This window comes from Ammospiza nelsoni, chromosome 3, assembly GCF_027579445.1.
Source record: "Ammospiza nelsoni isolate bAmmNel1 chromosome 3, bAmmNel1.pri, whole genome shotgun sequence".
In the NCBI taxonomy this organism is placed as follows: domain Eukaryota; kingdom Metazoa; phylum Chordata; class Aves; order Passeriformes; family Passerellidae; genus Ammospiza; species Ammospiza nelsoni.
In genome coordinates, this window is record NC_080635.1 from 71,130,168 (window position 1) to 71,274,346 (window position 144,179).

The 144,179-nt window shown below is 40.7% G+C and overlaps 1 protein-coding gene across 2 annotated transcripts; it reads right to left on the reverse strand.

Moving 5' to 3' along the window:
• Positions 1-17,232: 17,232 nt before the first annotated feature.
• PTCHD4 (patched domain containing 4) lies at positions 17,233-97,272 on the reverse strand. Of its 2 annotated transcripts, none has more exons than XM_059469234.1 (3): positions 96,847-97,272; positions 72,102-72,582; positions 17,233-18,866 (listed from the first exon to the last, which is right to left on the reverse strand). In XM_059469234.1, the coding sequence occupies exons 1-3, from the start codon at positions 97,270-97,272 to the stop codon at positions 17,233-17,235; spliced, it is 2,541 nt and encodes an 846-aa protein (XP_059325217.1). The 2 variants fall into 2 exon arrangements, with proteins under 2 accessions (XP_059325217.1, XP_059325216.1); XM_059469233.1 differs by having other exon boundaries at positions 96,673-97,272.
• Between the last annotated feature and the right edge of the window lie 46,907 nt (positions 97,273-144,179).

Here is a 144,179-nt window from a genome sequence, read left to right on the forward strand (position 1 = left end):
GAAAGGTGTCTGTCATCTCTGTGGCTGAATATGGATAGAGAATTTGTTCCAGTGTAGCTGCATTTTTATGATCACAATTATAATCTTAATTTACAGCAAAGGCCAAAACATTGCTGATAGCAGGAAAAATTATTTCAGTGAAAGACTAATTATTTTGCTCAGTGGATGTAGCACAATAGTTGAACTGCCTACAAATATAAAAACGTGAAATTAGCTTCATTTGGAGCTCTTAGAGGTCAAACCCTGCTGTCCATTGGCTTAGATGTCCAGGGCAGTGTGGCTGAGCATGAGCACCATTGGTGACAGCATTAGAGGTGCTGTCTACCATGAGACATTAGTGACCCCCAGTCATGTTTCAGAACTGTCATTAGGAAGAAATTCTTGGCAGTGAGGGTGGTGAGGCCCTGGCACAGGGTGCTTAGAGAGGCTGTGGCTGCCCCATCCCTGGAATGTCCAAGGCTGGGTTGAATGGGGCTTGGAGCAACCTGGGATAGTGGAAGGTGTCCCTGCCCAGGGCAGGAGACTGGAGCTGGATGATCTTTAAGGTGCCTTTGAACCCAAACCATTCTGTGACTCCAGGAGATGCCTTGGAGAAAGAGAAAAAGAAGGCTGAGAGTGGTAAATGGAATATGCAGCTCACCCCTGGAGGCAGGAGCTTCACCTCTCCATCCACCACAGGCCTGTGGTGTTATCCAGAAGGTGTGGGGTCTCTGTGGGAAAGAGTGACTCGACAAGTTTGGGGTGCTTGAATCTCTGAGTCAGAAGGACCCATATGAAGGATGTAGAAGACACCAGGAAAGTGGAGATATAAAAATCCACACTACAGCCAGAGTGGGAATATAGTTCTGAAAATTCCTGTGGGAGACTTTTGGTTTGAATCTGGGGAGAAGAGGGGACTTTGAGCCAGAGAAGCTGCTCCCTCCTGCCTGGAGGCTGTGCCTTTCACATCCTTTGTAGGTGAAAGAGGAGGATGCTGAAGAAATAGCCGAATCCTTTATTGATTTCTCCTGCCAATAAAAGTGACAGCAACCTCCAAAATATGGATATTTTCCAGGAAGGGAAAGAAAAAAAAAAAAGCTCTAAAAATAGATCTATTCCTATCTCAATTTCTATTAACTTTTTTTTTTTCCTTTTGACTGGTGTTAGACATTATAAATGTAGTAGGGGAGTGAATTTTCCCTTGCCTTCTGCTGCTGCAGATTTACTTATACTCCAAGGGCTGTAGACTCCTTCAGAGATGTTATCTTTTAAAATGTACTCTGAGAAAATTATTAGGACTGTGAACTTCCAACCATTTGTTAAGAAGTATGTGCAAGCGTCTTTGAATGAAAATTCTGTATAACTCTGAAATTATTCTGATAACACAGGAGCCTGGAGAGGTTTTCTAGAATAGAATTATGTATTGCCACAGGTGCACAGTTTATTGGGCAGTCCTAAAAAACCGGATGTTTAGCAGTATTTTTCAGGGCTGTGTTTCAAAGCTGTTTCTGCTTACCTCTGCTGGCACCATTACCTTTCCAAAATCTCATGGTGCTTTGACCAAGAACTGAAGAAATCAGGTAAAATTTGAGGTGGTCAAACACATTCAAGGGACTATATTTTGTCAGCTACTTAGAAGAGACTGTGATCTGCACAGCACAACAGAACAGAGAGATATGAGGCATATTTACCTTATCTGAAGTCTATATAATCAGTCACAAATCATAAGCTTCAAATTTGCAGTCATCATGACTCATTAATTATATCTTACATTATTTCTTCAGCAAAAAACCCACCATAAATACAAGTATTCAAGTCTATTTTAAATTCTGGTAAAGCAGGCTACAGCATCACGTGGGCTGAAAAGATGGAACTTTAACAAACAGAAACATTTAGTCTTCTAACAAGAAGCCAACAAGAAGTAACAGCATGGTTATGCTATGGCAGCTTCTCTGCATCACCAAATTTAATTTTTAGTTTTGTAGCTTCTTTTTCTCAACCAAGAACAAAGAAAATCCCATTTGAACTTGTCTTTATTCCTGCCTTAGAAGGAATTAAACACCCAGCTACTTACAGTTCAATAAAGTCTTCAAATCCTGTGTGAGCAAAATGAACAAGGCTCATAAGCACGTTCTCTCCACAGACACCAGTGGGATGGGAGCATGTGCTTGGAAGTTTTGGGTCAAAGTGGGAATATCCATTCTTGTAAAGCTATTCCAAGCTATGGATAGCAGGGTTAGTTGTAGAGGATCTGAGCAAAGGTACTGGTGTGATTTTGACAATGGTGTGGTTGTGCTGGTGTGTGTTACTCACAGGACAGCCCTGTTTCAGCACAGGAGTGACGAGCTCCAGCCTGGGCTGTGCTGACACACAGAGCTCTGCCTCTGCTTGCAAACTGCTCTGTCTCCTCACCAGCACCACTCAGTGTAGAAAATCCCTCTGCAAGGCTGTAGGTTGGCACAGATTTGCAATTCAGTAAGTAAATTCCCTTGCACACTATAGGATGAATCCAAGTAAACTATGCTTATGTCAATCAGGAATTTTCTTCTACTTTATGCCCTGATTTTTCTATTTACAGCATTTTCAAACTTGAACCAAAAGCCAAGGGACTGCAGCTAGAGTGATAAGGAGCAAAGCCATGGCCATGAAGCAAAGAGGATGTTTCAGGACTTTGCTGTCAAGCCTTGAACTGTTCAGACTTACTCCAGGGAAGTGTGTGTTCTGGAAAGCCCCTGAGAACATCTGCAGGAGCCTTCCCCTTCACAGAGGGGTGGGGAAAAGCTGCTGTGGGCTGTGATACAGCACTGCCTGCAAGCAGCAATGACTGCTTGATGAGACTGAGCTCTTCTCCTTGCTCCTCCAGCTCAAGGGAAGCTTGCAAATCTCGAGGGAAGACTTTCCACTCTGCATCAGTGATTATGCTCTTAAAATGCCATGGATTTGCACACAGAGGAGCAATGATGTGTTGCCTCGGCTTCTTCCTTCCTGTGCCTCGGTTCTTGCATATCCAGTTCTCCCAAATCACACAGAGCAAGGACATCTGTCTGATGAAAGCAAAAGGATTGTGCCTTGGATCCTGAACTCAGTATTTTTGTATTCCCTTGGAATCAGCTGGATGCTGAATGTCTTCAGCTGAAGAGTAGAAGAGATTGCAGTGGTTCTGAATGAAAATGGCCAATGTCAGCCTAGTATCACACAGTGGATAACTTCCAGAATAGAGATGACCTCCTTGTCTATCATAGAGCAAGAAGGATTATGGGATTCCAATTTAATGTGATAAAATGTCATCACAAAATGAAATTTTAAAGCCGTCACTCAATAATTATAATTAGCCTATGGCAAACTGCTCTGAATACTAAAGCAACTATAAAAGGTGAAAATTGTCTTAATTAGCAAAGATGCAGAAAATGTGTGAGACTGACTCACGTCAGGGAAGGCTCCAATTAACATGGCCCAGATTGAGATAATTAAGAGGGCAGCTCCATTTGTGTAAAGAATGAAAAACTTCTGGTGTGGTATGAGGTCTTGTATTTTTCCATCCCTGGGCCTGTTCTTCACTGATACCTTCAGGCACATCATCTGTTTACATAAAATTGTTTCTTGAGCTGGCTGCTGAAAACCAGACCTACATCCAGCAAGCCCTGAGGATACTCTGCAAACCCTTTTGGTTATTAACTCTTTCAGTGAGTATTATCAGTTCAGCAAGCTTTCTGCCTGGATGCTACACACACCCGTTCAAGCTCTTGGTCAATACTATTTTGGAGAAGTCTAGACTGGAAGGATTGGTAAAATTACTACTCCAGGCCAATAAAAAGCAAGAAACCATTTCTTTCTATATAGGGGAATCTTGTGGACACACCACCTCACAGTGGGGCTCTGCTCATTGTAGCTGAAAAACTGCTCAGCCTGGACTGACGCTACACCTCAAAAACACTTCGTGGCTGCTTCTCATTGGAGAAGTTAATGGTCTTTAAACTGTCAGTGCTGGTTAAACTCTCAATTGTCAAGGGGAGATCATGCAAAATCCTTCAGGTCCAGAACAGAATTCTGTTCTGCCCTGTCCTGCTGATCACTATGCAAACCCAGGGCGCTGCAATGGGGGTGGGAGCCAAAGGCTTATTTAGTTTTAAGAGCAATAGAAAAGTTACCACTGATAATTAGAGCAACAGGGGTTTCTGCACAAGCCATTCACTCAGGCACTTACTCAGCTTCTCATAAATATTTTGTTTGCATCCCATATTCTAAAACTGAGAAATGTCTGTGTGAGCTGCAGCCATATATCTGAGAAAAAGCACTAAGTAAAGGAGGAACAGAAAAAGCAACCAGCACCACTGCATCATTCCCAAGTGAAATGTAAATTGCAGCTAGAAATCCAAAAGTGATCATGAATGAAACAGCAGAGTAAAATATGCCCAAACTTTTCCACTCTCTCATATTTCTACAGGTACTGCAATCAGCCAAAATACAGGTCAGTTCTTGGCAGGTGATGGGTTTTTACAGCACCAATAATACCTCTGGAACACTCAATTTGCTGTGAGAAGCTGTGCCAATCCTTTGAGCTGAGGAACATATAAATCTCATTTGTTGCACCATGAGCTCACAGAAACTTCAATGCTTTGTCTGTCTGTGTGCTGCCAGGAAGGTGCCACCTGACTTTCCCACTATTCATGGATTTCAGAGGTGCATGGGAGAGAACCAGGAACTCAGAACAGATCTAAGATCCATCCATCAAAACACCACCAAAGTTCAGTACTGAAAGTACTGTTTGCATAATAACAGCAACGAACATGGATTTTTTTTTACAGAACTAAAACTGAAATGTCAATCTGTATAAAAAAATTCTTTAATTGAAACTCTTATTAACTGTGATACTTTAGTTGGTCCAAAGTTATGTATTTGTGTGGGTTTTTTAATATTTAAATCCATGCTATTTTTTTTATTTCTCACATTAAATTGATCTAAATTTTCTTTTGGTTTAAAAAAAAAAGCTACAAATAAAATTAACTGGAACTATACTATTATTAGTTTTAGACAAGAACTTGCTAAAATTCTGGAATGAGAACTGCAGTTTTCTCTGCAAATTGAGCAGACCAGAAATAAAATGCAACAGAAGTACAGAATACAGGTTGGAATAACAGTCTTTATCACTGGAGGGCAGCATAAGTACCAATATAAGCTAAAATAGCACAACCCCAGTATTTTCAGCTGTTACTTTATATGCCAGAACAGCAATTGCTGCTTCTTTATAGTGGCCAGCTGCAAACAAGAGATGCTGCAGCCAGCAGGTCTGACTTGCCTCTGAAAGACAGATTTGTTGTCATTAATTTTACTTTATTGTTTTAATTTCCCAGACCAAACCCAGGTTGGGAGGGGGGAAGAGAAATTTATTTTCAAAATTAATATTAAAGTTTCCCCCCCACCCCTAATTTTAATAGCAAATATATTTGCCAAAGCTCTCATCATATTATGGCTGCTACCAAACCTGCATGCTGTCTCAACCCTTTGGGATCCCTCTCTTACAGCCAGACATAAATTACCCTGTTTGTAGAAGCTTAGCAGGTTTAGGGCCTTGCTGGTTGAAATGAGTTTCTAATTGTTCTATTTGCAACATGCACAGAAAACTTGGTCAATGTTTTCTATGTCCTTGGCAATGAAGAAGAGAAATTCATGCCACAGTTCTAAGCTACTTTTTCTTATTCATAAGAGTTTAGGGAGTTTTTTAACTATTCCTTGGAAAACAGTGAAAAAACTCTTTTTGGTCTCTAGGGTACTTCTGTAACTTTGGGTCAAATCTGCATCCTCCCTCATGAATATGAAACTAGCACAGAATCAACACAAGCAGAAACAGCAGGACCTAGCACAGGTGAGGAGAAATAGAATTATCGAATCATGGAATGGGTTGGGTGGGAGAGATCTTAAAAACCACCTGGTTCCACCCTCCCTGCCATGGCACGGACACCTTTCACTAGACCAGGTTGCTTCAAGCCCCATCCAACCTGGCCTTGAGGCATCACTGGCTCTCTGCTTCATTCACCTCGGCAGGTGTCAACACCTTCTCCCACATAAAGCTGTGTTAGTAGCTATGATGTAATAGAAGAAAATTCTTTTTCCCCTTGAAATCAGTCTATTAGAAGAAAAATAGAGATTTTCTACTTTTTACCTCCCTAGGTAAATGAAACAAAAGTGGTTCAGGTTGGAAAGGACAGCTGGAGGGTATTTAGTCCAACCCCCCTCAATCAGGGTCCCTGAAAGTGTATAACTCAGGATAGTGTTCAGATGATTTTGGAGTATCTCCAGACAAAGTGATCCCAAAACCTCTCTTGGCAATCTGTTCCAGTGCCTAATCACCCTTACAGCTAATAAGTTTTTCCTCACATTCAGGTGAAAATTGCTGTGCTGTGTTTTCTGCCTGTTTTCATTTGAAAGGAAACCAGGCACATCATCTTAGTCCAGTACGTTCCCTCTAGACAGGAACAGACCAGGACTTCAGGATGCAGACAGAGACTTGAAGGAAAAGCACAAATATTCCCATTTGCACTGGATGGAGGAATGTGAACGAACATGTGAATGATTTAATGTGTCCTTAGGAGCTCACTGTAAACTGCAGGGCCTGAGGGATGCTCATGCTGGTACCTGCACTACTGAGAGCAAGAGAAGAGGTGGCAAAGAGGCAGGGGCAGATCTCTGAGCCATGGGGCAGCACTGGGTCCAATGTGGGCAGATCTCCTTGGTCTTCCCAGAGATGGTCAAGAAGTCCTGGGAAAGATTACCCCATGCCTTTGGCTTGGAAGGGCTTGAAATTCCAACTCTACCAGTGTGGGAAGAGGAGCTGAGAGCTGCTGGGGCTGCGAGGAGAAGGGAGAAACCAGGAGGAAACCTGGGGAGAAAGGATCCACTGGCGGGTATGTTTGGTGAGCAATGGAACTGGCGTGTGTTCTGTGGAGGCCATTGTGTAGCCAGCTCTGTCGGGGAAATTGAAACATTTGGTTGCATTTCACACAGCTTCAGGGCACCTGTAAATTGCCTATCTGCAGATAATCAGTGAGGGACCATATGCCAGCTCAGGGCTGCCAATTCCCTGGCTCTGACCCACTCTTCCTAAGTCCTGAAATGCCCTGTACCTCTTGTGAGACGGAGGAGCCAGTTCCTGCTGCTGCCCAACATCTTAGCTCCACATTTGCTCTTAAAAAAAGCCCTGTTCATTTCCTCTAAATCTAAATGTAAGGCAACAGGCAGCTGACAAAATGGTACTGTAATATGGATTAATACTGAAATCTTTCTATTGAAGAAAGGGGAAATTCTAATATTTACGAGTAACATATTTTATTGAAGATTTCAGTCTTTAAAAGACATAAGTATTTGGCATAGAGTTTCAAGCTCATTAAAAGGCTTTTATACAAATATGGTCATGGTTGAATCTTGAGAAATGTTTACAGTTTTCAGCAGCAAGGGAGCTTTACAAGGGAGGAAAATCAATATTGACTTATGCTATTTATCCATAGCATAGTAAAGTTGCCTACACCTGAGAAATCTCAGTAATTAAACATCTAATCTACATTAATACAAAAAAAAAAAAAAAAAAGCGTTAAGCAAATTCTGTAACTTAAAGGGGGGTAGAATATCTGACCATTGTGGGCCAAAAAAAAAAAAAAAGAACAACCATTGTGTTGAAAGAAGGGGCAAATGGAAATAAAGAATGGAAAGAACTACCTGTATCTTCCTTACAGAATATGGTTAATTCAGCCCCTGTTTTAGTAACTCTTGGCTGCTCACAGCTGCCTTGTTTGTGCTGCTCCTGTCACTGAGCTGCCCTCATGGAGCCCTAATGGGGCTGCCCTAACCCCCACCAGCCAAAGAGAACTGGCAAACTGGCCACTGCCCATCACCCCAGAGCCACCTCTCAGCGTTTTCATTGCAGTTACAACAAACAGAGATGCCCCAGAGGCATCAGCCTGACCCCATTTTATGCTGGTGCCCTCAGGTTTATGAACTGCTTATCCCAGACTATTCCCCAGCCCTGGCAGCTGCTGCCAGATTCATGAAAGGACCCTCACTCTATAGGATTCATCTGAGCTCGAGGAATTGCAGTGCATATTTCTCTCCTTTGACTGTAGCCTGGGAGGGGACACCTCTAATATCTGGTTTTTGCGCATTCCTTTCCATCCATGCTTCCACAAAGAATTGTCTCCAGGCATCCCAGAGGAGGAGTTACTCCGTGGTTTTCATTACACTCCTAAATGCTTATGTACCTACTGAGTTTGTGGTTTCAGGAAAAGTTTTTCAAAAGGCTTTGCTCTCGGAAGAAACAGAGATTATTTACACTGAATCTTTCTAAGGGTTTTGAGGAAATGTCAGGCTTGAGAAGTTCTGTTTCTTTTTCAGATTAGAATATCAGATTACCCCAATCCTCAGACTGACAAAGATTTATGTGCATATCTTCATATGCATCCTGATGGCTCCACTGAAGCCAATTGGATTATTCACCATGTTTATGGCTTGGCAGTTGCATTTGCTCTTACACAATTGGGGACTTGATTTCTCTTCTCAGTCTATATGTGTTCCTTCCTAGATGCAGCCTCATGATACGTGACCACCATTCATATTTAATTTAATTAAAAAGCAATAGATGATGCCATGAAAAATTTTACACTAGGCACAAAGCCTTTTAAATTTAATTTAATTTAATTTAATTTAATTTAATTTTATTTTATTTTATTTTATTTTATTTTATTTTATTTTATTTTATTTTATTTTATTTTATTTTATTTTATTTTATTTTATTTTATTTTATTTTATTATTTTTTTAATGTGGGGTGTTATTATAGTTTTATTTGCAAAGCTGGCTTTAACTTCATTGAGCAATTCCTGTCTTATTCATAATAAAGACATATCCAGCACTTCTCTAGTGAGTCACTTGAAAGAAATAATGAATTAAATTAAATGAAAAGTTTCATTTTTTCTTTTAGAAATGAGCTTTAACATCACAAGATACTGTATTCTCATTCTGAGTCAAATATCTTGCTATTTTTTTTCCAGAAAAAGTGCTCAGCAAGGCTTTGTTCTTGCTTTAGTGTTGTATGACTGTAACAAATCACTAAAATGTCCCTGAGATGTCTTATATCAGGGAAATTGAAACCCTGAAAAATATATTTGCTTGGCACAGTTTTTCTGCATATTGTGAAATTGCTACTATAATTGTAGAATTTAGTATGTTATGGGAAAAAAGGCCTTTTTTCTTAAGGCTTCTATTTCTGCAAAACTTCTATTTAACTTGAAGCACAGAGATAAGTGCATCTTTATTTAGCTCAGTATTTAAACAAATGCTTAAATTTAAAGATGTTGCAGTCCATGAGACTTTAGAATTTGATTAAACTAAATCATTTACTTGAGTATTTTGCCAGATGAAGATCTTCAGATGTAAAATATCACTATGAACATAGGCTGCATTGCTGTCTAAAGTTATAACTTTGAGAATTAATCAAGCAATGTCAGGATTTCTCTGCAGCCCTGAAGGAGGCTGATGTGGTCTGTTGGTGTCCATACTGTAAAACAGTCCTGTAGTCTAAAAATGGGGTGACTGTAACTAAATTGTCTGGTGGGAATTGTCCCTGGGCCATGCCAGCACCCAAACTGTGCCAGAGTTGCTGGGGAGAGAGCTGATTTTCTGGAGCAAAGCTGTGCTAGGGACTTCTCTAGATATTTAATGGCATTGAAGATTAAATTCCAATATCTATGTCATTACAAAACCTGGTGTTAAGAAGTTGCACCCTAAGATCTGCACTTAACTTTATCATACCCAGGACTTAGGACAGGCTCCATGATGCTGTTCAGGAGCAGTGTGGCTCTCTGAGGTAGTGAGTAAAGAACAAATTCTTGTTCAGGGCATGATGCTGTCCCTGTTTAAGCTTTCACAGCTGGATGAGCTCTCTGAAATTCTCACATGGGTACAGTGATAGCAAGGCTGACTCCTTGACCACTCTTTGCTTTTCCACCTATGGTGAATTCAGAACTGGATTTTTCAATGACCCCTTCTTTCTCTGTAGAGGCAAAATCACACATCCTACTAATCCTACATATTTAGTATTTGGGTCTGCATGTTGGGAATGAGGGCTTATGCCTGGGGAGGTACAAACTAACCACTGCTGTCCAAATCCTGCAAAATCTCCCTTGACATGGAGCTGAAACCGATGGGATTTCCTCCAAGAGAATGTCTGCTTCTGGCAAACAGGATGTTTTTGTAGGTCAGGGATTATCTTCAATGTGGCAAGTGGGAAAAAAGTTCAGTCCTTATTGATGAAAGAAAATAAGATCAGAGAAATATCAAGTCAGAATAGCAAGAATTTGTGGACTCAGATTTCTCTATTCATGGGGACTTTTACTCTATTTGATTGACATCCCTTTTCAAATTCCCATGTAAAAAATGTCTATCCATGACTAAATCTTAAATATTTCACATCCTATTCTCAAATGGCTTATGGAAAGAAAAGTGATGCTTCTTGTCCTTTACAGAGCAGCTCAGTGCAAAATCCAACACACAGATGGGAAAGTGAGAAGCACTCTCAGAGCAGAGGGCTGCCACTCTGCCTCACCCTGGGATATTTCCCTTCTCCAGCAAAAGCTGGGCTTATCTGTTTGTGATTTTGCTGTGTAAGCAGGGTAGACTCTGATGAGCTGATGTTGCCCACATGGTGAAGGAGATGATTATCAATCCATGTAAGGAATACTGCCTGGAGTATCCAGCAGGCTGATGCTGAGGGGTTGGAATTAAGCAGGATGTTATTGAAGTACCAGTCATTTTTCTGTAGTTAAGGCTGTATCAGCTTTTCCACTAGAATACTTGTTTCCAGTGATTTGTGCAATTAATGTGCTGGAAAATATGCTCTGGACAGAAATTTGATGAAATAATTGTTCCATGCAGGGGCAATAATTTCTTTTAGAGGTCATGAAGAAATGTCCACTTATTTTTCTTGCTGAGACAGAAAAGCAGAGAAAAACTAGGCATTTCTATGATAAAAGTGTGCTGAAAAATAAATGCCTACAGTAATCAAAAGTAGACATTTATGAGATAAAAACCTCATAAAAATGGAAATTTAGGCTTAATTTTTTCCCAAGTTTTCTTACAGACACTTTTCTGTCTGAAGAAAGTATTTTGGTATTTGGGCTTTGTTATAAATTAGTTAGGTCTGTACCACAGGCTGCACTTTGAAGCATAGAAACATCTTTTTATTTCAACAGAGTTATGCTCTCAGAATTTTCAAAAATAAATAGGGAAATTTTGAAGAGGTTGAGAGCACCCAGAGAAGAATAAAGTGTGAAATAAGTTGGGCTGCAAAAAGAAGATGGCCTCAGGGAGCAGGAAAAAGAAACTCTGTTTTAATGAGGAAGCAGGAGAAAAGTGAGAATAGTTTTGTGTACACACTGTATGTCAGAGAGGAAACAAAGAGAGCTAGGAAAGATGAACTGCTTCACATTTACTTGTTTTCAGCAGGGTTTCGACTGCCAGTGTGGGCAAGAAATCCTGATCCCTGTGTTTGACCTGAACATCTGTAACCCACCTCAAATTTGTGGATAATGATGTTTTGTGATGGGTAGGATGAGCATCCGAATTTCACATTGGGACCTTTGCTTTTAAACAATGAAGGAAATAGAAAGAGATGAAGAAATGGTTGAGGGAAAAAAAATTAAAAGATTGCATTTAGGAAAAGCCTCTATGATCAAAAATAAAAGCTTCTAGAAAATTCTTTTACTTGACTGCCATATCAGAAGAAGGATTTACTCCACTCAAGTGTTGGGCAGGTGAGGTGTTGTGGAGGCTCTGTAGTGACAAGGGGAATCTCTCAAAGAACATCTCTAAAAAAAGCCATTAAACTCTTCTTAGTCAGAGGTGTACCAGCTCGTGTCAGCCTGTGAGCTGCTGTGGTCACAAACTCCAAGTTACTTCTGGGGAAGTTATGAATTCCTGCACTCAGCTTGGGGTTGGTACCAGGGGTTGAGGGTATTGCTGCTCTTGAGGAGGCAGAGAGAGAGCAAGTGGGGCATGAAATAACCTGTACTTGCATCTCTCAGCTCTCACCCACACAGTTCTGTCAGACAAGGAAGCAGTTCTCAATCTCCTCCCCAAGGGTTTGCGAAAGCAAACATGGAATCCCTTCCTTTGTTTCCATGGAAAACAGGCCATGGGGAGGCCCGTGCTGAGGTGGAACAACCAGTACTAAACTGGTCTGTGACGTTTTTTATGCAAGATTACAGTGAAATGAATCATTTTAGGTGATATATGATGTGCTTTCCATGTCCAGTTTCCTTTCCTGTTCAAATGCCTTTTGCCTGTGTAAGAAATTATGAAAGAAGAATCAAAGCTTTATCTGTTTATAATAATTTGGTTACATTCCAAGCAATGTTTCACTTGGTTTCCACTTCACCTTAATTTTCTCAGATATCCTGAGTATCACTGTTTGTTTGAAGCCTGCCTCTTTGTGAAGAATCCAATTTCCCCAACACTACAACACATCTCTTGCTCACTGACTGCCTAACTTTGCTTCCTTACACTGTTTCCTAGGAGATCAAATGGGAGCTTGAAGTACTCAAAAACCTAGTGTTGCAATGAAAAATAACTTATTAAAGTTTATAATTACTGAAAAATTAATCAGACTTAGCATGGTACTTGCATAAAGACAATAAGCCAAGCTCTTGTCATAGTGAAATATGGAATAACTACGTTGAAATAAATCTTAATTATGCTAGAGTTGCTACTCAGTGTGACTTAATTAGGAGTAGGGCAGTGAAAGCCTTTGGGGAAAAAAAGAACTCTGATTACACAACCACTTAACTGCGTATTCTTCCTTCCCCCCTGGTTCTTTTCCTTCCCATCAGAGAAAATTTCAAAACTAGAGTTGTTCAAGGAACTTGAATAGACATTAACATGTAGCAGGTTACATTCTAAACAGGAATTGTTTGAAGTAAAAAGTTGAGGGTGATAACCCTGAAGATAATCTTTTTAAATTATGCATGCAAGGTGTCGTGCATCCGTATCTACCTTGACCTTAAAGAGTGCTTTGCTTTGTTAGGCAATAAATCTATGAAACATAGAATGGTTTAAGTTGGAAGGGACCTTAAAGACCATCTAGTTCCAACCACCTGCAATGGGCAGCACACTTTGCACTGCTCCAAGCCCTGTCCAGCTTGACCTGGGACACAACCAGGAGTGGGGCAGCCACAGCTTCTCTGGGCAAACTGTGCCAGGGCCTCCCTACCCTCACAGTAATGAATTTCTTCCTAAAATCTAATTTAAAACTACATCAAGTACTGGACTACAAAGATGAAGACTTAACGCTAATTAAAAAGAGAAAAAAATTATTAGATTTAGATTAAAATAGCCCACAGAACAAAGTGTAAAAAAATAAATCTTCACTGCAGCCCCCCAAGTGCAGCATGCAACTATGGCTATAGAGTGGAGACAGATATTTTGTTCAACAAGCACACCAACAATGTAAGAGGCTCATTTGTCATGGTATCACTTCTTAGCAGATAGAAGACATGCAAAGTCAAATATATCATGGCAATAAATCTGTTGACTTCAACAGAGTTATCTCGACAATAAATTCAAAGCAATATATTTTGAGGGAAAGAAATCAAACCAAGCAGGAGATGCACACAAGGTTCTTGGAAGATTATCTAGACCATATATAAAATCAGACATTAAAGGAATATGCACAGTATTGCATGGGATATATGGTGACTGGGAAAAAAGATGTGTAATGAAGATCCAGTATGCAGCATGTTATCAGAGTGTCAAATTGCTTGGCATGAGCTATGTGCTTTCTTCACAGGTGCTATGCAGCTCCAGTTAGGCTGAAAAGATGATGTAGAAAAAGATATAGTGTACTGGAAAAAAAATGCAAGAAAAGTAAACAAAAACAAGTAGAAAGAATTAAAAAATACAGACTCTGTGTCCCAAAATTATTCCAGTTTTCCTTGTTCCACAGAACCTGATCTCTTTGCAGAAGTAAAGGCTGCACTGGTTCTTTTTTGGTGGATGTGGAAATTGGTTGAAAAAAATAACAAAATTACATCCATGAAAGGTGTGGTTTGTTTTCTACTTCACTCCTGCATCGACAGAGAAATAAAAACCTTCTAGTCCCAGTGTGTGATCTATATACTTGGTACCTGTTATACAAGTGCTACTGCACATGCATGACACTGAGAGGACTTGGTTTGACACTTCATCAAATTCTTGCTCATTTATGTGAGCCCACCTTTAATATTGACATTTTCTGGTGTCTTTGCTCTGCTATGGAAATTCCACTTTTTAAAACAATTTTATTGTGCATAATACTTCATAAACAAAACATAAAAATTGGGCTGAGATATTCCTGGAAATTATGGCTAAAATTGAAGCTTGGGAGGCATGTTTATAATCTTTTCTCTTTCTCTTGATATTTTGTTATTTTAAGTGGGGTTAATCTTCCCAAGACTGGATGAGATAGCATTGCTGATGTCTGTGTTTGAATCAGTTGTTGAGCTTCCTTGATCACCGGTGGACAGAAATCTGAATTTTAAAAAATGTGTTTCATTTACTGCTAATATACAGCTGTAAAATGGATCAGAAGTGTCTGTCACTCTCTTATGGCCATAAAGGAAGTTCAGATATAAATATCTACATTGCTAATATCTGAAGTTAGATGAGATGAATCCTGGCGTTGATGGCTTTGGAAAGTGCTATTTCCCTCAACATAATGCATGACAGACATCCCTGGGATACATCTGGGCAGTGCAAGAGAAGACCAGGAACTTCCCAGGTGACACCTCCAGAAGTGATAACCAAGGGTCACAGTGCTGCAACAATCCAGGTTTTGTGTGGGCAGTGGAGGAAATCTAAAAAGATTGGGAAGCTTGACATTCACAATGGATTGTTCAAAATGGGATGGATATTGCACAATGTCATCAAGATGCAAATCAAAGTCAGTAAAAACTTCCCAACTAGAAACACATCTGACCCATAACCCAACACTAAAACATCCCCTGCTTCTAAGCCTTACTGAACTATTTAGATCTCAGTTCTGTGTCTGGCCCTTTAATATTTTGGGTCAAACCAGTAACCTTGATCTAGCTACCCCTGAATTTTCAGTCTAGAGTCAAACTTTGGAAGCTTTGCCTGTCTAGAAAGTTTCCCTCTCCAAGACATGTTGCACTCAAAAATTTTCTCTAACAATCAAGAGCTTTGACCACTCCTACAACACAGAGGTCATTTTTGGCAAATGATAATGGCAAAGTACAGAAAATATAGAGAAGAGGTGAAATTGCATTCCTTGGAAGCAGAAGCCGCTCATGAACATTAGAACTGGCATTCAAATGGCTTTTTTTTTTTTTTTTTTGTACTGCAGGTGATTTTTTTCTGTCTCTTCCTAACCATAAAACAGTAGGAAGAGGTGAGACATGTCACAGAGCAAAGAATTAACATCTTGCAGAGAGCTTTTTAGTAAGACATATGTACACTTCCTTGTCAGCAAACTCTGCAGGTTTGAGACTGAGTTATCAGCCACAAATAGACATGTATACACATTTTGGAAGGCAAATAGCTTCCAGATTATCTTTTAAAGGTAGCCACAAGTAATACAAAGTAGACATAGACACTTCATATAGTGATAGCTTTACATAGTGTCCTCATGGATACTATAGGTTCAGGAAGACATTGCTCATGGAGGAGATGCTGGACCATATTCCAGAAAGTAGAAAGCAAGCCCTTTTAAAATACTGAAAGGAGAGATTGACATGGCAAGCTCCAGTGCAGAACTGGGCCAAGAGCAAACTGAAATGGCTAGATCTGTTTTCATCCCTTCCCTTGGGCTACTAAGCTGAATAGTTTACAAAGCAGAGAAAGTCATTCACAGTTCTTTACAGTACAATTTCTAGTGCCACATAGTAACTGAGGATTTACTGCACTCTCCTGTGAAATTTTAACTGCCATAACAAAGCTTTATGTTGCAGATGATCAACACTCAAATATTTAGGAATAATAATAACAGTAAAAAAGACATTTTACCCTCCCCTCCCCTTCCCACAGGGGACCAGTCTGTCTTCTTACAACTAGGGGTTGATCTGACCCCATGCAAACATTTACAAGGTGGTTTTTTTTTTAGTGTGTGGCATATACTTTTTGTATAATGTTTTGCTTAAAGAAGGGGAAAATCCCACTTCCTGCAGCATATTGCAGGGACCAGCAAACATATCCCTTCATCCCTTGGACCAAATATATGATGCTAAGACTGTGCAGGCGCTCCAGAGCTGACTCAGCTGCTACACGGTCACATTGTGCCTGTGAAATGCAATCCATCATTGCGTTTGTAGCTCCTGCTTGATTAATATTCAGTATTTAATGTCAACACCAATAAATTAGGACTCAGAAGTGTTGCACTGCAGGAACTGCAAACAGTGCTGCAGTGATGATGGCCTGGGTTAGTTTTGTGAGATCTGTTAATTCAAGGGGAAATTCATAATTACCAGAATAGGTGTATGGTATTAACTACCAGCTGTGACCTCTTGGGATAGTAGTGATATGTCACATTTAAAGGAACCACGTGTTAGATTTACAAATGGCTATGATTGTTTCTTCTCCTGTATAAACAGTACTTTTATCCTTCTGCCATCCATATTTGCAATAATGCTCTAATTGTGGTGTTACAGATATACAAGGTGTACTGGATTTGGGAAGTACTTTGGCTTAGATAGTTTTAAACATTTACTTCCCAAGTGCATAGGTTTCATCTTAACTAACTTGCTCAAGAAAATAAAAAATTACCATGGCATTTTCAATCTCTCTTGGTCTTGTAACCTTTTCTTATTTGAAATATTGTTTCATTCTCTTCCATGGACAATTTTTTCAAACAAATCTGCCTTTCCCCCTAGTGTTTACCTAATGGCAACCCTGTTTTTCACCTTAGTTTTAGTCCTACATATGACATATTAAGCAATTCCCATTACAGCTACAGTTTGAGACTCAGGAACACTTAATGGCCAACAGACTCTTCCCTGGTGGAGAATGAGGATTCAAAGGAAACATTTGAAATTATTTCACTTTCATTATTTTTGTTAAAAAAAGTTTGCACCTTGAGGTGTCACGAATACCCCTTCTTGATCTTCCTTTGCCTTGTCAGACCTGGCCAGCACAAGCAGCTGAGATCTTTGCTCTATTTTCCCTGCATCTCTGTGCAACGCTTTTTTAAAAAGAGAATATACTACTATATTTTTCTAAGCCTTTCAGACTGCTGTAACATGATCAGGATTCTCCTGAATCTCTATGCATTCGATCTCTTCTCGTTCCTTCCTTTTGGCCCGTTTCTTTTTCTTGTGGTGCTTTTTGGAAGGTGGGAAAAAGGTTAGAAAGACGGGCAAAATAACAAAACAGTGCAGAAGTGTGCAACTGCCGGCAAGCAGCAAGCATTTGAACAGTGTGAAGGTCAAGTTTGAAGGCACAAAGAGGAGGGGGACCAACCCGATAAGAAAGGAAGAAACGTTCTGCAAAATGGCTGTCCCATGCTCTTGGAGGGAGTTCTTTATACACTGAGTTCGGGTGTGCTCAGTAGCTAATACAAATGTATAAAGCAGGGGTGCACAGTGATCTATGGCAAAATTCAAAGTGTAGATAAGGCACAGTATAGAGATGCAATCCATGTCTACATTCCATAAGGTCATCAAGCCAAGGACACCCAGCTCTATTGAGGTGACACTGAGGATTAACCAGAAATTTCCCAGAGGGTGGATAACCAGGAAAAAGGTCAGTATTAACACCAGCAGGATGCCAAAACCAGAAATCAGGACGGGCATAGTTACTGATAAACCATAGTGGTCCATGAAAACAAAAGTAGGGTTGAACACAATGAACTTGATGCTCTGTATAAGAGAAAGGGGCCTCAGCTTCTCCAGCAGTTCCACCGCTTCCCTCTGAGTATTTTCACTAGTCCTGGCCACAAGGTACAGACGAGAAGCAATTATATTGTTCTCATCTCCAGCTTTGGAGAAAATGATGTCATTTTTGAAGTGCTGGAATTCTGGCTTTTTTAAAAAGGAGCTCTGGAGGATGCTGATAAAGTCACTTTTGTTGGTTGCACTGATGTTACCCACTCGAAGGTATTGGTAATACTGCTCAATCCAGGACACGGTGTTGAACCCCTGGCTGAGTGTTTTTAGGTCTTCTTGCACAGTACCATTCCAGTACTCCAGAGGTTCATAGATGTAGAAGCCGATCACGGGGCTGTAGTTGCTGAAGTACTTTTGCTGTATGAGGGCATAGGAGACGCTTGGGGACTCACTGGCAAGAAGGTTGATGATGTTGGCTCCGTCATTAATCTGTAAGCACCCCATAAAGGAGAAAGAGGCATAGATGAGATACAGTATCACCACAAATGGCTTGACATAGATGTTGGTAATCCACTCGTTGTAGTGCTCTCGGAGGAAATGCTGGATAAAGTGGTGCTGGTACGGGTTGGTCTCGTGGTGGGAAGTGTGCTGATGGCCATCGTTCATCATGGTCTGGAACCACACAGGTTTCCGGTCCAGGTATTCTGCCGAGGGGATTTTACAGCAGAAGATGCTGTGGTACCGGTTCTGCTCCAGCTGGCCAGCAAAGACCAGGCAGGAGCCAAAGAAAGAGAAGATGTAGAAGTAGTTCAACAGGATGGAGACACACATGTTCTGGCAGAAGACTTTTACAGCTTCGATGTTGGTGAAGGGGCTTGCCCCCATGCCGAAGGCTATGAAGTACAAGGAGCTGGTCATGGTGTAGGAGACCATGACATCTGAGTAGGCATCTGCTACTCGGTCCTTGAAGGGTAGATTCTCCCTGGTCCGACGCCATCCTGAAAGAAGTTCAAACACTCCTTTGGTTCCGTGACCTGAAATGAGAAAACAAAGTTTGTATTTGAGCATAAATATAGGGGGTCCAGTCATCCCCCAGGTGTTTCATCCTCCAGCAGTAAAAAAAATGTTGTCAGCTAAATTTTGTTGCGTTTTTGTCACCAGTTAAACAAATGGAAAACTCTTAAATGTCTGTCTAAAGCTAAAGAACACGTTCACCTGCAGGTGCTGAAATTTACAGTCGTGACATTCTAAGACTCTACATGCTCAGAAAAAAAATGAAGATACTAATTGATTTTAGTGGACATTGAATTACTTTCCAAATGGACTGCAAATACAGGAGAATGTGAAGTTTGGTTCGAGTCTGGGGTTCATTTTAAAAATTCCTTTTTTCATCCTATTACAGCTTTCAAGGTTTAAGTGGTTCAACTTCAAAAACTTAAAATACAAGTAACATTTTCTTCCAAAGAGTATAAATTAAAGGAATTAGTTGAGAAATGAGTGGTTGTGACCAAGAATAGGACACCTTGTTTCTTTGTAAATAATGAAGGAAAAATTATGCTGTAAATACAAATAACCAGAGTAATTTGTATCATGATTCTCTGCCTACTGAGTGAAATTGGAGCTCTTAATGATAGCATGCAAATTTGCACACTATGAAAATTGATATGCTGGTGGTGATGATGGAGAGTAGTGTACTGGATAAGTCATTGGTCCACATTCGTTATCTAGAAAATATATGGGTTTATTTTCTGTGATTATATCTGTGTCTCTTTCTGCTATCCAGAGCTCCTCCTGGTGACAAGGAGTTCTCTTAGCTCATGTGAGAGGACATTCAGAAAAGTCAGATCTGGTCAGTATTTCATGACAGGTTCTGACTTTGTATTCCATTCATAAGTGTTTTTGGGGTATGATATTTTAATAAACTAAAATTTCATACAGACTTACTTTAATTTTACTCATCATAGTCACAGTCTAGGAAGTCTACAGCTATTAAGTTTTGTGACAGAATGATAAAGCTGAAGCTGATCTTATGGAAAACTTTAACAAACAAGTTATATATCATATATACATACTCATATAACGTGTATGTTGAAAAGAATATATACACACGTGCATCTTCTTTTTTCATTTACCATTAGAGAATTTCAACTTGAGGGAAAATAGAAAAGCCAACATTCAAAAAACCCATCCAAAATGGTTTGGCTTTTCAAATAACAATTAAATTTGGCTTTCAAATAATAATTAAAACAATTAAAAAAAATTAAAACCACAAATTTGAATTTGGATTAGAAAGTGAAAAGGTCTCTTCACTTTGGATCTAGCCCTGAGAAAATTCTGGCCAGTGTAAGGAGACACACTATGAGCAGAAAAAGAAGTAGGAGTAGATTGCAGATGTTTCTGCCTCTGTTTGTGAGCCTTCACTCACTGTAGTAGAAGAATTGCATGAACCAAAGCAGACACAAAGCAAATTTTCTCAGATCAAACCCAGAAATATGACAACAGGAGATTTGCAAATAACCAAGTGTGTGCAATGAAAGGTCTGTTGAGTTTGTCTTTAGATTTAAATTGTTTGGATTCATACAGCTGCTTATGTTGCCCAGAGCAGACTCCTGACAGCCCTTCTAGGCAGGGAAAATTACAGCATAAACTGTCAGGTTCTGTGAATGTTACCTGCTCTACTGCAGATCAGTGTCCCCAGTGAAAGATAAACATACATTGGTACAGAAGTCTTGCAGCTAGCAAAAAGCCTGTGTGGAAATGCTGCTCTCTTATGAGCCAGCATCTCAGCTCAGGAGGGACCTTGAATTCCCTGGTAAGTTTGGGGTGAGTTGTTCAAATTCTCAAGGCACAGCTGCCTTGCACACTGTCATTTTTGGGCCATCAAGCAGAAAGGATTGTCTCCTTCAGCTGAATAATTCTGCAGAATCAAGTGACTTGAATGCAATGTTTATGTGACTGTATCAAGTGTTTGTCTCCTGCAGGTTGTGGACCAGGCTGGTCACCATTTCAAGGGCCCATGTCCTAGCATGGCTTCATTTAATGATACACAAACCACAGAACCATTTAGGTTGGAAGTGACCTTTAAGATCATCGAGTCCAACCATTAACCCAGCACTGCCAAGCCCTGCACTAAATCATGGCCCTCAGTGACACATCTGCACATCTTCTAAATGCCTTCAGGGACAGTGGTTCCACCACTTCCCTGGGCAGTCTGTTCCAATGCTTGACAACCCTTTCAGTGAAGAAAATTTTTCCAATATTCAACCTAAACCTCCCTTGGAGCAACTCCAGGCCATTTCCCCTGGTTCTATTGGTAATCACCTGAGAGAAGAGACAAAACCCCACCTGGCTGTCCTCTCCTGTCAGGAGCTGTGCAGAGCCAGAAGGTGCCCCCTGAGCCTCCTTTTCTCCAGGCTGAGCCCCTTTCCCAGCTCCCTCAGCTGCTCCTCCTCAGACCTGTGCTCCAGAGCCTTCCCCAGCTCTGTTCTCTTCCCTGGATGCACTCCACCACTGGAATGGGTGAAGCAATGCTCTACCAGCTCTATCAACAATTAACAATAATATGGACTTTTCTCTGCTTATTCCAAAATCTCACTTATCTGCCCTGCTGCAAGTTTTTGTTCACAGTTGCATTTTTGTCATGTTTTTATTGTTATCAATTTATAAGCGTTAACATATCACATTCTCAGTGATGAGTACCTGGGTGCATTTGACCTTGGGGAGTTACACAGTAAATAATAGAGTTTATTGTCAAACATATGTGTGTGAAGAGCTATGCAAGAGTATGCACTAATGTGTGTACTCAAACTTGTGATAATGTTTAAAATTAAAACACTCTAATTAAACTCTAGGGCTTTTTGCAATTAGAAAAAAATATTATCTCAAGGAAAAAAAGTATTGGTATTTGTAGCTTTTCTGAGTATCAAAATTGGCACTGATTTTCTTATGATTCTTATTGTACAGAAGTTAATTTCATTTATTCCTCTTTTACAAGAATCTTCATTTCTATCACACAAACACAGGTATTGGGGAATACAGAACAGTAATTCCCTTGCTGACACAAAAGGAAATCTTTGCCTGACTGGTTTGCCCATGTCATTAGTCTGATACCAAGTTTTCCAGTCAGCCTCTGTTGCTCTCCCCAGATAAGCAGGTCTATTCCCTTCTCCCAACAAGGATACAAATCCATTTTTCCTGAATGTCTTCTGACAGTTCTCAAGATTCAGACAACATAGTCACTCTATAAAATTCTGTTTCTCCAGCCTCATTCCTAATGCCACAACAACACTGACAGTGGAGTTAAGTTCACTGAGCAGTTCTAGGAAGGTTCAGAGGGTCTTTGGCTCTGGGTCAAAACTGCCAAGTTTCTCTGGTAGTAACATGACATGAATGAAGTACAGCAATTTTTTATTTGCTGGACAGGCAATGGCCTATGACTACTTTAAAGGAAAGGAGACAAGAAATTTTTAGTCCATTATTTGTGAGGGTAGGAGAACAAGAAAGGGAGGCCACAGAGAAGATGAAAATAAATAATGCATTTTTCTGCCTCAAATTTAAGAGCAAAATATTAATTATGAGCAGATAAGTTGGAGGAGAATAGGGACAGAAACAAAAAGAGTGAAATGAGAGATTAAAGACAACTTGGTTAAATTCAATCAACCTGGAGAAATGAATCAATTAAAAGTTAAGTCAAAGAAATCTCTGAACAATTAGAAATCATTTCAGGGGATAAATGTAGATGGGATGGTCCAAGAAGAATGGAAAGAAGAAGTAAAGTATCCATCTTCCAAAAGGAGGACTGGAGCACTGTTTTGAAATGGGGCATGATTTTTTTTTTTACTGTATCATAGAAAGATTTGTTTTGGAAATGACCTTTAAAATCACCTAGCTCTAAATTTCAGTTGTGGATGACATTTAAAAAAAATGGTACAAAATAGGCTGAATGTTCTGGAGAATAAAACCAGCAAACAATACCCTGTTATTTCTACATGAAAATCAAAGAGAAACTGATTGAGTCTAATTTTTTCCCCCTCATAGACTGGAATGCCAGCGAGGATTCAACAACATTCAACATAAAAAAAGGTATAATACAGACAACAATCAAATCTTTCTCATTTCTACTTGAGAAGGAGAAGTCATTGGTTTCATTTGGAAAAAAATCCCCCAAAACCATTAAATTAGATATCAGAAAAAACAAAGCTTTCTTGTTTTCTTTAAGCTTCATTAAACTCTGAAACACACAATTTAGGAGGTGATTAAGTCTTCTTCATTGCGAGTCTAAAGGTCAGATTAATAAATGTTAATGTAGGTGCTGGGTACATCCTGTCTGTGCTGGGAGGCAGATTCGGTTCACATTCCTGAGGTCTCTTTCTTTAGTACCATCATACCTATCTCTGCTTAGAATGCTTAGGATTTTTTAAGCATGAAAAACAATCTGTCTTCAGAGTTTTCTTAACCAAATCATGCCTATTCAGCATTTAGCTGTTCCTTCTGTCACAATCAGTCAGCTTCTTTGGACAGGAGTTTGACGTGCATTTATCACTCCTCATGACAGCCACTGGTACCCCAGTCTGAGGCCACGGGGCTCTGCTGGAAGGAGAGCTGCTGGCTGCTGCCAGCTTTGGTAAACTTTCTAGGAAAGGAGATCAGGATGACTCTGCACTTTTTTTTTGAATCAAGGCATAAAGATTATTTGCTGCAATTGGTGACAGCAGTCAATGTGGTGATAACCTTGGCCTGTACATTATATTTCAAACAAACAAAAAAAGTCGTAGAAGTGCCATAGCACAGATTACTCAGCATTTCTGCACTGAGAAATTCAAGTATTGTACCCAGTTTTCATTAACAGCCACACATGTAACTTGTAATGTATACAAAGGATGAGGAGGCAGCTTTCTTTTAAATCATAGTAGTGGGCAGGAAATATATTTTTACATTATAATTCTTTGCTGTGATCCAATGGAAATAAACTTTACATTATTTTACCTAGGTGGAAAACACCTTTTTTTTTTTTCCTTTCTTTTCCACAGGGGATAGGCAATTAATGTCCTAGAAAAACTTGTCTAGTTTTGTCTAATCAATGCCCCCTAATAGCAGGGGCCATGATCATTAGGAGCGTATTGAAGTGCAGAATCATTGAATTTTTAAATGACTTGGATTGAAAAGGACATTAAAGACCATTTAATTCCAACCCTATGCCATGGACAGACATGCCTCCTACTAGACCAGGCTGCTGGCTCTTTGGACTCTCTTATCCAGATTTATTGATTAGAAAATACACCCCATTTTAGAGAGTTTAGGTTCATATCATCACTTTTTCTTATGGAGGAAAATCTTTCCATCTCAACACACTGCAGTGGAGGACGCATTTGTTGTTCTGCCAAATCACTAATAGTAGTATCATTAATATTGGTATCCCCACTTACATTTAAAAACTGAAGCACAGAGATTAAAAAAATTAATCACAGTCACCAAGGACTCTCTGGATCTCAGGGAGGGAAGAAGCAATAGAAAAAAATTATTAAACCACTTCTTTATGAAGAGTCAGTAAATCCTTAGGGATTTTGATGAAGAAGGCAGAGAAAATTTGAAGCTTGGTCATACTTTAGGGAGCAGTAGGAAATGTGTACCTTAAACTAGATCCCATTCCATAAAGGTAAATCTCAGAACATTGCATCCAGCTAAGAAGTGGACCCTAACCACAACACTGAGTATTGTCCCAGCCTGATTAAGGAGAAGGAAAAGATAGAGAATATGTTTTCAAACTAATCTAAAATGCAGGTAGGAAAAAATTGGTTTTAATTTTACATCTCTCTAGGTACTTGTAAAGTGATGGCAATTGAGTTGTTCACACAGTTGGGTTGTTGACAATTTCGTCTTTACTTAGTTTTGCCTTGGCTGTTGTGCTGCTTTAGCGGTAACTGGGAGGGTCTGATGAGGCAGCTGAGGAACTAAACCACTCTCATAGTTTAGGGGGTAAACTCAGGTTTACCCTTTCTCCAGAATCTCCCACTAGAGGCAAAGTCAGACCTCATCCTGCCAGTAAAATCCCTGGGATGGTTCAGACTTTGGGGATAGAGGGTCTAACTGTGGCAGTGATGCACGGATGAGTAGCATTGTCCAAAGGGAGGAGTCTCCTTGAGCAATAGGAATTTTCAGTATTTACATCTTCTGAATGTCACAGAGCTTACAGCAACTGCAGCAAAAAATGAAGTTCAGTCAAGATCTCCTGCTGAAGCTCCTGCAGAAATTTTGTTTTCACTAAACCTATACTTCTTTATTTCATTTGGTATGTGGCATTTCATGATATTTAAAAGCATTTAAACAGAGAAATTCAATCCTTTCTAGGTCCATTCTCCTGTGAGGTCACTACATGCACAATTTCTTCTCTAACCAGATTGTGTAGAAATGCTGACAGAGGGGTTTTACACCCTGCTGTGCCTTTCTGTCTTGAAAAGTATTCTGGGTAGAATTCTTCTTTTAAGTAACAGATCTCTATCATAATAAATTGTCTCATTTTAAAACTAGGTTTTATAGAAAGAATATTTAACCAAGTGCAATAAAACCTCAGCCAGCTGAGACCTTATCCTTAGTGACAGGGACCTCAGGGAAATCTCCAGTGCTGCACAAGACATTTCATTATTGCTAGATTTTAGCACTTCTGATAAACACAGAAAATGCACTTAAATCCACCACAAATATCAGCAGCAAAGTCAGTTTTATATAATAGATACTTTAATTTCCTTAAAAAAATTTCTGCCAGACTATGGTCATTTTGCCATACGCTGGAACTTGTCAATTCTTCCAGCTTCCAAGTTTTGATGTATCCCCATTACAATATGAACCTCATTTAAAAAGTAGCAGTGCATCATGGGACACTCCTGTTAAATATACAGACTATTCCTTCATGTGTACTCTGAGTAATTGCATTTATTTCTGCTTGCATGAGCACTTCTGAAAGCTTTTTAAATAATTCTGAGACTTTCCAATGAGACCAAAACATAAAAGCTTTGGTCTCCTGACAGGCATTTTGGGGAAGCCTAGCAGACAGCAACCCCATGATTGTTTGAGGCTGAGGAGCAGTGAGCAGAGAGGCAAACATTTGATTCTGTCTGCAGTTGGCTGTATAACTGCATTTCAGAAAAGATCAGTATCAGCCTAACACTGCTCCCATGAAATTCTGCCAGCTTCCCAACCACAGCCCAGCTGTAGACACCTGTACAGGAAGGAAATGGTGTGAGGATGTAGCAGTCACAGCTGTAGTTTGTCCCTTGCCTTCCAACCTCCTAAGAAACATCAAGATATAAATTACATTAACACCATTCTGTTGGAAACACAGATTACAGGCGGTGGTTAATGCTCTTTTAGTCTCCTTTCTGATGTGTTCCCTCTTCAGGTAATTCATTTTACAGACCTTGACAGCCCCCTCATTCTACCCTTTCCAATCCAACTCAAAATAAATGCCCTGGACTACACACAGAAGCCCAAACATAAGTAAGCAACTATGGGAACTGAGCTAAATCACATGGAGATCATTTACTTACACATCACATCCCTCTGGCACATCCTTGGTCTTTCATCAGTTTCTGTCTCTCATTTTGGAGGCAAACACTGTTATCCCTGTTTACACGGAGACCACCATAGAGGGACCTTGATCTTGATTTAAATTAAGAATAATTAATGCTAACAAGAATTTGGCATCTCTGATTTTGAATCTTATCCAGTTTTGGATCTTTCTTATTCAAAAGACATTTCCAGAGCTCCTCCATAAGCATCCCTGGGTAGAAGCCCAGGATGAGCCCTGGAGATAAGCCAAAGAGCTGCTAGTCCAGACACAAACATGTTTCTAACTAAACTGTAATGACACTTTGTATTCAAGGTTGTTGCAGTTCATTTTAAGGTAGAATTTTACAATTTTTCATTCCCAGACTCTTCTTATTTTTTGAAGGAACAGAAATATTAAATAGCACCCCCCCTGCACTGAAATAGAGCTGAACATGGAGAATGTTTCAATGGATGTGATTAATAGTTGGGAGATTTAACCTCATTAAGGGAGATTTATGTTTGAGCTAATGTATATGCCTTGCAAATTGTACATAAAGTTGGAATCCTGCTTAGTTTTCTGCTGTGCTTAGCAATGAATTAAAATGCTTTTGCTGTTTCTCATTTAAGCCTTTTAATGAACATTGTAAGCAAGAACTGCACATATGGAAACTGCTATTTATTGATGAGAGTTTAAGTGACATGTAGAAAACAAGGTAATGAATCTAGATCAAGTCTTAAATGAATATATTGTACACTTATTTAGGCTAAAAGCATAGGATGAATTTGTGGCACTGATTGGAACATTTTATTACCTGGATTTGATAATCCAGTAACATCCAAAAGAATAAAGTATCAGTGAGACTCAAGAACGGAAGATGTTTCAATCAAGTGTAGATTCTGGAATCCAAAAAAAATAATCTGCACTTATTATAGAAACAATGTTTGGTCATTTTCTGCTTTCTGGCAAAGATGGAGCAATAATAGCTTCTTCAAAGAAAAATGCTAAAATAACTGGACAAGTAAATAGATGTGAAAAAAGATATGTCCAAAAAATAACCTGTGCTTTTGTAAGTTTGAGCAAATGAAGAGAGTGAAGCACTGCTTGAACAGAGTGGGACAAATTCCTGGAGTTTTATCCATGAGGCAAGTGTATAATGTTGTCAGTGGTGGGACCCAGTTGTGAAGGGAGGAAACTTTTACCTTTCAGTGGCAAGATCCATTTGTCTGCACAATCTGAAGTCTCTGAATTGCAAGATCCTGACATAACAAGCAATGAGCAGAAAAAGTTCATTCTTCAACTTTCCCCAGTGAAATTATTCATTGTAACAACCAACATTCCCTTCCTGAAACAGATGGAAAATCATCTGGGAAAAGCTTTGTGGGGATTTATCTCCCTTTGAAAGGTATATAGTCACTCTGATCATGAATATTTTCCATACATCCCCAAAATCTAGTTGGGCACCATCTTTTCACTAAGTGTGGAGCTGGTGCTGGGGTTAACTTGGTTTGAAACTCACTAAAGAGAGTGAGTGCTGCATCTTGGCTGAAATAGCTAATTTTCAATTGCTACCCCAGGGACAAGTTCCAGCTGAGTAAAGCAGGGCTAGCCTCTACCTTGATAGTTACCAGGTCAAATCCTGTCAAATTCCTACACTAATGATTCCTACTTGGAAATTACTCTAGCTGCTGACACTGTGGTGCAGAGCACAATGTCTCTGTTCCTCCCCTGGACACTGAGATTTCCACCTAGACTGCTTATCTTGATGTAACAGCACACCTTCACTGCAATGAAGAGAGCTTCAGACAAAGGGAATGAACCTGTCTGCTGACAGGGTGATATTTTTAACAGTGTTGTTAGTGCAGGATTTGCTGACATTTGTTTACTTCAGAAAAGGGGGAGGTGACATGGGCCTTTTGCTTGTTTGCTGGTAGTGAAGGAAATACAGGGACTGACTCAGCAACTTGAAAAATAGGTATTAAATCTCCCTTTCCCTTCCCAAAAAGCCCTATTCCTGCACTGCACAGGAGCATGGGAGAAGGCTGCTGCACTGCCCTTGCCAAGCCTGGGACAGCATTGGGATCACTGCAGCACCAGGGCTCTGGATCAGGCTGTCCCACCAGTGGGACTGCTCAGGCTGGGAAGCATCCTTACATCCCCATATCTCCAGATCCTCACATGCTCACATCTGGCTGCCCCAGATCACAGGCAGCTGCCAAGCAGCTGATGCAGCACCGTGGCTGCTGCCCTGCTCTGTGAAACACAAACTGAGCTGCTCACACAGCAACGCTCTCCCTCTCCCACATTCCCTGTGTGTCCCTATAAATTAAGCCAGGTTGCCAATACAGGATGTGTAGGTTACATATATATTATTTATCAGACAGCAGTGACAGGCAATGCTGTAGATGCAGGAATTCATTCAGACAAGCTACCAAATTGTTATAAAGGTGCTCAGCATTCCTCTTCACAGCCAAAAGACTTTTCTTGGACCTAAGGGTTTCCTCTCATTAGACAAGGGGTTAAAAGGAAAATGAATCAAAGAGAGAAGAAATGACTTATCTGATGACTGGAATAAAATAATTCTCCTTAAATTTTTTATGCAGTTTTATTGAAAAATGAAAACTGCAACACACATTGATGCTCTGCCTGCTGCTCCACAGCTTGCAGCTACTTTTGTATCAAATTGGTTCAAACCCCTGTAACACTAATATGGACCATTCAGCAAGTTAAAAGAACTTGCACACATTCATGGAGGAAAATTGCCCAGAAAGGGTCATTAAAGTCAGAGATAACTTATTTGGACACACAAGTCAATGAGCCAAGAAGCAGCGGGAGCCTTGGGGAGTGTTTTGGGAGAGTATGACTTGATGCTTGATCTGTTGAAATCCCCATTTTTAAAGCACTTGCCATTGGTTGCTATCAGAAATAGGATGCTGAGCTAGATAAACCCTTTGGCCTGAGTCAGTCTGAATGATTTTATGTTCTTTTGTATTCATGGGGCTGACTGCATTAAAATCTAAATGCATGAGAAGCATGACTTAAAGTTGTGCAGCTCATCAGGCCCTTAAATCTGGTGTTTAAGTTGTTTACTTTACTAGTTTTAGTATTGTAGCAATACCATTTAGAAACCTAGCTTTGAATTGATACAAATACCTGCCTCACACAATACGAATGTCTGGTCTCAGGTCCCATTTACCCTTGGCACCTGTGCACAGCAATGATTAAAAATTGATTATTTTGCTGTAGGATGGTATAGCAGTGCATGCATTGATTCCCTCATGCACTATATATATGAATGAACACCATGACCTCTGTGAGATTGTTGTGGGTATTACACCAATTTTATGGCAGGGAACTTGAGGCAAAAAGAAATCTGGTTTTAATCTATCTAGCTTTAAACTGCCTAGTTTTGAACCATCAGACAGATCCAACAGCAAGCCCATGGCATTGCTCAGCCTTGCTGTCCTCATGCAGCACAGGATTTTTATTGCTATTTATAGGCTTAAAACCTGATATCAATCAATGAATCAATCAATGTATATGTCTTTGGAAATTCATACCTTTGGTGTAGGACCAGGACACAGATGAAGTAAACCACACAAATTCATAGACATTTATTAAAATATGTTGCTTTCCCAATTTTTAAGATAATAAAACTTCTGCTTTTCCTGTGAGGCCTTGACTCCTTCCCATATTGTTTTTCAGCCTTTCCACGAGTCAGGGCTGTCACCAGTGAAGGACTCCTACTCTACATGGCTCTGATTCATTTCCCAAATCACTGACCAGAGGACTCCATGACAAGATGGAATTAGACCAAAAAGCTCTTTCTCAGTTTGGTAGGGCATGGCCTTACCTTCAAGCTGCTTCTCATAAACTCTGCTGCAATGGTTGTAAATAAAGCACAAGAGGAGCTTTCATTTCATGGCAAAACTCCCATAGCCATCTGATATGCTCAGTGTTGCCATCAAAAACATGACTGGGTTGGCTTGTGCAGGACAAAAAAAGCCGCTTCCAGTTAGCAGCATTTAGCAGCTCATTAACGTATCTGAAACCTGACCTTTAGCAGTCCATCCCAGCGGGATGATCATTAAGCTTTTCACTTAATTATTATTCTGGCTAAACTCTGAGAATTTAAGACAATGCTTTAGTCCTGGAACAATATATGAGACACCTTTCTGTTTTGGGGAGAGTTGTTTTTGCTCGGAATACTAGGAGCAGTCAGTCAGCTGGCTGGCCTCCCCTTTCCCATTATTATTTTGAATATCCCTATTTTCAGATGGGAAAAATTTGAACATGAGAATAGTTTGAACATGTGTTCCCTGAGAACATCAAGGAGTCTGGAGAAGTAGTGTTTACATTGATGAATCTTTTGTTGCACATACATCCCTATGGAAGTCATTGGAGATTTCTAATCTGCATCCATTCTAATGAATTAATTATTTCTAGGGTTAATTTTCTGTCACAGAGGCCAGCTGGTGCAATCTAAGCTTGTAAACTATGGTATGTTATTCCTTTAGCCTTTAGAACAGAATGGCCATGCACAAACCTTAACTTGCACCTGGGAATTATTTGGGAAAGTGCCATGGACAGAGTAAGAGCATGCCAGGGAGCATGCAAAAAATTTAATATTATATAGAAAGTCCCAGCCTTTGCTCTATTCTGTTTTCTAGTAAAGGCTGTGGCCAAATGGTGATGCTGTTCTGCCACTGCAAGTGCAAAAAATCACATTGATGTTGAATTTCTGAGTTCTGTTGAGGTACCATGTTTATATCTATAAACTTGGGTGGGGGCATCTATAAACTTAAATTTTAGATTTAACATTGTTATTTCATATGAAATGGTAATGATAAGTATATTTTCATTTGAAATGGGAAGACGAAAGTTTCACATAGCCATGGACATTGCAGAAACACAGTGTGCTCATTCAGTTTATCAGATTTTTATAGCAATGGCTTCAGTGGTTGAAAGCACCCTCAGCTGGTGGTAGGGCCAGGGGCTGCTTTACTTTATAGGGTGACTGACACAAGGGTGTCCCTACTGCTTTAGGACCAAACCCTCTGCTGTTTTGAGCCCATCATTCCCACTTGCCTTTACTGTGTGCATTCATTAATTTCTCTGACCGTTAAAAGTATCATGGCAACAGGAACTGGGGAGATGATCTCTGCCTCTTTCCATCTGATACTCTGCTCCAGTTGTCTTTCCTCTCTAAAAAGTCTGATTACCCCTTAAAGGAAGCTCAACACTCTGAAAGACAAAGGGGGAATGAGGAAACTGCTGGATCAAACTACTTCAAACCCTTACTTTTTAGTGCTTTTGATACATTTTAAAACATTGCATTGTCAGTCATTGCAATGGGAGTAAGGCAGAGATACCCCAAACCCAGACCACAAATCCCATTTAATAGCTTGGTACATGTAACTGAGAGATGTAAAAAATCTGGAAAGAAGCAGCCTCATAAGTCTGCTAACAAAAGAATGTTTTGCTTGCAAAGCTCAGAAGAAAGAAAATTATAATCTATGCCAGGAGCAAGGTGCTGGCTGTTCCCAAGGAATCACTGATCTTATGGAATGCTTAGTTTTATTAATTTTATGTCAGCAAAGCATTGCGAGAAGCACTTCACTATGTGCTCTCACTACCCTGAATTTACTCAGAAAGCCAAATAACAATAAATATAAAATGAAATATATGTGTAAATCGCTGCAATTTAAGTGTGGGACAGAATGGAAAATTATGCTTTGTTTTAGAAAGACATTTTAAGATTGCTTGCCTCCTACAGGAACCTATATATCAGTTTATTTTAGTTGATTGCTTCTGAGAATGTTGCCCATTTATCCCAGTGATGACATAGCAAATTGCTCTTTCCCTTCAGTTTTAAAGAACTAAAAATGATTTTAGATATTGTCATGAGTTATCATTATAAGACTGAGCCAGAAATTTGTACCGTTTCAGTCTATATCTCTCAAGCTGATAAATGGTTCTTATAATGATATTTTCATTCATAAGGCTCCAAATGCACAGTACAGGCTTAAAAGATTGCTAAATACAAACCAGAATACTGTGGCAAAATACAAAAACATTTCAGCCAGAAATAATAAAATTATTTTTCCTAAAACAGTTTTAGCTGTAGTCTGTAAAATATCCCATGTGGAAAGTGGAAGGTGCCCCTGGCCATGGCAGGGGGTTGGAGCTAGCTGATCTTTAAGGTCTCTTCCAACCCAAACCATCCTCTGTTTCTATGATTTTGAAATGTATTTTTTCAAGAAAAGCAGTAATGAAAACAGAAAATGTTCCCATAAAATGTTCCCACTGAAAAAATTGCTGCACAATCTGCATGTTTGTAACATCATTTTAGATTTAAAGTTGTTATTTCCTATGAAATGTTAATGATAAGTATCTTTTCATTTTAAATAGGAAGATGAAAGCTTCACATAGCCATGGACATGGAGTTCTGCTGTTCTAGCACCAGATCACTGCAGTCCTGTGCTGTTTTCTCAGGCAGAAATGCTGCTGGGTACCTCAGCCTTCTCCTGGCCTGGTGTTACCAGTTTGCCAGCATTTTTTGTCAAGGGGTTATGCCTTATTTGACCTTTTTCTGGCCAACATGTCTGTGGAAGCCCTTCCTGTTAGTCTTTGTGTCACTAGCCAAGTTCAGCTCCAGGTGTCCCTTGGTCTTCCTCATCCCATCCTTACACAACTGAGTGTGTCCTGTAATCTTTCCAGGACACCTGGCTCTGCTCCCACTGTCCCACTGCCCGTACATTTTCTTCTTGCCTTTTAGTTTGACCCCACTCAGCTATGCTGATCTCTTGCCTTCCTTTCCTAATGTCTTTCTCCTGGGGATTGCCAGGTCTTGTGCTCGGTGGAAGAAATCCTTAGAGATCCTCTAGCTCTGCTCTGCTCCCTAGGGACAGTTTCCTGTGGGGTTGTATGGATGAGATTCTTGAAGAGCTGGAAGCCTATTTGCTAAACTTCAGGGGCTTATCTTGTCTCTTTACCTGACCCACATCTCCTCCATCTCTCCTTCCTCCCCTGTGTCTTCTGAACAGCCTTTAGCCACTGATAGCCCTGCTCTGGTCATGGGATTCATCCCACCAAGTTTCAGGAATGGCTTCTAGGTTGCAGCTTTCTGACAGCATGGTGGCTTCCAATTTCTCCATTTTGTTACTTTTGCTGAATTTAAGGGCATTCATGTAGAGGCACTTCAGCTGGGCTTCCTAACACTTCCTAACACTTCTGAACACTACTTAATTCCTTAGAGATATTTCCCTGATATTTTCCTTTTGGCTTCTGTTACCTCAGGAGACTCTGGCTTCTTTCTGTAAGATTTCTGATTTTCTCTAAGTGTTCTCCAGTGTTCTCAGTTTAGAGCAACAACCTGAGGGTCCTGGATAGCACTGAATCCCTCTAATCCTGGTGTACCATCCCCCAGCTTGTCATGTGCAGGGCGCATATTATCCCTCTTGTCCTTCAAATCTAGGACAACCTTGGATAGCTTGTCTATCTGGAAATCTACATGTGTCTGTCTCCTTCCATTGACCCAGAGGAAGCTCAAGGAGACAGAGCTTCAGATGTTGACAACTCATTTATGCCAGGTGGGATCAATCCAGGTGCATGTAAATAAAGTCCACAATTATCTCTGAGGAACTGGCTCCTTTGGTGAGGTAGAGATTTGTACTGGATCCAAGGGAATGGTTGGCAAAGCTGAATTTCCACATCATGAAGTGATTAAGCAGATGGTCACATTTTGGCTGTGGTGTGTTGGGGTCGTCTCCATGGAGTGTTCTGAGACAATATGTGCCCATATAGACAGAAGGATGTTGTGGAATTATTGCTGTTACGAGGTCTGCCTTCTGCATGCCAACAACAGCTACAAGAGACGCCCTTGCACAGTAAAGAGAGCAATATCTGATTAGCAGGGAATAAAACTGTGGCATCAGCAGATCATACAAATGTTATGGTTGCAAACTGCCAAGAAGCCTGCTGTCAATTAATTTTCTCACAAACAGTTCTGCAGAAAATCCTCCTTTGCCTTTATCACTAACAGAACAACGATGATGGCAGATTTTATTACTTCTGGAACAGCAGACTGGGAGGCGGTGTGTCCAGGCAGATTTGTCAGCAGCCCAGATGTAGGCAGGATGGGTTCATATATCTCCTCTGTCTGTTTCTGAGCTCTCAGGTATGAACTAAGTAGAACAAGACCCAAAATGCTCATTCTCCTATATTGACTTTTTTTCTCTTTTTTTTTTTTTTTTTTTTTTTTTTTCTTTTAACATAGTTGGTTGACAGACCTGTCTCAATTTCTTTTTGCAGATTTGTTTGTTCAGGTGTAATTTTCTTCTTCTCCAGGGTCCAATCCCTAGTTGAAGGGTATGCCCTGGCACTTGGTGACTTCCCCTGGTTCTTGCAGCTTGTTAGGAAACTTAATCCAGCCTTGCTGTGAATGATCTCACTTCTGTCACCCCTATTTGTCTCCAAGAGGAAAATAATGAATGCTGATTAAGTTAGCCCAGAGCTTGCCTTAAACGGAAGGCAAACTTCTGATGGAAATCACAAGTTTTCATTTAAAGAAAGTAACACTTTTAAGTTATTGGACCACAAGAATGAAGAATCTAAACTAAAAAATGAGGGTATAGAAGATACTTAAGTCAAGGTAGCCTATTCTCTCAGGTTCCTTAGCCAGGGTCCTTGTTTACACTTTCACACCACAAACACTATCTCTTGAAAATGGACTTTGGAGAGACTCTAACCTGCACAGGTACAATTTGACTTGAATATTGACTAGAAAAAACAGATAATCAAAATTATATAACTGCAAGCCTTTTTATTGTAGCTGTATGCATCAATTTCTATTGCTGGTCTTCATGTCTCCTTCCCACCTACCTCTCTTTTGTATTAAAATTAAAGAATTTCTGTAGCCTTGTTGGTAATTATTCAGCATTAAAGAGTGTCTTAGTCTTATTTGAGAGTAGATATAGAACAATGAAAAATCTTGGTGGGATTTTCTTTTATCTTTGTCATTTCAGGACTGAATTTTGCCTTTATATCTGACTCTGGAATAACAGAATTGTTGGGGTAGGGAAAGACTTTTCAGATTGTCCAACCATTAAATCAGCACTGCAATGTCTACCATTAAACCATGTCTCTAACACTGCATCCACACATTTCTGTACACTTCTGGGGAACGTGACCCCATCATTTCCCTTGGCAGCCTGTTCCAATACCTGACCATCCTTTCAGTGAAGAAATTTTTCTTAATATCCAATCTAAAATTCCCCTGGTGAAACTTGTAGCTGCTTTCTCTTGCCTTATTGCCAACCCCCACCTGGCTCCACCCTCCTGTCTGGGAGTTGTAGAGGGTGAGAAGGTGCCCCCTGAGCCTCCTTTTCTCCAGGCTGAGACCCTTTCCCAGCTCCCTCAGCTGCTCCTCCTCAGACCTGTGCTCCAGAGCCTTCCCCAGCTCCTTTCCCTTCCCTGGACACGCTCCAGCCCCTCAGTGTCTTTCTTGCCATGAGGAGCCCAGAACTGAACACAGGATTTGAGGTGTGGCCTCACCAGTGCTCGGCACAGGGGACAGTCACTGCTGGCCATGCCATTGCTAGTACAAGCTACTGTACTGCTCCATAAAGTTTGGTTTGCAGTAAATTTACAGAGTCCAAATATTTTTTTGTAGAAACACATAACTCTTCCCTTTCATGTTCTTAGGAGTTGGCTTTAAAAGTACCTTTAAATGTTTAAATCAAGGCAGATGAGAAAAAGTAAGAGAGAAGAGAATGTCTCATTTGAGGACTATGTCACTCATCTGGGACTAAATCCAGTGACATCTCAAATCAATCCCTGATTTAAGGAATATTGCCAGGACAGAATAAAAGTGCCTGGACAGGCACAGCCTCTCCCAGAATGCTTCTGCTGCTTGGTGATGAAGAGACTGTGCTGGACTGTGAACCAAGGGGGCACTAATTCTCTCAGATAGACGGAGAATTAATGCTGGAACTGGATCTAAGCAAGTGTAGGTGCTCTTTCCATTGATCTACTGACAGGAAGGAGATACTTTTCATCATTTTTTATTGTAGAGCTTTCTTTCATTTCCTTTGCTGTTTTTTCCCCAAGACTCTAAGAAAGGGATTCAGGCCAAATTGAACATTTTATGTCAAAGCAATTATCTTTTTTATCTTGTCTTTTTCTGGCAAGAAAGGGATGGAGAGTTGGATGCAAGTTTTTCAAATTTGAGATGCTCCAACTGAGATGCTCCAACTTGAGCCTGAATTTTACAAATGCATGAAGAACTTCTATAGAAAATCCCTGGGTGATTAAATATAAGTTGGTAGACTTTTCAAAGAAATATTGAGAGTTGTGAGAAGAACCTAGACATTTCTTTGTAAGAGAACAGCCTCAGTAAACCCTTCCAAATGAATTCTAGGTACTTTAGTACACACACTCCTACTCCAACATCTGCCATGCTCAGCTTGTTCACTATCATTTTTCAGTCCATAATTAAGTAAAACAGGAAGGACCCAGCCAATGGTCCCTCAGTTTCTACCCCCAGCTGATTTGTCTGCAAGGATGAACATGGTATGTCCTGATATTTGTTGTTTAGTCTTCAAAGTCACTAAGACAAGGATAGGCACCTGAGTTTCTTCTTTAGACAAAGAAATGATTAATTGGATCTTAAAATAGGTGGGATGGATTCTCTGGGGACACCCACTTCACATCACCAACTGTTGAGGGAGTCTAGAAGTTTAATTTTCAGGCTGATTACTCTAGGTGAGATGACATTTTAGTCGCTCTTAACATTAAAGAGGTAATTAAAAATGTATGTAGACATCTGAACCAACGGATAGACATCTAAGTAATTTCTCCTTCTACCTCAAAGACAATTTTGAAAATTCCACTATGTATGCATGTGTAGACATATTGACATTTGACTATTTTCCCTCAGAAACTTTTGAAAATTTATTACACTCAACTTCATAAATGTCACAGTAACAATTTTCTTGAGAATTTCTTTAAACTAAAACTGCTGAAGAAGCACTGACAGGCTACATGCAGAGAAAGATGAGTGCACCAAGCTAATTTAATATTTAAGCATCTTTTTATCTGCTTTACAATTTACTGCAAGCCAACCTATAATTTGCTGCAGGTTTCATGTAACAGAATAAGATTAGAAGCCCATACTGAAAAGTCCACCATGATAATTCTGAGGTGGGAAAAAACACTGAACATTGTAGACATTTATCTTATAGTACATTTAACAGAAAAGCACTAAGAGTGAGGCTTTTGGCTTTTACAAATTCTAGTCAATAACTTTCATATTAAATCCTCAGGATTTTGGTTCTTCATCAGTCATTTTACTGAATAGTTCTTTTTGCTCTAAATGGGGCTTTTGAATGTTGTGGGGGTTTTTTCTGTAAATCAAGAATTTTTGTTTTTTCCTCTGTACCTCTTTGATATCAGTGTAGTTTAACGATCACAACATTCTGAATACCCGTCTAGGTATTGGGGAAATCTGGCTGATAACATCAATGATTGACTGCAGCAGTTTTTTATTACTTGGGAGATATTACCCATGACAGACACAGGTGTAGAACTGTCATTCAAAAATGGGGAATACCTCAAGGATGTGAGCAATTTCTTATGGTGGCAATACTTCCATCATAAGTTCTGATCTGATTGTCTTGTTTTGTTCTTGTCAAGGTATGGCAATTACTGCAGGTTGTCAATTAAAAATATGATATTTTCCTGAGAAATGTGCCACACATTAAACAGAGGCACTTGACACATGCAAGGCATAAATAACCACATGAAGATGGACTAATGATCTGGCATTCTTTTTTATGGGAAAATGAAAATATATGATATGATATCACATTCTTCATCAGAGAGAGATGTCAAATTTATTGTATGCAACCTGTTCTTGACAAATTCATGTTAACGCTTTCTTATGACTTTATTATCTAGCCAGGGGTTGCAAACTAATTGTTCAACAACCTTCCTCTCTGTCTTTGTGGCTTTCACAGTTAGGCTGGCCAGTCTACAAGTTTCTGGATCCTTCTGATTATGCTGCTATTTAAAGGTAAGTATTATGTTTTCTTAGTCCCATCCTCTGGGGCCTGCCTCCACAAGTTCTGAGGGAATAATTGATAATGTTTACAAGATTATTTGGGGTAGTCTCTCAAACCTTTGGAAAACAATTTTCAGCAGGCTTGCTGTTGGAGACATTTTCTTGCTTGGCAACATATAGTTACACAAAATCAGAAGGAACTCCATTCACATGCCCAAAAATAGGTGTTCAGGACTGGAGTATTTGAGGTACCCAAACATGACTTTTAGATTCATACGCTTAGAAAATTCATACTCATGGAAAATTGCCCTGAGTCCTGAAAGTGGAATGCATTTGTGGAAAAGTGAAATACATTTGATCAGCTGAAAAGCTGCATTTGACTGTGTTTGTTTGTTTAGTGATGAAATCCAGTGGTGGAAATGCAGATGGTCACTAATACTTTAGATACTTTGATGCATGTTTCTTCATGTCCTTTTCTTTTGGCATCTGAAGGCCAGACAGAATATATCCCAGGGCTTCTTAAACTGCACAAGATAGATGCAATAAACAACTGAATCCCAGCTTTGACCTCTGTTGATACAATGGGAACCAAGAAAGCTTTACCTTGAATCAAGTTGTTTAAGAAGCTGAATCAAATTCTGTCACATAAGATATATACACATCTAGAGTTCCAGAGTAAAACTAATTTTTACTTTTTTTTTTCATTTTCAAATGTAATTTCTACTCTAATGCTATTCCTCTATAAAGAAAGCTTATATTGTGCAATAATCCTACTGTATGATTAAAAATCTTGATGATGTTAGGGAAAGATGGGTGATAACAATCCAGGTCTTGTCCATTCTTCCTCAGTCTGGATTTTAATCTCCTTGCGAATCTTCTTGAAGTCTATTTTTCCAGATGGATCAAGATATTTAGTTCATGTTATGGTTGGTGACATTCTTATTCCGCCTATTCCTAGCGAGGCTGGCCCTGAGTTGTCAAGACACACCCATTGCTAGACCGGACCCCTCACTGCTCATCTGCCAATGTGCAATACTGTAGAACTCCAGATTTATCCTCTTCTTGACATAAAAAAGAAACTATGAGTGTAGCTCTGTGTTGTTGTGATTGATTCATGTCTTATATAAAGAGATCAGAAATAAATCATATAGTCATTTTCTGTTCTTCCAGCCTGCTTTGATTTCAGTTTTTTGACAGTGATCACTTTAATGCCCATTTCCCATTGATTGTATCTCCTATATTCATATATACTTGGGTTATCCAGCACATATTCCCCTTTATCAGCACTAGCTGTCAGTCATTCTCACTATATTATCAGCTTCCTTGTAGCTCCGAACTATCTTCTTATATTTTATTGAAAATGGAGACGAGATAACACAGAGCTGAATCCAACATGCACTGAGGTATTTTTTTGCCACTGTCTCTATTGAAATGTGCTGCAGGTCATTGTAGCCTGGGTTTCCAAAGCTGTGCTATGCAGTCATTTTCAGAGAGTACCTTTATATCATTGCATTAAAAAACGCCCTGGAATGGACACCCCAAAACTATTTGCCATATTTCTGATTGGCAGAGAGGTTTCAGCTGTGCCAAGTAACATTCTCATAAATTGTTCCCAGGCACAGTTGAGGATGTATTATAGGCCAGGAACTGTTCCCAATAGGAAATTTGGATATCGCCCCTCTCTTTTGAAGGCTAGGAGAATTGAAACATATGGATGTTGTCAGATAATGCCAGCTGGCCTCCAGGATAAAGAATAAACAGTAGCACAGTCTTGCTAACTGCTATGGATGCAGCCATTGCTTCCAGAGATAGAAGATAAATAAAACTAAGAGAATGGGAATACAAGCTACAAATTATTGTTAATTTTTTTTGCTTCCTTGCTACATATGGGTTCTACTTAAGATTGAATTGACTCAATTTTCTTCTCTGGAATTTCATTCATTTACAAAACATGTGGAGTGAGGTCATCTAAACACAGATGAACTGTGAACTGCTTAGACACTTTTTATCCACAAAAGAGGAATGCTTTCATTTCAGTGCAGGAAGGCTTCTAAATCAGGACAGATGAATTATGACTCAACAGTGCATATTTCATCCCATTGACTACAGAGAGAACCTACAATGACCTGCTGAGGGAACCACCTCAGACTGCTGTACTGTGTACAGCTCATCCTTTATTTCTTCAGGCTTCTGTGAATTTCAGAATTTCAGTTTTGCCTTCTAGTTTTTTTATAGAAAGCTTTTGCTGCTCAGCAAGAATTAGTTGGCATCATTAGTACTGAAACTAAGAGACAAAACCAGAATAAAACAAGCTCAGTATAAATCTGTCGTCTTTCAGGTTTTCTGCCGTGTAATTATTTTTTAGTCTTCATGAAAAAATAGTTCCTTTATCCAGTTACCTTATTTCTTTTCTGTTTTTTCTAGTTTATACTTTTTATAGGAATTGTGATCAATGTATATCGTATCTATTCTCCCTCAGGAGCTTCCCACTAACTTTTTACTATCGTAACGTTTTCATGTTTCAGAGCCTGTGTAACAATTCTAAGGTCTTCCCAAATTATTCTTTTCTGTGGATGAGAACCAAATAGCTGTAACATAAACTTCTCCTTGGAGTAGTAAATTCAACATGTATCAATAAACAGTCACTCTCAATTCACTCTTTGCCTTTAAACTCTGGAATATTTCTCCCCTATTAGTCAACAGAGACACCCAAGCTATCTCAATTCAATTGCCTGTTCAGACTGTCAGAATAAATAATTAATGCAGTTCAGTGGTCCTGTGCTTTTTCCTCCCTGTAACTGATTGGTAGAGATGTCTTATGAATAAAAAAGGCTCCAATTTTTTCCTGAATCTTCTAGGGTACAGAGAAACTTAACCCTCACCTATCAGTGGGTTAAGATATCCAAATACATTTGAGGTTTTGTGTTTTTGTTATGTCCAATGACCTTTCCTGGGCTGAGAATCATTTTCTCTCTGGCTTGAAGGTCTAGAGAAGATGTTTGTTTTATTCATGGGTTTTGCTTACATGTTGCTGGATGGGCAAACCATAAACATCTTTGCTAATACACTACCCCTTTGCAGAATTTAAAAAAAGACAAAATGAACTCTTCTTCATTGAGGCTGCAATATCCTGCAATGAATGGAGTTGCCTGTTATCCTTTAAAACAGAGGGGAGAGATGCAAATCTCATTTAATACCACACTTTCTCTCTTCTGGTTCATTAATCTGATTTTCTCATCTTTTTCTCCTCCCTTGTCAGTCATGATTCCCTTTTCTTGATTGTAAATTGACTCTGTCAATTGTTTCATACAGATATCATGGTCTGGCAATGATGTCCTGTGCAACTCTTGCATGGGGCACCAGACAACCCCACAGGCCCTCTCCAGTTCCCCATCATCAGGTACTCTTCTGGAGCAGAAGCCCAATGTGAAGTTCTCTCCCTGCCAGGTGAAATTTCCAACTTACACTCATGCATTCCAACAATCAGCTTGGCGTTAAGAATCCCAGAATGTTTTCATTCCCAGGCCTGGCACCAGGCTGAATTGTTTCAAATTGATGAACTGTTTGAATTGTTCAACCATTGGAAACCATTCACAGAAATAAAAGCTTTCTTCTTGGAAGAGCCAACTTGGAGTTTGAGCTTCCTTGTCAGGGCTACCATGACAGACTTGCCATAGGAGAGGGACTTAGGTGCTCTCCATGTATAGATTTACTACTCAGGAAGAGGAAAAGATGCAAAATGAATATTTGACAATGACTAGGGAAAGCAGGAGCAGAAGCAGATAAAGTAGATAAAAAGTTAATATTAGCAGCAGCAGTTGTCAAGTAGGAAATACAAGTGTGGTTGGGTTTTTCATCGTGTCATGATTTTTTTTTATACAACATTTAAAATTTGTGGAGGCAAGAACTGGATCTTCTGTTCCAGGTGTCTGGAATATCCAAAGGCCCACTGGTTTGTGGGACTATGTGAACATGTTTGGAAATCACTCTTAGCAGTATTAGAAGTCACCAGGTGCCAGAAGTGATGTTTCTTTAGCCTATTCACTTACGGGTGATGTTCCCCTCTGCTGCCTGCCTCTCTCCACTATTGCAGTTCAGGGAAAATGAACACATTCAGCCTGTTTCCTCAAAAGGCAAGAAGATTCTCCACCTCTTTCCTCCTACATCTTGCATGTCACATTGCCTAATTAATGTTCTTACTGCAACACATTCTAAGGAAGAACAAGCTGTCATCACAATAGAAAGTTCTTGGTTCAAGATGACACTGTCCTAAGGTGAATTTTTTTTCTAAAGTAGTGTATGCCTTATAACAAAAGAAGACTCCATCTTAACTAAAGCGTCTGGAAGTCAAGTTTTCAATCAGTATTCAGCAAAGCATTTCTGTCAGGTCAGCAAACATTGGTAGAATCTCGTATATATCAGGAAGAACAAAAAAAGTAAATATAAAAATATAAATTGAAAAATTTAATTCAGAAAACTCAGACTTTGCTTGATTTGTAGCTGTGGAAAAGAAGAGATCAAAGAATGTTTTTTTTTATCTCCTTTCAATCTTTCCAAAGATGAGGTGGAGATGTGAAGGAACATTATTTTTGATATTTTCTGCATGTCTTTACTTTGGTCTAAACCTGAATTTCATCTTGGAGATGAATTTACAGCATCTTAGAGTGGTTGTGTGCTTAAGATGAGATCAAATCACAAAAGGTTGTACATTTACCTGAGGAGTTGGCATCTGAGAGAAGCAGAGGTGACAAAGGACATCCTGCCAATACCAAGGTACAAATCCTATATGCCTGTGTCACATGAGGCAAGCAAACCTTTGGGGCCTCTCTTGTGCTTTCCCCTTTTCCCACTCTCTTGGATCAGATAGCCAATATTTGTTTTTAAAAGAGGAGACAGAGAAACCCCAAAGCTTTTCTCTTTCAGATATAATGTCAGTAAAACACATTGCAAGTTTTAATAAAAATGAGTTTGGGAAACACTCAGATTTAATCAACATTTGTTTCACTGTATGATTCTCCTGCAAACCAGATCAAGCTGTATTGGGCAAGAAGATGGAAAATGGAAACTAAAGCAGGATACCACTCACAGCAATTCATTTTTCTTTCTGATGAGGTTATATTCTTGCATGGTGAAGTGTCCTAAATTCAAAAAGAACTCAAATTACCATGAAATACCATTTTTAACAACGGACCATTACCTTTGAAAAGCCATTTGGCAGTAAATATATTTTACTGAAATATTGTCCCAAGACATCTGTCAGGATTAGAGATACATTAGCATAGGTTCTTAATAGCTCAAAGACTATAATATGTGTTTTCTGAAGAGAATCAAATGCGGGGGAAGGAGGAAATTCTCTTCTCTGATGTTAAGCTAAACAAAAATCTTATTTGCAAAAATAGCCAGGAGTATTCAGCTGCAGTGTTGTGGTAGTGGCACCAGCAGTGCCATCAGTTTAGAAATGTGAGGGTGTAGAAGAGCCTGAAGCATGAAGAAATATCATCCCACTTTCTTTTCTTACGCAACTTATCTCTGAACTCGTGTAGGTGAACGCAGTAGATGTGTTTCCACAAAACCAGCTGCACACCCACAGCAAATCTCATTCAGAATAAAACTGCACAGCATTTGGAGAAGCTGTGCTTAAAAATAACAGCTCCGATTATCAGGGTCAGTGGGAAAAAAAAGGTTATTTTCCATCAGAAAATTCATATTTTGGTTTAAGCTTTTCAAAGGAAACCTTAATTCTTTTACGGCTTCCAGTTTCAGGTAGTTGGAACTTTTAACTAATTTCAGATTGGTTAAGATTTCAGATGTCTAGCAATCAAAATGGGGGTTTTGTTTGTTTTTTTGTTTGTCTAAAATCAAGTGTTTGCTGAAAAGCAGAGGAAATTGTTCTCTTCAGTTTTTGCTGAAAAAGCATTACCCTTGGGGGGCAAAAGCCTGTGCTGTCATGTAGAAATTCTTTAGCTGGGAATGTCTTGAACAAATTATTTTCTGACCAGTGAGGCTTTTGAAAGAAAAAAAGTGAGGGAACATAAATGTAAATTCCCCAAACTGCCTTGCATAAGTGCTATAATGAAGCCTGACTTCATGTCACACTTTCTCAGCTGGAAATGGAGATGCCTCTACTGCAGTAATGGATCAGTCCATAGCAAAGGTAACATCAGAGGTTTTGGGTCATCTTCCCTATCTTCAGTCAAGAAAAGAGGAAATCTATTTCCAAATTATCACCTCTGCTCTCCCTTTGGGCACTGGAGAAAAAAGGAGACCCTCCAGATTGTGGATATAAGGACACCTTTTTATTGAGAAATATTTGGAAGTTATTTTATAATTATTGTGGCTTTTTTACTTCAAAATAATATTCAAAACCTTAATCATGCTAGACAGTACACAGGGTATAGATTATTTTTCGACATTGTCTTCCCTGTAATGGGTGATCTTAAAGAGCTTAATCTCTTAAAAGAGTTTTTGTGGAGACTGATGTGTAGGCAAGATCTGAAATCTAAAAGTATCACAAATCTTGTGGTTCAGTCTGAGAAAAAAAATTGACATGGTGTGCATTTTAAGAGAGACCTTTGTAAATGCTTGGATGCGGAACAAAAGTTGAGGCTAACCTCAAGAGGTAACACTTTGGACTAGAAAAGGTATTCCAACAGAGCTTTGAAATTCCATGTACATTGTTTGCCATGCAGCATCATTTGGGTTGTATGGGATCTTTAAGAGTCGTCTAATCTACCTGCCTGCCATGAGCAGGGACATCTTCAACTGCATCAAGCTGTTCAGAGCCCTGCCCAACCTGACCTTGAATGTTTGCAGGAATGGAGCACCCACCATCTCCCTGTGCAACCAATTCTACTGTTTTACCAGCCTCACTGTGAAAACATCTTCATTATATCTAATCTAAATCTGCCCTCTTTCTGTTCAGAACCATTACTCCTTGTCCAATCATAAAATATCTGCCCCCATCTTTTTTATAGTCCCTGATTTTCCTCACCATCTTTCGTGGTGCTGTTCAGATCTAAGAGTTCAAAACCCAATGCTGAAGTAATTGAAGCTGTCTGAGAGAAAATAAGGAATTTGAATTATATTTTTAGTAGAAAAGTTAAAATGGTCTCAATCACAGGGACACAAGTCAAGTCTGCATAATAAACAGAAAGGTTGTTCTAAAATGTCACTAACCAGTTTAAGTTTCCCATTCTGAATGCCTCTGAAGTGTGACATTACTTAAATATACTGCACATCATAAACTGTGAACATTGCTTCAGAGTCTAGGATGGGATTCAAGAAAGAATCCTGTAGGGAAATATTTAAGCATGTGTTTAAGTGATTGGATTTTAATGCATGTTTAAAGCTAAGCATGAACAGAGATGGAGTTATGCCTGTGCTTAAATACTTTTCTGAATTGTCATTTCAATTATACTGTCTTAAACCCAAGTACATCTGCTACAATTTCTTAAATTACTTTGGATTCGCTCCTGTGCAAAAGACCTCCATTGGTTCAGCTTCATTTTATTCAAAGTTGGTCTCCAGTCATAGAAGAAGCTCTATGAAGGATAAGTCTGTCCTGATGGGAATTAGGGAAGGGGTGATTTTCTTCTGTCACATCCCTTAGGCAATATAAATACTCTGCCATTTTTAGTAACCTGTACAGAACTCTTTGACTATGTCTGTGGTGGAAACCAGAGGTAAAAACATTGATGAAAAACAACATAGAAGGAGAATAAAAAAGATTTTCAAGCACATTTAAAATGGTTGGGATTTGTTTTGTTTTAAAAACCTCAGAGAATAAAAGCATTTAATATATAGGTTGGCTACTGGAAAAAGTTTTCCTCTGTTTTTAAGTATATTGAATTTATCTTCCTTATGAAATGTTTGCTATGTTCTCAGTTCTTCTTTTGAGCCCATGGGGATTTTTCAACCTTGTTAAAATGTGCCACCTGCCAGAGACATCCGTTATAAAATTACAACAGCATAAATTTATGTGCCTGCTTCATTCTTAGGAGAAACATCAACACCTTGAAGTTAAAAGAAAGTAGCAGGATTTTACAGACCAGCTTTCTTAAATTAGGTTTCCTCAATTAGCACAATAAAATCAAATGAGGCAAGTTCTCACTAGCACTAAATAGAGAGAAGATAATTTCCCTTGTGAGGCCAGCTAAGGTTATGTGATTACTCCCATCGCAATTTTCAGCTCAACAAAAGTAAAATTTTTGCTTGGCTCCTCAAAGTATGGCATAAATAAATAAAAATTAAAAAGGAAAAAAAAGAAAAAAGAGAAAAAAAGTTGGATATAAATATTACCAGCTAAATAAAGGATTGTACTAATATTGTGCTAGTGTTGTTACTTGACTATATGGCAGGCAAATAGCAGTTGTTTTGCAAGACCACAGGTGTTTTGAGATATTTTTTAGTCCATTGTATTTACACATTATTCCATGAGAGATAAAGAGCACCAGATCCCTCAAATGGTGTTTGAGAACTGAACCCTACAGAGTTAACTAGAAGTATTCCTATTCAAGCCAGTCAAATAAATAACCCACAGATATTTTTCCTTTTGGCAAAAACTGTCAACAAAGAAATAGATTAAAATGATAAATTATGGAATATTCCCAGGTAGTGGTGAATGATGCTGAGTGTAATTATCACAGAATTCTACAGAAAAGCTCAGATGAGACTTTTCTCTCATATTTTAGTCTTGTGGGTTCCAGCTTCCTTGCTCAGAGTTGTACACAATTCATTAATTCAAAAGTAGAGGAAAAAACATTTTAGAGAGACTCAAGAATAAGAAACCACCTACAGTTTGCCAGGAGTGGTAGGGACTCTGTCTCACTGTGAAAGATATCATCTCTTTTCTGCCTATTTTCTCCTAGCCTGAGCTGACTGTCTCTGAAAAATGCCACCAGCAAAACTTAACAGAATTATTTTCATTGAAAAAAGAAGTCACAGTGGAAATTGTTATGAAAATAGCAATCCAGTAGCAAAAAGGAAGACAGGATCCAGACACTTGTGTGACTAGTGATGTAGTAAAAAGGGATGGTTAATGCTGAAAGAGACCAGATCTAGCAGGTGATTGTTGTGCTCCATGGTTTCAAAGCAAGGCTCATCCAGTTTAGCGCCAGCCCAGAGATGGGGAGGGGACAGTATCTCTACAACCTCTGCATGCAGTTTACAGGCTGCTTCCTGGATTTACTCCACACCATTTTAGGCAATTAAGAGGCACCTATATTAGCACTTTTTTGCACTGGTTCTTCCTTGTAATCACTGGGGAGAGTGGTTACTGAGATCAGGAACACCTGCTGGGTATCCCTCTTTGCTTTTGGCTGTAGGGAGCCTTGGGCAAGCAGAAATCTCAGATGAGAGTCTGAAGGTAGGAGAGAGCAGGTGGAGCCTCAGGGTGCACCAGAGGAAGGTGTTGAATACATATGATCCATTTCCATCTCATGGAAACCAGCCATGAGCTGAAAAAAGAGGCCTGACTTGGAGGCTGTTCCTGCTGAATTTCTGTCTTCACAGCCCAGGGAAGGTGGAAGTTTCTGTATCATGCTCTGAGGAAAATAAAAAATGAGGCAAAGGTAATGCAATATCAAATATTAGAAGACTACATGCATCAAGGAAGGAACAGTACTTGGTCACACCAACTTTATCTTCTTTTTTTTTTCCTGTGCAGGGATGGAGTACCTAAGAGTTGCCTTTCTGTTTGAGTAAGGACTGTGCAATCATTAGAGGAATGGGGTGTAATGCTGTGCAAGTAGGAGTGAATGAGAAATGATCTCAGAGCAGAAAGAAGAAATGCATTTCCCAGCAATGACAAGGATGTCCTGCAGCCTCAGCCAAGCCCTGCAGCCCAAGGTCTGCAGGGGAGTTGGTTGTACCAACAGGTGCTGGAAGTGGAGAAGCATCCAAGCAGTGATGACAACAGTGGGATTCAGGTTTTCAGCATGTGTCTGCTGATTGTCAGTGTTACAGGCTCCGAGGTGGTGAGAAGCCTGGAGGGTGTTTTCCTCATTGTCATCCCCTCCACCTCTATGGCTTCAAGTATCATAGCCTGCTCTTAAATAAACTCTTCCTTTCCCTTTGGCTTAGTTCTTCTCCTCTCTATGCAAGTTCCTTCTCTATTTTGTTTTGCTTTGGGTTTTTTTCCCCTCTTTGCAAGAGCCAAGTTTCCTTTGGAGTGTCATTTCTGACAAACTCACAGGAACTCTACCTGCTGCCAGGCTTCTCTTTGCTCCCATCCCCTCCTCATGAGTGTGTTTATTCCTCATGGTCACATTCCTTCCCCCAATATCTGCCTGTTTACTGTTTTCCTTCTCTTGGACCCAATTCAGTGTCCTTGGGGAATAATAAGATTGCAGTCTACATTTTCAAATGTTTTCACTTATTGTTGGGTGCCATCTTGAAAAAAATCTTTGTCTGTGCTTTTGGAAAGGGCTGTGAATTGAGGGTTCACACCAAATTCAGTGGAGTTAAGGCAAGAAATGGCACAAGGAAGATGAGAAATTTTTGTCTTTCATTATTTCCTGCTTTATTCGCTTGGGTCCAGAAATGCAAGAATTTGTCTGTCCTTGTAGGGAGGTCACATCAGAAAAACGCAGTGGTGCTTTTGGTATTCTGCCCTACAAAGAGTTTTGCCTGAAAATTGCCACTGTCAGCTGCTTTTCCTCATAGAGGAAGGATCTCTCAGCACACAACAATTCAATGTGGCATTAAAAACTTTCACAAAAATACCCAGCCTCCAGCAAACCTGAAATAATACTCTTCCACCTCTTGGGAGTGGAGTAAGCACCATTACTGCATCAGGAGACCTTCAGCCCCACTCTGCCAATGCTGTGAAATTAGCTGGATTTAATCAGCACAGAGAACAGGTTCCTACTTTGTCAGAGCTCAGATTCAGCTGCAGAAAAAAAAAAAGCAAAGCTCTCACAAATGAAACAAAACTCCTTAATTCTGTCCTCAGAAACATAAACATGTATTTGGATAGTTAGTTCTATTTTAAGATTGTTTTTTCCTTCTCATTGGATTAAGTAACTAAATTCCAGTCTGAGTAGGGAATGTAAAATTTTGACATCTAGTTCCACTAACAGTGCTGCCCATGGCAATTAAAGATGAATCCCATTGTTTGGCTCTCGATCAGAGCTTAAGCTCTGGAATGCCTGGGCTGTTATTCCTAGAGGTGATTTTCACAGTGATTTCTAAGATAACAGAGAAAGATGTTTGGGAAAAAAAATTGAGGAGAGGAGAGGAGAGGAGAGGAGAGGAGAGGAGAGGAGAGGAGAGGAGAGGAGAGGAGAGGAGAGGAGAGGAGAGGAGAGGAGAGGAGAGGAGAGGAGAGGAGAGGAGAGGAGAGGAGAGGAGAGGAGAGGAGAGGAGAGGAGAGGAGAGGAGAGGAGAGGAGAGGAGAGGAGAGGAGAGGAGAGGAGAGGAGAGGAGAGGAGAGGAGAGGAGAGGAGAGGAGAGGAGAGGAGAGAGGGGTTTAAGTGATTAATTTCCATTTTTATATATCTGTTTCCTGAAAGTAAGTTTCTTAAATCACTGGCTGATTCCTTATTAAATTCTAGAACAGTTTCTCTATGACCTGTTTTTTTCAGTGTAATTTTCCAGGATTGTGGTTAGGAAATTGAACCCACCATATTTTGAAGTGCTGCTATCCTGGTGCATATATGGACACAGAGCTGATATAAGTGATCAGATCCATGAGCTTGTGCTTTGTGAGGCCATGGGCTCCATCAGAACATCACCAGGGCTGAAAATAATGCTCAGGGAAAAATACTTGGGTAAAACAGCAGAGATGAGTTCATGGTAATTTCATCAAACCAAGAGTGATTGATGTTAACTCCCCCCCACATTTCTGTGCTGCTTTGAGCTGGAAATTCCAGCCCAATAGAACTGGAAATTCTTGTGTTGCTCCTAAAGAGCATTGGAATTTAAAATAAGAAGGACAGTAGGAAAGCATTACTGCAGAATTTTATCTCTATATGTTGTGTTATTCATTCTATGTTATTATAATTGTAGTTAAGCTGATAGTGAAATCCTTTGGATTACATTTTCCTTTTTGTTGTGATCTAGCTCTGCTTCATTGTCTGTCTGGCAACTAGGAAATTTGGATCAAAATATCAAAAGTGCCCACAAGCAATAATTGGACTAAGCTCAGGAAGGCATTTAGAAAATAGAGAAAGTTTGCAATTACTCTTAGAATTGAGTTGAGACTTTTATCATCTTGTATTCTTTCTTTGTTGTCAGCTGGCATTGTCCTTTCTTGTAAAGTGCAAGGGAGACCAAGGCTGGCAGAACATTTTTCAATGCAGCCAAGATCTATTTAAAGCCTGTATTTGGAAGTATCTTTATCTCTTAAAATGTTTACATGGCATGGTATGAGAGGAGGGTATCATGAGCATGAAAGCTACACAGATCTCACATTATTCTCAGAGAAGTTCCAGAACAACAATCTGGTACAAACCAGGTTATTCAGGTCACACACTGCTGGAGGTAAAACCTAGAAAAATGCTAAGGTAAAATAATTGAGGGAGGATGTCTCCATCCAAACAGAAAAGTGAGGCCAGATGTTTATGATAGGGATGTTGGCACAGACATTTGCTGGTGAGGGTGGCACTCTGTCCTCTCAGGAACCCCTGGGTGGGATGTCCAAGCTGAGGACAGCCTTGTCCTCTGCAGCAAAGGAGCAGCAGATGCTCTGTGTCCTCTGGAGGCCATAAAGGGATGACTGACCTTTGTAGCTGTGTCCTTCTCCCCACTGACTGTAAAAGCAAGTCTCCGTGGAGGCATTTCAGGCATATGCTTGGTCTGTTAAATGAGCTCTTGATGAAAATGGTTACTTCATTGTTCTCCTGTCCTCTAGTGTTGTCCAAAACACCTTAATTCAGCACTACCATTAATTGTGTGCTGAGCCCATTCTTCTTCAGGAGACTTTTGTCATATTTAACATGAGTATTAAAACTTTCATTAAGGGAGGCATTTCACTGAACTATGGGTGTCCTGATGTAAATACTAATTGAAGTTAATAGGTTTTATGCTTGCTTCCACTGGTATTAAACAACACCATTTGCAAGATTTTTCAAGCAGGTGTTATCTCTAAATGACATTTGTGTTTAATATCAACAAGCTAGAAATGTCAATGTCTTGCCAACCTGTGATTTCATAATTCTTCCTCTACAATATTTCAAACAAATCACCCTTCCCTTTCCCCCCTCAGCTTTGAATGGAGTTCTTTAGAATATTGGAGTGAAAATATATTCATTTAGTTCTAAACACAATGCAGTTTTAAATTAAGGAGCATGTGGAAATGTATCTACTCCATCAGTCTAGGTAGGAATAATTTCACTGATTTTAGCGATCTGAAAGTTGTGTATCTGGTCTAGATCAGTCTTCAGAGTTTTAACTACAGTCGGTTGAGAGACAGGCACCTCACCATAACACTAGGTAGGTAAAATACATAGGATTTATCACTTTCTAGGGCAACTGATTATCACTAACAATTATAAAAAGAGTTAAGACAATTAATTTGTCTGTAAAACTAAGTTTTGAATAGCTAACATGAACTTTTATGAAGGCATTTACCAGTCTCCACTGGATCTACAATCTTTCTGTCCTGAATAATAAGGAGCTCAAATTGCTCTTTGAGCTTCAATCCTCATGTTAGTTGTTAAAATTCATCTTAGACACAAAGGTAAAAAAAATCTGAATAAAACTCCAAAAGTATTTTTTAAATTATGGATTAAAATCAAGCAAAATTGCATTGATTCAATCAAAAGCCAATGTAGTTTTATCTTATTCCCAATGATGGCTTTAAAACCAGAAAACGCAGACTTCACCAGTTTTTTTTAATAGTAAAAACTTCGTTTTCCTCAGCAGTCTTAGTGACTCATCACTCAAATTACCATATTTTGATATATGACCCAGTGTAATTAGGACAAAATTTTTTTTAGCTGGTTGTAACTTTTATGCTGTAGCTGAGTCTCCAGAATGAGCACTTTATGTCATAGAGCATGGGAGAGTATTTCAGAGGCCCCGAGGACGAAATTAATCTCTCTCAACTTTAGCCACGCAGAGCTTGGTTTGTACACAAAACTTGTTGTCCTTAACTCCCTCTCTTGTCCAAAACACAGAGAAGAGAACACCAACGGGGACTCAAAACTATTTCCAAATCTCACCTGGGTGTGGGAAGAAGCCCTCACTCCCTGGGGTTACTGCTCTGCCTGGCCATGGCAGGCTCAGCCTGGACAACCAGCTGGTTTAGAACCAAATGCTCTGCTTTTAAATAGTTAATGTCAGAGAGGATGCATTCTTGTACAAATCTGCTTTACGTGGCAAATCAGACCCTCTACTGCACAGGGCTTGGGAAGGCCTCAGGGAAAACTGTGTAAGTCTCTTTTTCCTGGAGGCAGCAGCTCCTGACAGACACATGGATGCAGCAACAGCAAGCACATGATCGTGATGGGACAGAGAGGTTGAAAAAGAGTAGGGACAGACAAAGAGTGGGGAGAAACACCCCAGAGCGTGAAGGTGGGATGTAAAAAGGGTGCAAAAGCAACAGCAGACCTGCCACTTTCTACCTTGATTTGAGTGACTCTGGCTGGCAGTTTCAGGGTCCTGCCCTGCCCCAGAGCAATGGGGCAGAGGAGCAGGCAGGGACAGGAATCTATAAGCTGCAATATTCTACTCACTCAAGGCCATGGGACAAGAGTGTGGGACATCAAACAGGCTCCTGAGATTTACAGATCCAGTGCAGTAACAGGATCTGTGACCTGGAGGAGGAAAGGTCTTCCTTTCTCAGCTCACAAGCTCATTTGATGTGTACCTTGATCACAAATTCTCAGTCCAGCAAAAGGAAACCAGCCAGCGATTGGATCTGCAGTGTCAGCCCAGCCAACTTCATTAGCTTATTAAAAATGGATTGATGCAAAACCTCTCCCCAGTGCTCATCCCAGCATATATGTAGATACAAAATATCATGCAAATTAGGTAATTAACTGAGTTTTGCTTCATTAATAGATAAATCAGAGCAATAAGAGTCTTCCTAAATACTAGCTATGCATTTTTCCTAAAATAGGACATCTAATGCAATTATTTATATTAGATCTTTTGTATGAGATCACAGAGCATAAAAAGAAATTAGAATTCCATGTTTATTGTTATTAAAGGATCCCTCTATCCTCTTTATTTAATTTGGCTTAAAATAGACAGCAATGTTTCTATTGTAATTCATTAATTATCAGACTCACATTTTAAATCATAAGTCAAAGATTCCTTCTTTCGGCATGTTCCTTTTTATACTGGAGTTAAGGGCATGTTGGAAGGACAGAAAGCTAAAGCTGAAATTATAATAAACCCTCAGATAAGCAAAGCAGAAAGATGCCATAAAATAATCTATATTTTTTGAATATTTTATTTAGAATAAATAGGAATGAATAAATTGCAGCTTTTGAGCACAGGCCATGGAGCTGAAATTCCTTCAGAAGAAAGACCCACTAATACTTAAGATATCTAGCTTTGGTTTCCCATCAGATCTGCCAGTATATGTGACCGCTTCATAACCATGATTACTTCAAAAGCTTCTAAATATGCATTCATGGTTGTACACTTCATTATATAAAACTGCTTGTAGAGGGTAATAGCATTTCAGTTATGTTGTAATTTTTAAGCTGTTTCCATATACTTCTATTTTAGACTAAAATGCTTTTGTTACTTCTTCTATGCCACAAACTGGGCTTATTAAGCAAGAAATATATAATAAAAAATGTGATAATTCCATCATGTAGGTGAACTGCCAGTTATGTGAAAAATGGACATGAAAATTGTCTTAAAGTTAACTGCAATGTTGTTGTCTCATCATAACTACAGTGTCATCACAGAAGCTACTTCTGAGAATATATCTTCACCCATTCAAGGACACAATTTCAACTAAAATATTTTTCAGCTCAATTTCTCCCAATTAGGTAGATGCTTCATTTTCGTACAAGGAGGTTTTACTGGCAGAGGAGCATAAAGAACCTTATAGTTTCTTGTCCTGTGTCTCAGGCTCAGTTCTCAGATCAAAAAACCCAGAAGTTTTAACCTCCTTATCTACTCAAAAAAACATGCTTAAAGGATCAAATCTGGATTTAATCCATATTAAAGTGGTAACTTTGAAGGTTTTTCTTACTTAAACACATTGCAATGCAGGAGGATGAAACAGGATAAAGCCTTATCAATAGTTTTGCAATGACGGTTGCTGTTTGTCTGTCCCAGATGTGCTGGCAGCCACTAAGCCAAAAAATGAGAGTCTCTTCATAAAATCACTCCATGAGGCAGGAACAGCTGTACAAATCCGCCTGCTGGTGTTTCCTGGGGGAGCAGTGCCTTGCCTGGTGTGAAGGCACATGGCAGTGGAACTGTGTATTTTAAGGTAAAATACAATAAATCTCTGGTACCTGGATAGACAGAGTTCCATAGTATGCTACTCCCTTGGGGACCTCATCCCACTGGTGACTCTGGATGCACTTTGCACCTATCCCTGAGATTAAAAAGAGAGTTCTCTTACAAAGGCTCAGCCCTTTTATCTCACCTTGAGTATATTCCATTCCTATAAATGCTCGTTTATTGGTGAAATGCCATATGTCAACTTTCTAGTAAGAAATCGATGTGATTTTCCTGTCCACATATGTGACAGTAAATATTCCTTCAGTGCAAGTCTCTTCAGAACATTGCTGATCTTATAAGCCAGCCAAGGTCAATTATTCTGTGACTTCAGTTAGAGACTTGAGCAGAAGGATGCTGATATCAGCTAGGGATTTTTAAACTATCTGCATTTGCTGTTGATGCTTTTCTGGTGAAGCTGGTCCCTGTAGCAGTTCTGCTGGCACCAGGGCTATCTCCTGCTCATTTATATCTTTTCATTGAGTAATTTTCCTCTACTCCCCTTTATCAGCCAATGTTTAGTGTGTCTGAGGTATTTCCAGCAGGACTGACCTTCCCAATATCATTTTGGCTCTCCAAAGTGAATATGGTTATTCTTTCTTGCTTGTAGCTCTTTGGGTGAGTGTGCCTGGGTGTAGATGAGCAGATGAGCCAGCTGCTACCCTTCGTTATCCTCTTTAAATGTTAATCTGCCCTTGAATGGAGGTCCCAGAGTGCATAGTATAGACATATATAGCATTAGAGCAGCTGTCTCAGTCCTCCTGACAGAGTTTTGGTGGTGGCTCACAGCCAGGCATGAAGGAAACAGCTCTACCTCAGTGGCGCAATGCACCTCCACCTCTGCAGCAGCACCCTCCTCAGCCAAGTAACCCATGGCCTCATTACAGCCTAATTCAGCTGCATCTGTTGCAAATAAACACTGTGTAGTGAGAGAAAATATTTCAACCCACAAGTAAATCAAATTAGGAAGTAGTTTTAGTGGCTTCTTCTCTCATTTTATGCAGTGGTGGCAGGCCCTGGGCACCCTCCCAAGCAGGCATCTGGCCTCCTCCATGGCTGCTCCCACCTGGGCTCTGCAACGCTTGGGTGGAGTGGTCCCAATCCAGACCATGCAAGGGAGCCACAAGGGACACATTATATTTCTAAAGCCTGGTTCCTCGGTGGCATTGATAAAATCTTTCTGTTTTCCTTTCTCTCAGTCTCTGGAATGATTTTATGTTGCGGGGTTCTCTGAGCCTGGAAAGGATCTCACACAATAGGGCTGTGCTACAAGCACAACATTTATAAAAGCAGAAGCTAACAGCACATCTGTTGCAAGATATCCCAGACAAATTAATTTCTGAGGCAATTCCACTGACTTTGATGGACTTATCCTGTGAACTCAATCATAACAATGAGAAGCCAGAGCAAAAATGGCATGATTTCTGCCATTTCCACGCTGATTTATTGAGAAGAGTTTTGGGAAGGTGGAAGATTGAAGAAAGGTGAAGTAGAGGAGCCCCTTCTCAGTTACACCATATACATATTTTGCCTGACTATGAAGCCAGCAATATTTATTTTTTTCTAACACAAAAAATACAGATACATTTTAATCAAGTATTTTGAAGTCTCTTGTACAAGGAGCTCTCCTATTTCATGATGTTCCCATTTTACTGCTCTTACAGGATCAAACTAGCAAGTCTTTTTTGACACAGCCATTGTGGAGTTCTTCAGAGCCAGCAGAGTACCTTCTTTTAGACATTTATTTACCTGTGATCAGAGGAGATGGGGGTCTGAAAGACAGTTAAAACCTTCTAGCTGGACTTTGCCTGCAGGAGCAGGAACAGACTCCACTTGGACAAACAGGAACACAACTACTGCAGCCCATGGCAGGTTTTCACCCCTCAAGGCCCAAAAATGAAAGTGCAGATGAAAGGAACAGCCAGGCTCATTTTACCAACTAGATCATCTCAAGAGCAAAGAGGAAATTTCAAAAGATGTAAGAAGGAGAGTCAGGAAGCTGAGAGCCAAGTACCTTCTGGCCAGTCAGACCCTTCAGTGCTCCCCAATGGTCCTACTCCCACTTCTCACATGAAACTGAGTTTTCCCAGACCCTGGGACCTGGCATGGGCAGACACGACAAACCAGACCCAAACCAGCCCCTGGATGAGCAAGCAGCACATATCCCAGGATTGCTGGGATGGGGCTAGAAGCAAATTCCCCTTCCAGCCTTACTGACTGCTAGGATCCTCTGCTGCTCCACACAGATAAGCTGAGGCCTTAGTTGTCACTTGGAAGATTATTGTGTTTGACTATTAAAAGAACAATGTTTGCAAATAGGAAGAGGCAACAAGGAGACTGTGGATTATGGTTTGACAATGTCACCTCGTGGGGGGATTACCAATGTAGGCAGCAGGCATCTGGCACAGAGGGATTTACAGGGATGCTGCCTGTAAGAACAAGTGGGGGAACACTGTTATCCTGAATTCCTTAGGCACCAAAGAAGAGATTTGCAGAATAGTTTGAGGAGACTCGTGGTCACATGCCACACACTTGATGCAAATAAGAATCAAATGCTGTAACTGAAAACAGAGAAAAAAGAAAGACCATAGTTTCATTCTGAAGAGCTAAGGGCATTTAAGGTTGTGGAAAGAAAGGATCAAAGAAGAATATTTTATGAACTACATTGATCAAGGGAACCCTGGAGGACAGAAGGCAAAAATAAAGAGTGGAAAAAAGGTCTGACTAGAGGAATCTGTGGAAGGAGGAAAATAATGTGACTATATCTAGGAGGTGATCAGCAGCAAGTAAAATTGCCATAACAGGGATAAAAAGTAAAAAAAAAAAAAAAAAAAAAAAAGCAATGTCACTGCTTTATTTCTACTTCCCTTTAAAATTGCTCCCTGCTGCTAGTAGTTCTAAAGATAGACTGCACTATGAAGCAGTTTCTGATTTCCAGAAAAGTACTAGGTTCCCAAATGGTTTGGATATTGACTTAATCTGTTATCCTGTAAATCCAGTACCCAGCACTGATCTGAGGAATGCAAGCTACCAAAAGAAAGCCATAAAGGTAGAGCTGTGATGAGAGAAAACTTTCCGCAGCCTATTCCTGCCCTGTGTTAGAATCTGAGCCTCTGTATACAGGCTCTAATCTGTTGTGAAATCCAGGTTGTGATGATCATAAAACCAGAAGTGTGTTAAGAAGCAAGTGCCACAATTCCCATGAAGAAGAGTTTGAGTTTGAACTCTTACTGAGACTTATTCCTTTGCTGTGTTTCATAAATCCAAAATACTCAGCCTTCTCAGGTACCATACCAGTGTGAAGGGAATGTTGTGACCAGCTTCACTGAATCACTGCCAATTTGTACTGGAAAGACATTAAAAGGATGTCAAAGAACTGGAGATGTGAAGAGCTAATCCTGCTGCTGACCCTAAGAGATAAAGTGCAGCAATTACTAACCACAAAAACCAGCTTTCCTGTCTAGGAAAAAGCAAATATTGTGGTATTAAAGAGCAATATCATTAGCAAGGTACCAGTTAAGGGAAGAAGCTGAAATTAATCTCTGTGTTGAGAGGCAACACATGGTTTATTAGACTCATGAGCATTCACCAGCTCTTTGTTGGGACAGCCAAATGGTAGAAACACTGGAAGGGTTTATGGAAGAGCAAAGGTTTAATATCAGTGTGTAGCATGAAAACAGAAACCAATAGAAGAGATGCAGTATGCCTTCATTAGAGAAAATCCTTGTGATACAGCCTCTCATGAAGTCCTACTGTTGCATGAGTTCAATGTGATCAAAAAGCCAGAGAGCATATGAACAATAACAGCTTTCCAGTATTTTGTACACATGTTGAGAAAACATGTGACTGGAAAACATGTAGGCCTGGAAGAGTTTGTTGTGTGAGTCACAGCTCCTCTGAAGAGCCTAAAAGCTAGAAATTTTTGAGAACAAATGAAGCAAAACACCAAACATTTTTGTATATCGAGTGGCCAGATGACCTTGTGCACATATCAAAACTTTCTAAGACGAAAGGTTTTGGAAGTTATTTTGGATTTTGGTTGTAATGTAACAGTCTTACAAAATACCATTAAATAGCAGAGTGGTTTTTATTATCTGTTTTGCAGAATAATGCATATGCAACAGAGATATGAGCATAAGATTATTCTGAAAGAATATTTGTAGGAGCCTGGTGACTAAAGACAATTATCCAAAGTTCCCTAAAGGTGGGCATAAAATGGGAATAGTGTGATAAAGTTGAGAAGCTGAAAATTTAGGTTTAGCATTAGCAAATCTGATTTGTTACAAAGACAGAAGACAAAATTTATGTTCTTCTATAACAGAAAATTCATGCATTTTGAGCCTAGGGGAAACTGTTTCCATCACATGCCAAATCACTGCAACATTTCATTTCTGCATCAAAATCACAGTCCTGAGGTCTAACCTGTACACTACAAAATGAAGTCTTAGTCTTAATTCTTTTTAATCATCCAGGGTCCATCAAACCCTGGAAAACTGTCCCCATGATGAAATGCTTTCTGTGTGAAAGAATTGTGTCTTTAATCTCATATCAAGTGGTTTTCCTGCAGATTCCAGATATGTGGGGTCCTGTTATGCCATCTCCACCTGCCCTGCACCGTTGTTGAGTGCTACATGAACATCCCATTCCTCCCAGAGCGCTCCAGTTTTCCAGTCTGGTTTGAAATGTGCACTAGGAACAGCTCAGCAGTGCCAAAGAGATGCTGCATACCTGATAGACATCTGCATCTTATTGGGTGAGTCCCCCAGTAGGCCAACCAACATCTTCCTGAAGTCGTTCTGCTCACTGATGTCACCTTCCCATTTTTTCCTAACAGACTTTTCCCATTTCTTCCTTCCGTGTTAACAGCAGCAGCAGTACACTGGGAATTCATATTCATTGCATTATCTACTGTGATCTCATTGTTTTTTGTTCTGGGGATGCAATTGCTCATCTTGCAAATGTGAATACAGTCTTTGTTTCTAGATGCATAATCCAGCACTTAACTGTGATGGAGCACATGTTGACAAAATGAGCTGCTTAACGATGTGCTTGGGCTGCGTTTTCATTATTTTTTATCTGCCAAACCTTGCATTATCCAAGAAGTTTACTACTATTGATTTCTTTTTCATTCCAGAACATGAGGAAAGATGTTGAATACCATAGAATATTTTTTTCAGTTATTTATGTCTTTCCAGCAGGAAGAGTGTGCATTTACGATTGAATATTTCATTATTATATTTAATATAAGTTACGATGATTTAATGTAGTACAAATATGTGCATGTATCAAAATGTTGTGCAAGAGTGAGTCAAATTGCCATTATTTAAATAGACTATACCAGCATGGTTTCTTTTCTCCTGTAAGCATGGAGATTAATTTTTAAAAACCAGATTTTTCTAATAGGATGTATTTTCCATAATATCATGCACATTTAAAAATCATTTTATGGCATAAAATGCACTGATTTTTTTGAGATAGATGCTTGATTAATGGTGTTAAAATATCTGTTACCAACACATTTTACACTAGGTTTTTTGAAAATAAAGTTGTTGGAATTTTTGTACTTAAATCTTTTATCTAACAAAATGTGAGGGTTTTTTCCTTTTTTACAATTTAAAAAGTGAAGGGAATTATTGAATGTTTCCCTTTATTTATTTCCTGGCACTCTGATTTTTTGCCATTTTTCTGGGTTTTTTTTTTTTTTTTTTTTCCTCAGGGGAAAAGTAAAATGAGGTTTTAGATTGGAAAGCAAAAATAATTTGAAAGTCATGAAAACTAGAAAGTTATCACTTTTTTTCCTCAGGAAATAAAAGGTTTCCTGCTCATGAACTACTGACATAATCCTTGACCATTTCTTTTCAATTGAATTTGTGTGAAATAACTGTCTAATTTTGCTAGAACTTGGTGATATTTGAATTGAAAACTTTAAGGTACTTGAATTAATTCAGAGGGGATGGTGGAAAAAGCTCACAGAAGAGCTGGAAGGCACCTTTTTTGAGGAGTACCTGGGGCTGAGGACTTGCCAATAAGAGCAGTGTATTCCATTTGCCTGTTTAAGCTAATAGGGGAACAGTTCACTGTGGAGGGAAAAGTGAAAGAACCTGATCTGCAGGTTAAAATCAGTCTCTATTTTTGAACAATTTCCATAATGCTTTCACTTTTCCTTACTCATGTCAGGTAAAACAATCCCCTCTGGGAATTAAAAACCTTGCAATGTGCTCCAGGAAAAGACAATGAAATTGACATTTGTGTCACTGATTGAAGAAATTAAAAGTACGTTTGTCTTTTCAAATAAACTTTGAGTGAAGTCCATAGAGACTTTCTCAATAGCTAAAATATAAGATTTCCTAAGGAATGCATTATTTGCTGTGCATTTGGCAATACAGTGGCAGGTCCTAGGAAGTGGAATGCAAAGTAGACAGGGTCAGGTAGAGGAGGTCTCAAAAGACAAGAAAAGGTCTCCTGGATCACTGAAAATGTTCTAGAAATTTAAGAGCTGACAAGTGTCTTTTTCAGCTTGTGAACGAAACTCCCAAGGGGTTATCAATTTCATTGCTATAAAACTGAATCACATATACAGTTTTTTACTTTAAAAAAATATTAAATAAATTGATTAGTATTTTTGCCTTGTTTTGCTCAGTTTATGCATTTATTCTTGTTTGTCTATCCTTGACCACCAATTACTTTAACACCTTCTGACCAATTTTTAAATCATCATAAATTTCTACAACCTGGTTTTTTTTTTTTTTTAATAGTCCATAAAGGGATTCTATTACTTTCCCTTCAGGGAAAGAATCAGTACATTAGAGGTCAAAATCCACGTAAGAGAGATCTTTTGAAACTTGCTTCATTAACTGTGTTGTCTGACTCCAAATAACCTAAGAAAGCTTTAGAACATCTCCATCTATGATTATTAAAACCTGCCCTGCTTCAGTATCCTACCAAGGTTATTCATTTAAACTGTATGATAATGTTCTTGCTGTTTCTCAGCTCTGATGGGAGAGGCATTGAAAGTCCAAATAATGGAAAACAAAAGGCACTGAGCTGCTCAGAGAGGGACTTGGACAAGGGCATGCAGTGACAGGACAAGGGGCAATGGCTTTAAACTGGAACGGGGTGGGGTTAGTTTAGCTGGTAGAAAGAAATTCTTCCTTGTGAGGGTGGTGAGGGCCTGGAACAGGGCCTGGGTTGCCCAGAGAAGCTGGGAGTGCCCCATCCCTGCAAGTGTTGGGTTGAACAGGGCCTGAAGCACCTTGTGGATGGTGCCCCTTCAGAGGAATTTGAACTGGATAATGCTTAAGATTCCGTCCTATCCAAGCCATTCTGTGATTCTATGATTGTACTTTTGCAGTAGAAGATGAGGTGAGCCCAGCAGTTACCACTCCAAAAAATGCCATTTTGAAATAGACTGGGAGTGTGATGGGAGGGATATTTGCACTGGTGGATTGTTTTCCAAAATACTCAGCTTTTATACAGCTCCAACTGTACTTTCTGGTAATGCTTTTAACAGAGCAGCCAGCATCTCTCCTTTGGAGCCTCCTCTTTCAGCTGCTCCCATAAGAAGATCAGACTTTAGATGGGTTTGGGTTTTGCTCTTTGCAGTTTCCTTTTCCAGGGGTATCTACTCTAAGCACAGACAGGCTTTTTGTTCCCAAGTCTCCCGGCCTAGTTTTAGAAGGTTTAAATTGCATTAGCAGAGAGCTTTATGTTAAACAGTTTCCACTTATGGTAGAAGGACAGAAAAGTTTCATTGCCCTCAGTATGCAGAGCACCTCCCCACACAGCTTCTTGCAATGCTATGTCTTCCCTGCAGGATAATTTCTCAAAAGTAACAGCAAATATATTAGCTAGAAACTTTAGGAAATACAGAATTTTTCACCCTCTAGGTCATCACCAGGTGCATTAATCTGCCATTAGGTTCCCCACTAAAAAACAATGCAAGTGCTCCCTCTAGTAGATTGTGCCTGTGATTTCTGAGTTTCTGGAAAGTTTGGAAAATGCTGTAATACTGAATGGTTTTGTGGCAATGCTAGCACAATAGTTTTCTTTAAAAGCAGGATATCAACAACCATGGAGTTCATAACACCAGGAAAAGCTATGACATTTAACATTTCCAGGGGAAAATTTCATTTGAATATAGATTGGGATATGTGAGTAGGGCAGTCAAAGTGTTGTATCAGGCTGTAGAGGAATGCTTTTCTTCCTTGGACTTTAGAAATATAGAGTATGAACAAAAAATTTCCTAGTGCTGAAATGCCAGGGATGACTGCAGGAAAATGCAAGGACAACATGCTGAGGCACAGTTACGTGTTCTCAGGGAACTCAGAATGATTTTAGAGACTGCTGAGCCACGTAATGTGGCCATTGCATTCACCAGAGAAATTCAGCCATGTCTGGGTAAAAACCAGCATCTGCTTCCCAGAGCAGCACCTGCACAGTGCTTGGAGCCAGGCAGGGCTCTCCAGCTCTACATCTGACCTGCACAGCAGCAGGAATCAGAGGAAGAGACAAATGCAATTATCCTCACTGAAAACCAGCCAAGACAGTGAGGACAGTGTGCTCACTCTTGCAGAACAAAAACTGAAGAGCATTTTTAGTGATCCACAGCTGCAAAGGCCTGAGGTTTTCACCCTGTTCAGCCCTGTGCCTGCATCTTCAGCTGCTGCAGCTCTCCCTGCCACTTTGGGCATCCAAAATAACATCTCCTTCCTCATCTCACCATCAGATGAGTGTGGATGGAACATGACCTGTTTGTACACATCCAGCAGGACTAACGCATGGAAAGTCAGCTGTTACACCTGGGAATACCTTTCTCTGACGGCCAGGAGCACAGGTACATGATGGTGGCATGAGTAACATGGGCTGCTGCCTCATTTGTTGCAGCTCATGGAGCAGTGAGCCCTGAGCCAGTGAGGGTCCTGCATGCTGGATGTGACTGCAGGCAGTTATCCCACCAGAGAGGAGAAGTCACTTCATGGGAAGGAAATGGAGTGAAGAAGAATCAGGAATGGAAAGATAAAACTGAATTATTAAAAGCTCAACTAGCTAGCGGCTGCACAAAGGACATATAAATGATACAATACTGAATAAAGTCTTTTTAGTTCGTTTGGTATTTGCAATAGACTCCTTAAGCCTTTGATTCTATGCAAAGTTTTTAATATTGCAGATGAATATAGCAGATAAATATTGATTTAGAACATTTGGCAAGTGGTCTATTGAATATCCTTTTTCGAACTCTTCAGGGGAAAATCATCAGGCTAAAAGAAGGCAGCTATGGGAAAATTTCTTCACAAGTGAAATTTCTTTGTACCAATTTTTGAACCAGGTTTTTAGCATGGTCATTAATTTTTATGCGTCTTCCTTATGGTTATGGTTTAATGTTGCAATATTATTCAAAATAATGAAGATGTTTTAGCTAGCTGTGTAAAAAATCCAACCTTCATTCCAACCTTCAATTCATACTAAATTTTGAGCTACAACCATATCTCACAACAGTGAATTCCAGGGATGATTTGCACACTAAATGTGTTACAGGAGAAAAACAAATACATTTTCTGGCTTTAGTTTTTGCTCAAAACCCAGAGGCACAAATTTGGATTTCCCTGTAGAGGATCACAGTATCTAAGGCAAGTAGACAGCCTGTTTGATTGAGCCTAGAACATTCACTCTGTGCTGCCTTGAGTAACAGAGCCCACCTTTCCTTCCTAGATCAAAAGAAGCAGCAGGGCAAAGCTGAATATTTCCACAACACACCAAAGAATACAGAACACATCCTCAGCCTACCCCACATCTGCTCTTTCCTGCAAATTCACCGTTCTCCTGCAGAGACCAGAAGCCATCATCAATCTTCCTGTGTGTATGGAGCTCACAGGAAGGTATGAACTAACAGGATCTGGCAGGAAATTATATCCAAATTGAAATAAGCACAGCCCTACATATAAAATATCATAAAGGTATTTGCATATACATAGTTACTGTGAAAATTACACTTCACAGTTGAGCCAGACAAACCATGGAGTTTATAGGTGCAAACTGCAGCAGTGGAAATCTTAAGAAATACCTTTATAAATATATGGCTTTTGAGCCCTGGAACAAGCTGTTGAGGCAGGCTGTAGAATTGCTATTGGTGCTATTTGAAGCTGGATTTGTCAGTGCTCTAATAAGGATGATATACATGGAGCTAAATAGTTTTTGCCATGAGGCACCTCCTTTCCAGCCCAAATTAGCCAAAGGTAAATGTGATGTGCATTGATACATACTAAGCACAAGGAATGAAACTCCTGCGTTAATGAGATCAACACATAGAAAATGTGCATCCAATAAAGAACCTTAAATAAACCAGTCACAAGAATGAGCATTGCCATGAAAAGGTAGAAAAATGAAAGAAAGAACTGTTCAGACAAATGTGTGAAGAATCTGAAGAGGAAATATATTTTTCTATCAGAACTGGTGTATTGATTGAGCAGTAATCATATATTTGAAGTGCAAAAGCAAATAACTTTTTCAGCCTTTGACTTTTTTAGCTGAAATCATGGTCTCTTCTTTTATCAATTGACTTTTTACAAAGGATTTTAGAAATGCTTGCAGCAAGATAGAAGCAGTTCAAATGACAGCTACCTGCCTGTCAACTGCAGATGGAGAGCTGAGGAAGATGTTTTAATAATATTAACAACAATAACAGACAACATTTTTTGGAGACTTCTCTTAAGTTCCAGCTAGAGACAGAAGAAGCCAGACTTTACCTGCCTTTTCTCAAGCAACAAACACAGAAAATGTATTTTGCATTTGCTCTGTCACAGATCTGGCAGTGATGGTCTGTGCTTGGGCTGTGGTCCACAGGTGAATGCTTCAACCTGTGCTGAGCCTCAGAACTACTGACCTGCAGCCCTGCAGCCCCAACATCCCTGGAGGATGACATTTGGGTTGATAAGAGACCTTTTGAAGAGTCTCTACAGGACAAGAAGGACTAGAATTCCATCTCTAAGGGATTCAAGGCAGTCTGTGCATATCTGCTGTATCCATGTGTCTATGTCTTAAAACTTATGTATATCACAGAATCACAGAACCACAGAATCACAGAATCACAGAATAACAGAATCATGGAATCATGGAGTCAATTAGGTTGGAAAAGACCTCTGAGGTTATTTGGTCCAGCCTGTGACTCAACACCACCATGTTGATTAGACCTGAGTGGCTCATCCAGTTATTCCTTAAACACCTCTAGGATGGTGACCCTACCAACTCCTTGTCCAGCCTGTTCCAATGCTTCATCACCCTTTCTATGAAGAAATTTGTTCTCGTGTCCAAACCAAATGTCCAACCTAAATGAGATCAACACACAGAAAAAGTGGATTCAATGAAGAACTTTAAATGACCCAGTCTAGGAATGAGCCTATTTCACCATCCCAAAACCAAAAAACCTGAGGTGCTGAAGCCTAAGAAGTCACCCGTTTTTAGAGATGGATAAAACCTTCCAGAGATTAACACAGCTCCTCCCAAACATCTACTAGGCAATTTTCCAAATAGCTCTGGGCTTTCCTATTTCTCTTTATTGCCTGCAAAAGAAATTGAGATTAAGAGGGGAACATTTGGGACACTTGGATTGGGTGCTACAAACCCTAATGCTGGGACTGAGCTGGCTGGGCTGCTTTGTGCATCCTTTGTGCTGGCTGTGAGAAGGCCCAAAGGACTGGCTCAGAGATAATCTCCCCTCATGTGTTTGGGGAAAAGATAGTCCCAGTCCAGTTGCCTCTCCCTAACAATCACCACTGCAGGACACAGTTGCAGGAAAAGGCATGGTGAAAGTGCAGCAGATTATCCCAGAAAGGCTTTAGTCTTCTACTCAAATTGCAGGAAAGATTGTTCTTGGATGAAATTTCTTTCCCATAGAAATGAAACAATCCCACCTACTGCAACATTGCAACAGGAAATATACCATTAAGGGGGAAATCAACTTTACAAATATACAAATATGGCAAATTTCTAAATTTTTTTTTTTTTTGTTATTCCCATTTTTCTCTGTAAAAGTCAGAACCCGAAATTCTATAATTAAGGACAAAGTACTTCCAAGCCCTTAAAGATCTGGTGAATGAGTGGAGACATGAACTGCTGTTACATTTAAACAGCAGATTTACTGAATTTCTAAGGAATGGAGGGGTGGGGATTTATGTCAGGAGGTCTCTTTTCTCTAAAGGGTTGTTCTTTTGCTCCTCATCCAGAAAGGAGGTGATGGTGCAACATGAGATTCATATGGGATTTACTTTACTTTAGTGCTGCATCAAAATGACAAACCCATAGTCTGAGTCACTCTTGAAATGTTTCTGTCACATTTGTAATCAGAAAGTCCATTGCTTGAAGCAAAGGTTAGAATACTGTGATACCTCATGTTCAGGTAAACTAGTGACAGCCTGTACTCTGGCTCTCACATTTGTCTTCTGAGGTTTGAAAAAAAATAATTTGTCATCTGAACTAGGACTTTTTTTTGCAATTTTCCATGACTCTGCTGCTAATATAATACTGTGACATCTCAAATTTACTGAAAGATGATCACCAGTCATTATTTCAACAACTGCCATCTGAAAGAGGTTAGATGGCTTTTATCTGAAATGCTAATAACCGCCTGGAGTCTTGTCTGCTATTGCCTTCATTCCTTCTTCCATTTTAACAACTCTGGGGAAGGAATAATGGGAAATTTCAACAGAATTCTGCACTGAAAGTACAATCACTGCCATCCATCTTGAGCTCATGAAACAGGCATGGGGCTACTGCTGGACACAGGCAGCGTATTGGTTCCCAAAGCTTTTGTATCTCTTTGCTACATCTCTACCAGCAGTGGGGTTACTGGCAGGAGTGGCAGCAATACTGCAATGTGTGGTAGGGCACTCAGTGAGATTAATGTTCTCTAAAGTGTCAGCCACAATCAGCTGTTCCCACAAATATCTTATGGACTCCATTGTCTGGCCTTACAAATGACAGGGAATATTTCTCACATCCGCTGTTAACCCAGACTTCTAGAAACACTCACACTTTACAGTACAAAAAGCATAATTACACTATAATTATATTGTAGGTGGTTTTTTATCATAAGATTTCCACTAATCTATATAATGAAGTACTTCATGGACTGGCCAAAAATAATTGCAATGTAAAATGATGTAATTGGTACACCTGCACTTAAAAATACACAGTCAGGACCTCAGCTGAGTTAAATCATTATCTCCCTGATGATATCAGTCTGGTTCCTGTGCATTAAAAAGCAGATCATGGGAGCAATAATATCTCAATTATGTAGTTAACCTTCTGGTTATATTAATTAGTGATGATTAGGCATGGGAAACCATAATTATGTCACGTACATAACACCCCTTTGAAATTGCATATGAATCTAAACACAAAAGGCAGATGTGAACATCTAACCAGGGCTAGAACAAATCTGAAACTTAATTTTATGACCCTCTATTTGTGCCTGAAACACAGCCAGTCATGACAGCTCTGCTGATGTTAAATTTGTAGAAGAAACTGCAAGTTTTATCTGTCCCAGAAGAGAAATACAAAGCAGAACAGTCTCATATTCTGATTTCACATGCAGGTTATTAAATTCTGACTAAAAAAAGAGAAAAAAAACATTTAGGCCCAATTCAGTTAACAAACAAGGAAGCTCTGAATCTAAAGAAGCACCTTTGCATTAACTCATGACATTTATCCATTTACCTGGGGTATGAACAGCTGAAAATCAGTCTCCCTTGCTCCTGTTTGCAGGAGATCCTGGCAGCCAGAGAATTATTTGCAGGAGAACTTCCCAAAGATTTTCTCCTTGATGACTGCACAAATACAATGAGAGACTGAGAAAACTTCCAAGGCTGCCTGAGGAAACTGTGGTTGGGAAGAGGGAGTCAGAGAAAACAGGATTTTCCACAACTGTCCTCATGTCTAACTTAAGACTGAAATTTTTCACCTTCAAGGATAAAGCAAAACAAATCTGAGCTAACACTCTTCCCCCAATAGAGCAGAGATGTGCTTTATCCCAGCAGACCGTTCCCTCACAGCAGGACTACAGTAAATAATTATGGTGGAGGTCACTCAGTCTAAATTTAGAAAATATTAAACATTCCAGTTTTCTATAGGCTTCTGTCACCTACTGAAACCTACAGAAACTCTGCACTGCAAGAGGAATTGTGGATCTAAACATCCAGGCTTATTCAGACGGCAGCATCCTGCCACCCTTGCAGGGAAAAGGACAAGCCCAGAATATCACAAAATTTCCATTAAAATTAATCCTTTGAAAAGTGAATGCTAGAAGAAACTGCATATTTTTGACCAAACAAATGTGCTTCAAATGGATGGTTTGCAAATGTCAGGTTGAAGTGTTCCAAAGTTGGGAGCTGCCAGAATTAATGCTGCCTGTGTACTCTGTGTTGTACTTGCAGGGTCTTTGCCACTGTTATTCCCTGGCTTTTAATTTTTTTAATCTAAGTAACTTGACTTTGAAAGTTTGACTTGCAAATCTGGCATTTGCAGTTCAGGGAAACCCCACCTTGCGCACCTTTTGTTCTATGTTCACTCAATTACTATTGGATGTGCTGTTTGCTTTCTGCAGTGCCAGCAGCAAGGGACGCGGTACAGCGTGGGCCAGGGTGAGTTATGGACCCACAGAACCAACGCTCTTGGGGTCTTCACTGTTTCTGCTCTGGGCTGTCAGATCAGCCCATGACAGCCAGTACAGCAGAAAACCCTGCCCAGTAAGGGCCCAGGTGAGTGAGGTCCTGGCTGTATTCTGAGCAGAGCAAGGTCTCATTAGGTGGCAGTGTCCCTTAAGGGACTAAAGGCACATGGTACTTTGCAGATTGTAACCCAGTCAGACTTTGGTAAGACATTCTGCCTGTCTTTTCCTCCACTAAACTGTAAAAGTGTTGTCTAATATTTATAACCAGCAGTTCTCAGGCATTGCAAGCTGTTCTGTAATGATATTTTCAATTCAGTCTGAGACTCCTGAATGAAATTTCTGAAGAAGTTACATAAATGCTTTCTTTTTCAACCTGAATTGCATTCAATATAATATTATAGAAAAAATCCTTGCAAACATCTCACTTCAAGAGAGGTTGTTTTTTCTTTTCCTTTTGCTCTTGGCAGTGGCTGTGACAAGAATGACAGAGCAAAACACAACAGAAACTTATAAATGTTACTTTTCCTAAGACAGCAAACAAAGTCATGGACTACCGAGGTGGGAAACTGAGGCACTCTGCTTTCAGACACTCTGACCTGTGTCTCACCCTGCGGCTGCAGAGAAGGTTTAAATTGAGGAGCTCCCTTGGGAGTGACAAGTCTGGGACCTGCCAAGCAAAGAGAATGTGCTACCTATCTTTCCAGCCATCTAAAAAGAGACACTGACAGAGGAATGTACAAGTTGGGAAGATGCTTTTCATCACTTCAGCGTTTTTTCACCTTTACTTCAAATTGCTGCACAAGCAAGGCAGTGCCTTTTGGTTCCTCCTTCGATATGCACCTCCTGACACACAAGGAAAAAGTTGCCAAAATCTGATAACAAGCATGAGCCCCCTTCACTTCATCCCTTTCTCCATTCTTTGTTTCCTAAACCCACCCCCCTGGCACAGGTCAGGATCCATCTGTCACAACCTGGCATGTTCTCTGCTGGCTTTCTTCCCTTTCCCCATCTCAGAACTTTCTTTCCATCAACTCCTCTGGCACCACAAAGCCATGCACAACATCTGAAGAGCTGGCACAGGGCAGTCCATGTCAGGGGCCCTTGCCACAGTGCAGATGACTGAGTTAAAGGCTTTGGCACAGGCTTGTTTATCAATATTAACGAGGCTGAACCAAAGGTGCAATTCCTTGGTGTCTTTTGCCTCACTCCTCTCTTTCCCTTCTGGAATCTTGACCAATCTCTCCATTCCACTCTTTCCCACTCAAGTAGCTGCTCCAGAGAATCTGAGAGCAGGATCGATGAGGCCACAGCTCTGCCCTTTTGTTTAGTGACACAGATGCCTTATTAGGGGCTACATTAAATAGGAGGTTGGGGTTGGGGATGCATACACCCATGCAAGTTTTCTTAGGGGAAGAGAAGAAAATATGGTCTTTTGGGAGATTGAGGTTTTAAGGAAAGTATAAGACCCTTTTTCAGACCTTGACTCTGGCTTGTGACTTTGCATATTTAGCTGACTCTTACCATAACACAGTACTTGATTGGCGGACTAGAAGCATGAGCAGCACTTAAGAAATTAGCTGTAAGAATGCAGAGCTCTGGTCACAGGGAAGATTCTCTGCCATCTGAAATTGAGCATGTAAATGTCTAGTTCTGGGCTGCCACCACTGAGATTTTGCACAGAGTCATCACTGGGGTTAAGACTCATGGTATGGCAAAACTCTGACAAACTTGGATGTGAGGGCACCAAACAACGCTGTCTCCAGCCCAAATGAGCTGGGCACATTTCCCTCTGCCTTTCCAATGCAACTTCCCAGCAAGCTCATCAACCACATGGATGCACTGGAAGTGCTTGGAACCAAACAGTACCAGAAAGCAATTTACTGAAAGCGATTCTTCTGCCTAAAGAGCTGGGTATTACATTTGTTCTTCTTGCACACCTTCCCCTGTCGGGGTGCCACGCAGAGGAAATCTGTGCAGCTGATCTGGAATTTCACAAACCAAGGGATTATGTGCCACAGATCCTGACAGGCCCCTGTGCTCACAGCCTGGCAAACACCACAACTGTAATCTCCTCTCTGAGATAAATCCATCAATCTTATTCTTACACCAACCTCTCCCACTCTGCCCTTCAGGCAGAGCTCGAAGAAAAGCCCTTCTTGGGAAGGATGTAAAAATCTGCCCTTCCTTGGTACTCTCCTGTTTAACTTACTCTTTTGGCTGGCCTCCCATCAAAGTTGGGTCAACATATATCCATTTTGTCTGCTGAGCTGACTAGTTTTCAATAACAATTTCTCCTTCATTCTGTAACAGAGATCAATAGAACTGCCCCTCTCTCATGTTGGCTGAGATTCCAGGAATGTAATTTGCTTTTTATTGTTGCTACTGCTTTGTTTTGTTTCCATTTTTCTTTCTTTCTTTTTTTTCCTTTTTCTTTTTTTTTTTTTTTTTCTTTTTGGCAAGGCACAGATCAATTTAGAAAGATGAAAATGACTTAGACTTTCACTCAAAGTAAAATCTGCACTTTATAACCCAGGATGTAATTTACAATTCTGTCATTAAACTCTGTTAATCCTATTATTATGAAGATAAATAATTACCCATAGCGAAGAAAGGGATTCCCAACAGAGTAGAATTATATTTTCCATCAGTAATGAAAAATATCCCTGCCGCAGTGACACTGGAAATACAGATAGTGAGCACTCCCAGGAGTCCCAGGAAAGGTTTGCTACGCAGGCAGTCCTTCATGGAGCTCGAGAGGGTTGCAGTCAGGAGAATCAGCATCAGGCTCACCAAAATCTTGCCCCTGGCCAAGAGACTGGTCTGGTGGAAGTCCTTCCAGAGGCTAAAGGATGCTAGTGAGTAGAGCTGCAGATCCTGGTGATCCAGCTGCATCTTGTGCATCAGTTTACAGAATTCGCTCTCCCACTTCTCCCCAATGAGGTCCTGGGTGACAGAGCCATACGTTTGGAGGTAGTAAGTGATTTGGATGGCTCTGGCTGATTTGACTCTCTGGTCCTTGCTGTTTGGCACTTCCATTACCCCTCCAAGCTGGTGGCCAATGAAACTGCTCCTTCCATCCTGGGAGAGAAAGCAGAAAAGATGAGTGTGTGGTTATCGTGCTTGTGACGTGGTGCAGAGATAAACTCTGTCTCCTCTCACAGACATGCCAAGAGCTCTGCTCAGACACCACTACACTCAAGAGAAGCCTTGCCATTCACCTCACTGGGCTTTGGGATCTGTCCCTGCTCCCTGCCACAACTCTGTCTTACTCATTACAGGCTCATTTGTATTTCTGTGCTGCAGTTCAGTGGCTGCTAAGATATTCATTGCAGTCTCAGGGATTCCCAGATACCCAGGACCAAAATGTGGCATGCAAGCTCCTAACCCCGTGGGAGACGATGAGCTTCCACATTTAACTGCTGGACAATGACAAATCTCCAATTAATACAAAAAGTTTGAGATAAAGAATAATTTCTCGAGGATTTGTGATTTCTTGACACTTTGGAAATGATTTTTAGAAGTTGGAAATGTACAGAAAATGAATCCTGATTCCTCAGGATACAGACATCCAAAAAGTTTAATAGCTATTTTGTCTCCAGAAAAATATAATTAAAATTAGACTTTTTGAATTGTTAATTTGAGATTTCATGGATTCATATCAGTAGTACAGAGAAAATAATCTACCTTAAACCTAAATTTAACCAGAATTTGGGGTTTTTTATACATTTCAAGAGTATGAACATTACTCTGGTCTTGCTTATTTTAGTAAATGCTAGGACATATAAAACTCCATGACAATCAGTAAAGGACACATCAAGTCCAGTCAGCCTCTGCCTCTTAACCAGACCAGGCCTTTTTTTCTGTAAAGTTATCTGTTTCCATTTAATATTTGGCTTGGGTTTTTTCTTTTATTGTTGGAAGGATTTAATAAGAAAGGTCCTGTAAGAAAGGTCCTCTCTCTGTAGCCACTGGTTGTTGGATAATTGTATGTGGCCCTTCCAAGACAGGGGAAGCCTGTGTTGGTCTAGAAGATCAAATCCAGTTGTAAACTGAGGAATATGACTCAATGATAAAATTATCCCAGCACAAGTAATCTCTTTTATCAAAAAATTTAAATCCAGAGATTGTCTTTTGTACACCAAATACTATTTTGCTTTCTCCCCAACATAAATTATAAGTTTTCAGATTTATTCCTCTTGTATTTAATAAAAACATAAAATAATCAAGGCATTGATGTCTAAACTACCTTGAAGCAGTGTTATCTCATATGAGATAACATCCTTTGCCTAGGCACACTAATGGAATGAGTTAAAAGCTTGAATTTGGGAGAGGCTCTGCCCTCCACATACACACATGGAAGCAGTCATCTGCAAAAGGCCTGAACCATTTGGGGGAGACACTTTAACATGTATTGCACCCAGCATTACCCATTTCTAGAAGCACCTGTGCTGCATGCAGGTCATTATCTGAACTTGCCAGACCTGCTCATAGCAATGATCCCCATCCTAAGGAAAAATCAGCGAAATGAGGTTTTATAAAATTTAGATGTCTTCCAGCATGTTGACTCATAGAGCAAATAAATATCAGAAATTGGGAGACTGTTTAAAATGTTTTATGTACTCACCTTGCCTTCAATCAAGTATGTAAAGGAGGTAATCCTCCCACTGAGAAATTTCTCCCTATGCCTACTTTCAAGGCAGGAGCTCGCACTGTTCCCAGCTTTGCCTGCCAGAGCCCAGGGAACGTGACAAAGTGCTTTTCAGAAGTTCATTTTTTTCCCTATTCCCAGTTGTTATTCCCACCACAATAGTGGCTTCTGGCAAGGGTATCCTGGCACGAGCTGACACAAAAGGTGAACTGCAGTCTAGTGCCAGCTTCCCAAATCACCTGGAGCCTCATTGCAAATGTCACATAAGCAGAGACATCTATCACAGAGGGGCAGCTGCTGCTGTTCAGACTCCAAAAAATCCTCATCCCCAGCATTTAATGCTTGAATCCTGTTTGGATTTTTTATTTCTACTCTCTCTAAGGAGAGGTCACACCTAACACTGAAACACCCACAAAAAGTGCATTTCCAAGCTGGTAATTAAGGCTTGAGCAATGCAGTCCTGGCTCAAATTGGATGCAACTTTTCAGCTAAAAATCCCCACTTGGCACCGTGTTGAAATTTTGGAGAGAAATTTCCTCAGTGTCTGGGCAGAGCTGACATTCAGAGGCTTGCAGGAGCTGCAGGATTCTGTAGCAGCGCAGCTCCCAGCCCAGGCAGAGCACTGTAATTCAGGTTTCATTGATTCACTATGCAGCAGGCACGGCAAGGTTATGGGAAACTTTGTGATGACCATCTGCCTTCCCCTGCAAAGGGTGCAGCGAGCGACGGCCACATTTCAAAGGAGACAGCAGAGCAGGCACAAATAAGTCATGTTCTGCTGAATCTCCTGTGAAACAGCAGATAACAGCTATTTTTCACACTGATGTACAATAGGGCACCCAGCTCGTATGTCAGCAAAACAGAGAGTAAGCTTTCAGATGGAATCGGGGAAATCACAGGCGCCGGATTGCTGTGAGGACATTTTGTCTGTTCGCTTCTTTCTGGAGGCAAATTGTTTCCTATCTAAGCAAGGGGTTTTGCCTTTGCTGCAGTTAAACGTGAGTGGCACCACAGCACTTGGGAAAATGGGGCTTTTCTCAGATACAGTAGCAGAATCAAAGAACAGCTTGGATTGGAAGGGACCTTAAAAATCATCTCTTTCCAAGCCCCCTGCCATGGGCAGAGACACCTTCCACTAGTCCAGATTGCTACAGACCCTGTCCAACTTGTACTTGAACAGCTCCAGGGGTGGGGCAGCCACAGCTTCTCTGCAGTGGTTACAATCTTAGCGAGGAAAGCAGAAGAAATATGGGGATCCACAGTCTTTTGTTCACCCCATTTTATGGATGACAACTGATGTGTAGGAAAATGGAGATCCAGTGCTGCTAACATGAATTTCAGCACCTCCCAGAGTCCAAGACAGGGACCTAGCTGTTCTTGGAATCTCATGGGAGCTTCAGAGAAGTTATTCACTGCCTCAGGTTCTCTGTTGTCCTCCAGAATCAACTGAGTGAAAGAACAAGGCATGAAGGGCTAAGTTCCTGAACTAAGCCTAAGCTCTGGGAAACAAAATGTGCCCACAATGACTTGTGTAAGGGATGTCTGAAGAGCCAGGCAGGTTTTGAATAAGACTTCATATAGTTCTGCATTAAAAAAGGTGTTTTCTGCTAATTAGTACGTCCTTCCTGGCATATGCCTGCATGCTGCTATTTTTAATTTCATAACATATTTTGATGTTTCAGACTACAGACCACTCACACTTTTACCTACATCTGCTGCTACTCTTTGATACTACATACAGAAAAACAAACCCCCAAAATAAGTAATAATAATAACTATTGGTTATACATGATTTTATACCCATGTATCTACAACAGAAGATGCTAATTGACTTTAGCAAGGTCACTTGCATGGTTGGAGTCTTGTTTCAAATTCCCAGGCTGTGTCTATGTGTCTTTCTCTTTTTCAATTTTTAAAAAAATATCCAATTAAGTCTTTACAGTGTCTGTTCTTCCAGATTCTGATGGCAGATAATCCTCTCCAGACCTGAGACCTTTTAAAGATGCAATGAAATATAGATCACCTGCTGGGGCATGTGATATTTCATCTAAAACAGGGGGCAAGCAAAATTCTTTGCTTCAATGGACATTATTAAATTGTTTTTTGTGTTCTCCCTCCTCTTTTTCTAGTTGCCTCAAAGACATTTGATATATTAAGGCTCTGAAAGGGAGGAGAATGAGAACTAAGATGACAGGCATGAACAGCTTTACCTTCCTTTCCCCCAGCATGATGGACTTTGCCACCTGTGTCCATGCAGACCTGACCTTGCTTGTGCTTGAAAATCCAAACTCCTTGATTTTTCAGCAGCAAGATTCACTAATTGTGAATGAATGTGTAGAGAATAAACCCCTGCTATGTTTCAGGATGGAAACTTATCTGTAAATGATGCGTGGACCCTTAATTTCCTAAGAAGATAAGTGGCATGGGAAGTTTGACTTGCTCCAGAGCTGACGGCCTCTCAGGTTAAAGGAAACCAGCTGCTCCTACTGAGCTAAATATCTTCTGCTGGTGATAATAGTAGTAGGCACAGATCCTCTCAGCACGCAGCCCAGAGGGACACTAGAAATACTCCCTCACTACTAAAATTAGCTGTGGCCTTTTTTGTTTTGTTTCCTTAATATTTTCAGTGCAGGTGCTGCAGGCCCAGCTCTCGCTGGGGGTTCTGTGTGGTCACTGCAGCACCAGCCCTCGGCAGGGCCTTGCCCTCTGCTGGGGGGTTTTCTTTCTCCAAAATCTCTCTAAGTCAGGAAGAAAGGGGCTGTAGTCAGTGCAGAGAATGGCAGGGAGGGCCAGCTGTGGGTGTTGGCGCTGAGGGATGGGGCTTAGTGGTGGGCCTGGCAGTGGCAACTCAAGGGCTGGACTTGGTGATCCTAGAGGTCTTTTTGAATATAAATTATTGCATCATTCATCTCTGCTCTGAATGGCATCAGCCTCCTCTGGCTTTCCTCTCACAGGAAAAAGGGAGGGTTTGAGCTATTTTTGAGAGGACATGGCTTCTACCTCCTTAGCACCTTGCTCAGCAGAGGTTGGGCTGGTGAGGGTTTTAAAACTCTTTTCAGATCCCTGGCAACAAAGAAAGGAGCCGTTGTTCCCTACTGCTTGATCACTCTCATTCAAGTACACCTACAGAACCTTAGCCAGCAAACTTATCTCTATTTTTATTTTTCTTTAACTGCTTCCTTTCATCAGCTGGAGTGATAGATCATTATCAAGCTACATTATAGAAACGTTAGGATAAAGCATGCCATCCTGCTTGCATGCTATTTTATCTTAAAAGCTTAAAGTGTTCGACAGAGGACAACCAGGAATGTCTGCTGAAATACATTGTGTGATAAACATCCTAATGAAATCAATGCAGTTGCTTCTCCCTCTGATAAGGACATTCCTACTCTACTGTAGGTCACAGAAAATATTATGCTAAAAAACACAGAAGTTAGGATGAAGCAAGTTGCTTTTCAGCCAGCTGCCAGTTTTCAAGTTAAAAAAAGTATTAAAAAATTTTAATCCCCTTTCATTTAGGGTTTAACATATTGGGCTGCTCATGTTCCTTTCAACCTCACTGTAAAACTTTGGAGGAAGATTTTTTTTTCTCTTCAATCAGACTGATTTTTCTGTCCCTGTCCCTAGTAAAGTTATGCATGGAGACCTTGTACCAGTCGATCCCTGTTGCACTGCCACCAATTACCAAAAATTCTTGCAGCATTCCTTTCCAGAGCAGAGCACATAATGCTGATTCATGTCAGCATTTTCCCACATGTTTTTATATAGCAGTTTTCCTGCCCTTGCAGCTGTGTAGGTGCTCCTGCACTGTTTGCTGTGCAGCTGCTCTGTAGGGATGAAGGATGGAGGAAGCATCCAGAACAGGTGAACACTGAGGGCAGCACATTTGAGGTAGAGCTGCACCTTGTCTGGCTGGGAACAGGGAGAGAGCATGGCCTAGGGATCTGTTCACACACCAAAAATGAATTGTATGAAAGTGGCCATGAGAAGTTATCCAGGAAATAGTTGTCTAACTCTCTGCTGCAGTAAAGAAGAATTCATTTATTTCTGGCTACCCAGCAGTGATGAGGCTCAGCTCACCAGCTGGCCAAGAAAATTTGGTTTATAGTCATTATGAAGAGTCAGGCACATCTAAAGGATGATCTGCTCCATCCTGAGGTACAGGTCAGAAGCAGATTTGTTCTCTGCAGTTGCCTGTCTCTCTCCCCTTAAAGAAGAGGCATGAGATTACTTAAGACTTGACCCCAGATTTTATTATGCTAAAAAATCCCTGACCTGCCTTGTCATTCCTGGCTCATGCCGGCCCCTTCACAGATGTGTCTTGCTGGTTAACAAACCCACAGCCCTTCAGCCCCTTCCCAGAGAAATCATGGGCTTCTAGGGTGATTTTTAAGTGAAAGAGAGAAGTACACAGAGCACCCAAAAGGGAGCCAGCAACATCTGACACCTCTTCCTAATGACTCTGGGCCTGTACCCCTACCCTTAACAGCTTTTGATTTCTAGTTTTTGATAAAAGAAGCAAGAACAGATGAAATGTGTTTCAAGAGACATATATTGTAGTGTTAATAACAGAGAATAAGAGAATGGCCCTATAAGTAAATCAAATTATGGAAGAATTCATAAGGGTGCAATAGCAAAGTGTGACTGCTGTTAGAGAGCTTTTCTCTTTGGAGGAGCTTCTGGCAGTGCACAGGCTGTTTCTGAGTGGTGCTCCTCACTTTGCTCCTTCAGTGTCACCCTGTCAGGTTTTCTGATAATCATAGTGTGGTCAGGTGGAAGGGACTTTTGAAGGTCACATGGTCCAACCCACTGCAATGAGCAGGAACATCTTCATCTAGATCAGGTTGCTCAGCCACGTCCAACCTGGACATGAATGTTCCCAGGGATGGGGCATCCACCATCTCTTTGGACAAGCTGTCCCTGTGCCCCGTCAACCTCAATAGGCATCTCTGTCAAGGCAAGGAAAGGACAGAAGGGAAGGAAAAAAGGCTCTAACTTCACCTTCTGCTTCCCTTGCACATCCCTCTGGGAAGAAAATACAAGATAAGCTCTCTCCCTCCTACACCAGCTTCACTTCAGTTCCCTCCTAGACTATATTTCATCTTTACATCCTTTGCAATCCCCCTTCATTCTTTGTCCTGTCTTCAAGCTCTTTGTTACTCAACTAATCCCTTCACTCACAAGGTCAGATTCCCATTCAGTCCATCTCAGATCCCATCCCAGTTCCTTCTGGAAAAGAGGAATAGATTAAGTGCCCAGCAGAGCTTTGTCCCCAGCTATCCTGAACAGCACCCGTGCAGCCAAGGACACGATGGTGTCCTTGAAGCTGATGAGCAATACCCACGTGGGCTGTGATCTTTCATCTCCCTAGGTGGGAAGGGTGCTGGAAGATGGGGGAGTCACAGACAGCACAAAGAGAACTGCAAGCACTGGGGGATAATTTTGGGCTACAGCTGGTGTCTCTGCCTTTTTATTCTCTGCCCTCCATCAGGAGCAGGACACAGGCACAGCAGTGAAACAGCTTTGGCACAGACTGTTCAGGCAGGTGAGCTGGTGTCACACCCCAGCCCCATGAGATGGGTGCAGGGGTGAAGGGCACAGCTTTCTTTGGATGCCCAGCAGCCTGGGGATGCTGGGACGGCTCGCTCAGGAGGAAGGTGAGCGACTCAGAAAGGTTTGTAGGTGACACAAGTTCACCTTTCACAGGAGATCCATGGCAGCAGGACCTCTGAAGTCGTAGGTTACCCTGGGTGTGTAAATCCACCAGGTCAGGTATTAAAACTTGACTGTCCTCTTGTTTCCAGCAGGCACAGAGCTCCTGCTCCCCCCTCACCATTCACTGACCTTGGAGTTTCTGCTCTGCCCTGCCCAGGATCACAAGCCCTCAAGGCAGAACCTGGGGACCAGCCTCTGCTTTTCACAGCCTGCTCCTTACCAGAGCAAAGGTATGGCTGCATCTGGCCCCTAAATCCTTCAGGATGAAATATGATGATGAAAGTAGCCAGTGCAGATCAGAACTTTTGCAAGGAGATGCCAGATGGGGGAAATCCAAGCTCCTGCATTGCTTGCTAGAGCTGTGACTCTCCACCTATGCAAACTGAGAAAACATTCGAGCCACTGCCAGTTGCTAAGCCATGAAAACTGCTCAGATACAATTAAAAAAAGAAAAAGGTGCTGGTCTCTGTGGTCTTGCCCACAGCTACTCTTCATCCCAAAAGATTTTGTTTGTGCCAAGGAGAAACACAGGAATGAATCACTGACAGCAATGCCTCGAGGGAATTGCATAAAGCACCAATATTTGGATATACACAGTTAGCACTGTATATAAACAGTCTCACTGACATACGCAGGAATGAGTCTGGAGAAAGCATTTACTGTCTCTCATGCTTGGCAGTCTCTATGAATCTATATCATGAGTACTTTTAATCAATGAATACTCTATATTAATTCCAATTTCCTCCACAGCTTAAGTGCAATATTAAAAATGTTCAAAGGAAAGGAAGAAAATTGCAACGAGTGTTAAAAAAAAATAAGAAGTGTTTTTTCAGTGCAGACCAGTGGTCCATCTAGCCCAATTTTCACTCTCTGTCCATTTCTAAACTATGGTGCACCAAGACAGTGTCTTCCATGACACAGACAGAAGATGCCTTTGGGAGTCTCAGAGTATTGTTGATTTTCCAGCTTTTCAACAAAAAAGGAAATGAAATGACCAGCTTGGAAGGAGGAGGAAGAATAGAACTGTTCAATTTTTAAATAGATAAATTCTTCTCATAAATGCAGTGATTTGAATTATATTAGCAACAAAAAGTAAGCAAATGAACTAATGAATTAAAGCTATCTTTGTACCCCAGTGAAATTTAACAGCTTTGTTATCTCAAGAGGGTCTTGTATTTCTCCAAGTGGACTAAACAGGACAACCCAAATTCTTTCTATCTCTTGGGAATATTTAATCTTTAGATTTCTGGAGGTCCATGGAGATATAAGTTAAACAAGACCCTAATTACTAAATAAAAAAGGACAGCAGAATACACCGGAAATATAGAAAGCCTTCTTTCTTGTCTTCTTTCCATATCAACAAAAACAAAAGACAAAAACTGCTTGAAAAACTTCATCCCATACTCCATAAACCCAAGCTAAAGAGATTTGGAGGGATGAGAATGGGATCCAGTGACTGTCCCTAACAGGAGATTCTAAAGAGAGGATACAGATTTTCACTGACATATTTGTGGGCCCTCTTGCTTTGTGAGCAACCCACTGTGTGCCTCTTCTAATTGCTTTCCTTACACCACTTGAAGTCCAATACACAGAAGAAATAGGAAGGAAATCTGCCAGAAAGTGAAAGGGATTGGATTTGCCTGGTTTTATTACTTCATTTAAAGGAAATGTTAAAAAACAAAGAGCAGAGAATAAAAAAGTGAGCAGTAAAGCAGATCCACAGGAATCATTTAAGCTTTTACAATCTGAAGTTTCAATAATGACACAGAAAAAGGTGCTTTTTTCTTTTTAAATTATGTTTTATGTTGGCAAACATCTCTTTAATTTTATCTGTCTCTGCTCATCCTCTTTTCTCCTGGGACCAGCAGCCAAAGTACTGAAACACTGCAAAAATGTTCTATCAAAGGCAGGAAGAAAAGAAGTAACTGAGAATCAGACAGAGAGAGCCAAGTGTGATGTGGCAAGATTTTGAGGCTAGAATGGTTTTGAGGTTAATTTACAGGTAGCTGGATTAGCTAAGCCCAGCCTTTGAGTACAAGATGCTGCTGTGCTCTTATCCAAGTCCTAGCAGGGACTTCTACTCTCACTATCCTCAGTAAGATATAACAAGGCACTGCACAAAGCAGATACAGTTGAGGACACTTAACACTTCTAGCTGAAAATTCCTCTTTTCTAAGAGATAATTAATCAGTTTCCCCTCTTTTTTTATTATTCTCGAATTTGGCATTGTGCAGCAATTTCTCTACCGTGAAGCATCCCTCCCTTCTCTCCAGCACACACTGGGTTTTAATGAGTTTGGCCATTTGTTAGCTGGAGAGAGCCAAAAAAATGTCTACTTTCAAATGCTTTCCTTTTTTATTCTTTTTTTTCCTTTTTTTCATGGTGCTGGACAAAGATCTGGGAAGGGGAAGTGGGAATGAGGCATTTAAGTAGGTCTGTGTTTATGCATTAAAATCTAACTAAAGCTGGGGTTCTGCTAACTCCCACCCAGGGTACTTTTGAATTCAGTACATTCATAGAGATTTTTGACACCCACATTTGAACATCAGCAGGTAGCTTTTATATTTTTAAATTCTATCTCAAGATCACCTTGGAATATATTCCCTTCCTGGTAAAATCTTGTGTTCTTCGTAGCCCATAGAGATGAAGGTGTTGTCATGTGCAATCCTCTAACAGGTCTTCTTTAATTTTATCCAATTTAAAAAAGGAAAGCCCATGGCATCATCGCATGTAATACCACATCATGCCATGGCATCATGTGGAATTGTTCAAAAACATGCAGATGTAGAGTCTGGGGACATGTAGTGGTGGACTTGGCAGTGTTGGGTTAATTGTTGGACTTGATGTTCTTTCCAACCTAAATAATTCTATGATTCTCCACTTTGGGCTTCCCATCGGCTCTCATTACTGCAAGGCTCTTACACTGGAAGCTCACTGACACTAGGAGGGTTGGATTTCTGTATTTTCTCAGTCATACTCTGTGGGAGAGGGTGTCTTGCACTCAGCACAGGGCGCATAGCAGTGATATACCAATGTTACACAACAGCGTGAGACAATCAGGAAATTTTACATCATCCCAAACCCTTCCCCTAGAGATTGCACTGAACAAGGTCTGCATGCCTAGAAAATTATCTCAATGAAGCTTCTGTGCTGTGGAGGACTGGGATGACACAGAGAAAGTCCAGCAGATGCTGAGGTCTCAGTTCAGACCATAATCATTGGTCACCAGTGAGGTTCTGGCAGAGCCCAGGACCCTGCTGTGCAAACACACAGCTGAAGAAGCTGCCCATGCTCCCCAAATCCTCCCATTCTGGTGCTGGACTTTCTTTAGTAGCTGTATTTCTCAGCGTGAGATGGTGATGCTGCCAAAGGAGAGGTCCCTTTCCTCTCTGTCCTAAGCTTGCATCTCCTCCCTGCCAAGCTTGGGAGCAGCTGCTCATGTGGTGTGTGGTGAAATGGATTGGAGAAATAATCCAGGTTTATGCAAACCAAACAGGAAGGGAAAAAGAAAAAAAAACCCAAACAAGTAAAAAATGGAAAAATGAAGATTTAATCCCGTCATCCCCTCCTTGCTGCCATCTGGCAGAAGTTTTCTTTAATTTTCTCTGCTGAGACCCCCCAGTCTGGTGGTGATATCAGCTGTGCCATACCTGGAGGTGGCTGTATTTCACAGCTGAGTATTTGTCCTTACTCTGAATACACAATCCTTATTAAGGTCAAGGAGAGTTTCTGATTTGGATGTGCCTCTTCAGCCAGAACAAAGCATGAGAAGCCCCAACTGAGGCTCTGAGATCCTGAGCCAGGCTGTCTAACCAAGGCACCAGGTTGGGAATGTCAGGACTACTGTGAAAATGTCAGGACTACTTTACTGGCTGCTACCATAAAACAGGGCAGCTCTGGAGGGCAATTTTTATCTTAAATGGACTGATTCTCCTTCTTAGGGATTTTAGTCCTCCTAAAGCCTACAATGCCCCAAAGCCAAGTTTAAGTACCTTCATAAAATGCTTGAAGTTAGGTTATGTGTGTTCCTACATGTATAAATTAATGTAGTGCTGCTGTTAAGAATGAGCTCAAGATACAGAGCGAGATTAATATTTAATTACTGTGTAAAGCACTTCTGGAGAAATGCAGAAATTCTCTGTAAATAATATTAGTATTAACAACCATCTTTTCAACTTATTTCACATGTTTCCTTACAATACATCAAAGCTTTTCTCCGCAAATATATATTTTACAATTACTGTAATGCCATAGGTGTTAAAAAACAAAAAAGGTTTTTCATAATCACCTGCTGTGCAAGGTGATTTTTCAATTTATATATTAGTATAGTCTATTTGGAAAGGTTTTGGTTCTGGCAGAACAGAAAGGATTGGACTTTTAATTCTAAACCAAAAATGTTGCAGATGGTGGGACCTTGTGGTATCTAGCCAGCTTTGGATTTCAAGCAAATATTTAGGGAAAAATTCTGATCGTGTAAGCCAAAGAGTAATCAGATGGTAAAGCACTTCCAGATGATGGAATTTCAGCATTTGTCTTCTGAGCACTCTGCAAAATCTCTGTCTCCCTGCTGCAATAAACTGCCAATATCTGGCAATCTATTTTGGATGAGGATGGCATTTAATTCCAATTCCTTCAGTGGGAGCTAATTCCTTATTCAGATTAATGTATTTTAGTTCTTTTGCAACTGTCTAATAATAATATCCAAAAAGAGTTTTTCAAAGCCCTGCCAGAGATTTGGAGTGAGAAAAAGTTGCAATGGACTTGAGAAGGAGCCTGGATTTTCCCTGTGGAATTATTCTGGTAGGTTTTTTCTCATGTCAGCGCAAACACAGATTATTCCCTAGGATTTTTGGGAAATCTTCATCTGACATGAGCCTCTTCTGTTAAGATCTCTAGATTTAGCATATCCTCATACTTACAGAAATTTCATGGAACTTTTTGTTTTGGGTGATTTGAAATAAAAGTATAGTGGCATTCATTCATCTCACCTAATTTTCACCATCTGAAAGGTTAATGCATAATATGAATATTATTTCTCTGGTCCATAATGTCTTTGAATGGTGAGTTTCTCCTGTCCTAATGTAGATGTTTAGAAAAACTGAAATTAATTACTCCTGCAGATTCACCCTTCTATCCTCTGGTTGCACACTGGGCTCACTTTAGATTAGATGCTGAATAGGAAAGGGCTCATATTAGAGGAAAGAGATGTGTTGCTATCGTGACTCTCTGCATGAGCACCCACAAATTGCTCCACCACAGACCCTCATTGGAAGGGTCCCAGCTTGACTCGGAAGACCAGACCAGGTCCCACCCACTGCAGCAAAGGCCCTGATGTTGTGGTCAAAAAGAGAAGAAGAAATGGCCTGACCCCACAATTTTTTTTCACAAATGTCACCAGCCATTTCCTAGACAATCGTTCTGCAATCATGCTCAAGTTGGACAGGAAATAGGATATGATCCAGATGAATATTTCATAACTATCCTGTTCAACTAAGTTTTAGGACTGTCTGCTACCACAATTTTCCCCTGGCACAACCAAAATACAATTAAGAAATGACAAAATTCAACAGGGACAAAATGGAGCCAATTTGTGACATTAGGGGTATGAGGATTTTCAAATTTGAAGTGCTAGGGAACAATCAAACAATGCACAACATGGCAAAAGGACTTTTACCAATCATCCAAGTCCAAATCAAATCACCCATCAAAAATCCACAGTCAGCACAAAACTCCAGAAGAGGACTTGTTTCCTTCTAGAAAGGAACAAAACAAAAGGAACAAAGAGAAGCAAAATTCCATCAAGGCTTCCCTGACAATTTCACACATCCTCTGCAGCCTCCAAAGCACTGTTCAAGCTGCACACAGGGAGCTGTGTGTGTCCTGCTGAGCTTGATCTGCAAGAAGGTGAAGGAGGAAGGAGAACATCAAGTACTGAATGAATATGTCCCTACTTGCAAAGCAGTGTCAGAGTCAGAGGTAAAAGTGCGTGTCTTTTCTCTGGGGGCTGCAAAACTCCAGCTTCAACATCAACTTTGTCTTTGACCTTGGTCGTGTCATTTAAGTGGTGCACCTTCACTTTGAGATTGGCAGAACTCAGCTAACATGAATCAGTTCCAAGGGAGAACCCTATGCTGCCCTTTAGGCACCAGAATGCAATCAGAGCTCTTCAGAAAATTGTATTATTTTCTGCTCAGTTTTCTAACTGCTCTGGATCTGTCTGTGTAAATTCTGTGACTCAGCTGCTGCTGACATGTCCTTCTTGCTTAATATTATCTGTGAACTTCACTCCTGTGCAATTCAATTCCATTTCCTGATAATTAATAGAGATGTTAGATGAGACCAGACCTAACACAAATTCTCCAGATACCCTGCAAGATATCTTCCATAAACTTGTTACATTATCATTTATCATGATTCCTCGTTTACAATCTTTCAGCCAGTTTCCAACCCACATGACTGATTTCCCATCCAAGCCAATCTGAATTAATTTCTCTATTAGGGTTTCGTCATAATCCTGCACAGGCCATGGAATGAGTTAGACTGACCTTATAAACCTTTTATGTGTTTGACCTCTTGATGTTACATGGAAGAGTCTCATAAAACTTCAACAGCTCTGAATTTCTCAAGCAGCACCACAGCCCTCCTTTATGATGGGAAAAATCAATGTAAAGGAGAAGTCACAGCAGAATATGAATTCTTGAATGCATAGCCCTGCACCAAAACCACCATCCAACACCCCAAACTGCTCCTTTACCAAACATCTGGAATGTTGTCCTTTGTGTTTACTGTCACCTCATGGAAGAGGCTGTGGGAAAAGCCAATTCAAATTGTTTAGGCATGAACCTGAGCTTTTTCAGCTTCATCCTGGGCTATTCCCTATCCTGGTTATCTTTTCTTTAGCTGCTCTAAAGGAAATGAAAACACATTCCATTCTGCCTTATTTTTCTCTGATATTTTTACTATTTTAAAACGTAATCGGGTTTTCCACAATGGAAATATCAGAATAACTCCTAAAGGAGCTTTGTTCAGATCTGTTAAGTAGTGACAAATGATCTGTTTTAACTTGCCTTTTGAGGTGAATGTTGTGATGAAAAAACCATGGATCATATGCAATTACAGCATTTGACATTTATATGAGACAAATTTCCCTTCAAGGATGTCCTCCTTCTCCCACTTCCAAAATCTGATAATTAAGGCAAGAAGATGGTAAAAGTTGTAAGGATACAGGCTTTATTATTTTAGGAGTATATATTAAAAAAAAGTCACCCTTTCCTTTAAAATTGAATTCTCAAAACCAAAAATGAAATGCTTTATGAGACCAGGGGAGATCTTAAGCTTGTCAAGCTTGTGAAATTTATTTTAGGGTATATACCTAAAGCCTAATGCTTGTGCTAATCTTGAAGCCTGGGGATAGAAAAGAGTGGAGAGACATTTGTAAATCTTCAGAAATGTTCACATTTCTCTGTGGGTGTCCCAAATTTCTATGCCATTTACAATGACAAATCTGTTGTGCACCAACTGGGTGACCAGTGTTTTCTACATGCAGTTGGGATATTAGTTATGGACAGGAAAATTTAAGGTTAGTTAACAAAGAAACACCACTGCAAGAATATTTATTACCACATATTCCAGTCATTCCTGAAGAGAAGAGGGTTTGTCATCTGGATGCAAAAGTCTACATGGTGAAATCTCTTTTGAGGGATGTTTTGTGCTTATCTGTGAATAAAACCTCACTCAAAGAGTCAAGAACATGAACAAACCGAACTGTGAATTTTAGGGGAAAAATGCACATGAATATTTCCATGTTGCATCTACTTGGCACTGAATTTATTAATGTATTTGTTTAATGTATTAAAATCTTCACTAAGAAATCATCCTGGAAAATGATTAGGAAAAAGGTGATTTATATTGAAGTCACAGATTCTGCCAAAGAGATGGAATTGCATAATGAAACACTGCTAACAACATCTTTCTTCTTAATGAACCACACAATTTTTTACAAACTACACAGGCTTGGAAAACTGGAAGCCAGAATCACTTGTCCCATCAATACAGTGCCTTGGTCTTCAGTGAAAAACTTCATTAACAAGAGCCAGAGCACCCTCCTGGTGGGTAAATTCATGTGCAGGGGCACTGGGCTGTGTCGTCACCCAGCTGGGTGACTTTATTTTGCTGTGATTTTCCTTCCCTAAAGTTTGAATATAAGAAAAAAATTTCCTCTTAAAGTGAAAAATTTTTTTCCTCCTTTATTTTCTAATCTAAAGTATAATGTGAGTTTTGCAATAATTTTGAAAGACTACCTAGAATGACCCCTTTTAATACAAAAAACCAGGAACATTTTGTTAGGGGCATGTCAAAATGAAACTGTGGGAACCTGTCCTTATCCTTCCATCCTTCAAAATGAAATTAGGTACAGGATGGACATTGTTTCAAAAATGCTTTTGTTTTCAAGAGTACTGTAACTTCAGATGGAAAAAGATGCAGCTGAAGATTTTTGGGCCATCCCAAAAAATGGGGTTATGCAAAATTTAGTCCAGGTAATTCAACATTTAGAACAGAAGCACCAAAACCCTCCATGGCCACTGCTGAATCATAGCACCCTTTAGGTGATGTTGACACGTGTAAAAATGCACCATGCATGTGGCAAGAATAACAGCTGCCCATCAGGCTGACAACACTCGTGTGACACTGGTAGAAACAATTACACAAAAGGTAAGAGACGCTTTTCTTTCTTGTTTCAGTGTCAAACTTGGGCACGACAGCTCAGGGCCCCAGAACCAGCTCTGTAGGTGGTGTTTATCCTTACATGTTGTGAGAGATACATGTCAGGTGTTTGGGCCACCCTGTGGAAGTATTAACTGGGCTCTCCGAGGCGTCCCATCATTAACACAAGGGAATAACTGTGGCAGGCTGGAGATGGATCTTTAATCCTCTTTGCTTACACTGCACTGCACTAGGAGTCTCAGTGGTGTCTGTTGCCTTCAAAGGTGTGGGGCAGGAAGGCAGGACTGCCCTTTACCTTCTCAGATGCCCTCAGCACAGACAAGCAGGCTTTAGGGTTTGAATAATTTTTAAAAAAGAATTGGTCTGCAAGACACCAAAATATTTGCCATCATGCGTACTCAGGAAATGTTACACAGATGAAGTGCCCAATAATTTTTTAGCTATAGATCATTATCAGACCAAAACTTTCTGCAAATTAGCCAGCTAGTGACATGCCAGTCTCACAACTCATGCTCACCCAGCAGCTCCCTGTCTGTCATGCCAGTTTGCTGGCAAGAGTGGACTGGAGGAGGGAGTGTTTGATGGCAAAACATAAAACCAGGGAGAAAAGCTGATCTGGCCGGCTCACAGCTGTGAAGGCTGTCTGGTGTCTTGCAGAGCTGCTGCTGGTATGCAGGAATGTTGTTGTGTAGGAATTGCCCACCAATGTATGAATGGTGTTAAGGAGAAGAAAAAGAACTTCAGCAAAATTTCATACCAGGGCTGCCACCAAAAAAAAAAAATGATTGCCAGTTTGCCCTTGAGCTGATCCCACAGTAAATCTTTTTAGATGGAAATCTTCCTGCTGCCACCAGCTCACCCTTGCCAGTGTCATCAGAGATCCCCAGCACTTCACCTTAAGCTCCTGCTCTCAAATGGCCTGACCAGTGTAAAAGTGAGGCCAATTCACACCCAGTGAGTCCAGGGCTAGGGCAGTGACATGCGCCACTGCATGTGATCATCTCTGCAATGCTCAGGACCTCGGTCACTGCTCTCTCCCTTTGTAGGATGCTTCACAGCCTCACTTCCAAGAACTTCCTTTGCTGCCTATTCCCCACATGAGCACCTCACCCCTTGGCAGGTAGGAAAACAGAGAACAGGACAAATACAGTGAGAAAAAGAGGTATAAAAAACTTCATAGCTTGCTCCTTCGGCCTCTCGTTGTCTTCCCCTCTCCTTTCCATCATTCAGTGTGTCTGCTTTCCTACATTGTTGAAGATTCTCATTTGTGTTTAAAGCTGTTTCACAGCTCAAGTCCCAGCCACATCTCACTGTTTGCACTGTGAAGGAGCAGTGGATGTGGGGCCTGCATAAATTAAAAGCTTTCAATACAAATGCGAGATCACGGTTTCCTCAATTCACTTCTCTTGGAAAACCAGTAGCTGGTTTCTTTTGTAATAACCACTGCATAGAGGTTTTTTATCTCAATGTCTGAAGACATTTAATATGGGTTTTGCTCTTAGATTACTGTTTTACAAACACCTATCCCAGCCTTACCTACATCATTTTTTGCGCACTAAGATACGCCTGTAAATGCATACCCACGTGGTTGCTAATACTGTAAGAACTTCTTTTTGGCTGTATTTATCAGTTTAATTTCATCCTCTCACTTCTACCTTATATAAGGGTCTCCTCTCCTCTCCTCTCCTCTCCTCTCCTCTCCTCTCCTCTCCTCTCCTCTCCTCTCCTCTCCTCTCCTCTCCTCTCCTCTCCTCTCCTTTCTCTGGGAATATGCCATGCCTTCTGTACTAATGCGAATAAATTTTATTCTTCTGCCTTGCTGGGTGGTACCTGAATTTGTTTCAATTCTTGTTACAGATACCAAGAATACCCATCTGTTTTAAGACTGAAGACAGAAGTTCAGAGCCCTCCAAGAGCTCACATAGCCAGTACAGTAGGGGGCTACAAAGATGTTTGGGAAAACATAGATGTGACTGTTATAGGAAGACACCACGTCAGTGCAGAAACATTGGCAAGCCTTAACAAAATAGTTAAGGAAATAAATGTTTTTTTATGTCCACAGAGGACTGTCTTTTTAGAAAAATGGCAAAGTTCTGCAGGGCTTTCTCCCTTTGGCAAGCAGATGACATCCATTCTAGATCTCCAGGGATGAGCCATTATCACTAGCAGAAGGGGTTTATAATTGCATCTTGCTCTTCTCTCCTCCTAAACAACCTTCCAATTGCTTCTTTATTATTATTCACATCAAGGCCTGGCACTGCACAAAAGGCCATGTCCCCCTGCAAGTGCTGACAAAAGTAAAAGTGGAATAGCTGGGAGGGAAAGGCAGGAAGCAGACAACCAAGGTCATCCAAAAGGTCAATGGTGAACACTTTCTTTGCAGTCTTCTACATGGCCAGAGCTCTCAGCTATTGGATGGGAAGGAATGAGCCCCACACCCAAGGAACTTGGTCTCTACACCCCTGGTCAGCTGAAGGTGGAATGTCCCTCGGAGATTGACAAGGAACTAAGTTCTGAACTGAAGAACGATTGAAAAAGAACATCCAAACACTCGTTCTTGCTTTGCTTGGTCTCTGCTGCCTTTCTGCTGTTTGTTTACATTGGAGTGGCTTATCCTGGTACATGTTAACCCAGTTTCATGCTCCCAGTGTAGTCAGGGCTCATAGTCTGGCTTTGCTTTATGGGAGAAGAGTGTTATCTTAATGCTCGGTCTATCAGAGCCGAGGCAGAGACCTTTCCTAATGTAGTAAGCAAAGGGAGGAGTGGAGAATTCTCCTAAAATGCAAGGAAACATTTTCTTGCCCAAACTGAGCAGACAGGATGCCTGATCACATCCTCAAAAGCTGATATCTGCAGAGCCATCTCCCACCAAAGGCACAGCTCCACCAGCCCATCCAGGTGAGGAGGGTCAGGAACCCTCCCCAGTGCTGCTGGACAGTATGGAAACACAGTTGGAAGGGTAAAAGTGTCTTTTTTCCCCCAAATTAGTTTCCCAATCTGTGAGCCAGAAGATGCTCCTCGGCTTCAAACATTTTCCACTTGCTTTCATGCTACTGAGCAGCTATTCTGAGCTCAGCCAGCCCCATCCTGTCTTCATCTGCGAGGCTGAGATGAAAACTATCTGCAGCCTCCAGCCTCCCTCTTCTGATCTTCTCCCTGCACATGTCTTATTATTTTGCTGTGACTTAGTAGCTTTTTCCAGCCACAGAACACTTCACAAAATCCTGAACCACATGCTTGGACTGGGACAGGTGGTATCACAAACGGGTGCAGAGCCACACTGCTTCTGAGGAAGCACTTGCTCATTGGAGTTTGGGCAATCTTACACTCTAAGTGGTTTTACTGGAGGGTTAATCAGTTTGTGGATATTATTGGTGCATAGATGCCTACTCTGACGGAGGTGGGCTCTGGTTTCATATCTTCTCTGTCCCCTCAGGGACATATAAGGAGGGATTAATCTTAGAGCAGTCAGAAAGACTCCACAAATGCAAATGGAGCGAGACTCATTTAAAAGTACAGCTGTTAATGTGAGAAAAATTGAGAATCTGGCCAGTAGCAAAACTGCAATTAGAGATTTCAAGATGTTAAATGAATGCAAGTAATGCTTCGGCTTAAGCAAGAGCAGACTCAATATCCAGCTGATGTGTTCATCACAAATGTGGTAATAGAGATTTCTGGTTTATTGGCTGCTATTTTGCCTAGTGTTCATAAATGACTGATACTTAATTAATTGAAGGCAATATTACAGGAACCAATCTGCTGACAAAGGTTTCTTTAAACCAGCAGTTTTCATATTTATTTTGATCTCAGACAGGCAAGTTCTCAGTTATTATCTTTTCTCAGAAAAAGTAGCAAATAAACATGAAAAGAAACAAAGAAACAATAAAGATGCAATACCTGAAAAATGTTTTTATGCCTTTCTCTTTTTCCCTTCCATATAAAAACTGTGTTCAGAAATAACTTCCATTATTTTTGTTTGGAGGGGTTTTTTTGGCTTTTTCTGGAATCGGATAGTAAAATTTTCTGTGGTTATAGGCGAATCAGGGTCAAAAAGCAATCTCTTCCCTCATATTTCATGGTACACAAGAAGTAATCCTCAGGTAATCAATAATTCTGTTTATACCAACAAATAAACTGTGCCTCAGACCACATTCTGGCCCTGGAGGCAGGGGCACAATGTGCTCACTTCTAGGAACACCACACACTGTTATCAGCAGGATGAAGTGGATTTACCAAGCCAGAGTGGACTCTTTTCCATGCTGTCTCCCAAGTCATGCCCAGTCACTGTTCTGGAAGTCTCAACTGACAAAAACAAAGCTGATATTTGACAAAACTTGAGATTTAACAGTTTGATGACTGATGCTGAGTGCTCAGTCTGTGCAAGTTAGGGCATAGTCCAGACTCCAAGCACAGTAACATCTTTTTTATGTCCTGAACTGAGGAAAGCATGAGCAATGTTCTTCAGGAAGTGTCTAAAAAATCTTCATTGAGACTTCATATATCCAGCTTTGTTTTCCTGCTCTGCCACAGTCTATCTGCATGACCTTGGGCAAGTCACTCTCTGGCTGGGCTGCAGACTGCAGTGAACAGGCTACTGTGTCCCCAAAGGAAGTAGAGCTGGTATTTTCCTTCAGCCTGGTTCACCTGCACTTGCCTACAATGACCCCTAAGTAGCCAGAGTGGATTTTAAACCCACCTCAGGCATTTGAAACCACCCTGCACTCTGTGCTCTGAATGTGAATGCGTGTCTCTGCTCCTTGTGACTGGAGAGACCAAGTTCCTGCCTTACAGAGGGATAGGTAAAGTACAAGTATTTAGGGCTGTAAGTTCTTCCAACACTACAGCAAGTAATGGTTAAACAATTGTCCTTCACATCCAAATTTCCTCAGGAAAAGCCGAGCAGTTTCATCAGGTTTTGCAGCCCTATAACAGCTGCTTCAAAACTGGAGCAGTTTGCCGAAACCTGCTTGAGTGGTTCCCAGAAAGTCCTGTGGGAAACCTGCCAAGAACTCACCCCCTGTCAGCCTTCAGCCAGCCTCACCTGAGAGGTTTGAACTGATTTGGCCTCCATCAGGAGATGAGAAGAGAGACAAAGTAAAAGCTTCTCACAAGGCTTGAGGGAAATAAAAAACTACAAGATGTTTTTTACAGCTCCCAGATGGAGGAGTGGAACAGCTCAACACTGTCATTGTGTCCCAGAGCAGCACAGTTTGACACTTGACCCATGTCAAGTAAAATAAACTGTGCTGTAAACTAAACACATATGGGGCACCTTCATGGTTTGTAAATCCCCATATTGTTTTTAGAAGAATTTTGTTTAATTTGAGGCTGTTATTAAAAGAGCAAAACCTATCAGAATTAACCAAGCAACATGACCATTGAGAAAGTGAGGCAACCTAGAAGATCTTACAGGGTCCTAATGTTGCAGGAAAGTTTAGCTGAGAAGAATCCCAAGGACATGGACCAGTGAATGCGATGAACACTGGCCCACACTGAATAAGAGCAGGCAGATTTGGGTCTCTTGTTTGCAGTCCCATGAGGTTTAACCACAACTTTTCCTTAATGTCAGAGTTCAAATGTGAAGAAATACAAAACCTCACAGATACAGCGACAGGGGTTCTGTGCCTTTGCTGAACATCCAGAAACTCATCTACCCAAATGGATGCAGCATCTGAGATGTTTCTCTTTAAACACAGTGAGACGCCTCAAAAGAAGAAATACAGGCCTGAGTTTCCACAGCCTTTGCTCAGAGGTGCAAATAGAGGGAGGTCAGCAAACAGACTGAGAGCTGGGATTAAACCAAGATCTTGCCCATGGTTTGAAGGAGTTCACAAGATGTTGCCCACAACTTCCTAACTCTTGCTAGATGGGACAGCAAAGATGACAGACATAAACTAGTGAATTATTTTATACAAAACAGTAATTTAATCCCAGCAGCTGGAGCCAAAGAGACCAGAGAAGGTGAGTCTCTGCAGACACACCGTTGTTGAAGACCAGCCCAGGTTCAGGGCTGACCACAGATCCATAATAGAGTCCTTAATATATAAGAAGAAGCAAAATAGTGGCAAAGTGTGTTTCTCTTTCTCAGTAAAAGCAGGACCCACAGAAATGAGTTATAATTGCTGGCTTTTATCTGAAGTGCAGTCACAGCCTTTGGTGGCTTTACCTTCTTTCACTGGCAAGAGGACAAAAAGCTCCCCACCCTGCTCTGTCCAGCTTTAAACTGAGTTACTTAAGGGTGTTTATTCCCTCACCCAGAAGATGAAACACAACAAGTCTTTGGGGGATTGAAGATGCTGGGATGGTGTTTGGCAGTGCTCTGAGTTAAACCTCTGTGTTTTAGGAAAACCTTTCTCTGTATGTGAATTATCTGACAATCCAATATGTAGCTAATCCAGACCACATAATCTCTTCCTCTGCTTTTATCTTTAAAAAAAGGAGGAGCTGTAGGCAATCTTCTAACGAAAAAAACCACAGTGCAAGTGACTGCATCCTAGTTTTGATAAGATCAGTTAGGGTTTGTCTAGAGAAGAAAATTAACCTGGATTTAGAGGATAGGATGACTATTTCTGTATAAAGTTGCTTTATAACACTTAGATTATCAGTGTTCTCCACTGAACTACCTTAATTTTAATTCTAAAAATAAGCAAAATGTAAAGGATTCGCTTTAATTCTGCAGTAATAGCATGAAGATAAAATTTGTTCAGGGATATTTAATCCAGAATAACTTGTTTTTCTGAGCACTCTTTGCACTCAAGGCTTTCCAGCAGTAGCAAGGACACCTTTTCATTTCCACACACTCCACTCAGGCAGCCACAACTCTGTACAAAGCAATTACTGTAACATCTACAGCCACGGGACCAAATCCAAGCTGTTCCACCTGGCACTTTTATTGAAGGAAAAAGACAATCAAATAAAATCAATCTATGTCTCTGCTTCAGATTTCGGAACAGGCACTGACTTTATGGGATCTTTTTCTGGTAAATGTACAGTAAGAAACAAATTATAACTTCAGTATCTTAGTGCTGGTACTTGCAAGAGCATGTCCCTTACCCCCAAGGAACTCTTTGAAAAAGAGGGAGAGGTAACCCCAGAGATCTCTGGTTTACAAGGAGGAGCATGTCTTCTCCCCCATGACCCGAGCCATGAGTAAATAGTGTCCTAGGGAGTTTGTTACACTCTGTTAAATAAATCCTGCCTCTGGTGCAATGCCCAGGGGAGCATGCAGATGTACTGTAATCCACAAAACTTCTTTGATGAGCTACCTGCAAACTTTGTACCTTATTTACTTACAGCAGGTTAGTCATGGTGAGCGGAATTGCTCCAGATGGGAGGGAAAGCAGATGGGTGCTTGTGTGCCAGGGAAATAGTCCTGAGATAATTTGTGTCAAATTGCTTATTCTTTTAATTAGGAGGACTGAAACTTCTTTCACCTTTCACCTTGTTTCAACTTTGCTGGAAGCCTCTAGCTGGTGGGATCCATCCCAAAACTCCAGCCCATCCATCAGTGACAGAGTTAACAATTTTTACACTGAGAGAGGAAAAAAAAAAAAATCCCACTTCCCTTCACCTTCTTTGCATGCAGGTAAAGAAGGCAGGACACCTGAAATTGCTTCTGGCCCAGACCTCCTGCTGCTCTTACAGCACTGGCAGGGGCAGGGAGACACAGGACCTCACTGCACCTTTGAGGAAAGCTTTTCCTGGCCACATTAAAGACAAATTATCCCACCATAGCAGTGAGGCTGGAAAAGGTGATAGTGCAAACCAGCTCTCCACCCCCCACCGACCTCCTGTCCCTTTCCCCCCATGAATGGAACCTTCAAGGCATTGCAAGGTCTGCCGGTGCTCAGGCTCTTCTCCACTCCCTTCTTCTCCTGCTCCAGCAGCAGCGTCCGGTTCCCCACCCTCCCTCCTCGCCCAGAGCAAAGCAAGGCACCAGATTCAGCTGCTTCACGAGGAAAGCCCAGATCACACACATTTCCACAGAGAGAGAGAGATATGATTATATTTCTCTTTGCTGCTTAGGACAAGAAATGAAGTGCTGCCTCTTTAATTGGCGAAAGCATGCAGTAAGAGCATACCTTTAATTTAGTGTTGGGATAGCTCACTTGCACCCTGGCTGTTGTCTTATTGGAGAGGGCAGCCTGCCTCAGATCCTCTAGCACTGAAATAATATCATCCAGCACGCATTTCTTATCCTGATTTCTCAACACACACAGATGGGAAAAAGTATAATTATAGCCTTTGTAGTTCACCTTCATTTCCAGCACGGCTCGGTGGATCTGCAGGATCACATCAGCCTGATGCAAAATATTGCCTCCGGGTTTGGAGAGGAGAATCACCCTGCCATACCTCCCCGGGGTGTGCAAGTCCGAATACAGCTGGCTTTTGGATTGATCGAGGGAGAAAAGGCTGCTGGCTAAGCTCCTCTCGATCTTGGCCAGGCTGTGGCTGGGGGCTACCAGGCTCTCCAGGTCAGTGTCAGGCTGGAAGCGGTTGAGCAGGCTGAAGCCGAAGATGATGGTCAGGACTGCGGGCACAGTGAGGAAAAACACCGGATGCCTGCTCACGAATAAGCCCAGCTTGTAGAAAAACGACTGGAGCCCTCTGTGTATCACCTGCCGCAGCATCCTCCACCAGATCCAGCCTGCAGATGCTCCTGGCCGTCTTAGAAAGCACATGTGACATGTGTAGCTCCTTACCCCTTCCTGCCAGTTTCCCTTTCTCTCTCCCTCTCTCTCTACTACTCCTTTAAAAGACTGCAGCAAGTTGCAGCAAGACAGCCAAATATTGATCAATGGGGTGTGTGTGTGCGTGCGGGTGTGTGTGTGTGTGCCGGAGATGGAAGGGACCGGGCAGGGGAGGGAGGGAAGGGGGGGTGGGGGTTCCTTGCCTTTTTTTCCCTCTTTCTCTCCTTTTTTTCCCCCCCGCTCTCCTCCCTCCCCCAAGCCAGGCAGCATCGCCGCCCCCCTTCCCCTTCCTCCCTCCCTCCCGCCCGGTGCCCCCCTTTCTCCGGCGAGGCTCGGGCGCTGCACCGGGAGCGCTGCCGGCTCCGCAGTGCCCGCTCCGCTCCGCGCCCCGCGCAGCCCCGCTCCGCGCCCGGCCCCGCTGCTCCGGGAGCTGCGGGCAGCGCTGCCGCTCCCCTCCGCCCCTTACACACACACACACACACACACACACACACACACACACACACACGGAATTCGCCGGGGCCGGAGGATGATGCTGCATTTTAACGTCCCCCGACCCCTCCGTGCCCCTCCCTCTCTCCCCTTCCCCATCCCCGCCGGTTGCCGGAGGAGGGAGAGCTCGGCCCGGAGACTTGGCGATCCGCTTCCACAGCAGCAGCAGCAGCAGCAGCAGCAGCCGCCGCCGCGCTCCACTCTCGTCCCGCGGTCCCGCGGCTGCAGCATCCCCGCGCCGCGCTCCTCTCCATCCCCGGTCCCGCGGCTGCTGCATCTCCCGGCTGCGCTCCGCTCTCGTCCCGCTATCCCACCGCATCCCCCCACCGCTCCCTGCTCTTATCCCGCTATCCCACCGCATCCCCCCAGCCGTGCTCCGCTCTCGTCCCGCTATCCCACCGCATCCCCCCGCTGCACTCGGCTCTGCCCCATCCGTGCTGTGGCTCTCGGGGGCGGGGGTACACACGGTACACACTGTTCCAGGCAAAGCTCCCAGCCCAAATTTGCCCTTTCCCCCATTTGCTGCCCGGGATCGCCCAGATAGAGATGCCCCATGCTCCTGAGAGTAACAGGGAGACCCCAGGAAATGCTGGACACAAGGGGAGGAAGGGGAGAGGAGCTGCTCCTTTCTGCTGCCCCACACCCTGGCACATCTCCCTTGGCCAGCTGCTCTCTCAGCAATGACCCAAGAGAGGTAGGAACGCAGCTCCTGACACCCTCCAGCTGAAAAAGAGGTTTTCCAAGCAAAGACACCAGCAGACCATTACATAAGAGGAGGAGAATTCTGCAGCTCCCTCGGACCAAAGGAGAGCAGCAAAGAAATGCATTTGCAGCAGGCGAGCTGCCCGCCAACTCTCCAGACAGAAAGCTCTGCTCCTCTGGGAGCCTAAGCTAGGACTGACTGGGACAGCAGGTCCAGCCCCAGCAGAGCTGACAGCCCCTTGCAGGAAAGGCAGGAGGAAAGGCAGGCTGGCTTTGCAGGAGCTTTGTGCTTAACTTGTAATTCTAAATCACAGACGCGTAATTAAAAAGCAAAACCCAAAACCCGCAGCTCTCTGCTTGGTGTCTCCCCTTCCCCCAAATTTCTGTTACCTTTTAGTGAGTTTTGTCAAGCAGAAATTATTTATTTTGGGGTGGGACCAAGGACACCTCAAAGTCTGAGAGAACAAGGCTTTTCCATAATAAACCCCTACAGAAACAAGAGGGTGAGTGGAAACTGGGGAGCTCAAAAAATATCAGTTAGCAGCCTCTGCCTCATTCAGTACTAGACAAAAAGCAGGCTGCACTCAGTTTGAAGTACTTATCAGTGTTTTGGAGAAGAAACAGCATATTCAGCAATCCCTTTCGTGCTTCTACACCCCTTCTACACATGCTTCTACTGCTACTAGCATTGGATTTGATGATCTTTGAGGTCTTTTCCAACTTCATCATCCTATGGCTCTATGGCTCTGTGTGGATGAACAGGACTGGTGGAGAAGGAGCCAAACTGAGATGGCTTTGGAGGGCCTGTGTTAGGTTGCAGAGGCAGTGATTCAGTTTGGGACCCAGAAGCCTTTCAGAAGTGTGGAAACAACTGCACTGGTAAATCTGGCTTAATGTTTAGGTATTTGATTGGGTGCTGCAAGCACATCATGGCTTTCAAATTCAGGCTGTTTTTATTTAGTGGCCTAGATATAGTTGATCTGCAAATGTGGATTGGAGTTCTTACAGGCAACAAGGAGAGGTCTAAGGTGGGAAGTTCTGCAGAAAAGACCTGTCAGCCATCTATCTGCACATCTTAAGGTGCTGCCTTCCTCCATAACCCCAGGAAATGCTAAGCTCCATTGGTACATATTACAGCTCTTTGTCTATTTTATGATGTACTTATGCCAGTGGTTGAGTGCTCCCAGAGAATAAAGTCTAAATGCAAAGGCTTTACTGAGCCTTTGTACTTAAACACAGAAGGGAGACCTTGAGTAGGAATCCAGAGCCTGATGCCTAATTTTTGCACGTGCAGGCTTGTAACAGCCCTTGACAAAGCATGGTGACCCTGTCTAAGCTGTGGGTAGCAGAGATACCTGGGTGCTGTGGGCCTGGAGCCTTTGGATCCTCGGCACTTATTGCTCCTGTGACTGAGATGGTGTTGGGAGCTGGTCTGGCAGGGAGAAACCTGGAATCACTTCTCTTGGTTGCTGTGGCCTTGTCCAGTGGTCCTTCACAGAGCTGAGGAGCTCAGGAGCTTGGCCAGATCTAAAATGACAGAGTAGTCTGGGTTCTAAAGGGCCTTAAAGAACATCCAGTTGCAGCCCCTTGCCATGGGTAGGGACACCTTCCCCTAGATCAGGTTGCTCAAAGTCCCATCCAACCTGGCCTTGAACTTTCAGGGACGGGGATCCACAATGTCTCTGAACAACTCGATCCAGTGACTCATCACCCCACAGTAAAGAATTCCTTCCTAATATCTAATCTAAAGCTGCACCTTTTTAAGGTTAAAGCCATTCCCATTGACCTGTTAGGTTGCAGAGTGTAGTTGAGATGATTCATTACAGGCAGTGACCACAGGAACAGTTCAGGAACACAGCACAACTTGACTGGAGCACCCCGGGACAGGCATGTCCCTCTAGTGCCTGAATAAGATATGGCAAAGGATGATTTTTACTGCAGCTTCTCGAGGTCTTGGACCACATCAGGACAATAATGGCCAGGATGCTGCAGTGGAGCATTCCAGCACGGCATGGCGAAGAAAGCTGTGCAGTGACAGGTGGGACTGTGCTGCTTCCTTCCTGAGCAGCAAGGTAAAGAATAAAGGGCACTGCCAGCTGGTCCTGCCTGTCCCTGGGAGTACACAGTAACAATGTGTAATCCAACATTACTGCCTGTAAAACTGGCTTAATTTTTAGATACTTGAATGGATGTTGCAAGCACATTGTGCCTTTCAAATTCAGACTGATTTTAAGCCCAGATGCTGCTGATCTGAAGGTATACCTGCAAGTGTTAACCCACAGGGAACATGGATGATAAAGTGAGCAGTGCATTATATTGGTCATCCCAAATGGCAAAATCCATGGAGGATCCAAAAAGTCAGCTTGAAGTACATCTCAGAAACAAGCAGGGCATCAGCACCTTTTCTGAGAACAGTGCTGGGATATGCTGATATTTATATCCTCCCTGGTGTCATCCAATGAATCCTCTTTAAAGTGGAATAACAGACATGTCAGGGATGTTAGCTGGGGGAGCTGAGGGATGGTTCACAGGGACTGGAGCTCAGAGAAATAGCAAACCACAGAGAGAAACTAAAAACACTCCAAAATATTTGAGACTATTCAGCTTGGAAAAAATGCAGGTCTGTTGGAGGAAAATTATTGAAGTTGCCTATTCCCAGAAAGGAGACAACTTTGGAAACAAATGATTCAGCACAAAGAAAATAAAGGGATTATAGCACAAGGCAAAGTAGACATGGCTTTGGAAAAAGCTTTGGAAAAGAGCAGAAAGTCAAAGCAAACCAAATTTACTTGCAGGGTAACCTAAAGCAAGGAGGACTGGAACAGTCCCTCTGATTCTCTGATGGGGCTGCTATGGTGGACTGTGCTCAGATCAAAGAGCTACTGAAACATAATAGTTTAAATAAGAATTATGAACAGGCTTGAGGGGTTGGAATAAGTGCACTGATTAGGTACTGAAAAAAGGTATATTGGGTGCCCAGGAGCCAGATTGCCATATGGAGATTCAAAAACGAGTAAAGGCACAAAGGTCCTATTGACATAGTGATTTTAAGTTGTTGTGGTTTAATAGCTGGGTGGATATAGTAAAAATTAATGGTATAAAAAGACATTAAATAGTGAAAAAAGAATGCAGAGGGATAATTCAGAATAGCAACAGAGGCTGTGAACATTAAGGCAAGTAAAACAAACTTCAGACCAAATAGTTCATGTTCATACACTTTTATGATTTTCTACCTCAAACTGGGAAAGAAAAATTCTTATGTGCTATAGAGTTTAGTTTTAGAAATATGGATTATAAGAAAAAATCCCTTAGGAATCCTTGTTTCAGTTCTGAACTTCATTGAACAGCAGGGCCATCACTGCTCAGGGAGAGCAGGGATGGGAAGGGAGAGACAGAGGAAGTTTGTTTATCCTACTGGGGTTGAGATCAGGGGAGAAAGGAGAAAGAACAGGGGTGACCCTTCAGGGAAAATAACCCAAAGCAAAACCTGTGGTTACTGTGGTTGAATTGGCTGTTTTGTTTCTGTGCTATGTAGTTGTCTTGAAAATAGCTGAGAAGACCCTTCCAGCTAAGAAAGGGAGAGAATGAAACACTGAGGTGCCTTTTAGGGAGAATGTCAGGCCCTGCAGGAGCAGAAACCTGCACCCCTTGGCCCTGGAGATGTTATACAGAAACACAGACACTGGTGAAAAGTCTGGACAGCCAGGCTGTCAGAAGAGGCGCAGGAGGCTGCAGTGGTAATAGGTAAGAGCAAAAGCTAAAGAGCCTTTGAATCTCTGGTATGGGTATTGCATTATGTATTGTAATATTTTCAAGTATTTAGATTTATTGTGGAAGTTTTATTCCTGCAGTTGGGTTTTATTTCCTTAAGGAGCTGCAGAGTGATTGGGGAAGTTGCTGAAATACTGCTCACATAAGTAAAGAATGCCAAGACAGGGTTTCAAAGGGTTAATATTTGTTGGATAAACGTGGCCAATTCTTTCACATATGAAATGCAGATTTGGAAAAGTATTGTGTGCAAACACAGTGCTTTATTGTACATTGAGAGGATTGTTTTGTCCCTCCTACAAATTTAGTTTTGAAATGAAAAACTTGGCAATCCAGCTTTTGGGAGCATGCTTTGAGTAATTTCCCCCCCCCCCCCAATTAATTCTAAAAATCTTATTAAATTTGAGGGTTTTAAAAACAAATTAGAAGATCTCTTGAACATTTATTAGAAAGATATAGACAGGTTTTTCTGCTGTTTAGATTTTTTAGTAGCAAATCCATCCTTGCCATTTTCTAAGCTTTTACAGCTAATTCACCCTGTAACCTGATAGAAGCTCCCAGTGTTAGAAAAGAACTGCAAGATCTGTAACAAGTAAAAGCACCATAAAATGCATAATGTTAATGTTATGATATTTCTTGAGAGGATTGAAAAATTAAAATGCTGCAGGAACACAGCTTGTGAAGATAGCTGGGAGCAGCAGGCAGTTAAGTAATATGTTCTGTGTGGGTGGGAGGTTAAGTTGTGGCTTTGTTTTCTTTTGTTAGAGAGAAAATATTGATTCATCTGGAGAAAATGGAAATGACTGAGGAAGCTCCCTCACAGGAGTGAAAAAAATCAAATGAATGCATTCCCACGTGTGTTCCTTATCACTTCTGCAACAATTAAACCCCATCTTTTCAGCTCTTGATGCTGCGCTTCCTACTATCATAAAAGGCAAACAATGAATATTCATTTCTTCTGTCACCGTATGACTTGATTCTCATGTCTCTGCCTATTTGGAAAAGTACTCTGAAGACAAAGGTGTCTGCTACAACCCATCCCTAGATGGAGATCTGCGGCACTGTCAATTACTCCTGCTCCCCACGTCCTCTGTGAGGGCTTTACACAGACACCAAATCTGTGCTGTGAGTTGTCAAACGGGCTGGGGAAAGTACTGCAATGTATTTTTAATGTTCCACCTCCAGAGGAAGGTGGAAATCCTCTCCTAAGCACAGGAATCCCAGTAAGAAAATAGATGGATTTAATCCTTGGTCTGACAACATCTTGGATGCTTGCCTTGTGCTATTTCACCTCCTTATGGAAGATGGAGGGCAGTGTTGTCCTTAGCCCAGATCAGAGGGAGATGCCCTGATCACAGCAGTGTTATTTTCTGTTTATAATGGTGGGTTCAGGATTGAAAGGCAATACCATAGATCTTGTAGAAGAGACCACCTTCATAAAACATCCTCCTAAGAGGCTTCTTGCTAATTCTGTCCCCCTCAGGCTGCTGTTTTGGAGGTGGCCTGAGGTGGCCTTTGCTGTGAATCCTGAGAGGACAGAGATGAGTGTGGTGAGAGAAACTGATGGGGAGGAGCAAAGAGCAGCCAGATCCAGGACTTTACTCCTTTAGACTGACATGAAGAGATATGCAATAACTCTCCTTGTTGTCACAGCATCTTTCATGAAAGGATTTTTCCTCCTGAGAAGCTGAGAGGCCTCAGGAACAAAATGTAAACAATGGTTATCTGCTGCCGTGGAATGCAACAGGTGGATCTTTGATTGGCCCATGTTGGTTGTTTCTAATTAATGGCCAATCACAGTGAGCTGGCTCGGACAGAGAGTCCAAACAACAAGCCTTTGTTATCATTGTTTCTTTTTCTATTCTTAGCTAGCCTTCTGATGAAATCCTTTCTTCTATTCTTTTAGTATAATTTTAATATTATATATATCATAAAATAATAAGTCAAGCCTTCTGAAACATGGAATCAGATCCTCATCTCTTCCCTCATCCTAAGACCCCTGTGAACATGGACACACCTTGTTGGCTATTAGACATCATGAGGGCATGGTGGTTTCAATGAGAGGTGAAAAAAAAATATGAAAACTAATTTATTACCTAGGAAAGGAGGCTGAAGTTAAAGTACTTTATCACTCCTAAAAGTTGCATTGCTTTAAGATATTTATAACAGAGAGCCATAGAAATTGTTTCATGAACAGCAAACCTACATGGTCATGAGTCCATGCAAAATGTATCAGCACAGTCTCTTTCCTTCTGTCTTTTACAGAGTAATGCAACATTTGGAAAAAGTCCAGATCAACAAACTCATACCAAAACAAAAAATGCAAAACTACACCAAAACTAGCAAAAGCAAACAAATAAACAATCTGAAAGCAACAACAACAACAACAAACAAAACCCCAGGAAAATGAACAGGAAAAAAAAATCAAAAAAACAGACCAAACCCAGCATGACTATGGTTGCAGGAGTGTGAAGCATTTGAAAGCTGCCTGCAGGGAATATGGCCTTGTTCCTGCCTTTGCCACATTGTTCCTATGGAGTGGTACTGAAAAGGCTCTGATCCATTAGGGCCTAAATGAACTAAATGTTCTGTCAGCTTTGGACATCAGGACACATTTTTGTGAACAACTGAATGTTCCCAGTCACAGTTGTGATGAGTGTCAAGCTGTGGGCACGACTCCCCTGGTAAACCAAGCAGTGCCCGGGTCCAGTTTCTGACTCTGGGTCCAGCTGGCACAGCCTGTCAGTGTCTATAGCCATGAAATATCCCTGTCTCTGGAATAGGGTAGCTGCATCCAAAGTAACCAAAGGAGTGGTCCCTGGCTGGTGCTGGATCCTGAGCCACTCTCAAGAATGCATTGGGAAAGTGTTGATTGTTTCAGGCCAGAATAATTCCAGGCACCATTCTAAAACTGAAGAACATACATGATTTCATTCCAGTGCTTGGGAATGTTCCCTGGCAGTGTTTAATCTACTGACAGAGGTAATTATAGGATGGGATTTGCCTAATCAAATGTAGATGCCAACATCTGGGACAGCAGTCTCGGTCTGCCCCAGACAATGTGCAGTGAGTGACAAGAAGCACTTGGCCATAATTTGTCTCATCATATGAGACCTACTTGTCACTAAGTGAATGTCTAACCACAGTCATGAGGATTGCTTCATAAAAGCTGCATGAGATTACACCAGTATAGACAAGACAGTCATAATATTCCAAAAGCAGGTATTGAGGACAATGCTAGGAGCAAAATGGAGCAAAAATCTGTGACAAAAGAGTGATTCAGTCTGGAACTCATAAACAATCCCTGAACGACCTTTCCCCATATTTTATTAAACTTCTATCCTCTTATGCTTCCTCAGCTTGTATCTTCTGAGGCTTTCACAGATGTGACTAAGCCTGTGTATATCTGAATATATGGGGACCTGATTCTGTTTGCAGGTCCCTTGGCAGCAATGTAATAGCAATAGTAAGCAATAGTAACAATTTGCATTTATACACTTCCTTCCACCTGATAGCCTCAAAGTGCTTTACAAATACTGATTGGTTATATTTCACATTATTCCTGTGGGATGGCTATAAAATAGAAAAATAGAAGAGTGGATTATGAATGACTGGAGGTAAGACATAGGCAAAGAGAAAAGAAAAGCAGAGTGTTAGAAAAATGAAAGATTGTTATTTCTTCATAAAACCAGGAACTTGGTGACTTTGTCTCCACTTACACCAGCTTGAAATTCAATTTTCATGCCCTAAATTCCTGGCAAAGCAAGAATTTAATTCAGGTCATATTTTGTCCTTAATGAAAACTCTGGATGCTCTTAACTCTTGACACAGCACATGCACTACAGAGAGTAAAGGTGATTCCTATGCATGGCATCAGGTTTTTGTTGCACTGGACTAATATAAAAAATTTAAAAGCAAGAAAGGCTTAGTGAATGATACAGATTTCCCTATCAGTTGGGACTGTAAGTTTATATAGGCCAACTGATCCAAGGGGATGTGATCCAGTTTATCTGACTCAGTGTCAAGCTCCTCCCAAAAGAAGAGCTGAAATTCCCAGCAGGGTCAGTGGAGATAGACAGGGTGCTCAGCAGGCCTCCAAGGAGAAATCTTGCCTGCCTAAATTCAATCACCTAAATTAGATAAAGTGGGTTGTTGCAAGGGTTTCAAGTCACCTGTCATCACTTCTTGCCTGGGAACCTGGGTGCTTACTGTAGGACTGCTCTGACAGGAGCCAAAAATACAGCTGTTGGTTAGAGGGACAACCCAGGAAAACTGGATCCCTCCTAAAGAAAAAATATGTAAGAACAATCAGAGAATCATTAAGACTGAAAAAAACACTAGGATCATTGAGTCCAACCAATGGCAATTGCAACCGGCCTTCCAGAAATACAGGACAGACCAGACCAAGCAAGAGCCTGTGCAGAACCCTACTAAGAGCATCTTCTCTCCATCAGTTTCCCATTTTGACAAATCCTCTTGCAGGTTTCTGCGTTACCCTCTTAATCTCCTTGCTATGATTTCCCTTATAAATATGATGTGGAGCCAATTTTTTAATCTAAATGTTATGCAGCAAAAAGTCAAACATCAGACTGAACTCTAAATAGATTATAGCTTTGTTATTACCTTAATTAGCTACCCTTGGAAAATCATCAAAAATTTAAATAGCATTTGTTTTATGAGATGTTTTCTGTAAAATATTGGTGACTAGTATTAATTAATTACATTTCCTCTTACTTATTTAGACTTCATTAATTTTGCCTTTTCCCCCTCCCGCCCCCCATCAGTTCAGTTATTGATGCTGCTGTGGCTTTCCCAGGAGATATCATTTGTTGTTTATTATTGACATATATTATTGACAAGGCTTCCCACTCTTTGGAACATCCCATGGATTCTGGTTTTTTTGGAAAACATTCCTCTAGAAACTCTTGGGCACTCAAGATACTTTGGCTTGTATGTAAATTTTCCTGTGTTTTACAAAGCATCTCTTTTTTGTGATTGCGTTCAGTAACTGTGTCAGAGGTGTATTTTCAGACAGCTTTGATGGGAGGAATGGGAGGAATACAGAGGAAAGGAGAGAGGTAGCAACTGCAGAATAAAAAAGCCCCAGTCCCAAATGAACCTGTTAATCTTGAAATGTCAGAAATAGTACAGAACAGGGAGATCAACAGGCAGTTCTGACCTGACACAAACCTCATTTATTCCTTGAAAGTTTGACACTGTCACTACAGCCTCCCCCGTAACACAAATGCATCCCCCTCTGCTTTCCCCCCTTCTTCTCCATTTGCATTTAGTGGTTCTCTAAAATGGTCTCCTTTAAGCAATTTCCTCTGCCTTTGATGGATCCTAACCCCCACCAAAGACCTGAGGTGTGTGATGGTTTAGTTCATTCCATGAGGGAATGAACACTGTGGTACATCACATTAATTAACATTTTTTTAGACTGGATCCTCTTGACTCTTCATCAGGATATTATAAATATTTGATAACATTTTTGCTTCTATTTTCAGCGAGAGGTTGAGGTGTGATCAAATCACATGGCTGAAAAAGTGATGCCAGAAGCAGGGGAATGCAAATTAAAGCAGAACAAAAGTAGAAGAGCTTCTGAGAACACTTTGATGAATTTAAATTGGATTCCCAGATAACAAATCAAAAATATCTTGGAATTTTTGTCTGATGTCTGTGAACTCCAAGATGTCAGGTAGGTCCCATAAGATAGGATAAAGCAAATAAAGCAGAGGTTTTTAAAAAGAAAAAGGAGGAATAGTAAGCCAAAGGCCACTGGCCAGTCAACCAGAGGTAATGAAACAACAACTATCTGAAAGCTCACAAAAGGAAATGAGCATAAACGTGGTTTTGTAAAGAAAAAAGTGTCAGTTGCTTCTGTAGCAGGCTTCAGAATAGCTAAAAGCAGTTGCTAACTATTAGGCTGTAGGGTGTCTGCTAATATTGCCTAAAGCCATTTTATTACAAATAACAAACTGGAGAAAGATAGTCATGCTAATTCTAAAGTAAGATGGATGGAAAACTGGTTAGCAAATGACTGTCTGAAAGTAATTATCACGCATGGGTTCATTTTCCAAATGGATGTACTGTGGCAGATTAGTCAAGACTCTTTCTTTGGTCTAGTATCACCAAGTAGTTTGAATTATGATTATGATCAAATAGGGAGAATGAGTTTTCACTTCATCACAACCTAAGCACAGTTCAAAAAAACCCAGGGTATTTTCCAAAACAGTCCAACATCATATTGAATGCGTCTCCAAGTCATGTCACTTAATCCTGCTGCTTACACGTTAAGGCCTGACTTGGTTTAACATCAATGCTGCTGGAAATTATAAAGAGATGAACTAGAAACAGACTTGATTTGGGCAAGTGTGGTCTAGAGTTGAAATTTTAATTCTGAGTGACTAGCTCAAGGATAAGTTGCTGTTTGAAAGATCCTGCCTCAATGCTGTGTTATAGTGTACTCTAAACTTTGATTTCTATTTTTGTACTGAAAAGGTCACCTCTGCTTCATTTGCTGAAGCACCATTTCCATTGCTTCTTCATGAGAAGCCATAAGGAGACAAGATAAGTCAGGGCTGGTATAACAGGACTGTCATCTTCTACTCCCATCCCAAAGGGGGCATAAACCATCACAGGCTCTGCACTTTGCCTGAGCTGTAGAGAACTCTGTCATTGCAGTCCTCTATCCCCCTTGCAAAATCATATCTGCATGACAGCAAGTTTCAGGAATCAATGCCTACTTCCCTCATGCCATTTATCCACCAAACAGCCTCAAAATACATCAGAGAGACTTCACAACAAGCAGGTTCTGTCATGAGATGTCATACCTCAACAAGGCATGAATTGATGCCTCAGTAAATAATTTTCCTCTGATGTTCTTTGCTGAGTTTAATTATTGGACTTGACTTCAATATTCTTTTATCATCAGCATGAAAACAATTGCCTGAGCAACTTGTTGCAGCAGAAACCTCATGATTTGCTATCAATGGCCTTTAATTAATTTGCAATAAAAGATAAACAAAACTTTTCAAAAGCAAATTTACTTCTGTTGAAATATTTCTGTTTCTATCTCCTACAAAGTTAAGTTGCCCTGCTGAATTGGTTATGAAACCCATGAAGAACCTCTTTTATCTTTGCTGAGCTGATTTCAGTGACACACTCTCCCATGGGGAGGGATTATGAAGCAGAATTTCAGTAAGCTAATTGCACAGAGCTCTGCTATAAGTCAACCTGATTGCCCTGTCTTTTTTGTGAATGGCTCTGTCTTGCCAAGAGGAGATGAATTAATTTGTCTTTGAGGAATGCCATGCCAAGATCATGAAGCACTTTGCATATTAGGTCCAAATTATTGAATATGATGTGATACTCTGAGAATCACAGAATCATCACAGAACCATGAAAGGTTTAGGTTGGAAGTGACCTTAAAGAACATCCAGTTCCACCTTCCTGCCATGGGCAAGGACACCTTCCACTATCCCAGGCTGCTTCAAGCCCTGTTCAGCCTGGCCTTGAATACCCCAGGGATGAGGCATCCCCAGCTTCCCTGGGCAACCTGTGCAGTGTCTCACCACCAATATGACACTCCTTCTCCTTCCCAAGTGTTTATGAGACTTGTCCCTAATCCAAAACCATCTCCCCTCTGCAAACTTTTCAGTTCTTCATGCTTTACCCATTTTTTATCTTGGGACAGCACTGGTCCCTCTGAGGATATTCCTTGCAGAATGTGTATGCAAAGGCAAAGAACATAGCGCACACAATGGTCTTTTTCGAATTTATGGAAAGCAGATACAAAGGAAGAAAGAATTAGTGTGTTTTGCATGACCTTGGTGGCTGGGATAACAGGAAACTTCTTTAGCAGGTTGTTGCACTAAGACCTTCTAACACACAACAGGCAAGTGCTGGCACCAACCACGTGGAGAAGGGGCCCAACCTCCGTCTTCAGAAGGTTTTAGGAGCCTGCTATGACTTTCCTAATATTCCTTGTCTTGAACTGTGGATGCAAAACTCATCAACTTTGAGCATACCAAACTTCTCCAACCTTACCCTCCTCAGAGATGAAAAAAAGGGAAAGCATGAATGGTGAAGGTTTCTTCCCTAAAGCACAAAGAGAAGGGAACAAATACTTTTAACATATCTATCTATCCTTATGTTCACCTTCAGTGGTTGGCAGAATCTGGGACATACTTTTGCAAATATTGGATATTTTTTAATCTGTATGCATTTAAATAAAAAAATATACAGAATAACACAGAATATCCTTATTTGGGTTCTCTGGTTTTTTTTGTGTCTGTTTTGCTGAAAGAAGTGTGAATGATAAATTCCTTATTTTCTAAAGATGTAATTGACTTCCCCTCCCTCTACATAATAGGTGCCAAATGACTTACACATGGATCCAGGAATTTAATTAAAGTACAGAAACCAAGGGTTTTAAAAATAATTTTCATTAGGTAAATAAAATTATCTTATATGTCCTAGATGCATAAGCAGGGTTGGAGAGGTTTTAATGACATGATTTGCATCTGTGATGAAGCTCAACTTTAATATGTACAAATAAATTGAACAGATAATTTTAGAACTCCATAAGATTTTATCACAACATCACCATAGCAAATATCATCCTTCCAGACAAAAATAAAGAATTTCCCATCTTTTCGATTCCCAAATTCCAACTTCCTGCTACTTGCTCAGCGCTTTTCACAGTTTAAATGATTTCACATTTTTATAACTTTGGTAAGAACCATAAACTTCTTGAAATTAGTTTAAATTATTTATATAAATGGAAGTAATATCTCAGTCCCAACTTATTTTAAGTAGATTAACAGAGGTGTCAGAATTTAAAATTAAATATTAAGGACTGTTAATATTGAAATAAAAACATAATTGAAAATCCCATCATTTCATCTGATGTAATTAACTTTCATAATTTTATCAACTATTCATTTTTCCTCTGATTTCAGTTTGCAGAGTGTATTTTGTATTGCAATATTGAAATAATATGCAATAAGAAGTCATGAAATTGATTTATGGGATGGGCCACATCTCACATAACTTTGGCTGTTAAAATATGTGCCTCGTCTTATCAGTTTAGGTAGGTCCCTTAATAATCATGAAAAAGACATCTTCACCAGAGGGTTCATCTTACACTTTTAACTCTTTTTAGATGGGGATGAAGCAGCCTTCGGATGTGACTGTCTGCCCCCAGGTACTGTTGATGGCTTCTTGATGCTTTGTTCAGAGCAGGCCCCTAGACCTTCAGATCTGAGAATCACAGAGTGGTTTGGGTTGGAAAAGACCTTAGAGCTCATCTCATTCCATCCCCTGCCATGGGCAGGGACACCTTCCACTATCCCAGGTTGCTCCAAGCCCCATCCAACCCAGCCTTGGACACTTCCAGGGATCCAGGGACAGCCACAGCTTCTCTGGGCAACCTGTGTGAGGGCCTTGCCATCCTCTACAGTAAAAGGTTTTTTTCTAAAATCTAATCTAAACCTGCCATCTTACTTTAAAGCTGTTTCCTCCTGCCCTGTCACTATCTGCCTGTGTAAAGGTAGCTGAACCAGGTGAGATGACCTCAGTCTTAGACAGTGTAAGTGTCACTTGTGCTGCCAGGTGCCATCATTCATCCAGGTTATTTACCAAAGACAACCCTGCAACTGGGAAGAAAAACCCAGTCAGAAAGGGCATGGAAGGATCCCTATGGGCAGAAATTGTGGAATGTTTCAGTAAATCTGTTCCCTTTCTGCATCAATGTTAATTAACATGGCTCTGTGGACAGATGCAATTAAGAGTCACAGCAAGCCCAAAGAACTGCATCCATCTACTATGAGATAATCCTGAAGCAGCCTTATCACGACCCTCCTGCCTTTCCCTTGGTGCTCAGATCCATCTTCCCCCTGGAAATGCTGTTTTCAAATGCTGATCCTTGGATGTTCAGTCATTCCTAGGCACTACATGTGCTCAAGTCCAGTCTGCTGTCCATGGAATATTAGGGTTTATGTCCAGATCACTCCTCTGTGGAGGGGTTTTGTCTTGGATGTTTTTCTTTCAGCCGTAAAGAAAAGAGAGTAAAAAATCTTAATGCAGTGCCCTTCCACCAAGAAAAGGTGGAGCAATCTCAGGAAAACCAGCAAAGGAAGAGAAAGGGACCAGAGTGAAGTCTGAAGGTTAATATTGTGCCCTTGGCATTCTCTACACAGGAAAACTGCCAAGACTTCCCTTAGTCATGCTGTTGTTTTTTTTTTTTCTGGAGGCCTTTTGACTTTACTTAGATGGTGAATGGAAAGCTGCACACAAAATAAATAATGCTTGTGAGATCAAATGTCACCACAGCATTCTTCCTGCATGATGGTCTTTACTTCAGTGTATTTTCCAGTGGAAACACCCTTTTCACCCCATTTCAGGTACTCCTGCTTGCTTGCCTTTATATCCACTCTCCAGACCCACACTGCCACAGCTTGTTCATGACACCCTGCCCACGACAGCAGCTCTGAGTTTTGTTAATAACTCAGGAAATAAAAGCACAACCAGCTCCTCTTCTACTTCCTTTTTTTGTTCAGCAACAGACTGTGCCATCTTTTGGGGCACAGATTGTTTTTACCAGTACCATATTTATTGATTAATACTAATAAAAATTAATAGTAATGTAGTGATTATTTAATTGGTAAACACCAACATAAAATGTTAATATAGCGATAATTAAGAATTAATAAATACCATCACCAGCAACAAAAACAACAAGAAAAAAAGGAGTAAACAGTGCAAAATGCTCATCTGAAGGAACATATGTCAAAAAATATCTTTACTATGAGTGTGGTGAGGCACTGGCACAGGTTGCCCAGAGTTGTGGGTGCCCCTTCCCTGGAAGTGTCCAAGGCCAGGTTGGATGGGGCTTGGAGCAACCTGGTCCAGTGGAAGGTGTCCCTGCCTCCAGGGGATTTGGAACTTTAAGGTCTCTTCCAAGTCACACCATTCTGTGATTTCTGTGATTCTATGATAAAAGATGACTTTGGGTTTACTCAACACACATCTATTTGCAGTATGGACATAAATGGAGACAGCCATTATTCACTTCTAGAAGCTCAGGGGAATCATACCCACATCAACACATTCTGTTTGACTCTGCCCACAACCCTCATCTACCCCCTCTAAAGACCATTTAATGTTCATCTCTGCCAAGTTGATTCAGATGCTAGCAGTGTGACACAGGGAAAAATGTTTTCTCCTTTTTTCCCCTCTATGTGCCTATTGCATTTACATTTTCCCCAGACAGAGAAAGGAATGATGAATCTGACTCCATGTTCTCAGAAGGATAATTTATTATTTTATGATACTATATTGTATTAAAAGATACTAAACTATACTATACTAAAGAATACATAAAAGATACTTACAGAAGGCTAAAAAGACAATAATGAGAACTCGTGACTCTTTTCAGAGTCTCAACACAGCTTGGCACTGTTTGGCCAAAGAGTAAAAACAACTCACACCACAAACCAATGAAACAATCACCTGTTGGATAAACAATCTCCAAACACATTCCACATGAGTAAAACAGACGAGAAGAAAAAGAGATAATTATTGTTTTCATTTTCCTCTGAGGCATCTCAGCTTCCCAGGAGAAAAATCCTGGGTGAAGGGATTTTTCCAGAAAATGTGCATGCCACATGTACCCCCCTTCGGAATGAAAATTGACAGGACTGAAAGTTTAAACAGCATTGAGAGATGGAAGACTGGAACACAAACACCCCTGGAAGAGACGGGGGGATTCCTGTCCAAGTGAAGCTTATGTGACAGTGAACCAGAGCAAGGCAGCTGCTCAAAAAAATGTAAGTTGAAGTAAACTCATGCCTTACTGGAGCCTTCAGCCTGAACCAGCTTGTGATTGGCCTGCAGGACACCTCGTTCTTTACTTTTCTTTATTCATTTACTCTAACAGAAATAAAGAAATTGAAACAGGAGGGTCTGACAGGATAATAGGCTTGTGATGTTCTGAAAATAAACATCTACCTCTGTTTGACATTTATTATCTATAAACTGCTTGGCTTCTTTTTGGCAGTTTTATTGTGCCAGGAGACCATTATCCTGTCACAGCACTGTATTGCACTGACATTATCCCTTAGGCAAATTTTGGTACTGAATTTACAGTTCTGTGGGTATTCCCAGCTTCACACCAATGAAAGTTCTGAGCAAAGCAGGGCAGGTCTTAGAGCACACAGGTGATGAGGCTGAATCAAGGCTCATGGATGGGTCAGAGTGGGTAAAGAAATGGGGAAAGTCCTTGCAGCAGGATGGACAGGGGACCTATTTCCTTCTTTACTCTGGAGCTACATGCATGAAGGGCATGGAGCAAGATGTCACTGCAGAATTACAGCTTCTCTGTGGATGCTAATAATTCATCTGCTGTGCCTGGGAACAAATAAGAGAGCAACCTGGTAGCACCAGGTATCTTATGGGGAATTATCACCCTAACCACGTGCCCAGTAATGAAATTTTAAAATAGAATGTAAACAGAACATGTTGTTAATTTGCATCAATTTACTTCTGCATGAAGATATGAGATTCTGAGATTGGCCAGATATGGTTCCTAACAAAACTGACCCAATGCAACAGGCAAATTATGCTCATTCTAGCCAGAATAATTTGTAGTGTTCCAAATACAAAAAATAAACCCCACAAAAACAACAAACCCCCCCCCCCAAAAACAACAAAAAACCCCCAAACAACAGCAACAACAAAAAACCAACCAACCAAACAAAAAACCTCTTTTGCAAGCATTTCTTACATTGTGGATTTAGTGAAAAGTCACTGTCTCTAGTTTGCTAATGACTCAAGAAATATGTGCTCCCTGGAAAAAACTACAGAGATGTTCCAGTATCTTAAGGGAGTACAGTTTTAGAAGAATTGATAATTTCTCTACCCAGAGACCCCTGAAGACCATCCTTCTCATTAGCCTTAGTGATGATTTCTCCTGTTGTAATAAACAGGAATCCATGAAAAGCAGAGACCACAGCCATTTGTAGCCAATTAATAACATTCACAGACTCAGTTCCCAGGGTAGAAAGCTGATAAATTTTTGGGTGCTGAGTCTGTAGCAGCATTTTGACCGTCTAGTTCAATTTCATTTATAAAATGCATGGTTGTGTCTATACAGAAATTCCTTCCTCCTTCAGCATCTGACATGAACCTTTGCAAAGCTGCTCCTTCTCCAGTTTGACAACTTGCATTTATGTTTTGCCTTCAGCCTAAGTTTCCTGCTTCTGTAACCCCTCACAGAGGCTTCCTGTGAGCCTCCACCCAGAGAACATAAGCTCTACTCTTAGGATTTTGATGTTTATTAGAAGCAGAGGCAATATTTTTGGTTTTAACAAGAAGACTTCCCTTCCCACTGAGGGACTGAATTTCTAGTGTGAGATGTGCAGCCCTGGTAAGGAGGTTGTGGATATTAATTTGGCAGCTTCACAGTCTCTTCTCTTTAGGGTTTCATGCTGCTCCTGCTTGCAGAGATGCTGATCTTGCCATGTTGACTCCATAATTTCTACTTTCCAGTCCCTCAGGGTATTTGACAACTTCCAAATTGCTTAACTGTACCTTCAGAAGGGGAAAGTTTGGCTCTAAGGGCATTGTGGTCCTGCCTGACTCTGGCAAGTGTGCACAGCTCCTGATAGATATCAGATAATACTTATGTATAGCCACCAAAAGGGACATAAATATCTGTCCTGTTTTCCAATGGCAAGGTAAGCATTTACCTAATTTACATTTTTTTCTTATCTCCAGTTCTAAATGCATAGCTTTTTTACACTGCATCCCTGTCATTTTCTAGTTTGTGAAAGCTAGACTCCTGGAATTGCCTTTCTCACAGTAGCCTTTACTTATAAAAATACTATTTTTTTCAAGCTGTAGCATCCTATTTTTAATAGCTTTCCTATTTTTAAAAGAGCAATGATTCTATTTTCAGCCACCTTCCCTTCTGAAGCACACTAAAGATTCATGCCTAAGTAGGAATCAGATGTCCAAAAAAAAAGCCTCATGCCAAGAGGGGTAAATTATGCCCCTTATTTTTATTTACATGCTGCCCTTTATTTTTATTTTAAAATAAACATATTTTTATGTAGAAGTTACGATGTTACATGATGATGGTTCTGCTCAAGGCTGGTATAAACATTCATATGTTTTTCCTCCACAGAAATTTCAAGCACCTTATTGATCCCAAAGTTTCCTTGCCACTTGTTTTCTGACTTTTTTTTTCCTAGCCAGAAATTTTTCCCTGGGCTATTATCCCATCACCATCCTCTGTCTGCCAAGAAGCTCCTGGAGTAAAGTAGATGTCTGTAATGATTAGGGATCAATTTGATTGACATGCCAGCCTGCCACAAACATTTGCAAAAGCCCTCTTGTTACAAGATTCTTTTATTTGAAAGAAAATTTGGAGATCTAAGCTCAATTATTTTCATTTTCTGGGCTCCCTCTGTGGTCAATGAGGAGACAAATGGCCTGTAGGGGAGCACAGTCCATCTCGTCTGAAAATCAGTGGGAAAAATTCCTGTCCAGAGCAGAAATTTCTGCTTTCCTCCCTGAGTGACTGGGAACAGAATCATGACACTGAGTGTAGCATGAGTCAAGTTGCTTTGCAGGTTGCTTGACCAGCTTCCCTCTGATCCTATTAGCAATTTAAACACTTTCTGGAATTCATGCCAGCATGAAACTGGAGGTGAATCTCAGCCTCAACAAGCTCAGAGAAGAGGCTTCAGTTAGCAGAAAAAATTTTGGGTGAGTCTAACTTTGTTCTTTACAGTGAACCCTGCCTGACTTGATATTTGCAATCTTTCAGGATAAGACTGTTTTCTTCAATGGGCTGCTGAATATTGTGACATCCCACATCATTTAATTGATTGTTCCTTGTCCAATCAGATCATCTGCAATTACTTCCACCAGCCAAAATCTTCCATATCAGAGAGTTTACAACAAATACTTTTGTCTCATTGAAACAAGCTGGAGTTTTGCCAGGGATTTCAATGAAGTCAAGATTTCACTCCTAAGTTGTTTAGTGTTTTTCAATATGCTAAGGCAATTTAAATTTTTTTTCTTTTTTTTTTTTTTTCTGGTAAAGAACTCTCTTTAAAGGAGGTTTCTGAAAACTTCAGTGTTTCTTTTTTCACTTAGACCTGCCAAAGAAATTTTGGCTGGAATCCAACATTGAAACACATTCCCTTTTCTTCCTTCCTAACTTTCCAGTAACATTAAAGACAATGTGCATTAAATAAAAGCCCAGTACATTATACAAGATATATCTGATGGAGGCGGTTGTGGATGAAAACAATTCAGCTTTCAGTCACCAGTCTCTGTTTTCTTTTAAGTTTTTTGGCATGATTGCATTAACACCAAGTTCCACAGACCAGTACATATCAAAAAACATCAGATGTAAAATTTTGTGGGTATTTTAGCCAAAAATGTAAACATGATATGTTCTCATAACTTGGTTCTGAGCATAACTGTAACCAATCCCATGAGTTTGTCTTGTGACAGCAAGTGAAGAGCAGAAAGATGTAAGACAGAAAGAAAACCAAGGGAAGGGAATATGGCTGCTTGAAATAAATGTTGGAGAAAGGCTTAAAGAGTGTAAAATGCAATTTTTCTTTACATCTTCTAAAAAATTATCTTATTAAGTTACCACTAAAATGGAAGGCAACTAAAGCAAGAAGTAAATAGCTATGGGGTTTTCTAGGGGGGAGGTGCTTGTTTGGGATACTTTAATAAATAAACTGCATCATGTGTTGATATTCTTGGAGGTCACAGCTGCTCTTCCTAGACTCAGTGTGATTGAGTGGTAGGAAGAATGAACAATTGGACCTGAAAGCTGTACAGAAATTAAAAGTAAGATGGATTTTCTTTGGAATATGTGGCTTTGTAAAAATAATGTATGATCAAACGGAATTAGTCTTAATGCAGATTTTCCCAGGAATTCATTTCTTTGAAGAAAAGAATTCTTTATTGAAAATAGCAGGGCTTCAAAATTGCTGAAGAAACCACAAGCTTCCTCTATAGGAGAAAACTTCATCCAAAGTTTACCATCTTTATAGAGTCTACATTTATCTCTATATAAGAAAGATAGAACCTATGGAGCCTGTAAATTCTACAGCAGCAGCTCATGAGAGAGATGGGTGAGCATAAACCCTCTGCAGTCCTCTCAGATTAAAGCTGATAGGGGTTTGTCAAGAGCATTAATTTAGAGTTTCAATCTCATTGAAAAATCTCCTTGAGATGACAAGAAAAGCATAGTTGCACATATTTACTCTTCATGATGAGGATGCATTCCAAGGTTTGATTGTAATGATCAGAATTAATTCCATTACTGGTTCACAAAGTAATGGGAGAATGGGTTTCATGGGAGAAACTCTTGTCAGTGTTACAAGGCACATGGATCATGGACACAGGTTATTGCAGGCTGGGGAGCTGGAGATCTGTTTCAGGCATTCACTGAGTGTGGAAAGACCTTGAGCCAAGTGAGAATATTTTCTCTTTTCTCCAATGGAAGACATAGTCTTTGCCAGAATTTGTACATGATATTTGTGTAATAGCAAATGAGAGATTCAGTCCTGAGGGAAGCACTGAGATTTGCACAATTGGAAAAAATTTTTCAAAATATTTCCGTTCTAAACTAGAATTAAAATTTCAACAAATATATCACATAACTCATAACTTTTTCAACTTGGAATTGTCATTTCATAGTGAAATGTTAAACCTAAATTATTATCTCTTTTTTTTTTTTAATTTAACTTCTCTGAACTGTAAATTTCATTTCCTTTTCCATGGCAGTGAACCATGTACACCTCTGTCTTCACAGTTTTAAAATTTTATTTTAATGTTATTAACAATACCTTCTTCTGGCAGGCATGAGGGAAAGCTTGAAACCTGTGTGAATGCATTATGCAGGCAAATGTCATCCAGCAGAGACTCATTTCCCATATAGAGCCATCTTAATATGTTTTCACGATGAAATATTAAGAAATAATGGTAATATATGTATGCTAATGTATTCAAATAAAGCTCATATTAAATCTTGTTTTAATGAGGGATAAGCAAGGGCACAGTTCCTGAGCATCTTGAGTCCATCTAATGTGCTAATCCTGATGTGCTGTGCCTGCATAAGGAGCTCCAACAGCAAAGGTTTTGTGCTTCTAACAGGACCAAGGATCTGATCTATTCACAAATTCACGGAATATTCTGAATTGGAAGGGACACGCAAGGATCACCACGTCCAACTCTGAAGTAAATGGTCCTTGTGGGGATTAAAGCCACAGCTTTGGTGTTTTTAGCACCAGGCTGTGGCCAGCTGAGCTATCCCAGGGTCTGTGTGCGTACCTGAGCTCCTCCAGTGTCCACACTCCGAGATGAGGAGAAGCTGCAGAGTCATGACTGGTGAAAAGCCAGCTCTGATGCTGCACAGGGGAAAAGGATTTCATAATTCAAAGTCAGTGTCATGCCGCCTTTATTAATAGCTTCTAGCCATTGCAGATTGTGGGTGGAGTGAACCCATACCAGGCTGCAAAAGGCCATGAAATCAGCAGATTAAAAGTGGATTAATCAGGGGTATCTCCAATCCAATGTATTTAAAGTAAAGGTCCTAACAACTCCAGTGATATTTGGATTAATCCCTAAAGAATGTATCGCTTTGCTAACAATGGATACTGATAATATTTCAGATGCAGCTTAGAACCTAATATTTGGAATATCATGGACTATTTAAGGTAGATGAGCCCTGACATATTAAGATGTGAGTTCTGCTCTGATACAAAAAGTCTCGATAAGCCTGACAAATCCAGATATCATCATTTAATTGTCCTCTGCCTGCTTTCCCCTGAAGCACAGATCCTTTTGGGGCTGGTGATTTGAACAGTATTTTGTGCTTCAGAAACGTGCCCGAAACCCAAACTTTGTGGTCAGAACTTAATCCAAAGGCAAGGAAAGTCATCAGGAAAGTTTGGATTGTGTCCTCTGGACTGAGCAAAGGAGCCAGATAATACATTGGTTTAATTTTTTTGAGTTTTCTTTTTTCACCTTCTTTAGAGAGTAATTAAGCTGTGTGGCAGAAATTCTACCTGGAAGAAAAAAAAAAAAAGAAGGAAATAGAAAATATTTCTAATAATTTAAATATTTCCAAATTTACAAACCTGGAAGCATAAAAATTCACTTAAGAAGTTCTTCTAAGAGAGTGTGTGGAGGATCCATCTCACTAACTGTAGCTACCTAAGGGGTATAACAAGTCCATTCTGTGTAACAGTGGCATAATTCCAGTATAAGATTAAAAAGTCTGGAGCCAGGATCAGTTTTGCAAAACCAAAATTGTACCAAGAAGCCATTTAGTTATTAACAGTGATCAGTATCATGTATCTACAGATAAAAAACCCCAAAGCACTGTTGCCCTATAACATTGATTTGTTTGATCAGAAAACTCAAATGTGGGGACATCAACTAATAAGAAATCACCTTCTGTGAAATTATGAAACAGGTATTGAGATCAAGGTTGTGTTTGAGAAACAACTGTCCTGGGAAGAAACACAAATTTTGTGAATGACATTTGAAACAAAGCAAAAATGAGTGAGACTTGAGTGCTATGACCCAGAAATACACAGAATATTTCCTGAAACTCCCAAGAGTTGCCGAACTTGCTCTATTTATTATTCCCCATGACAAGAGAGAAACAATCTCCTTTTACCAAAAGCCCTCCAAAACACCCTTAAATGGCCTCATCAAATGTTTCTCCCACTAGGCACCTTGAAATCTCCTCTCAGGTCCTTTTACTCACTCCAAGTCTTTGGAACCTCATAAGGTCCTCAGAAGTCCTCTAAGTCCTCAGCATGAGACCTCACAAACCCTTACTGGCCGCCTCCAGCCCACCCTGCTGGCCCTGGGACTGCCCTACCACTGCCAAGATCGGAGTTAGCCAGTTTGAATTGTTCTCCAAAAAGCCTTGTAACTGCCTCACCCACCCACAATTCATTTTATTTTAATTTTTGTGTGTATCCTGAAACTGGGTTCATCTGCCCTCAAAGAAAGGAACAAAGATTGTCATTGCTGTGTGAGGACTGGAGGGTGCTGCAGGACTCAGGGGCAGTGGAAGGGAGACAAGAAAAGGACAGAGAGAACGTCTGGGGAGAAGATTGGTTCAGTAACCTTAAAGAGAAGTCAGGAATATTACAGGGAATATACAAAAAATATGAACCTGCTTGCAGGGAATTAATTATTGAAAAATGCAAAGCAATGACTGTACGAATGAATTCTCCGGTGAAATTAATTATACAATGAGGCAGTTATTACAGTAAAGATATCCAGTGATCAAGAAAGGTTAAGAGTCTCAGCAAAGGCAGCTGGCAAACAAAGTATTTTCAGGGCAGGATGGACTTCATGGCCTTGACATGAAAGTGTTAGTTTGGGCTCTTTTTTCCCCCTTTCATTACTTTCAGATAATTTTATAAGGAGTTGTTCATCCTGGAGAGGAGAAGGTTCCAGAGAAACTTTACCATGGGCTTTTTGGCTTTTAGGAGACCTAGAAGAATGATTTTATCAGGGTCTGTTGCCATAGAACAAGGGGTAGTGGTTTTAAACTGAAAGATATTTGATTTAGATTAGACATAAAATAGGATTTTTAGACAATGAGGGTGGTAAAACATTGGAGCAGGTGCCCAGAGATGTGGTGGATGTCCCATCCCTGGAAACATTCAAGGGGGTCTGAGCACTGTCCAGACTGGTCCAGTTGAAGACAACCCTGCTCATTGCAGGGGGCTTGAGCTGGATGACCTTTAAGGGACTCTTCCAACAGAAACTATTCTGTAATTCTGTGATAAGACAAGGTGATGTGGGACCCTTTTTTTATTGGGGGAGGGAGTGAATATTTCAGTTTGAAAAGAAACACTTTTGAATAAATGCCAATATCTGTAGTAAGAAGCTGTTCTCCAACTTTCAAATTGCTCTGGAGGCTTCGTGAAATGAGTCTACAAATCAGTGAAAAATTGCACCCAGTTCTTCCACAGCACAAATGTGTGATGCTGAGAAGGCAATGAATCATTGGTAAAAAGGGTAAGGAACAATTAAGGTCAGGTTGGACAGGGCACTGAGCAACCCCATGTAGCTGAAGATGTCCCTGCTCATGACCAGAGGACCTTTAAAGGTCCCTTCCAAACCAGACCTCTGTGTGATTCACTAAATAGGGAAATGTTGCACAGAGGGCTCTGGCTGCACAGTGTGGTGACAGCTACAGCCCTGAAACTGCCATTGTGAAAGATGCACTTGGAAACCTCTTCTGGTCACTGAAATATTTTACCACGTCACTTTTTATAAGCAGAAGAGGGAAGAAGATCTATTCAGTGCCAGTGATCCAAGCCCCTTGTCCTGAACATCTCTCACAGTGGTCAGATTCAGGTGTTTCAGTGCACCAAGGCTCCCTCTGGATCTCATCCAGAAACATCTCCTGTCAAAGACCCTGCCCATCACCTGGAAGTACCCACTGCCCTGAACATGTGTGAACTTAAATCTGGTCTGCACTGTCTATGCAATCCCTAATGATATCAGTGGAGCAGAATTTAGATCAGGAAACTGGGCTAATTGGAAATGGAATGTGGCTAATTACCTTTGCCATTTCTATCCAGAATGTGGAAGAATAATGGGGGGGGGGGGGGGGGGGGGAAACAGAACAAAACACCTCTGAGTTTGTCTTCACTGCAGGGTATTTTTTCAAATTTTATTTCAGATTTATTCTTCTGACTTAATGAAAAAAAAAAAAGAAAACTCTAGTGGAAGTATGCATCTGGCACATGGATATAGGCTGAGAAACTGCAACTGCTTCCCTGAAAAAAATCACTAACCCAGTGAAGAAAATCATCAATATTTAATCCCTTGCCTTCCATCTGATACATAGCTCTAATTGGGAAGCAACATTCAAGCTTTTGAATGTGACCTTGTATGTTGATTAGGTTACTCCCCCAGCAGTTGAATCTCATCATTTATCCCAGCCCTTTACAGAGAGCAGTCTGCATAATGTGGAACATGCAGGTGTTTAAGGGAATGCAGCTGCCTGAGGGATCACTGGGAGAAATAGAGACATTGCAATCCTGCTCCTTGTGGAAGCAGTATCTGAGAATCTCAAATAGGATGTTTCCTGTGTTATCCAGAGAGAAAATCATAACCAAAATGCAAACCCTGGGGAAGGGAACTGCTGCACACTGCAGTGCAGGCCATCCACCTTGTGGAGATTACACCCACATCCACATGGTTGTCCCTCCAGGAACAGAGCACACAGGAAGTGTGTAGGTAAGTTGATAAAGAAGCTGGTGGAGACATTATTTAAATTTCATTAGATACACAGCAAGACCTGATTTAGTACTTACCTATGCATGAAAGAGCATAAGGTATGATTTTCATTTATATACATTTATATTTATACTCTTTCTTGCACAGATAAAATCATACATGTAATACAGCTTTATTATACATCTATAATTATATACTAAAGTGCATTTAATTGATATGTAATGTTATATTTATATAATTATAACTAAATTACAGCTGTAATTATATCTATAACCTGGGCACTGAGGCACAGGAGGGTCTGCCACCTTGATTGCTGATGTTTGTGTGGATCCCCTTCACTTCATGGAGGAGGGGCTTTGGTAGGTTTTATATGCAGCACAGTGGCCATGATAAGCACTAGGGAGTGTTACTCCTGATTTAAACTCAGGGGTGTGATAAACTGTGTAATGAAATCTCAGCTCTGCATGTTGAATGTGATCTCTCAGCTAAAATAACTTGGAACAGATACTTTAAATGCAAGGCAAATTAAAGAGAGTCTGTTGATGGGTTAGTTATTTTTATCTCCTCTGCTCTTTGAGACTTGTGGCCAACCTAGACCCTGCCCCAGGCACATTTCATGTGTGAGCTGAAGCTAGAGCTCAAAAAACTCACAGTCATGGTGATTTTGTCCATAAGTAAGAAGTGACACTGTGCAATCTATAGATATGAGGGAATCATCTGCTAAAACCTCACCAAGTCAAAATCTTAGGATGATGTAAGCTCTGAATGGCTGCAAACATCCTCCCAGTGGCCAGCTGAGGCCAGCTCAGCATCCAACGTGGCACCTTGCATCCAGGGTGGCTCCAGCTCAGGCAGCCGTAAGGAATTGCTCGCAGGCATCAGTCCCAACAAGCTGCTCATCTGGTTTAAAACACTTCTTCTTCTACTATCTCTCCTCAAATTTTGCTCTTCTCTGCTCTCCTAACTACCTCAGTTAATATTAGAAGTAGCTTGGGGTACGGTAGAACTTGGCCCAAGCTTCAATACAATATCCACTCCATGACTCACTACCCTTGACAATTGTTCCAATGTTTGACAACTCAGAATTAAATGAGCAAAAAAAAAATTATGAAAAGTTATGATGTAAGTTTCCCCCACTCCCATGATCCTCACTTCAATCAATGCTACTAATTAAGCCAATTGAAACCTGAGCAATAAGGCTGAATGCAGATATAGGGGCGTTGCACTGGATGTTGGGAATGTGGAAGGTAACCAAAAAAAAGGACCTTCTTCCCCTCATAAGGCTAGGATCCTACACCATGCCAGCCTGTGCACTTTGGAAATATGCCAAAGGAAACCTTATTCCTGTGACTCTATCCATATTCCTATGAGCCATGTCCTGGAAGCACTCTGGGATCTGGGGGATGTGTCACCTCTCCTGTACTGGCTACAGAGCAGCAAACAGGCAAACTGAAAATAAAGAAACAAAAAGCTGGGGAGAGTTGGCTGTCCTTAGTAAGAACATTTTCCTCTGGAGTGAGTTTAACTGCCTTCCTGGAGCTTGGGTTTGTTTCAGCTGCCAATTCCTGCCACCTCTTGCTGGGCTCATTCCGGTATTTTTCTCATCCTCAAATTCTGCACATGTAGATTCAGAAATAAAGTCCTTAAGGTTGATTTTTCCCCTTTTCAGTCTGTCAGGACTGAGTTGTGAGGTGACTCTGATTTCTTTTCAACCTCTGCCCCAGTTCTGAAGGACTATCTGCAAGTACATGGTAACAATGAGAATTAAATACAGGAATACTATGTTGCGGTCTGGCACATGCAGAGATGTTTCTAAAACACAACCTCAGACTATTCAGATTGATCTGTACCAACCCTTAGGAGCTATTTTTGCAGCTTCTGTGACAGGGTCATGTGCTTTCAGTGCTGATGAACCACCCTCTTAATCCATGTTCTCTGTCAGCACACAGATTTACATTAAGTAAAGCCTAAAACTCATCCTGAGCTCCAATTCCTTGTTATTTCCTTTTTTTTTCATTTTGGGACTGGAATAATTTCCACACACTTTGTAAGTCTAATGTTATGACATTTTTTGAGCCTGGCCAATTGGATGAAATAATCTTCAGGGCATATTCAGGGATGATTTAAATCTCTGTGTCTTAAGCTGAGCTGATTGACTTTCAGGGAATGTCCCTCTCCCCTCTGTCTGTCAGTCTGTCTGCTAACACAGACATCTCAGATGGTATTTCAGTCTCGATTCACAGCTATGGCAGGCATCTACAGGAAGGTTTATACATGACCCAGGGACTCATCACAACTCTTACATCAAGATGCACCAGAACATCTGAAATTCCCTCCTGGCCCTGGCAGAGGTGACAGAGATCCTGTGGGACACCTGTGCCTTCCTGCACCTCCCTCCAGGAGCTCTCCAGAAGTCCCCAGTCAGTTGTACCTGTGTGAATGGGACTGGCCAGGATGCCAGGGACACAGCCCCGGAGAGCAGTGAGGCTGCAGGGGCTTTACACTGACACAGCTCCGTTCTGCTGACAGCTGAATCACAGCTAATACAGCTGGCCACTAGGCTGCAGCTGAAACTAAAATCTCAGAGAAAATTGCATTTCCTTGAGCAACCTGTGCAGATTCTCACTGCTAGCAAGCTGTGGCCTTTAAACTATGCACTTGCAATTCAGTAAGTAATGATAAATATTGCAGTGACAGGCACCATTACTTTACTTATAATTTATGTAAAATTTGTGTAAAATTTATGTAAACATGTGCAAGTAGCACAGTATTCTGTGCCAGACATTATTAGAAGGTATTAGCTTCATTTTGTAGAATAACCAAGCTGGAATAAAGTAAATTATCAATTCAGTAAAGATGAGAGGTAAACACTGATCCTATTTAAATGTGTGCCTTGGAGTCATATAGAGAAGGATAGCTTCAAATGTTTTCAGATTTATCTTTATTTCAGGTCGTTATTTTCAATAAAGATGGGGATGACTCTCACAAGATTACTCAGGTATTTGGCCAGAATTTAGCTAGCTGTTTCAATGTATTTTTTAAAAGCCATTCACTTTTAGAAATGGTTTCAATAATTTTATTTAAAGGTAATAGCCATCTTTTTTTTTAATCTTACAGAAGTTTCTACAGCTACTGTACATCGATAAAAGAAAAAGTGATTCCTTCAAAACTCTTTAAGCAGGTAATTTCTAATAGATAAGTAAAATAGCAGCTGTAAAGAAACTGAGGATGTTACAGGGAGTAGTTTGCAAAACCCACCTAATCTAAGTGTTATCTAGTTTTTATAGACATTGCAGAAGAGATGAGAAAAGGAAATGGGAAGGACTATGTTTATTGAATCTTGAGACATCAGGCGGTAAGAGCCGGGATACAATTTAGCTCCTTACATGGATTAGAATACTTGCAGCTTTTTGTCAGGAAATGTCAGTGAGATTTAGAAACAGCTTGATGCAGCGGAGAAATCCATCTGTGTAAATATCATGTCGAAATGATAAGCTTGACTGATGAGTGTGATAGTGTTATTTTTCAGAATGACTGAAATGGAGAAAAGAATGCAACTTCAGGGAAGGGGTGGAGATTAGGAATGCTGTTTTACCAATGTCAAGTTTGAACGGAGACATAAGTCAGGCAAGACATGTATTGACATCTTAATTGGGCATGGGAGATGGATTAGGGCTCATTTATAGAGGAGTGTTTCATTTTTCTTTGCTTTGCATGAATGGAATTTCTTCTCTCCTAAATGCCACAAACTTCCAAAGTTGCCTCTGATTTTCAGGCTTGCAAAAAAACCCAAAAAACAACAAACCAACCTATCATGAGAAAAGGAAGTTACATGATTTGACTGTGAATTGTCAAGAATGGCTCGAAGGGGATTTTCCTTCATTTTTGGTAACTTAATTACTTTGAAAATTAGGCCCTCAAAACTACCAGCCTCCTTTAGAGATGTAGACCACGATATTCTTCCACTTGGACAATTTTTTGTAGAGCTAGTAATAGATACTAAGTAATAGATGTGAATTATTCATTCATAGGTTGGTTTTCCTATGCAGCTTTCATGTGAAAGATCTCTTCACCCTGCTGGGAAACAGGAGAAAAATACATGCATTAAAGGCTAAACTTCTGGGGAGAGAAATCTGAAATTCTGGTTTTTGATTTAGATTTTTCCATTACAGAACTTCTTCACTTCCACACACAAGAACAGAGCAGTAAACAATTCTTAGTGTTGATTTTAGAAGATTTTCAGGGTCAACTTCAGCCACCCAATAATTAAATGCCTCATGTTAGGGAGTGCAAGAGAAATCCTCCTGCCAGCCCTCTCAGAAAACTGCCATCTGCTGCAAGACCTGGAATCACTGTCATAAGTTCCAGCATCCACTAAAAAAATGATGAAGATATGGAAAAAAAAGAAAAAATGTGCTTCTGTCTAAGGTTGTTATATAAAAGGAAAGAATTTTAAGAGATCTCACTAGCCAGCAAAGGAGGACACAAGGTAAACACTGACTTAGAATATTTTATTCATTTACCCCTATCACTTGCTGTAAATTCTGACAAAATACAGTGCCCATCTTTCCCCTCTATCTAATCAGAGAAGAGACACTCTATTTTTCAGGTAATGTAATAGAACACAGTGTAGCCACCAGACAATAAAAGAAGATACTATAATGGCTCCAGTTTTAAGAGCACTTTTTTGTCGTTGTCAGACACCTCTCGTATGGGAACAAATTAAATAGAGCTGAAGGTAATACATAATGCTGAAGAATCACCCAGCAGGCAGCACAAAGGGACACTGGCTTTGGGAAATGTTGGAAAATCACGGCTGTATCAGCCCTACAGCTCCAATCCACTCTAATTCAATACAAAGGTTTAATCAAGATACTTCTTTAGATTAATCCTCAGACTTTTTCTTCTGGGCATTCCTAAATGAGATATTAAACAGTGAAATAAGTTTGCCTTTTCCAAATAATTTAATATCAGCATTACCAGTATTGAACAGCTAGCACATATGAAATGTGGCCAACTCCTCCATGGAAATGGGTGTAGGGATAAAAACACAGGAAACATGGACTGCAATGACTGTCCTGATATTGCATTTCATGCACAGGAAACAGGAATTACTCCTTCAGACAAAATGTGCCTAATTTTCAAAATAGCTGATCAGTCAGAAATCTGTCTGAAGGTGCTGACATCTACAAGTGGCCAACACTTAGTCAGCCACCTCAAGTCAGACAGGATTTTCTGGAAATGTAGGATAAACCTGGAAATTGCTCCTGATGGATGGATGAATCTCCAAAGCAAAATAGAAATAAATTATTGTACAAAATAAGTGATTTTCTAACCAACCTGTTCTTAGAATGGACAAGATTAAAGTAACCAGAGTCTTGTTCACAAATATTTGCTGAGTTGTGTAGAAACAAATTACATGCTTCTTTCAGTTAGGACCAAGTAATCAAGAAATAATAAATGGCAATATTTTGGTCTCAGGGACTGTGTCTATGTCCTCCAAGAGGCCAGTACAGAGGTCTTAGTTTCCTGTCCTGCTTCCACACCTTCAGGTCAGCCCACAGCCTTTCCTTGTAAGGACAGAGATATGGGGGGGCATTCAGCTCACCAAATATGAAGGTGGGATTCAGCTTGAGCTAAAGACAAATACATCCAACAGTTCATATTTAGGGGCTGAGTGCATTAGGACATCAGCACATTTCTCAGTACATAAGTGCCTGGTGGTCTATGAGATGCAACAGAACACCTAAAACACTGACACAGGGCTGAAATTCATTTTAGGGTATTTTTTTCCACTCAGAAGACTTTCCTAACTTCATCAGATGGATCTTTCCACTGATATGTGAAATACCACCCTGCAGAGCACTCAGCACAGCAGATTAGGGAGGGAGGATGGATCCTGCACTTAATGGTTCATCTTTCTAGATAGCCTTGTCAGCATTTTGTAGAAGTGAGGCTTCAATTTTTGCTTAAAATATGGATCCAGTAACGCTGCCAGCACACATTTATCTCTGTCATTGAGCTTGTTGGCCACAGCAGGAGAGGACACGATTCAACAGCTACTTCTCTTCTCTGGTGTTCAAACCACAGATCCCTTTATTTTAACACAGGATTGCTCTTTATTCCAGCAAATGGCAACAGTCGGACTCAGTGGTTGGACTCAATGATCTAATGGGTCTTTTTTAACCCAAATTGTTTTATGATGAAAGCCATAATAGCAAAATTTGAGGGGGGATATTTCACAGAGTGAAATAGTTTGTGAATTTCCTGATGTGTAGTTTCCTATCTGTTAAGTATTAGTATCCATTTAGAGGGATTTCTTATTAATGGCCCTGCAAAAAGGCCCTGTAAAGGACTCATATCTAATACTGTCCTGACTGTTCATCACCAAAGAAGAGAAATTACTCAGGTCTACAAGGAAAAAGGTTTTGCTCTTAAGAGAGGAGTAAATGATCTTGGTCTACACAGTGTAATAAAACAAACTGCAAAAAGAGACACAGAGAATCCACCACTGAAAAAATAAACCTGGGGAGCAAGAAGAGCTAATAAATATAAAGGCCCTGATAGTCACAAAAATATGTTTTAAAATCAGCTGTGGAAAATGTAAATGACAGGGACTGGAGGAGGTTTTCTTTAGGGTGATGCTTTGTGGTGGTGGTGGCAGGGGTACCCTCCAGCTCAAGATGCACCCCCTCAGGGCTGGCAGAAGTCACTGCTTGGCCACATGTTTTATAGAGTTTCAGTGTCAAAAATTGCTTGTGGTCCCTGTAGGTCCAGGCATAACCTGTGTGTGCAGCTTTCAAGGTCACACAAAGTCACCTGCCGCTCCTGAGAGCACAGAGGCCAAAACCCAGGGCGTACCTGGCATGGGGTGTGGTCTGGTGCAAACCACAAAACCTTGCCCAGGAAGGATGAGAGGGAAAGGGAAAGGGGAAAGGAAAACAGAGGATGGAAACAAGACCTTGAGCCTAACAATTCTATTTGTGTTCAAGATGCAATTTGTATTGTTGCAAGAGTTTCTGGTCTTCATGCTCAGTGAAGAGAAATAGGCATTCCAGGTTTGATTCACCTGAACCAGTTTCAGGCACTAATATTGGGGTAAGAAACAAGAGAAGTACACAGTGTCAGTGAAATCTTCTTCAGAAAGTTTTGAAGGAAATCAGGTACAACATGTTTCTTCCTGGGACAGGGAGTGGGAGGGTGTAGGATTTTACTTTATTAATATTAGGCACATGTTCATAGATATTAAAGCCTAGCTGAGATTAAGGGAAGATGATGATATATATCTAATGAAGCAAGCAGTTTTGGAGAATATTTCTGGAAGGCATGAGGTAGCTAGTACATTTTGCTTTCACTGAGAAATAGTTAGGGTTTTTTATATAAATATGGGCTTGTTTCAAGGTTGGTGGGTACAAGTAATTATATTTTATGGAGATAACAGATTAAACTTTCAACACCCATATCCAGTCAGCTGCAATGTAAGAGCTAATAATAAATGCCCTTGGGAAGATTCAAAGTATCATCCAGAAAAATCAGAAAAGGCCAGCACTGACATTCCTGAAATAGCCAAGAAAAAATAATTGCTATGAATAAACAAACAAAAAGAAAGAATATCTTTGTATTCCAGAAAGAGACAATGTATAAGTCCAATTAAAAAAAAATCCTTTGTAGGTCACCTTAGAAAGGAAAATCTCACAGGCACCAAAAATAAAATAAGAAGTGCAGTAAGAAGGAAAAAAGTTTGGGAGGAAACAAGTTTGAAAGGAAAACACTGTGAACTACAGACAAAAGTTGCCAAGTTAGAAAAAGAGCAATAATTGCTTTGCATGAGCTTCCAGGCTTTAATATCTAAAAGAGGGAAATAACGATGGCAGAAATTGATAGGAAAAGACAGATTGCTTGAATATGTTTGAAGATGAAGATCTGAAGTGATAGAGAAGTTTCTGGCATAGGAATTAGACAAAGAAATAAATGACATTGACAATGCACTGCTGAGGATGGCGCTTATTTAGAGGCAAAGATCTTGGCAAGGAAGCACAGAATGTTTTTGACTGATTACTTCATACTTTTTCTTAAATAAACATTTTTAAATGTGCCCAGAAACTAGTTCTAGCTGGTGTCTGGGACAGGTCAGGCACATAACACACTCAAATTCATGGATTTTTCATCTAGGGATAACTTGTAAAACTTTACTCAGCATCACAGGTCAAGGAGACTCTCTCACTTGAACAAAACCTGTCATAGACTCAAGGAATGCTTTGAGTTAGAGGAGGTCTTATAGATCATCTCATTCCACCCCCTGCCGTGGGCAGGGACACTTTGCACTCAACCAGGTCACTCAGAGCCCCATCCAGCCTGGCCTGGAACACTTCCAGGGATGGGGCAGCCACACCTTCTCTGGACAACCTGGGCCAGGGTCTCACCACACTCTGAGTAAATAATTTCTTCCTTATATCTAATCTAAATTATTCCATTTTTAGTTTAATGCCATTGCCCCTTGTCCTATCCCTATCTACCTGTATAGAAAATTTCTCTCACTCTTTTTCACATGCTCTCTTTAAGAACTGGAAGGTTGCAATGAGATGTCCCCAGAGCTTTCTCTTCTGGCTCAATTAGCCAAAGCTCAGCCTGTCTTTGTAGGAGAGATGGTTCAGCCCCCTGATCATCTTTGGGACCTCCTCTGGACTTTAAAGAAATTAATCATGCAACATCTGTCTTAAAATGCATTTCAGCTTAGAAGAATCCAATCCTTTATCCATTATTATAAAGGGAATTTGGACAGCTCTGCTGCTTATTAAAATCATCAATATCTGACGATTGTCAGCTATACTTGTCTTAATATCCCTCAAGGGGCCTGACCACAGATTGTATAGATTACCTTATCTGACTGCAAGAAACTGAATGTTCTCACCCTCATGCACAAAGACAAATTTAAAAATACCATGTCCATGGGATCCTGAGATCCCAAAGCTTCCAGTATGGAAGATCCCAACAATTTCAAGCAGTTGCCTCCTATGTTACATCCACAAGCACATCAAGGAGAGCTTGACAGCTCTGAGGTGGCTGGTAAATTTAGGCAAAATTGTTGTTTGCATCCAGCATCACCTCAGGATGGGAGATTAGCACTTCACTCCATGCTGACACCTTGTTTGCTCTTTGTATTAGCACTTAGATATGTTTCAGGGCTCTAACATGGTGGTCTACCAGTAATTAAGATTAAGGCACATTCTTTGTTGACAATTCTCTGATGAATTAACTTGTCTCTGCATTCAGGCCCAGATTCAGAATTTGCTTCATTCCTTGGTTGGGACAGAATCCTTGTTATGATTTATTGCAATCCTTATTATGATTAATAGAGATCCACATTGTTCATCCCCCAAGCAATGAAAGCAGGATGCATATTCAGCCCAGGGAGGACCACGTGGTCTCCCATCCACCAGGCCCCTACATAAAGTATTTTTGGAACCCTGTTTCTCACTGACAGTGAAGAGCTGACTAGTTTTGTGCTTTAGCTCTCTGTTTTTTAAAGGCACTTAACTACATTCTACAAGTAAATTTTGTGATGCATCTGCAGTGTATCAAGCCTATAATTTAAACATTTTTGTTTAGTATAATTCAATATTTCAGCTGCATAACATCTAATAAAACAGTATGAAAACTGCTTGATAAAATGTCAAGGAAGAGCTGCTACTTATTAGGAAATAAAGAGCACGAGAAAATGTGGGAAGAATATGAAAAAATAAGTAAAGGGTTGGGTCCTTTCCCACACTGATCAGAAAGTCAGCTTGAATGAGATCAACTTGCTTTAACTGTTTAGAAAGGCAATGTCTGCAGTTACTTACTTTATAGGAATTAAAATTATTTAATACAAAAATCACCTGAAACTTGTGCAGAGAAGTACTTGTACAGAAGATTGTGTACTAGGTGACACACTAATAATAGAAGGTTTCTATGCTGGGTTGCCATTCCCTGGTACTGAGCTTGTGATTAGGCTGAGGCTCCTATTCCCAGGTATCCTGAAAGCTCCCAAAATTCACCTCTGAACACAGGTACACTAGCTAAGATTTTTTCCCAGTGCATTAACTGCCTGCTCAGGTAAACATGGAATTGTGAATGTAAACTGTCTAAAACTAATTGTCCTTGTGAATACTGCTTAAAGTATGCCATATGACTAATAATGAATGCCTACTTATACTGTGATGTATCCTATTTAAACACAGGTAATGTCTATTTGTATTTCTCACCAACAATATTTCCTGGCTTCTTTCATTTCTAGCTCAAATCTGGAAGTCACCGTGCACAACCTAAAAAGCTCCACTAATTTTGTTGAAGCTGCATTAAATATAAATAATTAATATTTGCCTATGCAAATGCTAACTGTGATGAAATTGCCCTGTAAGGGGCAGCTGGCAGCAGTAATTGTCATTTCCTGAGGTACATCTTTCAGATGGCTCTGTGTGAGCAGTAAATGAGGTGACTGTCATCACTCACCCCCTTCAGCCTCAAGAGCTGTTTCCTACCCTGGGCTGGAAAATGGTTCTTAATTGACTTGAGTGAGACATGGACTGAAAAGACGGAGAGGTTTCCTTTATGAAACCTCTTTCACTTTGCACTGGCATGGATTTAGGTCTGCTTTAATGATCACTTTTTATTTCTCAGCTAGAATAGGTAGCAGAGAGCTTGGGGTTCAGTGACCTCTAACTATTCTTAGGTCCACAAAAGAATGACAGATTTCACACCAAAATCTGTCTTTCAGAGTTGGTATCAGTGCATTGATGTGACCTGAGGACCCTGCAGAAGGGTCTTAGGATGACCATGGTGCTGTGGTGGCAGGGGCTCTGGATCCATGCTTCCAATGCCATCAGTGGTTCTTTCAACAGCTATTCAGTGAGTCTGCCAAGAGGAAAAAAACCTAATTACAGAGCAGTCCTTTGAATGGAGTTGTGGTTCACATTTCTTGATGTGATTCCTTTTTATCTGCACTGCTGGCACCTTTAGAATGCAACATCTAAGTTTAAAAGGGTCTAGTTTAAGAGTATTCTGTTCCTGTTTATCTTCTTCCTTCATCACATCATTTTTTCATGCTCTTTTTATAGTTTTGGTAAATACTGCCACTATCCTAATATCATATCCAAAACTTGATGCCAAAGTGTAATGAAAAGGAATTTTATTTTAAGCCTTCAGCGGAAACAGAAGAGATCTGCAAAAGACAGGGGAGCACCATAGGATCAGCATTTTTGTGTCTCTTGAGAGACAGAGCCAAATGTCTGGAGCATCACAGAGACCTCAAGAAATGGAAGGAACAGAGGACAAGCCAAAGGAAAGTAGTAAAGGTCAACATAGACTAAATGAATAATGAAAAACCTCTCTTGAACTCTCAAAGATATTTGGGTGTCTAGAATATCTTGAAACTAATCATGCCTCCTGGATTTCCCTGGGCACTTAGGTACTATTGACACTTAATACTTCAGACCCTAATTGTGGCTGTCCAGGCATTACTATCCCATAACTGGTGGGATGCACAGCAGCCACCTCCCTCAGAGATGGAATGGAAATCTTCAAGGTCAAACAAGAAAATTCATAAGTGGGCCTGGCAGTGAGAGCATGGCTCCAGGGAATCCTCTGTGGAAACTGCTGGCAGACATAGACACAGTTATTGAAAACCATGCCTGAGATGGTTTCACCCAAGGACATTTTGGGGGTGGCACTGAAGCTTGCAAGACTTACTGTGGTAAGTTTTAGGTGTTTGGTAAGATGGGAGATGCACTCCTGTGGGTGAGGCTGGTTTTTTTGACTGCATCTCTTGGCTCATTAGTTCTAGAGAAGGGTGTTTATTTGATTACTGTTCAACAGGGATTAGGCCAAGTTTTGGCAGATCAGTTGCCCAAACCTGAAGTAAAAACCAGCCCCTGCTCACTGCACAAACACAGATCTCCTGAAGGCATGAGAATGAAATAAATTTTTGAGCCAATGCACCAATGACTACCACAAAGGGTGTGAAGCCTCAAATTCAGAGCACCCTGCAGAACAACATCCACTCATTTCTTCAGAAAACAGCCCAGGCCTTTTGCCAAAGGTGTTAGGGCAGGTCTTCCTGCCCTAAAAATTGTGTCTTTGGCTCTTAAAAAAGTTCCCAGATCAACAAAACCTCTCAAATGATCTTATGTTGAAAAACAGAAACCTGTCCCTTCCAAACATCCAGTTTTAAGTGTTAGTTTAGTTTGGTCATGCTGTCCAAAGTATAATAGATAATATATTTTTATTGGACAAATCCTCACCCAAAGAGTTCAATGAGAGAAATAAATCTTTTTCTGGCTCTACTGTGTTTGACATAGGCTCAATTCTAATCTCATTTACAGAAGTCTGACCACGACTGGCTGGATTGAAATTGACTGCATTTTCTAGTGTGAAAATAGGATCAGGCCCCATAGCTACAATTATGAATAAAAATGGTTCTATAAAATAAGGGTTTAGGTTCAAAGGAATCCCACTGACAGACTTAGACACAAAGATCTTTTTCTGTGAGGGTAAGAAAAAGGCACAATTTTTTAAAATACAGATAAGGAATAAATGTCTAGCAAACTTCTGTGTCTATGGATGTAACTATCTTTAAGCTTCCCAACACAGCTGGGAGAATGGAATTTGATGTCTCTGCAGACCCCTCCATTTTAATTACTTTCAGGCCACACTGAGAAGTTATGACCAAAGCATTCATTCAATTTAAATACTTACACTAATACATGTGTGGATACAGGAGGATGTAGCTTTGTTTATCCATTAATGGAATTTATGGGGTTTTATTTTTTTCTTTTTTCCCCAATGTCTTGCTTTTAACTCTGATTAGGTGCCTTGGAGATGTGGGATCATCTGGCTTCTGAAAGCAATGAGAAGGAAGGAAAAATCTTTTGCACTTTGTACCATGTTCAAGTTACAGTGGTTTGCTCACAGCTGTTTTCCCTGTACCCTCTCTTCTAAACCCAGTCCACTATATGAAATGCTGAGTTTTTTCCCTTCCCCTTCTCCTCCTCGTCTTCATTATTCTCCTCCCCAGCCCTGCTTACCCACTGGCACTGGTTTCATCATCTTCCATCTCATTGACCAACCACAACACCTGGCCACTGGAAGTGACTGCAGCCTTCTTCTATTTCAAACCACCTGGGTCTTGATATTTCTTACCTTGCCAGATCTCTTTTCCAGAAATATCTGCGGAATTTATGCTGTTTTTTTTTTTTTTCACCAAGACTGGATTGCCGATTAAAGCTATTTTTCCCATAAAAAAAGTTTTTTTTTTTTTAAAGATAAGTCTGCAAAGTTGAAAACCCAAATGCCCTGGAACTCAGTGATTTTACTTTTATAGCGTCCCATGGGAATATTGGGTCAGTAGCCTCCTGTTCCTCTTCCCAACTCAGCTACATGGCTGGCTTACAATTCCTTGGGGGTATAGCTTGTGCAAAGAGGAACATTGTGGTAGGTCATGGGGATGAGGCTTCAACAAAAGTTCTAGCTACAAAGGAGAGAAGGATTTAAATCGGTCACATTACTACTTCTGTGAGGAAGCATAACATTATCACTCACACAGAAGACTTAACTTTGAGGCAAACATCTGGTGATATTAGAATTTGTGTTAAAACTTATTTTTTATGGAAAGTATAAAACAAGGTATTCTTGCATCAAAACCATTGTAAGAACAATACCCCAAATAATTCAAATATTTTAATTTCAGCCATGCCCAATGAGGTCTGTTCTAGCCACATTTTTTTTGTAGACCTGCAGCTTTCTGATAGACTTCTCCCACACCTCCCAGACTCTTCAGGGCACAGTTTCTCTGTTCATTCTTCTGAGAGGCTTTTTCACCACACACACATCCTGGCTTCTCTTCCTGCATCAAACCACGTCTCAGCCCTCCCTGGCTGTTTACTGGTTTATTCTGTCATGATGACTCTCACATGGCCTTCTTTCCTCTCTAGCTGCCAAATTCAGCTGCTAATTTTCCCACTCTTTTGACATGCCTTTGTATCTTCTTCTATTCAGAGCAGTCACATACATTAAACAATCTCCATAATTCATGGTATTTCACTTTTTCATTGGCAAAATGTTCTCAGCAGCAGAATCAACTCTTCTGATAAATGCAATCTTCAGCTTTTTCTCCTCTCTTTGGTTGTGAGAATGATCCATTTTATCTCTGCTCCTTCTATAATGTTGGAATTTCCATAATTCATTAACAATTCAAGCAAAGCCCCTTTGCTTGTTTCTCATGCTCTTTGAATCTTGCTGATGCTACAGGATACTGCTGTTCCTCCTTCACCAGCAACACAGAGCAGGCTGTTGTTAACTGAGCTGTCTTTAAGCAGACAAGTTTGGGTGCTGAATTAAACCACTGGGTGGTACTGGCCCAGGTATCCATGAGGCCTCCTGAGTTTTTAATCTTGCTCTTTGAAACTGCATCACAGTGTCATCGACTTTCATAAGTCACTTGGAGCACTTCATGAGCTGAGCTCTGGTCCTAATTAATTTGTGCCTAAGTTTGCAAAGCTGTGTGAGCACTCACTGAAATTAGTGGAATCATGCAAATATGGAAAAACATAGAGAAGTATGCAAAGTTATTTGCAGACTCATCCAAATGAATTTTTTTTTCTAAGTGCTCAGGTTCGAATTGAAATCACAGGGAGGTGGCAGGAAATCAGGTCATCAGAGCTGTCAAAAACAATGTGTGAAAAGAAAGTTTAAAATCTGAATCTTACAGCTTTCTCATTTCTCATAAATTTGTGAGGTGATGAGCTCAAAAACATGGAAGATACTAAATGAATGAGGAGCCCATAGCAACTCATATTTATTCATATAGATTTTCCAACCTGTATTTACGAATAAAGGGGAGCATGCATTTTGTGTTTTATGTGACACTGGGTGTCAGGTGGAGGAATTGTGAGTGGCATTGCATCACACCATCCAGCTCACCTCCAACCTTCTAATTTCATCATGCCTCCAAAGCAAAATCAATATTTCCTCCTCTAGAATATTTGACAGATGATCATCCCAAAGCATACAAGCCTGTTCCATGTCTTTTTATTATGCAAGAGAGTGGAAAAGAAAGAGCTTTGTCCAAGCCAGAAAGAAAACTATGGCCTTGTGGTGCATCATAATCCTGTGCCACTGCTCCCACACCTTACCTTGAGCAAATTCCCATATTATGTCAAAGCCATTTGAGCTTTTTTCTTCTGAAGTATTCAGCAACACTTGCCAACATTTTGGGATTAAATACCCATGTTTATACTATCCAATAAAATTAGCCAAGGATCTTTTTCTAGCACTGAGGTCAGAGGGTGAATCTCCTCCCTTCTCCACATCCCCAGTCCAAATTGCTTACTGGGAACAGTCCCTGGCTGATGCTACTCCCTGCTCCAGGCCTCTTCAATGTCTGGGACAGTTTTGTTTGCCACGGGCCATGCTTGGCGTGGACATTGCACTAAGCAGTATGGGCGCTCATAGGCAGGACTTGATCCCAAGTCCCAAACCCAGTTTATTCACTTATATAGGCAAAGTCTTCCAGATCTCTTAACTATAGAAAAAAAAAAAAAAACAAACAAACCTGACCCAACAAAATATTTAAAGATTAAAAAAACAACCTAAAAAAATACAAAAGGAAAAAATATGTATTTATTGTGGACAATGTGTGGACAATTACTTCCAGCACAGTACTAGGCTTTAGCAACTGTACTTCTAGGAGCATTTATCTGACAACACTTGTTGTTTCCAATGCTTACCTTTGATTAGCCCACCTCTGTCTCTCAGTGAAGAGAAGTCTGGCCTTTTTAGATGGGTTCATTTCATCCTAAAATGAATGTCTAAAGGATGTCAGAGACATTGCAGATACATTGAAAGTGTTTGGTTTTAAATGCAGGCGCACAGACGCTGCATGTCTAAAGTTAATATCTCCAAGGGCAAGTGCAAAATTAACTATGCCCTAAAATATATGATCTCTTGACTGTTGGAACTCTAATTTCCTCAACAATCCAGCAGTTATGCATTTAGGAAACATCTACAATGTGTGTAATGTCTGAGCCATTGCCTCATTGGCTTTTGTCTAACAATCTTTTCTATTGTGATTTGGAAAGTGTCTATAAGCAGAATTTTATTGCATGAATCTCTCTGTTTTTGAATGAATATTAGCTGCATGCTTTGCGGATGAGAAGCATTATGAGCTAGAAGAACTACCCAGCATCATTTATCTTCTCTGAGATCTGGGAAAACCTGGCAGCCCCTGTGATTTAGTTAGTGCTTCCACTGTCTGCAAGTGTTGCCTGTGAGGAATTGGGCTGACAGGAGGAAAAGGTGAGGCACAGATGGACACCCAGTACCTTAGGGGTTTTGAAAATAAAATTTAGAGTCAATCAAAGAGTTTAGGAAGATGCAGGTATAATTTCATAACGTCTTGATGGAGGCAGGTATTTAAATTCAAAATTCCATCCCTGGAAATGTTCATGGCCAGGCTGGATGGGGATTTCCTTGAGCAACCTGGTCTAGTGGCAGGTGTTCCTGCTTATGGCAGGGGGTTTGGAAAAAGATACCTTTAAGGCCCTTTGCAACCCAAACCATTCTGTGATTCCATGAAAATTTACCAAGGGAGACACTTGGACTTAGAAGAAATCACCCTATTTGCCAGGCAGATTCACTAGGTTATCTTTCTAAGATAAAATGGATCCAGTTCCTGCCCTCAGACAACTGGTTTGATTAAGCTCAGTGAGCATCAAGAATTTGACATTGCAGTATGTTGGTCAATAAGATGTGAAAATGAACAAATCTACTCACAGCTCTACAGCTAAGATGTTCACGACAGTCAAGTGGTTATTCTTTGTATATTTTTTTTAATTCTACCTCCTCTATCTTCTACCTGAAAACTAAATAAGGTCTTCCTCCAGAAGTGGAAAACTTAGATGCAAACTAGTCCTGTCTTCATTTCTCCCATCGAACAGGTTTCAGGAGGCCCATAACTTCAGAAAAGAGGGTAGAAGAACTCAAAATCTATGAGATAGAATTTCCTACCAGGTGGGAAAAGAAGAGTTCTAAGTCCTTGAAGTGTTTCACAGGAAAAAAAATAAGTCACTACATTAAAAAGACATGAAAATAATACATTAATAAAATAAAAGTTAGAAATAATTCTGGGCATCGAAATCTAGGGCAGTTTTTCACCTCATCTGTATAGTAAAATAATAGGAATTGCCTACACAGAATTATTATAACTAAAACAGTCTTTGTTGCATACTTCTTTGTAGAGAAAACCTGAAGTTTTCTTTGAGAATAATTCTTTTAAATTATGGATACAATTTTCACCTCCAGCAGAGAGCTCCAGGTGCGGGATCCCATGGACCTGTTTTCCTGCCTCGAGCTTCTAAAAACTGGAACAATCTGGGAGTTCAAAGCCACTTCTCCATGTGGTATCACATAATGATTAGCTTGAGGCATCTCCCCACTCACACAGATGGTTATTCTGGATCTTGCTCCCTGAGGAATCAACACCAGATTTCAAGCAAAACATGTCTAAGATCCTACTCTTCTTCCTTTATTCTCTGTGACATTTTTTGGCATTTTTTAGCCTTAGAAAAAAACCAACATCCCTGCTATTTGTCAATGACAGTGACTGGATATCTGTATTAATAGCAGAGATGAGTGAAATAAATTAGCATGAAATTAATAAGAAATTAGTAAGAAATTAGCAAGAAATTAGTCTCTTTTTGTTTTCATCCAAACCAAAAATGTCCATCAGAGGGAGGCAGCTTCCACAAAGCTGAGCCTTATTTAAATTCACATCCAGTTTTTAAATGAGCTGGATAGCTTAATTGCATTTGGTCAGTCCCTGGAATTTCCATTCGCTAATTAAATATTTGTAACCTTGCAATGTAGACACCTTTGAAGAGGAAAATAAAACTCTATACAACCAGAAAACAAAACTAAAAACTCATGTTCTTTTCTTTGGTTGAGGACATGGTATAATAATAGTAATCTACAGAGATGCAAAAGACAAAGAGGATTAATGAATTTTAGGAAACATAAGCCTGTTTGGCTGTTTTGGTTTGACTTTGATTGGGAAATTGTGCTTAGGCTAAATTGAGCTAACATGTAATTTGTCAGCTGGACTAAAAATGCTGCAATTGTTCTTTGCTCCTGTCACCCTAACAGAAGAAAAATGACAAGCAAACTCTCCAAAGCCTGGCTGGGTCCCTGGTTTGAGTGTCTCTGCTGAGGCTCTGGAGGGGCAGACCAGAGCCTGCCCTGATGCCATGGAGATGTCCCATCCTGTCAGGAGACCCTTCCCCAGATGGAAGCACCACCTCGGGAGGTGCTGCAGTTTGGCTCTGAGACATCACAAGAGGAAAGGACTTGCTTCTGTGAGGCATTTAAATTATTTTACACTTAAATAACATCTAAAATGTTTTTCAAGAGTTCCAAGGAGAGGGAGTGAGAGAGGAGAAGAAAAGCTTCTCCTGCCTTTTTTGGTATGAAACAGGCAGGTTTTGTACAGTCATGGAATGGTTTGGGTTGGAAGGACCTTAAGACCATCCAGTTCCAGCTCCCCTGCCAAGGGCAGGGACAGCTCCCAGTATCCCAGTGTGGCCAGAACCCATCCAGCCCTAAAACACCACCAGGGAAAGTTTGGCTGACTTCCACTCAGCCATGTGAGCTGTTCCCTCGCTACAGCCCAGCGAGTGACACATTTGAGGCAGCACAGATAAACTGTGACTGCATTCTCCACTGCTGATTTGCAGTTTATAAAACAGCTTTCTGCTTGTGGGAGTTGGCAAGCTCATAGGAGTGAGTCCAGGAGGGCTCCTGCTGCTGGCAGAGAGGTTTGAGGGCTGGGCACACCGGGGCCACCAGGGATCACAGGTAATGGCACCGGTGGGAGCCCCACGCCTGGCACAGAGGCCAGGGGTGTCCCCAGCCAGGGTGAGCTGCTGCCTGCAGCTCTTGCACTCTCAGTTCTGCCTGCATTAATAAATTAAATAGTGCCAGGGCCCAAGCACCGCCTCAGCTGTCAATGCTGGCCTGCTCCAGGACTCACCAATGCAGAGGGGTCTGGTGGGTGAGTTCTGCTCAGCTGGAGGGATGTACTCAGATCCCCCATGGTGGCAGACTCTCTGTAGGAAGAATAAAAGGGATCACCAAGAAAAACACCCAAAAAAGAAGTCAGCATCCCAAGGCTTCAGAGATGAAATTAAAACTGAAATTAAAAAGTGTTGTGCATGTAACTTTGAAGAAGTAATTCCTTGATTTATCAAGATTTATTCAGAGACTGGACTTAGCTCAGGAGCAGCTGCGCAGCTTTAGGTGCTATTTCTGCAAGAAGACAAAGATGTTTTTTACTGCTCCCCTGCTGCTCTTTGCAGGTAGGAGGAAAAGAAGGAACAGCACATTTCTATTTTTCCATACTCTGTTTGTTTTCCTATTTATTCCTCCTCCTTCATTCAGCCATCATCTGCATAGCAGCAGTCAGCCAGCATACATTCTTCAAAACAAGAACAAGGTCATTCCCACCCCAGACTGAAAGCTGGAACCAGGGGGATATCTCATAAGGAGAGTGCAGCTGCCATTAGATTTGACCTCCACTCACAAATGCTCTGAGCCCATGGCATAGAATGTCCTGAAATTGTTATGGACTGCAACATTTACATCTGAAATATTTACATCTGATATATTTACATTTGCTCTTTGGCTTCAATTCTAATGGCTTTTTGATATTTTGAAGGTGCAAGATACAAATTCATAGAGCTCATATTGGCTGCTAAGATTAGCTACATTGTTTAGATAACCAGAACAAATGGTAAAATTACATGAAAGCATAATTTCTGAACATGCCCTCTGTTACTCACCAATCATCTGCAGGATTTGGAGTCTCCCAGCAAACCCTCTCATTAAACCCTACTGTTTCAGAATTCCTGTTGTTCCTGTCATCCTTCAGCAAATTCTATTCAGATTCAAATTCCCCGTGCTGGATTTTAACTCGAAGGCCAAGGTTTTCTTAAAGGAATAAAACAGCTGAAAGAAATCCTGAGAATTTAGATTCCGACTACAATTTCACTGTATCACAGAGTCACAGAATGGGTATGGCTGGGAGGGAACAGTGGGTGTGTTCCACTCTCCCTGCTCAAGGAGGGTCACCCTAGTCTTCTGGCAAAGTTCTGGTAGTTTCCCTACAGGTTTTTCTACAAGATATGACAGGAAAATTTGAGCTCAAAACTATATTTTTTGAAAAGAGTAGTTTCAAATTTGAAAGCTATTACCTTATACCTTTTTTTTTCTTTCACACATGAAGGATTTTCAGGTCCTAGAATTACAGAATTACAGAATGATTTGGATTGGAAGGGACATTAGAGATCATTTAGTTCCAACCTCTCTGTTATGGGCAGGGACCTCTCCCACCAGATGCAGAGATTTATGTGACACAGTTCTTCTACTGATCTCAGACTTCTTTTATTGTACCTACAAGCTAGAGCTCTTTCAAGCGAGACACTAATGGATGCAAGAATTTTAAGCAGTATTCACCATGTTTCTAATCATGTTCTTCTAATCACTTTACTCTGGGGTTATTGTTTGACAAGAGACTTGAGCCAAATGATGTGGAAACAAAGAAT

Coding starts and splice junctions, on each gene's coding strand:
- PTCHD4 (XM_059469233.1), bottom strand. CDS start 97,272: ATGTGCTTTCTAAGACGGCCAGGAGCATCTGCAGGCTGGATCTGGTGG. Junction 72,583..96,672: donor ATCCCAACACTAAATTAAAG/GTATGCTCTTAC, acceptor TTTCTCTCCCAG/GATGGAAGGAGCAGTTTCAT. Junction 18,867..72,101: donor AATCCCTTTCTTCGCTATGG/GTAATTATTTAT, acceptor TTCTCATTTCAG/GTCACGGAACCAAAGGAGTG.